At 43.4% G+C, this 123,261-nt stretch overlaps 5 protein-coding genes and 1 long non-coding RNA gene across 7 annotated transcripts; 4 read left to right on the forward strand and 2 right to left on the reverse strand.

Annotated features, from left to right (window-relative positions):
• Window positions 1-2,201: 2,201 nt before the first annotated feature.
• LOC116353565 (uncharacterized) lies at window positions 2,202-7,635 on the forward strand. Its single transcript, XR_004202984.1, has 2 exons — window positions 2,202-2,932; window positions 3,063-7,635. It is a non-coding gene; the product is annotated as an uncharacterized LOC116353565 (long non-coding RNA).
• A 1,135-nt stretch (window positions 7,636-8,770) lies between these two features.
• Window positions 8,771-16,584, reverse strand: LOC109876088 (ankyrin repeat and SOCS box protein 12). Its single transcript, XM_031789683.1, has 5 exons — window positions 16,390-16,584; window positions 13,775-13,934; window positions 13,074-13,256; window positions 10,597-11,125; window positions 8,771-10,262 (listed from the first exon to the last, which is right to left on the reverse strand). Exons 2-5 carry the CDS (start codon window positions 13,928-13,930, stop codon window positions 10,129-10,131), a joined length of 1,002 nt encoding a protein of 333 aa, XP_031645543.1. The 5' UTR covers window positions 13,931-13,934; window positions 16,390-16,584; the 3' UTR covers window positions 8,771-10,128.
• A 9,178-nt stretch (window positions 16,585-25,762) lies between these two features.
• On the forward strand, window positions 25,763-35,535 carry LOC116353680 (galactose-specific cell agglutination protein gsf2-like). The gene is made up of 6 exons (XM_031791346.1): window positions 25,763-25,954; window positions 31,417-32,457; window positions 32,597-33,038; window positions 33,733-34,053; window positions 35,120-35,332; window positions 35,516-35,535. The coding sequence occupies exons 2-6, from the start codon at window positions 32,044-32,046 to the stop codon at window positions 35,533-35,535; spliced, it is 1,410 nt and encodes a 469-aa protein (XP_031647206.1). The 5' UTR covers window positions 25,763-25,954; window positions 31,417-32,043.
• On the forward strand, window positions 35,027-64,611 carry LOC109876090 (moesin). The gene is made up of 14 exons (XM_031789684.1): window positions 35,027-36,041; window positions 52,358-52,441; window positions 52,843-52,938; window positions 53,054-53,176; window positions 58,789-58,940; window positions 59,333-59,416; window positions 59,977-60,123; window positions 60,251-60,347; window positions 60,667-60,830; window positions 60,916-61,046; window positions 61,192-61,352; window positions 62,075-62,167; window positions 62,327-62,539; window positions 63,335-64,611. Exons 2-14 carry the CDS (start codon window positions 52,379-52,381, stop codon window positions 63,497-63,499), a joined length of 1,689 nt encoding a protein of 562 aa, XP_031645544.1. The 5' UTR covers window positions 35,027-36,041; window positions 52,358-52,378; the 3' UTR covers window positions 63,500-64,611.
• On the reverse strand, window positions 36,183-45,828 carry LOC109876089 (zinc finger C4H2 domain-containing protein-like). Its single transcript, XM_031789685.1, has 5 exons — window positions 45,665-45,828; window positions 43,184-43,355; window positions 37,852-38,024; window positions 37,595-37,757; window positions 36,183-36,821 (listed from the first exon to the last, which is right to left on the reverse strand). The coding sequence occupies exons 1-5, from the start codon at window positions 45,715-45,717 to the stop codon at window positions 36,708-36,710; spliced, it is 675 nt and encodes a 224-aa protein (XP_031645545.1). The 5' UTR covers window positions 45,718-45,828; the 3' UTR covers window positions 36,183-36,707.
• Window positions 64,612-65,878: 1,267 nt separating the features above from the next.
• Window positions 65,879-121,169, forward strand: LOC109876091 (progesterone receptor-like). 2 transcript variants are annotated; one of them, XM_031789686.1, is made up of 9 exons: window positions 65,879-67,102; window positions 70,987-71,120; window positions 71,490-71,606; window positions 78,601-78,765; window positions 78,984-79,193; window positions 82,089-82,233; window positions 82,557-82,687; window positions 82,772-82,923; window positions 120,691-121,169. In XM_031789686.1, the coding sequence occupies exons 1-9, from the start codon at window positions 66,249-66,251 to the stop codon at window positions 121,108-121,110; spliced, it is 2,328 nt and encodes a 775-aa protein (XP_031645546.1). In that variant the 5' UTR covers window positions 65,879-66,248; the 3' UTR covers window positions 121,111-121,169. The 2 variants fall into 2 exon arrangements, with proteins under 2 accessions (XP_031645546.1, XP_031645547.1); XM_031789687.1 differs by lacking the exon at window positions 120,691-121,169 and adding an exon at window positions 88,790-91,443 and having other exon boundaries at window positions 65,919-67,102.
• The last annotated feature ends 2,092 nt before the right edge of the window (window positions 121,170-123,261 follow it).

The raw sequence follows: 123,261 nt of genomic DNA on the forward strand, positions 1-123,261 counted from the left end.
GTAATGATGTGCAAATAGTCTCTCTCTCTTCTCTTTACCCTTTATCTCTCTCTCATTTTCTCTCTCTCTCTCCCTCCCTCCCCTCTATCCCTGTCTATATCTCTCTTTGCTCTCTGCTTCTCTCTCTCTCTCTGTTCCCCCCCTCTCTCTGTTCCCTACCTCTCTCTCTGTTCCCTACCTCTCTCTCTGTTCCCTCCCTCTCTCTGCCTTCTCTCTCTCTCTGTTTCCTACCTCTCTCTCTGTTCCCTACCTCTCTCTCTGTCCCCTACCTCTCTCTCTGTTCTCTACCTCTCTGTTCCCTACCTCTCTCTCTGTTCCCTCCCCCTCTCTGCCTCTTTCTCTCTCTGTTCCCTACCTCTCTCTCTGTTCCCTACCTCTCTCTCTGTTCCCTACCTCTCTCTCTGTTCTCTACCTCTCTCTGTTCCCTACCTCTCTCTCTGTTCCCTCCCCCTCTCTGCCTCTTTCTCTCTCTGTTCCCTACCTCTCTCTCTGTTCACTACCTCTCTCTCTGTTCCCTACCTCTCTCTCTCTCTCTGTTCCCTCCTCTCTCTCTCTGTTCCCTCCCTCTCTCTCTGTTCCCTACCCCTCTCTCTGTTCCCTACCTCTCTCTCTGTGCCGTCTCTCTCTGTTCCCTCCCTCTCTCTCTGTTCCCTCCCCCTCTCTCTGTTCCCTCCCTCTCTCTCTGTTCCCTCCCCCTCTCTCTGTTCCCTCCCTCTCTCTCTGTTCCCTACCTCTCTCTCTGTGCCATCTCTCTCTGTTCCCTCCCTCTCTCTCTGTTCCATCCCTCTCTCTGCCTTCTCTCTCTCTCTGTTCCCTCCCTCTCTCTCTGTTCCCTCCCTCTCTCTGTTCCCTCCCTCTCTCTCTGTTCCCTCCCTCTCTCTCTGTTCCCTCTCTCTCTGTTCCCTCTCTCTCTGTTCCCTCTCTCTCTCTGTTCCCTCGCTCTCTCTCTGTTCCCTCCCTCTCTCTCTGTTCCCTCCCTCTCTCTCTGTTCCCTACCTCTCTCTCTGTTCCCTCCCCCTCTCTCTGTTCCCTCCCCCTCTCTATGTTCCCTCCCCCTCTCTCTGTTCCCTCCCTCTCCATCTGTTCCCTCCCTCTCTCTCTGTTCCCTCCCCCTCTCTCTGTTCCCTCCCTCTCTCTCTGTTCCCTCCCTCTCTCTGCCTTCTCTCTCTCTCTGTTCCCTCCCTCCCTCTCTGTTCCCTACCTCTCTCTCTATTCCCTCCCCCCCCCTCTCTGTTCCCTCCCCCTCTCTCTGTTCCCTACCTCTATCGCTGTTCCCTCCCTCTCGCTCTGTTCCCTCCCTCTCTCTCTGTTCCCTACCTCTCTCTCTGTTCCCTACCTCTCTCTCTGTGCCATTTCTCTCTGTTCCCTCCCCCTTTCTCTCGCTGTTCCCTCCCTCTCTCTCTGTTCCCTACCTCTCTCTCTGTGCCATCTCTCGCTGTTCCCTCCCCCTCTCTCTGTTCCCTCGCTCTCTCTCTCTGTTCCCTCCTCCCCTCTCTGTTCCCTCCCCCTCTCTCTGTTCCCGCCCCCTCTCTCTGTTCCCTCCCCCTCTCTCTGTTCCCTACCTCTCTCTCTGTTCCCTCCCCCTCTCTCTGTTCCCTCGCTCTCTCTTTGTTCCCTCCCCCTCTCTCTGTTCCATCTCTCTCTGTTCCCTCCCTCTCTCTCTGTTCCCTCCCCCTCTCTCTGTTCCCTCCCCCTCTCTCTGTTCCCTCTCTCTCTCTCTGTTCCCTCCCCCTCTCTCTGTTCCCTCTCTCTCTCTGTTCCCTCTCTCTCTCTCTGTTCCCTCCCTCTCTCTCTGTTCCCTCTCTCTCTCTGTTCCCTCGCTCTCTCTCTGTTCCCTCCCTCTCTCTCTGTTCCCTCCCCCTCTCTCTGTTCCCTCCCCCTCTCTCTGTTCCCTCCCCGTCTCTCTCTGTTCCCTCCCCCTCTCTCTGTTCCCTCCCTCTCTCTCTGTTCCCTCCCCCTCTCTCTGTTCCCTCCCCCTCTCTCTGTTCCCTCCCCCTCTCTCTGTTCCCTCCCTCTCTCTCTGTTCCCTCCCCCTCTCTCTGTTCCCTCCCTCTCTCTCTGTTCCCTCTCTCTCTCTCTGTTCCCTCCCTATCTCTCTGTTCCCTCCCTCTCTCTCTGTTCCCTCCCTCTCTCTCTGTTCCCTCCCTCTCTCTCTGTTCCCTCTCTCTCTGTTCCCTCGCTCTCTCTCTGTTCCCTCCCTCTCTCTCTGTTCCCTCTCTCTCTCTGTTCCCTCGCTCTCTCTCTGTTCCCTCCCTCTCTCTCTGTTCCCTCTCTTCATTTTGACTATATTTTTGTTTAGTGAGGCTCATCTAGTTGGATGTCTGCCATTATCCATGATGTTACGGCAGGTCAGGGAAGAAATCAATAGCCGTAACATCAATACAACATTTACATTTTCTACTACGCACCAAACACTGTTGACAGGGTAAAATCATAGCGTCCGATCACACAGGCTGAGTGTTGGGTCACAAAGGGTTTCCTTTGAACCAGTTAAAACAGACAGAACAGATGAAGCAACACTGAGTACTGAGCAGGTAGAATGTCTGTCTGAGTACTGAGCAGGAAGAATGCCTGTCTGTCTGAGTACTGAGCAGGTAGAATGTCTGTCTGTCTGAGTACTGAGCAGGTAGAATGCCTGTCTGTCTGAGTACTGAGCAGGTAGAATGTCTGTCTGTCTGAGTACTGAGCAGGTAGAATGTATGTCTGTCTGAGTACTGAGCAGGTAGAATGTCTGTCTGTCTCACCTGTCTGTCTGAGTACTGAGCAGGTAGACAGGTAGAATGTCTGTATGTCTGAGTACTGAGCAGGTAGAATGTCTGTCTGTCTCACCTGTCTGTCTGATTACTGAGCAGGTAGACAGGTAGAATGTCTGTCTGTCTGAGTACTGAGCAGGTAGACAGGTAGAATGTCTGTCTGTCTGAGTACTGAGCAGGTAGAATGTATGTCTGTCTCACCTGTCTGTCTGAGTACTGAGCAGGTAGAATGTCTGTCTGTCTCACCTGTCTGTCTGAGTACTGAGCAGGTAGACAGGTAGAATGCCTGTCTGTCTGAGTACTGAGCAGGTAGAATGTCTGTCTGTCTGAGTACTGAGCAGGTATAATGTCTGTCTGTCTCACCTGTCTGTCTGAGTACTGAGCAGGTAGACAGGTAGAATGTCTGTCTGTCTCACCTGTCTGTCTGAGTACTGAGCTGTAGATGGGTAGAATGTCTGTCTGTCTCACCTGTCTGTCTGAGTACTGAGCAGGTAGACAGTTAGAATGTCTGTCTGTCTGATTGGACCAACACCTGTCATTTGATTCCTTGACTAAAATGACAAAAATCACAACATTATATGACAGATTCAACATGTCTTTCATTTGGTTCAGCTGTAAAGTAATTAACATTCACAATGAACCAAATGTGTTTTTTATAGCTTTGTTTAGTCTCCATATGTTAAGAAAAGCACAGCCAACCATTCCCTTGTTTTAACTAAGAATACTGCACTAACATGGAGGCCATCAAACTGCTGTCAGCTTTCAGTTCAAGTTCTGAAGTCTTTTCAAGGGGAGAATGTTGTACACTAGAGAGAAACAACCACTAGATGTCTACGTTTATAGGACTATGTTTTGTTCTTTTAAAGTTAGAATTTTAAGTGCATAAAATCTCTCATATTAATTATTTTTCAAAAGAAAGTGCCAACTTGTGCAATGTGATATATCGTTGTATCTCTAATACTCACGACAATGTGATATAAAACAATTATTCGAGTTATATTATAGTTTTATGTCATTTTGTTTGCCTTATAGGCCCTATATGAATTAATTATTGAAAAATGGTGTGTAATTTATGTTTTTATTTCAGTAAAAAAAAGTGAATAAATGGATGATGTGATTTCTGGTATCTCTAGAAAGTGCTCCTAGAATAATTGCTTTAGATCAGTGGTGTCCAACCCTCCTCCTGGAGAGATACCCTCCTCCTGGAGAGATACCCTCCTCCTGGAGAGATACCCTCCTCCTGGAGAGATTCCCTCTTCCTGGAGAGATACCCTCCTCCTGGAGAGATACCCTGCTGCAGGATTTTATTCCAACCCTGCTCCTACACACCAGACTACTAACCAGCTGGTCCCCAAGACCTTGATTATCTTGAATCAGGTGTGTTAGAGCAGGGCTGGAACAGAAGCCTGCAGGAGGCTAAATCTCTCCAGGAGTTAGGTTGGTCACCCCCTGCAGTAGGTTTTACTACTTTACTAGCCAGGTTGCCAGGTTGGTTTGTACTCCGTCTGCTATTATAAAACAGAGGGGTTAGCTGAAACAGAACAGATCTGGCAACATGGCTAGTCGATAACCTCATGTCCAACAGAAAATATCCCTCCCCTCCCCCAGTCCCGCCCCACCAGAGCCCTAATGCACAGTAGTAGATTTACCATATGTTACATAGACGATGATACAGTACTTGGAAAAGCCAAGAATCCATCGTACTAGTAAATGTTGGGTAAGATATCTTCACATAGCCCCGAGCCAGTTTCCACTGTAGAAGCAGAAACAATGACAGACATCTAACTGTGCCCTAACAACGATGCTTTCTAAGGATGCATCCCAAATGGCACCATATACCCTATAGAGTACACTACTTTTGACCAGTCCCCATAGAGCTCTGTTCAAAAGTAGGGAATAGGGTGCCATGACAAAATTGCTATATAACAGAGATGCTATCTAACGGAGATGCTATCTAACAGAAATGCTATCTAACAGTGATGCCCTAACAGAGATGCTATCTAACAGAGATGCTCTAACAGAGATGCTATCTAACAGAGATGCTATCTAACAGAGATGCCCTAACATAGATGCCCTAACAGAGATGCTATATAACAGAGATGCTATCTAACAGAGATGCTATCTAACAGAGATGCCCTAACATAGATGCTATCTAACAGAGATGCTATCTAACAGAGATGCTAGCTAACAGAGATGCTATCTAACAGAGATGCTATCTAACAGAGATGCTCTAACAGAGATGCTCTAACAGAGATGCTATCTAACAGAGATGCTATCTAACAGAGATGCCCTAACATAGATGCCCTAACAGAGATGCTATCTAACAGAGATGCTATCTAACAGAGATGCCCTAACATAGATGCTATCTAACAGAGATGCTATCTAACAGAGATGCTAGCTAACAGAGATGCTATCTAACAGAGATGCTAGCTAACAGAGATGCTAGCTAACAGAGATGCTATCTAACAGAGATGCTAGCTAACAGAGATGCTATCTAACAGAGATGCTAGCTAACAGAGATGCTATCTAACAGAGATGCTATCTAACAGAGTTGCTATCTAACAGAGATGCTATCTAACAGAGATGCCCTAACAGAGATGTCCTAACAGTGTCTTCCAGCGTCCCACTAGTCTCATGCAGCAGTGATGAATCAGGCATGTATTCTCTTTCCTCCTTCAGTGTGTGACTTCTCATCTCTCTGGGCCCATCCCAAATGGCACCCAATTCCCTATAGGGCTCTGGTCAAAAGTAGCGCACTATATAGGGATTAGGATACCATTGGGGATGCAGCCTCTTTGCCTGTGAGTGGGGATTCCCAGTGTTAGAGACACCGGCAAGACAGAAACATGACGGGCGGTAGCCTGGGAGCCAAACTGAATATTGTTCTGAATATTGTTCTGAATATCACTGTGAATATCACTCTAAATATCACTGTGAATAGCACTCTAAATATCACTGTGAACATCACTCTAAATATCACTGTGAATATCACTCTAAATATCACTGAATATCACTGAATACCATTGAATATCACTGAATATCACTGAATATCACTTTGAATATCACTGTGAATATCACTGTGAATATCACTGTGAATATCACTGAATATCACTGTGAATATCACTGAATATCACTGAATATCACTGAATATCACTGAATATCACTTTGAATATCACTGTGAATATCACTGTGAATATCACTGGGAATATCACTGAATATCACTGTGAATATCACTGAATATCACTGAATATCACTGAATATCACTTTGAATATCACTGAATATCACTGAATATCACTGAATATCACTGTGAATATCACTGTGAATATCAGTGAATATCACTTTGAATATCACTGAATATCACTTTGAATATCACTGTGAATATCACAGGGAAACAGAGATATATATCCAATGTGTTTTCCAGGCTGTTATTGTAGTACCACACCATTGCACTGGGGATGTGGATCTGTTGAATGTGAGGGACATTTCACTGTTATTGTCTGACAAACTCTAAGATAACATTTAGATGAAATCATTTAATTTAGATTTGAATCAGTTGTTCTATTGATGTCCTGCGTGTGTTATTGAAAGACGTAGAAGGTTTGACAGAACGACATCATGGTGGGAGAAGACTGTATAGTTAGTCAGCATTTGGTTTATTTACATGTATTTATATTTTCCAATTCAACGTGCACAGTTTTGAGAAGCTAACTGACATAAAATGGTGAGGAAACAGACAGAACAGTCATAATACCTGTGACTAGCAGCTAGCTACATGTGCATACTGTATAAACAACAGACCATATATGATATTACAATATTGGTATTTTGCGTTGGAGACAGCCAACAGTGTTGTTTAAGTTTTAGGTTTGCATCTCAAATGGCACCCTATTCCCTATATAGTGCACTACTTTGACCAGTGCTCCATGGGTCCTGTTCAAAAGTAGGGCACTATAAAGGTAATAGGGTGCCATTTGAGATCCAGGTCCAGCCTCAGTACCAGAGACCCAGTTCTATCCTCAGTAACAGAGACCCAGTTCTATCCTCAGTACCAGAGACCCAGTTCTAGTCTCAGTACCAGAGACCCAGTTCTAGTCTCAGTAACAGAGACCCAGTTCTAGTCTCAGTACCAGAGACCCAGTTCTTATCCTCAGTACCAGAGACCCAGTTCTATTCTCAGTACCGGAGACCCAGTTATATCCCCAGTACCAGAGACCTAGTTCTATCTTCAGTACCAGGGACCCAGTTCTAGCCTCAGTACCAGAGACCCAGTTCTATCCTCAGTACCAGAGACCCAGTTCTAGTCTCAGTACCAGAGACCCAGTTCTAGCCTCAGTACCAGAGACCCAGTTATATCCTCAGTACCAGAGACCCAGTTCTAGTCTCAGTACCAGGGACCCAGTTCTATCCTCAGTACCAGAGACCCAGTTATATCCTCAGTACCAGAGACCCAGTTCTATCCTCAGTACCAGAGACCCAGTTTTATCCCCAGTACCAGATACCCAGTTCTATCCTCAGTACCAGGGACCCAGTTCTAGTCTCAGTACCAGAGACCCAGTTCTATCCTCAGTACCAGAGACCCAGTTCTATCCTCAATACCAGAGACCCAGTTCTAGCCTCAGTACCAGGGACCCAGTTCTATCCTCAGTACCAGAGACCCAGTTCTAGTCTCAGTACCAGAGACCCAGTTCTAGTCTCAGTACCAGAGACCCAGTTCTATCCTCAGTACCAGAGACCCAGTTCTATCCTCAGTACCAGAGACCCAGTTCTATCTTCAGTACCAGAGACCCAGTTCTAGCCTCAGTACCAGAGACCCAGTTCTAGTCTCAGTACCAGAGACCCAGTTCTATCCTCAGTACCGGAGACCCAGTTCTATCCTCAGTACCAGAGACCCAGTTCTATCCTCAGTACCAGAGACCCAGTTTTATCCCCAGTACCAGGGACCCAGTTTTATCCCCAGTACCAGGTAGATCATTATCATCATATCATGGTGTTTTATGACATCCAGAGTTCTGCATGACACATGAGATTAACTCTTTGAAGATTTCATTTTCTCTTTTAACAACCAACCTGCTTGCCAATATTTTACAACCTTCCACTGTTTCATTCCATGTAATGATATGATATGAGAAATCTGTAGCAGACATTATACATACTGTGCACTGGTTTTGTCCCAAATGGCATCCTATTCTCTAGTATAGTCCCTATAGGCCCTGATCAAAAGGAGTACACTATACAGGGAATAGGTTGCCATTGGGACCTACACACAGTCATCATTACAAATCCTTGTTGCTTTTCTCTAGTTGGTTTCAGAACAGTCAGGGTACTAATGTATGGACACCGAAACAGATAACAAGACAAGTAACAAGTTTAGTTGGAGCTACTAGGCTGTTCACTGTACATTCACATTGCCATCTAGAATGGGGGGGGGGGGGGGTGGACTCTGGTATGACTCCTATTTTATCTGACAGTCTGAAATGTCACCACCATGTTTGTACAGTACAAATAGCAGGAACATACATTTTCTCTCTGACCTTAGATTGTTTGTTTTGTTTGGTTGTGGAAATTGAAAAACCAACTCTGAAACTAAGTAATGCCTGTTCAAATGCTGAAACTGTGAATGGGGAGCGTTGAAAAGTCTATATATTTTGATGTAATCAAAGAGCACTGGGAATTATTATGTTGTATTTCACTGTAAAAACGGAACCACTTCTGATATAACTGTACTTCTGTTGAAATTAAAACCTCTATATACTGAACTGTGTCGTAAGGTCAATGGGGACGTTAGACAGGATATGCTGATCCTGTAATGTGATGTCATATCCTGTGTGTGTATGAATTATTCTGTTAAAACAAGGCAATGTCTTCTTCCTGTTTGTTGGCTGCTCCTTTGACTGACTGGGTTTAAACCAGGTTTTTTTATTTGGTTATTTGGTATTTTATTAGAATCCCCATTAGCTGTTGCAAAAGCAGCAGCTACTCTTCCTGGGGTCCAACACAAAACATGAAACATGACATGATACAGAACATCAATAGACAAGAACAGCTCAAGAACAGAACTACATACATTTAGAAAAGGCCCACGTAGCCTACATATCAATACATACACACAAACTATCTGGGTCAAGTAGGGGACAGGCGTTGTGCCGTTGCTTATTTGTTACCAGGTTAGAACCTGGGTTTGACTGACTGGGTTAGAACCTGGGTTTGACTGACTGGGTTAGAACCTGGGTTTGACTGACTGGGTTAGAACCTGGGTTTGACTGATTGGGTTTGACTGATTGGGTTTGAACCTGGGTTTGAACCTGGGTTTGACTGACTGGGTTAGAACCTGGGTTTGACTGATTGGGTTTGAACCTGGGTTTGAACCTGGGTTTGACTGACTGGGTTAGAACCTGGGTTTGACTGATTGGGTTTGAACCTGGGTTTGAACCTGGGTTTGACTGATTGGGTTTAAACCTGGGATTGACTGACTGGGTTTGAACCTGGGTTTGACTGACTGGGTTTGAACCTGGGATTGACTGACTGGGTTTAAACCTGGGATTGACTGACTGGGTTTGAACCTCGGTTTGACTGATTGGGTTTGAACCTCGGTTTGACTGACTGGGTTTGAACCTGGGTTTCACTGACTGGGTTTGAACCTGGGATTGAATGATTGGGTTTGAACCTGGGTCTTATCGCAATCCACAAGACTATGTCATTGAGCTAAAGCCTCAGAATTAACTCAGGGAACTTACTTCAGTCTTCAGCAAGGTCACTCATAATGTGAGAGAGATTCACAAATTACATTGTTTTTTAGCTTGACTAAAGATGACTTCCAAACGGTGAGCAGTGATTTCATAGACAGAGAATACATTTACTGTGGTAGTGTGACACCTAGTGGTTACTTCTGGTTTTACACTTACAAAATGTTTCTCCTGAAGCTCTGTGCACTTATATAACTGTCCAGAAGAGGGCAGTGTCTTCACCATGGTTTCAGTAGACTTCAACCAATTTCCAATGATTACATTTACGCACGGTTTGCTGAATTCAATCACAGAGATTAAGTGAAATGAATGTGTTTCTTCTAATTAAACCTCTACAACTATTCAAAGGCAAACTTGGCATAATTATTATTCACACTTCCAATAAAAACAGAACAAACTGGACTTTGCAGCCCATGACTCACTCAGTAGAGACAGTAGAAGACCGTATGAAATTATCACACTTTTTGTTTACATTTAGCAGAAATCCTCCTCCATATTGATTTCACCTAAAATGTGTTTTCAGAACAGTGGAGATGAAGCAGAGGACTCCCATATTGAGACACAGCCATATAGGGTATCCATTTGTGACATCATCTTCATCATACAGAGTTCAGAGGTTAAGAGATAGAGGTCAGGGGAGATGTTTCAGGTAGTTCCTCAGTATCTGGGGAATGTCCAAGCAGTCTATGGATGTCATTGTATTAACCACGGGGAGGTGTCTCCGAATCGCGAGCCGTGTCTGTGACATCAGAGTATTGGGACAAACTGGAAACAAAACACAGGGGAGGTTCTAGTTAATTCAGGGGAGGTTCTAGTTAATTCAGGGGAGGTTCTAGTCAATTCACTGGAGGTTCTAGTTAATTCAGGGGAGGTTCTAGTTAATTCAGGGGAGGTTCTAGTTAATTCAGAGGAGGTTCTAGTTCATTCAGGGGAGGTTCTAGTTAATTCAGGGAAAATCGAGAAAGTCTCCAGTGTTCTCATCATTAACAACCGTCAACCAATTAGAGATACAGAACAGACTGAATATGTGAAGGTCAGATATGTAACAAATGTAACGAATCTGTAACAACTGTTTAACAAGTGTGTGTGATGTTCTCACCTCTCTCCTTGAGCAGCAGAGCCACCGCTTCGTTCTGCTTGGTGGTCTTGTCAATAATCAGCGTAGGCAGATACACGTCTGCCCCAAAGTCTATGAGCAGCTGTATGTATTCCACTTTACAGTCATACCTCAGACACATCTCCAGCACCGTCTTGGGCTGCTTGATCCTGGCCAGCATCTTCTCTGACTTACAGTTATAGTCAGGATTAGCCCCGTGGAGCAGCAGCAGCTTGAAACAGTCCAGGTGTCCATATACAGCGGATATGTACAGGGGTCCCCTGCAGGCTGTGGCGTTGGAGGCCCACTCAGGGACTTTGGGCCAGACGTCGACCTCGGCTCCGAACTGAAGCAGCTCCCTGAGGACCTCCACGTCTCCCTCGCGGGCGGCGGTCAGCACCGGGGAACAGTTGTTGTACGGGCTGCCGTTGGGGTCGGCTCCAGCCTTCAGTAAGACCACAACACAGTCCTGGACTTTACCACTGACTGCTGTAAACAGAGGGGTCTGGGCCTTCACATCTAGACTGTCCACCTGCAAAACCAATCAATCACCAAACAATAATGAATCAATAGGTTAAATCACATTTATTTAGAAAGCCCTTTTTTACATCAGCAGCTGTCACAACCTGCTTTTACAGTAACATAGAGTAAAGGACCGTTGTTTGAATCAACCCTATAATAAACCATGTCAGCAGCTGTCACAACGTGCTTTTACAGTAACATAGAGTAAAGGACCGTTGTTTGAATCAACCCTATAATAAACCATGTCAGCAGCTGTCACAACGGGCGTTTACAGTAACATAGAGTAAAGGACCGTTGTTTGAATCAACCCTATAATAAACCATGTCAGCAGCTGTCACAACGTGCGTTTACAGTAACATAGAGTAAAGGACCGTTGTTTGAATCAACCGTATAATTAACCATGTCAGCAGCTGTCACAACGTGCGTTTACAGTAACATAGAGTAAAGGACCGTTGTTTGAATCAACCGTATAATTAACCATGTCAGCAGCTGTCACAACGGGTGTTTACAGTAACATAGAGTAAAGGACCGTTGTTTGAATCAACCCTATAATAAACCATGTCAGCAGCTGTCACAACGTGCTTTTACAGTAACATAGAGTAAAGGACCGTTGTTTGAATCAACCGTATAATTGACCATGTCAGCAGCTGTCACAACGGGCGTTTACAGTAACATAGAGTAAAGGACCGTTGTTTGAATCAACCCTATAATAAACCATGTCAGCAGCTGTCACAACGTGCTTTTACAGTAACATAGAGTAAAGGACCGTTGTTTGAATCAACTGTATAATAAACCATGTCAGCAGTTGTCACAATGGGCGTTTACAGTAACATAGAGTAAAGGACCGTTGTTTGAATCAACCCTATAATAAACCATGTCAGCAGCTGTCACAACGTGTGTTTACAGTAACATAGAGTAAAGGACCGTTGTTTGAATCAACCCTATAATAAACCATGTCAGCAGCTGTCACAACGTGCGTTTACAGTAACATAGAGTAAAGGACCGTTGTTTGAATCAACCGTATAATTAACCATGTCAGCAGCTGTCACAACGGGCGTTTACAGTAACATAGAGTAAAGGACCGTTGTTTGAATCAACCCTATAATAAACCATGTCAGCAGTTGTCACAACGTGCTTTTACAGTAACATAGAGTAAAGGACCGTTGTTTGAATCAACTGTATAATAAACCATGTCAGCAGTTGTCACAATGGGCGTTTACAGTAACATAGAGTAAAGGACCGTTGTTTGAATCAACCCTATAATAAACCATGTCAGCAGCTGTCACAACGTGTGTTTACAGTAACATAGAGTAAAGGACCGTTGTTTGAATCAACCCTATAATAAACCATGTCAGCAGCTGTCACAACGTGCGTTTACAGTAACATAGAGTAAAGGACCATTGTTTGAATCAACCGTATAATTAACCATGTCAGCAGCTGTCACAACGGGCGTTTACAGTAACATAGAGTAAAGGACCGTTGTTTGAATCAACCCTATAATAAACCATGTCAGCAGCTGTCACAACGTGCGTTTACAGTAACATAGAGTAAAGGACCGTTGTTTGAATCAACCGTATAATTAACCATGTCAGCAGCTGTCACAACGGGCGTTTACAGTAACATAGAGTAAAGGACCGTTGTTTGAATCAACTGTATAATAAACCATGTCAGCAGTTGTCACAACGTGCTTTTACAGTAACATAGAGTAAAGGACCGTTGTTTGAATCAACTGTATAATAAACCATGTCAGCAGTTGTCACAATGGGCGTTTACAGTAACATAGAGTAAAGGACCGTTGTTTGAATCAACCCTATAATAAACCATGTCAGCAGCTGTCACAACGTGTGTTTACAGTAACATAGAGTAAAGGACCGTTGTTTGAATCAACCCTATAATAAACCATGTCAGGTGTCTGGGTACGAGAAGCTAGCTCAAAGTCTTCTATCTGTATATCTCACCTCCGCTCCGTGCTCCAGCAGGAATTCCAGACACCTCAGGTGTCCGTGCGCTGCGGCAGTCCGTAGGGGGGTAACAGGGATCCCCCAGCCGCTTCTGCTGTTGATAGACTTTCTGTAGCTCTCCTGGGACAACAGCTCAGCTAACACCTCCACGTCATCACTGCTCACTGCCTGGTTCAGAGCCTGGGGAACAGAGCAGTATTATACCTCCACTCACCATACACACAGTGTTATTGGGTTGCACTGCTGGGTAGTATTCACTACACTCAAAACAAAACAGAGAGATGCTATCTGAACTTGTTCAATAAGATATTTTTTATTTAACTAGGCATGTCAGTTAAGAACAAATTCTTATCTTCAATGACAGGCTAGGAACAGTGCCTTGTTAATGGGAAGAATGACAGATTGTTACTTTATCAACTCAGGGATTCGATCTTGAAACCTTTTGGTTACTAGTCTAACACTCTAACCACTAGGCTACCTGCCGCCCCATCAATAAGATATGTTGTTTGACATTTTCTGTTGGACATAATTTTGAAACTCTTTGCTACGGAGTCTCCAAATGAATACGACCCTAGTTAGGTCACACCCATGTAGACTTGGGAAGTCACCCCAGTGGGTCTGATGTTGTGTAAGTCTACTGATGCTGTCCCAGTGATAGGTTGCTAAGTTACAAAGCACTGCAAGCTCATTGGTTGTACCTGGCCATGCTCATTGTCCTCCTCATCCTCTTCCTTGGGCTGAAGCAGAGAGAAGATCTTGGAGACATCCATTAGACTCATCTTGAGAGGGTTGGTGGCTGTGTTGATACTGTCTAGGACCATACTGTTACTATAGATATAACAGTTACAACTCATCCATCTGATGAGAGAGAGAGAGATAGAGAGAGAGAGAGAGAGAGAGCGAGAGAGAGAGTGAGAGCGAGAGCGAGAGAGAGGCAAAAAGATAGAGAACGAGAGAGAACGGTTGAAAGAGAGAGAGAGAGACAAAAAGAAAGAGAACGAGAGAGACAAAAAGAAAGAGAATGAGAGAGAATGGTAGAGAGAGAGACAAAAAGAAAGAGAACGAGAGAGACAAAAAGAAAGAGAATGAGAGAGAATGGTAGAGAGAGAGACAAAAAGAAAGAGAATGAGAGAGAATGGTAGAGAGAGAGACAAAAAGAAAGAGAATGAGAGAGAATGGTAGAGAGAGAGACAAAAAGAAAGAGAATGAGAGAGAATGGTAGAGAGAGAGACAAAAGAAAGAGAATGAGAGAGAATGGTAGAGAGAGAGACAAAAAGAAAGAGAATGAGAGAGAATGGTAGAGAGAGAGACAAAAAGAAAGAGAATGAGAGAGAATGGTAGAGAGAGAGACAAAAAGAAAGAGAATGAGAGAGAATGGTAGAGAGAGAGACAAAAAGAAAGAGAATGAGAGAGAATGGTAGAGAGAGAGACAAAAAGAAAGAGAATGAGAGAGAATGGTAGAGAGAGAGACAAAAAGAAAGAGAATGAGAGAGAATGGTAGAGAGAGAGACAAAAAGAAAGAGAATGAGAGAGAATGGTAGAGAGAGAGACAAAAAGAAAGAGAATGAGAGAGAATGGTAGAGAGAGAGACAAAAAGAAAGAGAATGAGAGAGAATGGTAGAGAGAGAGACAAAAAGAAAGAGAATGAGAGAGAATGGTAGAGAGAGAGACAAAAAGAAAGAGAATGAGAGAGAATGGTAGAGAGAGAGACAAAAAGAAAGAGAGAGGGGAGGGGAATATAAATAATTGAATGAATAAACTTTATAGATCCTCGTAGGGAAAATTGATATTGTCACCAGCATTAGACACAGATAATACAGACACATAGCTAAACTGACTGGGTTTGTACCAGCTCTCTTTTTTTAACCTTTATTTAACTAGGTAAGTCAGTTAAGAACAAATTCTTATTTTCAATGACGGCCTAGGAACAGTGGGTTAACTGCCTTGTTCAGGGGTAGAATGAGAGATTTGTACCTTGTCAGCTTGGGGGTTTGAACTTGCAACCTTCCGGTTACTAATCCAACACTCTAAACTCTAGGCTACCCTGCCGCCCCTCATCTGGGCTTCAGGACAGGAATAGATCAAAGATAATAGACCGGGAATAGATTGAGACAGGAAATAGATAATAGACAGGAAATAGATAGAGACAGGAATATATAGAGACGGAATAGATCATAGACAGGGAATAGATAGAGACGGAATAGATAGAGACATGGAATAGATAGAGACATGGAATAGATTGAGAAAGGAATAGAAAATAGACAGGGAATAGATAATCGACAGGGAATAGATAGAGACAGGAATAGATAGAGACAGGCAGTAGATAATAGACAGGGAATAGATAATAGACAGGGAATGGATAATAGACAGGGAATAGATAGAGACAGGAATAGAGAATAAACAGGAATAGATAGTTACAGGGAATAGATAGAGACAGGGATAGAGAATAAACAGGAATAGATAGAGACAGGGATAGAGAATAAACAGGAATAGAGAGAGACAGGGATAGATAGAGACATGAATAGAGAATAAACAGGGATAGATAGAGACAGGGATAGATAGAGAACACATAGAACTCAATGCACAGTATTACATATAAACCTTTTTTCTAATTCAGTTAATTTAGTCTCAGACATCGGCAAATGTTTTTTTAGGAGCCAAGTGGGATGAACACTTGTTGAAATAGTCATATCTATATAAGTTAAATTTGTGAAAGTCTTATCTTAAGAGTTTGCACTAGTTTTCAGAAAGGGCATAATGTTGAGATTGATTGAGAAAATGAAATGTTTCTGAATATTTTTCTCTATTTGCGTAAACAACTATCATGGAAAATATGATAAAAGACAACAGATTTGGGGACTGTTAAAAACATCCATCCCAGACACAATCCCATTCCCCATTTAACTCCCTCTAGAGCTAAAATGATCCAAAGACCCAGAGCCACACAGCAAATGGTGGTCAACAATGCTTTCCACTTACCTCACCCACAGGGTCACCAACCAGGGATCTCTCTGCCAACAATGCTTTCCACTTACCTCACCCACAGGGTCACCAACCAGGGATCTCTCTGCCAACAATGCTTTCCACTTACCTCACCCACAGGGTCACCAACCAGGGATCTCTCTGCCAACAATGCTTTCCACTTACCTCACCCACAGGGTCACCAACCAGGGATCTCTCTGCCAACAATGCTTTCCACTTACTGCCTACAGGGTCACCAACCAGGGATCTCTCTGCCAACAATGCTTTCCACTTACCTCACCCACAGGGTCACCAACCAGGGATCTCTCTGCCAACAATGCTTTCCACTTACCTCACCTACAGGGTCACCAACCAGGGATCTCTCTGCCAACAATGTTACTCAGGACGTTGGTCGTAAAACCTTCCTCTCTTTAATAACTTCATGGTCCATCGCTCACGTGGAAGAAGAGGAGAAGACGCCAAGAGGAATGTGTTGCTGTATCCACACAGGGACTGGGGTCTGAGAGCTGAGACGGGTGTGTTACTTTCTAACACAGCAGACCAGAGAGGGGGTCTGGCTGGCTGGGTGTTGCTGGGGGGCTAATTTTAGGCCCACGGATAGACCTACCTAAACTTCCATTCTTGGAGAACTGTGAGAGTTATAATTAGATGGATGATAAAGACTGGTGACACTAACACTCAGGCTGTGAGTTGGGTTGGTGGGCAGGGGCCTTGGTACTCCCTGGTGTTTCACTGTGTCCTGAGTAAAGATCACATGATATGGCATCACTTCTGTAACAGCAGACTGCTAGACTACTGTACCAGCAAACATGTCATCAGATGTGTGATCTGAAATCAGATAGGCTGACTTCAGTCTATTTTCATTGCCAAGCTCACAGACAGGAACTTTAACCCTTTAGGTTTCTCAGATCTTTAATAAAGTGTCAGTGTGTATTTGAATCCTATAAGAGAAACGCTTTGTGCTGTATTGTGTCTACGTGTAACAGGCCTGTCATCACCTCCACTTCTTTAGTTTACACAGTGACTGGAAACCATCTTATAGCCTGTGTGCAGCTGTCTGACTGTCAGAGGCTGCTGTTTGACTGTCAGAGAGGCTGCTGTTTGACTGTCAGAGAGGCAGCTGTTTGACTGTCAGAGGCTGCTGTCTGACTGTCAGAGGCTGCTGTCTGACTGTCAGAGGCTGCTGTCTGACTGTCAGAGGCTGCTGTTTGACTGTCAGAGAGGCTGCTGTTTGACTGTCAGAGAGGCAGCTGTTTGACTGTCAGAGGCTGCTGTCTGACTGTCAGAGGCTGCTGTCTGACTGTCAGAGGCTGCTGTCTGACTGTCAGAGGCTGCTGTTTGACTGTCAGAGAGGCTGCTGTTTGACTGTCAGAGAGGCAGCTGTTTGACTGTCAGAGAGGCAGCTGTTTGACTGTCAGAGAGGCTGCTGTTTGACTGTCAGAGGCTGCTGTCTGACTGTCAGAGGCTGCTGTCTGACTGTCAGAGGCTGCTGTTTGACTGTCAGAGAGGCAGCTGTTTGACTGTCAGAGAGGCAGCTGTTTGACTGTCAGAGGCTGCTGTCTGACTGTCAGAGGCTGCTGTCTGACTGTCAGAGGCTGCTGTTTGACTGTCAGAGAGGCTGCTGTTTGACTGTCAGAGGCTGCTGTTTGACTGTCAGAGAGGCAGCTGTTTGACTGTCAGAGAGGCTGCTGTTTGACTGTCAGAGAGGCTGCTGTTTGACTGTCAGCTGGTCACCCAGCCCAGCCCTGCCCTGCCCAGCCCTGCCCTCAGATCCATGATCAGCTGGTCACACAGCCCTGCCCAGCCCTGCCATCAGAACCATGATCAGCTGTTCACACAGCCCAGCCCTGCCCTCAGATCCATGATCTGCTGGTCACCCAGCCCAGCCCTGCCCTCAGATCCATGATCAACTGGTCACACAGCCCAGCCCTGCCCTCAGAACCATGATCTGCTGTTCACACAGCCCTGCCCTGCCCAGCCCTGCCCTCAGAACCATGATCAACTGGTCACACAGCCCTGCCCTGCCCTCAGAACCATGATCTGCTGTTCACCCAGCCCTGCCCTGCCCTCAGAACCATGATCTGCTGTTCACACAGCCCTGCCCTGCCCTCAGAACCATGATCTGCTGTTCACACAGCCCTGCCCAGCCCTCAGAACCATGATCTGCTGTTCACACAGCCCTGCCCAGCCCTCAGAACCATGATCAAGAAGAGCTCTGCACAGGTATGGCATCTTGCATTCTTTTCCAGCATGCCACTAGATCTACACATTCCATTTTGGGAGGTGAAATCTGTTTCCGCCTCCCAAAAAACACAGGGAAGGAAAATGAGTTAGTTATCTTTGTTTTCTTTATTATTTTGGTTAGGTCAGGGTGTGAAGAGGGAGGTTTGGGTAGTTTTTGTATGTCTAGGGTTTTTTGTAGGTCTAGGTGTTTATATGTCTATGGTGGCCTAGATTGGTTCCCAATCAGAGGCAGCTATTTATCGTTGTCTCTGATTGGGGACCATATTTAAGTAGCCATATAAAATAATGTAAGCAGGCAGATAAACTGAGGTTTGCCAAAAGTGTTTCAAAATGTGAACTTTTCAATTTTTGGACCCCCTTCCTCAATCCCACTCCACTCCACCAGGTGGCGGTGAATAATCATTGGTAGCGCCACTGCGCTCGCAAGAAGAAAATGGTTGCTTCTGTTGTAGTTTTTGGTGTGTAGCTAGCTAAAGTATTTTTATTCTAATAGCTAGCTAATTCATCGCAAAGTTTGGGGATACACAATTGCGTCAACATTTTCTTTCTTTCACATACAAGGTTAGATTTGTACTTGTACGTTGTCGTTTTGTGCACTTTACTATATTTGTTGAGGCTACACGTTAGATTAAAAAATATATATATTAACAAACGTCAGCAGTAGTAAAGCTAGCTAGCTAGCATCAATCCGACTTTCGTCACCGCCTCTTGTTACATCATTCAGTTGTACGTCAGTCGATCAGAAAATCCTGAAAGTAAAATCACATAGTGGCCACTGTTTTTGATATGAGGTCGGTTTGTTCAACCTTTGAAAGCCAAATTTACGTTAAAGAACTCATACTGTTAAACAAATGCGGCGCCATGTTGCCGGAAGTTCCCTAGACTAGAAGTGGCATTTCCGGCGGCGTGAAAAGGGTATTTTTCTTGGCCCTAGGCATAGAGGAGAACTAGGCACAGGAGGAGAACTAGGCACAGGAGATCTACTGCAGGAGAATGACACAGGTCAACAATCAACTGAACCCAGAAACTGGAGGAGAGAGAGGCAGGGGGAGATCAGCCCTCAGGGGAGAGCAGCCCTCAGGGGGAGAGCAGTCCTCAGGGAGAGAGCAGTCCTCAGGGGGAGAGCAGCCCTCGGGGGGAGAGCAGCCCTCAGGGGGAGAGCAGCCCTCGGGGGGAGAGCAGCCCTCAGGGGGAGAGCAGCCCTCAGGGGGAGGCCGGAAGGAAGAGGCAGAAGGAAAAGAGGGAGTGTGAGGACCAGAGCATGTCAGTTTACAGCTCACTTCTGCCTTGAAGATGAATACTTTCACAGAGGAGATGAGACACGTGAGACAGACACTTTGTCTGGGTATAGGAACGATATATGTTCTGTTGGGTCTACTCTGGCTTAGTCTCATTGTATTTACACACACACACACCTCTACAACAGGGTACAACACACCTCTACAACAGGGTACAACACACCTCTGCAACAGGGTACAACACACCTATACAACAGGGTACAACACACCTCTACAACAGGGTACAACACACCTCTGCAACAGGGTACAACACACCTCTGCAACAGGGTACAACACACCTCTGCAACAGGGTACAACACACCTATACAACAGGGTACAACACACCTATACAACAGGGTACAACACACACCTCTGCAACAGGGTACAACACACAGACACCCCTCTGCAACAGGGTACAACACACACCTCTGCAACAGGGTACAACACACACCTCTGCAACAGGGTACAACACACACCTCTGCAACAGGGTACAACACACACACACACCTCTGCAACAGGGTACAACACACATACGCACCTCTACAACAGGGTACAACACACACCTCTGCAACAGGGTAAAACACACACACACACCTCTGCAACAGGGTACAACACACACACGCACCTCTACAACAGGGTACAACACACACCTCTGCAACAGGGTACAACACACAGACACCCCTCTGCAACAGGGTACAACACACACACCTCTACAACAGGGTACAACACACCTCTACAACAGGGTACAACAGACCTCTACAACAGGGTACAACACACCTCTACAACAGGATAAAACACACCTCTACAACAGGGTACAACACACCTCTACAACAGGGTACAACAGAGGAAGACAAGACTGCACATAGAGTAAAGGCTTTTCATATGCAGTGTTCCTTCATGCTTGTCTTGTCAATACATTCCCATCTTAGATATGTTATTATTTTCAGTTTCTACCGTTTCAGGACAATCTAAACTACGAGCAGTCCCTGAAAAAAATATGGTTTGAAGTAACCTCTGTTCTCATGTGTTGTCAAACGCTGTGTGTCTGTTCAGAGAGTTGCTAAAGGGCCTCCCCAAGCCCTCTGACGCTCCAAGTAGGATATGGGAACAACAGCATGCCAGGGGGAGAGCACAAAGCAACCTGGGGTTACCTTGGCAACAGAACAGGAATCTGGGGTTACCCTGACGACAGTACAATAACTGAGCTCAAGGTACCCTCATGCTGGTCGTGTGACTGAGCATATCAGAAATCGCACCCATTTCCCTGTGTAATGAACTTGTTTTGCATCGAGACAGCCCGATGAGGAAGTGGATTGCAGCCTGTGACCTACAGTGAGTGTCACTGATCATCTGTATTATAATGAGATTCATCTTCATCTAGAAGAAAATACAATTCCAACTGCAGTACAAAACAGCCATTTATTTTTGAATTATTGTTTTAAAGTTTCACATTACAACACTGTTAAAAGCAAATAAGGGTCATGGTTTTCTCAGTCCTTGACCGTCCCTTATGTGTTCAGTAAACATTAGAACAACTTCCTGGGTTATACACTGCAACAATAAAACCCACTTTCATATCATCACAAACAGTTACAACTCAGCCATGGAAAGTGTTCATGCAATGTAAACATACTAAATACAGAGTAACAAGTACATTCAGTCAGTTTTACAACCAATCACAACATTAGCAGAGGAATGCTGAACTCCGTTCGCTTACATCGAAGCGGAGTTGAGTTTTGATAACTGGTTGCGCAATTTGCTAGCAACAAAATTGAGTCACCATCAGTCGATACTTGTAAAAATGTAAATTCTGAAAGGGCTTACAGGGCATTCGGAAAGTATTCAGACCCATTGACTTTTTCCACATTTTGTTAAGGTACAGCCTTATTCTAAAATGGATTCAATTGTTTGTTTTTTACCCTCGTCAATCTACACACAATACCCCATAATGACATCACAATACCCCATAATGACATCACAATACCCCATAATGACAAAGCATAAACAGGTTTTTAGAAATGTTGGCAATTTTATAAACCAAAGAAATAACTGATTATTTACATTTAGTATTCAGACCCTTTACTCTGTACTTTGTTGAAGCACCTTTGGCAGCGATTACAGCCTTGAGTCTTCTTGGGTATGACGCTACAAGTTTGGCACACCTGTATTTGGGGAGTTTCTCCCATTCCTCTCTGCAGATCCTCTCAAGCTCTTTCAGGTTGGATGGGGAGCGTTGCTGCACAGATATTTTTAGATCTCTCCAGAGATGTTTGATTGGGTTCAAGTCCGGGCCACTCAAGGACATTCAGAGACTCCTGTTTTGTCCTGGCTGTATGCTTAGGGTCGTTGTCCTGTTGGAAGGTGTACCTTCACCCCAATCTGAGGTCCTGACTGCTCTGGAGCAGGGTTTCATTAAGGAACTCTCTGTACTTTGCTCTATTCATCTTTCCCTCAATCCTGACTAGTCTCCCAGTTCCTTCCGCTGAAAACAACCCCACAGCATGATGCTGCCACCACCATGCTTCACCGTGGGGATGGTGCCAGGTTCCCTCCAGACGTGACGCTTGGCATTCAGGCCAAAGAGTTCTATCTTGGTTTCATCAGACCAGAGAATCTTGTTTCTCATGGTCTGAGAGTCCTTTAGGTGCCTTTTGGCAAACTCAAAGTGGGCTGTCATATGCCTTTTACTGAGGAGTGGCATCCATCTAGCCACTCTACCATAAAGACTTGATTGGTGGAGTGCTGCAGAGATGGTTGTCCTTCTGGAAGGTGTTATGGGATTTATATGAATAATGACTAAATGATGTATCCATTTAACGTAGAACTATAACTAAACAGAATACTACCCTGTCACTGTTTGAATGAATCGTATTATAATCAAAACACTGAATATAATGTATGTAGTTTTAGTGAAGAATTAGAACAAGGACTTTCTGTTCCTTGTTAGAAATGAATGGAGCTCTCGTCAGACCGGCTGGAATACTGTGTTCCTTACAGGACATTCTGTCCCCACCCAGGGAGGGGAGAGACCTTGGGCTTGTAGTATATTGTTTAACAGGTGGCAGACAATGTGAGAAGGCTTTTGAACTATATTGCCATTGTATCTGAGAGGAGGAGGGACATTTATGACAAAATGTGAGGTATATAAACCAATGTACATGGTATTATGAGCAGAGCTCTCGAGAATAAACACTATTGGTTCATGTTGATGACTGGTCTCTGTCTATTTTATGTAAATAAGAACCTTACAAATTCTTATAAACGGACAGAGTGTTTTAATTGAATTGGTTAATGAACACATAGGAACTATTTTTCCTCTAATAATTGGTCCTTCGAGCAGGATCTAAATATCTGTCCCTGTCATCTGAAGGTAACAACCCGAGAACCGTGCACAGGCGGGCCGTGGTCCCGTTAAATAAAGCCCTGTCCCCTGTTATTGGGGCTCTATAACAGGCCGGTATACACCCCAGGTTGACAGGAACGGTGATTAGATCCAACCGACATTGCTTTTCCCAGTCTGCGAGACCAGGTCAGTAGTCTTTATTCTCGAATTTGGGGGGAATGATTTAAGATATCTTTGCTTTGATGTTCTAAGTTTTAGAATTTATCAATAATAGGAACTTAACTTTTTATGGCTGCAGGGGCAGTATTGAGTAGCTTGGATGAAAGGTGCCCATTTCAAACGGCCTGCTCCTCAGTCATAGTTGCTAATATTTGCATATTATTAGTAGTATTGGATAGAAAACATTCTGACGTTTCTAAAACTGTTTGAATGATGTCTGTGAGTATAACAGAACTCATATTGGCAGGCAAAATCATGAGTTGAAATCAAAACAGGAAGTCGGAAATCTGAGCTTGTATGTATTCACCAGAGTCCCCAATGAAATCCCCTTGAGATATGAATGATGTTGCACTGCCTAGGGGTTCCACTAGATGTCAACCATCAATAGAAATTATAATGAGGCTTCTATGTTGTTGTGGGAGTGAATGAGAGCAGAATATATCAGATGTCCATCAAGCAGCCATTTAGTGATCGCGCTTTTTCCTCATGGTAGTCACTTGCGTTCCATTGCTCACGAAGACGAGAAGGAATACTCCGGTTGGAACTTTATTGAAGCTATATGTTAAAAACATCCTAATGATTGATTCTGTACTTAGTTTGAAATGTTTCTTCGACCAGTAATATCACTTTGTGAAGTTTTTGTCCGCTGACCAGAATTAGCGTTTGGATATGTATACCAAACGCGCTAACAAAAGAAGGTTTTTTCGAACAAAACAAACATTTATTGTGGACCTGGGATTCCTGGAGTGCTTTCTGATGTAGATCATCAAAGGTAAGGGAATATTTATCATGTAATTTCTTGTTTATGTTGACGCCATCTTTGCGGCTGTGGTGTTTTTACTTTTGAGCGCCGTCTCAAATTATTGCATGCGTTTCTTTTTCCGTAAAGTTTTTTTAAAAAATCTGACACAGCGGTTGCATTAAGGAGAGGTATATCTATAATTCCATGTGTATGACTTGTATTATCATCTACATTTATGATGAGTATTTCTGTTGAATGATATGCAAAATCACTTGATGTTTTTGGAACTAGTGAATCTAACGCGCCAATGTAAACTTTTTTTTATATAAATATGAACTTTATCAAACAAAACATGCATGTATTGTGTAACATGAAGTCCTATGAGTGTCATCTGATGAATATAATTCAAGGTTAGTGATTAATTTTATCTTTATTTTGCTGGAAAATGGCTGTGCTTATTGTGGTTTGGTGGAGACCTAACATAATTGTTTGTAGTGCTTTCGCTGAAAAGCCTATTTGAAATCGGACACTTTGGTGGGATTAACAACGAGAATAGCTTTAAAATGATACAAGACACATGTATGTTTTAGGAATTGTAATTATGAGATTTCTGTGGTTTGAATTTGGCGCCCTCTATTTTCACTGGTAGTTGTCATATCGATCCCGGTATCGGGATTGCAGCCATAACAGGTTTTAACGGTATTCCGAACAGATTCATGCAAGGTTTTGTAAACCATAAATACACCGGGTTTTAGTAAACCAATATCGATAACGCGGCAGGTCCGAAATGACCTGAGTGAAGGTGCACTACCATAAATGAAAATATCTTAATAGATCCTAGTGCCTTTGGAGGCCAACGGGGTTATTAAGGCTGGATATAGTAGGTGTTGTTAGATAGGGCGGTAGTTTGGTACAAATAGGATAACTTATGGTTAATTGACATGTGGTAAATTAGCCATAGTCCAAATTCAAAAGTCATACCTAAATAAAGTCCTAATACCTGTCTATCTGTATAAAACAGGTGTGGACGTAAACTAGGCTTGGAGAGAAAGGAAGGTAATGTGAACAGGATAACGCACCTATTCAATACTGAAAGAAAGTAACATCCACAAAAGGAGGAGAGGGAAGTCTAATGTAGCGGAGAGAGATACGAGATATTGGTGTACTTTAAAAGCCGTCCGACACATCCTGAAATAAGAGGTTAACTAGGGATTTTCAACCCCTGAGTAATAGCTTATAGTTAAGGTAAGACCGATTGACAGTCAACGCTATAGATAAAGTTTCCATAAAGGAGAAATACACATCAAACATGAAATATAGATAGATTGGGAGCATTAACTTCTTTGGGATAGGGGGCAGCATATTCACTTTTGGATAAATAGCGTGCCCAATTTCAACTTCCTGCTACTCATCCCCAGAATATAAGATATGCATACTATTAGTAGATCTGGATAGAAAACACTCTGAAGTTTCTAAAACTGTTTGAATCATGTCTGTGAGTATTTGTGTTTTTCTGGATCAAACGCGCCAAATAAATGGACATTTTGGATATTATATCGACTGAATTAATCGAACAAAAGGACCATTTGTGATGTTTATGGGACATAGTGGAGTGCCAACAAAAGAAGCTCGTCAAAGGTAAGGCATGATTTATATTTTATTTCTGCGTTTTGCGTAGTGCCTGCAGGGTGAAATTCTCGCTTTGTTTACTGTTGTGCTATCATCAGATAATAGCATCTTATGCTTTCGCTGAAAAGCCTTTTTGAAATCTGACATGTGGCTGGATTCACAACGAGTGAAGCTACTCTAGTGTATAGAGACAGTCAAAAGAAAGATGTAGATAGTCAAGGGTTAAATACCAGGTTACAAGATACGGGGACATACAGAGAAAACGAGAGAGAGAGAGTAAGGAGAATCCTCCCTGGGGAAAAGCTTGGACCTTTAAATTTGGGCTATTTTCAGGGAATTGTCTCGGTGCCGGAGTTTGCGACTATTGGCGGGAAGGATCTGTCATTCCAATAGTGATGGTGGTCGAGGGGTGGAACTCTTACCTACACTGCGAGAGACTCAGGTTCGTATCTCAGCCTTGGCACCGATGGAATAAAATGTATTATAATTCAAATACTGATGTGTTTTGCCGGGAGAGATACCGTTAGGTAGTGTTTGTTTAGGATAGAAACTGAACGTTTTAATAGCTTGTTTAGGTTAATTTGAAAGACCAATCCATTCTAAATAATAGCGGGGCAATGACGTTGGAATACGCTGTCTTGCCTAAATACCCCGCTGGAATAAAGTATTAGGAATGGAGTCGTATTTAAAATGCTGAATCATAGAAGAGACAGTTACCTAAATCTAATGAATTCTATATAATAACGAATAAATAATTACGATAGAGTTGTGCCCATCGAAATGTTATTATTCTTATGGGTTGACTGACATACGTTATAAATTTAGCGAAGTACATGGTATGTTTACATTTTGGAGTAGAGAAAGTTGGAAAGTTTGATTTTACTTTTACGATAGAATTAAAGCAGAACTCAATCCGAGTAGAGGGTATATCTTTGCATAGGGGTAGGTTGAATTGTTGCGTGATAACGTAAAACTGCGTCATTACGTTGAATACACAATAACGTTACTCAAATTGATTTGGCAGTTGTTCAGGTACACTCTTTTCTGTACTTTTGGCAGTACAATTTTGATTGAGAGAAGTTGACTGATGTTGTAAGTTCTGTTCAAGATCAAACATTTGTGATTCATTGGGTTTGGCTTGTCGAACCCGTACTACTGCTGCTGCAGTCAGCCAACAATGATTTGCAGTTCGCTGAAGTTGCTGCTGCCTGGGCACGGGCTGAGCGCCTGCTGCTGACGGCACTCACAATGCACTTTTGCAGCCAGTCAATGATGTGGTGACTGAGGGTGACAGAGACAATTGTTTTTGTCATTTAGAGGGAAATGCGTTCATTATAGCTTTGAGTCACTAATCAGAAAGTTGTTAAAAGTTCCAAATACATTTATTTTAAAGTAGCTAAATTCGTCAGGGTAGTCTGGAAAGATGCTAAAACTAGCAACAAAATTGCTAGGTGGGCATCACTGGTTGGTGGCGCTCACTGGGCTATATTTGGCTATAAGAGAGGGAGGTCTGAATAGTTGAATCGTAAAAGTTTTACGAATAGTGAATAGTTCCCGATTATTGATTTTTGGTTTGATTGTTTAGGTAACACCAGTGAAATTGAACAGGAAGTTAAGGTATACTAACATTATAATCTGTTTCCATTATGTGGAACCATGACATGTCAGCAAAGTGGGTTGCAGGTTGAGTTAATTTTATTTTAAAGGGACAGTGCACGTTTATCACAGTTGTGTGTCTAATGGCAGGGTATTCCTGTCAAGCATTTTGGGGAGACTATTTGAAGAGAGACTATTTGAAGAGAGACTGAATGGGATCTTAGATATAACCATTGAGGAAATCTAAAACTAATGATTTGAGGGAGTACAATAGAATGATCATTATTATTAGGTTTTGTTTGTAGTAAACATTAGGGATTAGGGAGATTTCCATTTTCCTAGAGACACGATATCTTAAAGGGGTACACACATATAGAATATTAGAGGTTTTGTTTTCTGAGTTTTAATTAAACACGTGAGATAATTAGATAAAGGGTTCTTTAATATGTCTAATATAGAATGGAACACGGCTGTAAAAGGGGGGTATGACCTTTGACCTCTATCATGGCATTCCCTTGTGGTCTGATCAGCCTCAGGGGAGGGCCATTTGGATAATGAATGTGTGGTCATTTGTGATACTGATTTTAAGGTCAATTAATTACGATGGAGTTTATAGCTCTTTGACATAATTGTAATTTGAACCAATGAACAGAAGGAAATGGCATAGCCCTGGATTAATGGTAGACTTATGTTAAGTATTTAGAACCTAATCAAGGCCAACAGGACAGGAATATATGACATCTGCGGTGATTCAGGATTATTGATAGGATCGAGAACCTTAATTAACCTACGTAAGGACTTTAGAAATTGCCACCATAGACATGTTTTTCCAAGAAATCCATGAGTTCAGATAAAGCCAAACAGTGAGACACTTAGTTCATATTTGGAAACAACACATAGTTGTTATGGACTGTTATGAGAAAGAGCGACAGACAGATAGGAGGAAGGGCAGATGGAGGAGCCCTCCCCGCACTGCTGAGACCTTGATGGTTTGAGAGCAGAGAGGAGGAAGGTGCAGATGGAGGAGCCCTCCCCGCACTGCTGAGACCTTGAGGGTTTGAGAGCAGAGAGGAGGAAGGGCAGATGGAGGAGCCCTCCCCGCACTGCTGAGACCTTGAGGGTTTGAGAGCAGAGAGAAGGAAGGTGCAGATGGAGGAACCCTCCCCGCACTGCTGAGACCTTGAGGGTTTGAGAGCAGAGAGGAGGAAGGGCAGATGGAGGAGCCCTCCCCGCACTGCTGAGACCTTGAGGGTTCGAGAGCAGAGAGAAGGAAGGTGCAGATGGAGAAACCCTCCCCGCACTGCTGACACCTTGAGGGTTTGAGAGCAGAGAGGAGGAAGGGCAGATGGAGGAACCCTCCCCACACTGCTGAGACCTTGAGGGTTTGAGAGCAGAGAGGAGGAAGGTGCAGATGGAGGAGCCCTCCCCGCACTGCTGAGACCTTGAGGGTTTGGGAGCAGAGAGGAGAAAGTGGAGAAGGGTGGTCAGGAAATTAGCAAGATAGGAGTGACACAGAATGGGTAGATAACAGTCACTGAGTGGAGTAAAACTGAGTTGGTTTCAGGAACTAAGGTGTTAAACACGGAAACATTTCCCAGAAATTATTCTGCACAATCAGGTCGAAATAGTAGCATTGACTAGTGTCTGTGAAATAAGAAAGGAGAGAAAGGTGACTGTTTAAATAGACAAGCACATATACAGTGGGGAGAACAAGTATTTGATACACTGCCGATTTTGCAGGTTTTCCTACATAGCATGTAGAAGTCTGTCATTTTTATCATAGGTACACTTCAACTGTGGGGCGGCAGGGTAGCCTAGTGGTCAGAGCGTTGGACTAGTAACTGGAAGGTTGCAAGTTCGAACCCCCGAGCTGACACGGTACAAATCTGTCGTTCTGCCCCTGAACAGGCAGTTATCCCACTGTTCCTAGGCCCTCATTGAAAATAAGAATTTGTTCTTAACTGACTTGCCTAGTTAAATAAAGGTAAAATTAATTTTAAAAACTGTGAGAGACGGAATCTAAAACAAAATTCCGGAAAATCACATTGTATGATTTTTAAGTAATTCATTTGCATTTTATTGCATGAAATAAGTATTTGATCACCTACCAACCAGTAATAATTCCAGCTCTCACGGACCTGAATGGTCATGAGGGCAGGGAAGCCAGACAGTGACAGTTGCATTGATCTGCATTATCTATTTCCCCATATGCCCATTACATCCAGACTTCCCCCTTTCACAGTTACAGGAGGACATTATTATTGTATGGCTCGCGACATCACACACAGATGGGACGTAGGGGAAGTAAGAACATGCAATAGGACAGAGAATGTTACAACCGACAAGACTGGTGGATGAAAAGGCCTGGAGTGGATGTCTGGTGATTTGTGGAGGTGTGAGACTGTGACATAACCTGCCTACCAATTGGACCGGTAGTTGTGCAGCTAGGCATGCTCTTCACCCTTACCCAGAGCCAGGTAGAAGAGAGAGAAGGAGTGCTCCGTCAGGATCCTTTTGACCCTAGAATTTACATTGATAGCATTGGAGTTCCAAGGTGTTTACCTGATTGGTTCTGGATTGGAATCAAGCATCTTCTGGTGATAACAGCTGCAACTAGGTTGATGGGATGTCAGAATAGAAAAGCCTTGGACATGTTAATGGTTGAAAAGGCTGGGGGTGTATGAGGTTCAGAGCAGAATGTTGTACTTTCATCCCAAAATGACACAGCTCCAGACGGATCAGTGACCAAGGCTCTGGCAGAGAACTCGGTGGTAGATAATGCTCTAACAAATTGGTTTGATAGTGTGTTTGGGAAATGAATAAATGGCATGATCCTGTGTTGTGGGCAACCTTCACCTGTGTGACTGTGTTAGTTTTGTGTGGATGTGCGTGAAAGATCTCATTTCCAGGACTCTGGAGAAATCGATGAGACAACAGAAGGTGAGATAGGGACCGATTCCGAGCTCTGACCAGTAGAATGATGAATACATGACTCCAGATCTAGTAGATGGATCCGGCTCATTCACATACGAGGAGCCTATGTTGGAGGAGACCATTTTTGATGTTTAGACTGTTTCTTTGATAAAGATTATAAAGAAAATCCTGATAAGAAGAGTTATGATTCTGTCCTAGAACAGTCAATGTAAATATATATATTGGTCTTTGTTGGTTGAATTTGGATAACTAGAGATATTTCTAATAAAAATAGGTGTGATTTTTAATTTTTAGTCTAAGTGAGGATTGTTATCTAATAAAAATAGATGTGTGCTTGTGTGTATAATATTTAGTCAAAGTGTGGATTGTTATGGGATTTATATGAATAATGACTAAATGATGTATCCATTTAACGTAGAACTATAACTAAACAGAATACTACCCTGTCACTGTTTGAATGAATCGTATTATAATCAAAACACTGAATATAATGTATGTAGTTTTAGTGAAGAATTAGAACAAGGACTTTCTGTTCCTTGTTAGAAATGAATGGAGCTCTCGTCAGACCGGCTGGAATACTGTGTTCCTTACAGGACATTCTGTCCCCACCCAGGGAGGGGAAAGACCTTGGGCTTGTAGTAGGTTGTTTAACAGGTGGCAGACAATGTGAGAAGGCTTGTGAACTATATTGCCATTGTATCTGAGAGGAGGAGGGACATTTATGACGAAATGTGAGGTGTATAAACCAATGTACATGGTATTATGATCAGAGCTCTCGAGAATAAACGCTATTGGTTCATGTTGATGACTGGTCTCTGTCTATTTTATGTAAATAAGAACCTTACAAATTCTTATAAACGGACAGAGTGTTTTAATTGAATTGGTTAATGAACACATAGGAACTAAATTCCTCTAACAAAGGTTCTCCCATCTCCACAGGGAAACTCTGGAGCTCTGTCAGAGTGACCATTGGGTTCTTGGTCACCTCCCTGACCAAGGCCCTTCTCCCTTGATTGCTCAGTTTGGCTGTGAGGCTAGCTCTAGGAAGAGTCTTGGTGGTTCCAAACGTGACCTTGTTTTTGCACAGTCAACTGTGGGACCTTATATAGACAGGTGTGTGTCTTTCCAAATCATGTCCACTCAATTGAATTTGCCACAGGTGGACTCCAATCAAGTTATAGAAACATCTCAAGGATGATCAATGGAAACAGGATGCACCTGAGCTCAATTTCAAGTCTCATAGCAAAGGGTCTGAATAATTACTGTTATTATTTTTTAAATAAATTAGCAACATTTTTTGAAAAACCTGTTTTCACTTTGTCACTATGGGGTATTGTGTGTAGATTGATGAGGGGGAAATATTTCCCTCTACAGGAGAAAGACCTGCAGAGGGAAGCCACCCAACCCTGAAGGACAGAGGGAGAGACAGGAGAAAGACCTGCAGAGGGAAGCCCCCCAACCCTGAAGGACAGAGGGAGAGACAGGAGAAAGACCTGCAGAGGGAAGCCCCCCAACCCTGAAGGACAGAGGGAGAGACAGGAGAAAGCCCTGCAGAGGGAAGCCCCCCAACCCTGAAGGACAGAGGGAGAGACAGGAGAAAGACCTGCAGAGGGAAGCCCCCCCGACCCTGAAGGACAGAGGGAGAGACAGGAGAAAGACCTGCAGAGGGAAGCCCCCCAACCCTGAAGGACAGAGGGAGAGACAGGAGAAAGACCTGCAGAGGGAAGCCCCCCAACCCTGAAGGACAGAGGGAGAGACAGGAGAATGCCCTGCAGAGGGAAGACCCCCAACCCTGAAGGACAGAGGGAGAGACAGGAGAAAGACCTGCAGAGGGAAGCCCCCCAACCCTAAAGGACAGAGGGAGAGACAGGAGAAAGCCCTGCAGAGGGAAGCCCCCCGACCCTGAAGGACAGAGGGAGAAACAGGAGAAAGCCCTGCAGAGGGAAGCCCCCCAACCCTGAAGGACAGAGGGAGACACAGGAGAAAGACCTGCAGAAGAGTATGCAGTGTTTGGACCCTGCAAGAGCGAGGACAGGACCAACCCAACTGGTCCCCCTACAGCTCATCTCTGCCATGAAGCCCCAGACTGGGACCCAGCTGGCCCCCCTACAGCTCATCTCTGCCCTGAAGCTCCAGACTGGGACCCAGCTGGTCCCCCTACAGCTCATCTCTGCCCTGAAGCTCCAGACTGCGACCCAGCTGGTCCCCCTACAGCTCATCTCTGCCCTGAAGCTCCAGACTGGGACCCAGCTGGTCCCCCTACAGCTCATCTCTGCCCTGAAGCTCCAGACTGGGACCCAGCTGGTCCCCCTACAGCTCATCCCTGTCCTGAAGCCCCAGACTGGGACCCAGCTAGTCCCCCTACAGCTCATCTCTGTCCTGAAGCCCCAGACATTCACAGAGGAGATGAGACGGGTAAAATAATCTTTCTTGTCACATGACTGTCTCTTATCTTTTGAGCTGCATGTCTCTACTGGCTGAGTAATTTACTGACACATGCTCTGTGTATGCGTGTGTGTGTGTGTGTGTGTGTGTGTGTGTGTGTGTGTGGCAGCAGGCAGCCCTGAACACCTTCATCGGGAAGAAGGCTACTCAACTGGACATTAACACACTGGAGGATAAACTACACACCTCTACAACAGGGTGCAACACAGCACACACCTCTACAACAGGGTACAACACAGCACACACCTCTACAACAGGGTACAACACAGCACACACCTCTACAACAGGGTGCAACACAACACACACCTCTACAACAGGGTGCAACACTGCACACACCTCTACAACAGGGTGCAACACAGCACACACCTCTACAACAGGGTACAACACAGCACACACCTCTACAACAGGGTACAACACAGCACACACCTCTACAACAGGGTACAACACAGCACACACCTCTACAACAGGGTACAACACACCTCTACAACAGGGTGCAACACAGCACACACCTCTACAACAGGGCGCAACACAGCACACACCTCTACAACAGGGTACAACACAGCACACACCTCTACAACAGGGTACAACACAGCACACACCTCTACAACAGGGTACAACACAGCACACACCTCTACAACAGGGTACAACACACCTCTACAACAGGGTGCAACACAGCACACACCTCTACAACAGGGTACAACACAGCACACACCTCTACAACAGGGTACAACACAGCACACACCTCTACAACAGGGTACAACACAGCACACACCTCTACAACAGGGTACAACACAACACACACCTCTACGACAGGGTAAAACACAACACACACCTCTGCAACAGGGTACAACACAACACCACTACAACAGGGTACAACACCACACCTCTACAACAGGGTACAACACAACACACACCTCTGTAACAGGGTACAACACAACACACACCTCTGCAACAGGGTACAACACAACACCACTACAACAGGGTACAACACCACACCTCTACAACAGGGTACAACACAACACACACCTCTACAACAGGGTACAACACACACCTCTACAACAGGGTACAACACAACACACACCTCTGTAACAGGGTACAACACAACACACACCTCTACAACAGGGTACAACACACACCTCTACAACAGGGTACAACACACCTCTACAACAGGGTACAACCCCACACCTCTACAACAGGGTACAACATACCTCTACAACGGGATACAACCCCACACCTCTACAACAGGGTACACCACACCTCTACAACAGGGTACAACATACCTCTACAACAGGATACAACACCACACCTCTACAACAGGGTACAACACACCTCTACAACAGGGTACAACACCTCTACCACAGGGTACAACACCTCTACCACAGGGTACAACACCACACCTCTACAACAGGGTACAACACCACACCTTTACAACAGGGTACAACACCTCTACCACAGGGTACACCACCTCTACCACAGGGTACAACACCTCTACCACAGGGTACAACACCTCTACCACAGGGTACAACACCTCTACCACAGGGTACAACACCACACCTCTACAACAGGGTACAACACCACACCTTTACAACAGGGTACAACACCTCTACCACAGGGTACACCACCTCTACAACAGGGTGCAACACAGCACACACCTCTACAACAGGGTACAACACAGCACACACCTCTACAACAGGGTACAACACAGCACACACCTCTACAACAGGGTGCAACACAACACACACCTCTACAACAGGGTGCAACACTGCACACACCTCTACAACAGGGTGCAACACAGCACACACCTCTACAACAGGGTACAACACAGCACACACCTCTACAACAGGGTACAACACAGCACACACCTCTACAACAGGGTACAACACAGCACACACCTCTACAACAGGGTACAACACACCTCTACAACAGGGTGCAACACAGCACACACCTCTACAACAGGGCGCAACACAGCACACACCTCTACAACAGGGTACAACACAGCACACACCTCTACAACAGGGTACAACACAGCACACACCTCTACAACAGGGTACAACACAGCACACACCTCTACAACAGGGTACAACACACCTCTACAACAGGGTGCAACACAGCACACACCTCTACAACAGGGTACAACACAGCACACACCTCTACAACAGGGTACAACACAGCACACACCTCTACAACAGGGTACAACACAGCACACACCTCTACAACAGGGTACAACACAACACACACCTCTACGACAGGGTAAAACACAACACACACCTCTGCAACAGGGTACAACACAACACCACTACAACAGGGTACAACACCACACCTCTACAACAGGGTACAACACAACACACACCTCTGTAACAGGGTACAACACAACACACACCTCTGCAACAGGGTACAACACAACACCACTACAACAGGGTACAACACCACACCTCTACAACAGGGTACAACACAACACACACCTCTACAACAGGGTACAACACACACCTCTACAACAGGGTACAACACAACACACACCTCTGTAACAGGGTACAACACAACACACACCTCTACAACAGGGTACAACACACACCTCTACAACAGGGTACAACACACCTCTACAACAGGGTACAACCCCACACCTCTACAACAGGGTACAACATACCTCTACAACGGGATACAACCCCACACCTCTACAACAGGGTACACCACACCTCTACAACAGGGTACAACATACCTCTACAACAGGATACAACACCACACCTCTACAACAGGGTACAACACACCTCTACAACAGGGTACAACACCTCTACCACAGGGTACAACACCTCTACCACAGGGTACAACACCACACCTCTACAACAGGGTACAACACCACACCTTTACAACAGGGTACAACACCTCTACCACAGGGTACACCACCTCTACCACAGGGTACAACACCTCTACCACAGGGTACAACACCACACCTCTACCACAGGGTACAACACACACGGTACCGTCCAGACTGCTCATAGTATTTGTGTTCTTCTCTGTTTTGGTTCTGTAGCTGCTGCCATGTTATTATAATCCGTTTCTGTCCTTATGTTCCTGTACACTTAACCGGCTCTCTGAACTGCAAACAATCCCAAGAAGCAGAAGCCCTATGGGAACAGAATGTCCCTCATTTAGGTAAATCAATCTGTGTTCTGGTGTTGGAGAACGCCGCGGGAGAATCTCATTTACATACTCCTCACGTCCTCTCTACTTCTCTAAACCGATTGGAGGAGAAGGTCAGAGGGGATGGACCTCTGGCTTTCTCATCCAATGGGCTTTGAGGAGGCAAGGAGAGAGGATGCCAGGAGTATGTAAATGAGATTCTCCCAGTGTGCAATTTGGGTGAGCTGCTGAGGAGCCTCCACAAGACCTCTGACACCCAGCAGGCCATAGCGAGTCACAGCAACCTGGGGTTACCTTGGAGATGGAACAGCAATCTGGATGTAACCTGCCAACAGAATGTCAATAAAGAATTACCCTGAAGGCCCAGAATGTTAACCTGACGACTTCTTGACGACAGTACAAGAACTGAGCTGAAGGTACCTTCATACTGGCACTATCACCATGCGGACCTATCTGAAATATTCCCCATATAGTGCACTACTTCTGATCAGAGCCCTGTGTGTGACCCTGTAATATAATGAGATTCATCTTCATCTAGAAGAAAATACAATTCCAACTGCAGTACAAAACAGCCATTTATTTTTGAATTATTGTATTAAAGTTTCACATTACAACACTGTTAAAAGCAAATAAGGGTCATGGTTTTCTCAGTCCTTGACCGTCCCTTATGTGTTCAGTAAACATTAGAACAACTTCCTGGGTTATACACTGCAACAATAAAACCCACTTTCATATCATCACAAACAGTTACAACACAGTCATTATAGCTCAGCCATGGAAAGTGTTCATGCAATGTAAACCTACTAAATACAGAGTAACAAGTACATTCAGTCAGTTTTACATTTATAACGCCTTAACCAATCACAACATGGGTACAGCTACAGCATAATGGTTTGTATTATTGCATATAACATGGTTACGGTCTATTAAACCTTAACCAATTACATTTCAACACTTTAGCACCATTAAAAAACACTTAGGATAATGAAGTTAATACTAAATGCAGGTTCCATGGCATGGAGAAGGTTATGAAGATATGTTTTACTGAAATGTAGCAATATGAGGTGTGTGTGTGTGTGTGTCTACTCGTCAGGCTTCCTCTTGGGTTTCTTGGGGTTGCGGGAGCGACTCTTGGCCTTACACAGTGGACAGATAGGAGCGTTACGATGGATCTGCTGGTGGCATGACAGACAGGCCTGGAGAGAGGACAGAGATGTTATAGTGTGTCATTACTATGTCCATACAGAAGTCAGTACAGTGTCATTATTGTGTAGGTACAGATGGGGGAGGAGGGTGTGTACCTACATAGGAGGGTGTGTATCTACATAGGAGGGTGTGTACCTTCATAGGAGGGTGTGTACCTTCATAGGGGGGGGTGTACTGTGGACCTTCATAGGAGGGTGTGTACTATGGACCTTCATAGGAGGGTGTGTACCTTCATAGGGGGGTGTGTACCTTCATAGGAGGGTGTGTACTATGGACCTTCATAGAAGGGTGTGTACCTTCATAGGGAAGTGTGTACCTTCATAGGAGGGTGTGTACCTACATAGGAGGGTGTGTACCTTCATAGGGGGGGGTGTACTGTGGACCTTCATAGGAGGGTGTGTACTATGGACCTTCATAGGTGTGTACTATGGACCTTCATAGGAGGGTGTGTACTATGGACCTTCATAGGGGGGTGTGTACCTTCATAGGAGGGTGTGTACTATGGACCTTCATAGAAGGGTGTGTACCTTCATAGGGAAGTGTGTACCTTCATAGGAGGGTGTGTACTGTGTACCTTCATAGGAGGGTGTGTACTATGGACCTTCATAGGAGGGTGTGTACTATGGACCTTCATAGGAGGGTGTGTACTATGGACCTTCATAGGAGGGTGTGTACTATGGACCTTCATAGGTGGGTGTGTACTGTGTATTTTCATGGGAGGGTGTGTATTGTGTACCTTCATGGGAGGGTGTGTATTGTGTACCTTCATGGGAGGGGGCTGTTGTCTGAAAGTGGCAGTCTGGCGGGCGTCTTGTTTCCGGGAGACCTGGAGTTGTTGGGCCGCAGCAGCCGCTGCTGCAAGGGATTCTGGGATTGTGGGCTCATGAGGCTCCTTCTGCCACTCAGCCTTCTGTTTCTCAAAGTAACTATGGCAACAGATAGAAGATAGCACAGAGAACAAGTTGATGTGTGTGTGAGGGCCTGTGCGACCGTGTGTGTGTGTATAGTAAGTGTACTGACTCCAGAGAGAGTTTCTCCTCCTCTTCGTTGAGGTTGGGAAGTCTGTGAAGGCCCAGGGTCATCCTCAGGGCGTCTACATGTTCCTTCAGGGGTTTGTAGTCATCATGGAGCCTCCGCGTCGTCTCCAGCAGCTTGTTCAGGTCGTTCTCTGACTGCTTTATAGTGCTCTCCATCTGGGGAGGAGAAAGAGAGAGATGGAAGGGGAGAGGAGAAGGAGAGAATGGGAGAGAGAAGGAAGAAGGAGAGAATGGGGGAGAGAAGGAAGAAGGAGAGAATGGGAGAGAGAAGGAAGAAGGAGAGAATGGGAGAGAGAAGGAAGAAGGAGAGAATGGGAGAGAGAAGGAAGAAGGAGAGAATGGGAGAGAGAAGGAAGAAGGAGAGAATGGGGGAGAGAAGGAAGAAGGAGAGAATGGGAGAGAGAAGGAAGAAGAAGAGGAGAAGGAGAGAGATGGAAGGGGAGAGGAGAAGGAGAGAATGGGAGAGAGAAGGAGGAGGTAGAGAGAGAGAGGAGAAAGAACCTTAAATAGTTAGTTATTTTTGTGTAAATCTCAACCCCATTTCAGCTTTTGCCCAATCCTTTCACATTTTGCAAAAATGCTTTCAGGTGAGAAGTTGTGGGTGAGGGAGTTGTTCATGAATATTAATTTTGGGATTGGGTAAATGTAGTTGTACCTGATCCCAACACTTTCTCACTAAAGTGTAATTGCCAGAAGTCCACTGAAGCAATCTGAGAATAAAATGTTGTGCATTGTGAGCAAACACAACTCTGGACAGTTATCTGACACTGTTGAGGTGCAGAGTTCCTGACATCTATTACCAAACACAACTCTGGACAGTTATCTGACAGTGTTGAGGTGCAGAGTTAATGACATCTATTACCAAACACAACTCTGGACAGTTATCTGACACTGTTGAGGTGCAGAGTTCCTGACATCTATTACCAAACACAACTCTGGACAGTTATCTGACAGTGTTGAGGTGCAGAGTTAATGACATCTATTACCAAACACAACTCTGGACAGTTATCTGACACTGTTGAGGTGCAGAGTTCCTGACATCTATTACCAAACACAACTCTGGACAGTTATCTGACAGTGTTGAGGTGCAGAGTTAATGACATCTATTACCAAACACAACTCTGAACAGTTATCTGACAGTGTTGAGAGGTGCAGAGTTAATGACATCTATTACCAAACACAACTCTGGACAGTTATCTGACAGTGTTGAGGTGCAGAGTTACTGACATCTAGTACCACTTACTGTGTAAATGTGAATTCCCCATTGGGTGAAAAAGAAGTAATTGAAATGTGGACTCACATTTATTGTGGTGTTGGAGAGAAAAGTGCATCATCTTGAAAATGAAGATTAGAGGCTCAATTCAATCAAACCCATTGGCGCTTTTCCAATGGTCAAATTAACTCACAGATTGGTTTTGAGTACGGTATAAAATCCTAAAACTACTACCAGGGTGACCCCTCTCACAGGTAGGCTTTCATTTTTCAGAATTGGAAGTGTGAGGACATGGGATGACTATTGTAAATAACAAAAATCTCCCCCTGTGAGATTACTGCTCACAACCACTGAACTATGAGCCACCTGTTTTAGCGGACTGCAACACCAATCAGCCGTAGCAGTTGGGAAAAGATTTGACCACCATTGTCATCTATGTCTTGTTACGATGGCTGTAGCTATGAATATTAACATGATTTTCAGAACTTAGTGGCAAGAGAACGTTTGTGAACCCTTTGGAAATACCTGAATTTCTGCATAAATTGGTAATAAAATTGTATCTGATCTTTATCTAATTCACAACAACAGACAAACACAGTCTGCTTCAACTAATAACACAAACAATTATATGTTTTCATGTTTTTATTGAACACACTGTGTACAAGTACAGGGTGGAAAAACTATGTGGACCTTTCCATTTAATAACCGGTTTGGCAGCAATAACCTCAACCAAATGTTTTCTGTAGTTGTGGATCAGACCTGCACAACGGTCAGCAGGAATTTTGGACCATTCCTCCTGTTGTGTCTTTACTCTCATTAACTGAAGACTTATAGTTTTTATCAAAGATTCTCTGTAATTAGTTATTACGCGCCCCTGAACAGGCAGTTAACCCACTGTTCCTAGGCCGTCATTGAAAATAAGAATTTGTTCTTAACTGACTTGCCTAGTAAAATAAAGGTAAAAAAAAAAAAAGATTAATCGCGTAACTAATTAACTAGGAAGTGGGGGGCACCAAGGAAAAATATTCAGATTACAAAGTTATAATTTCCTAAAAATTACTTTTCAGATATTTTATCTGATCAATTAGTCTTCGAATTAATGAATTATTTACTTTACCTCACGTTAGTCTCATTCCAAACGTCGTAAATTGTTGGCTATCTGTACAAACCCAGTCTTCACTATGAGTCATCCATACATCAATTGTCTTGAATGAGAGAAACATGGTCTGCAACCTTTAGCCATCTTGTAATTGAGGTAAGCCCGGTCTGCTGATCGAAAACCCCAGTGGGGTTTTATTCGGAAGGGCCGAAGAGGGCTGTCCCAGGATGTCTGACCCTAACTGGGCTCTGGGCGGTCCTCTGATTTAGTTCAAATCAAAAGGGAATTGTATTTTCTTCATTAAACAGTCCACAATCATATTACACAATTATACAAACAGTATCATCCTCACTCATTCATCTTATACAACAATTAGATGTAAACCTCATATCTGAGGCTATTATATAAACAGCGTTATGGTAATGTGGCCACACCGTCTCCCATGAGCTTCCCAAGTTGTGACAAACGGACCAGTTCGTAGCTGGATTCTTCACAGATCTTTAACACTTTCTCCGGAACATGAAATGTGTTCGTACCTCAAGTTCTGTGAGGTGGAAGGATTTCCTTTGTCATCTATGAAAGTGTACCCTCTCTAATACTGTGTGTCCATGAGGTCTTCTCAGGAATTTACAACCTCTGACCACAGCAGCCTAGTTGAAGGAGGCAGGGGGGAGGCAGGGAGAGGGGGATGGGGTTGCTATACCCAAAGAGGCCAACGTCATGACACTCTTTACAAAACTGTTTCAGTTCAGCAATATTGTTGGGATGTCTTTTGTGAACTGCTCTCTTGAGGTCATGCCACAGCATCTCAATAGGGTTGAGGTCAGGACTCTGACTGGGCCACTCCAGAAGGCGTATTTTCTTCTGTTGAAGCCATTCTGTTGTTGATTTACTTCTGTGTTTTGGCTCTTTGTCCTGTTGCATCACCCAACTTCTGTTGAGCTTCAACTGGTGGACAGTTAGCCTTTCATTCTCCTGCCACAGCATCTCAATCGGGTTGAGGTCAGGACTCTGACTGGGCCACTCCAGAAGGCGTATTTTCTTCTGTTGAAGCCATTCTGTTGTTGATTTACTTCTGTGTTTTGGCTCTTTGTCCTGTTGCATCACCCAACTTCTGCAAACAACTCAACTGTAGTTTCATCTGTCCACAGAATATTTAGTCAGTAGCGCTGTGGAACATCCAGGTGCTCTTTTGCAAACTTCAGATGTGCAGCAATGGTTTTTTTGAACAGCAGTTTGCTTCTTCCGTGGTGTCCTCCCATGAAACCATTCTTGTTTAGTGTTTTATGTATTGTAGACTCGTCAACAGAGATGTTCCAGAGATTTCTGTAAGTCTTTAGCTGACACGCTAAGATTCTTCTTAATCTCATTGAGCATTCTGCGCTGTTCTCTTGCAGTCATCTTTGCAGGACGGCCACTTTGTTTTACCGTGGACTGATGAACATCAAAGCTTCTAGAGATAGTTTTGTAACCCTTTCCAGCTTTATGCAAGTCAACAATTCTTAATATTGTGTCTTCCGAGATCTCTTTTATTCAAGGCATGGTTCACATCAGGCAATGCTTCTTGTGAATAGCAAACTCAAATTTAGTGAGTGTTTTTGATAGGGCAGGGCAGCTCTAACCAACATCTCCAATCTCGTCTGATTGATTGGACTCCAGGTTAGCAGACTCCTGATTTCAATTATCTTTTGGAGAAGTCATTAGCCTAGGGGTTCACATGTTTTTTCCAACCTACACTGTGAATGTTTAAATTATGTATTCAATATAGATAAGAAAAATACACTAATTTGTGTGTTACTAGTTTAATCCCTCTATGTTTGTCTATTGTTGTGACTAAAATGAAGATCAGATCCAATTTGATGACCAATTGATGCAGAAAACCAGCTAATTCCAAAGGGTTCACATACTTTTCTTCTTGCCTCTGTATATGATTTGTTCTTCTTCATAAAAGCACATAGATGTGTATGAAATGGTCAACAAAAACGTAGAATTTGGTCATATGCAGAAATGTGCCTTACTGCCCTTTTGAATGTTGTGTAACGTCACAATAGTCTGGTCAAGGAAGCATCATGCTAAATATACTGGCACACTCCACTTACCAAGACCATTACCAAATAAGGCACACTGTCACCTGCTTTTATAGTAAGCCTCGAGGTGGTACCACCCAGCACATCTAGAAGGGAGTGTATTTAATACCGAACCCCTCCCTTGAGATGATGTATAGGAACCTTCTCAAGGTGCCTCTACGTCTCGATTCCAGTGGTAGAATTGAAACGCTAGGGGTGAAAACAAACTATATTTACTACTAAAAGACCAAAATACACTGAGTGTACAAAACATGATGAACATTACGCTCCTTCCATGACACAGACTGACCAGGTGAATCCAGGTGAAAGCTATGATCCCTTATTGATGTCACTTGTTAAATCCACTTCAGTCAGTGTAGATGAAGGGGAGGAGACGGGTTAAAGAAGGATTTTAAGCCTTGAGACAACTGAGACATGGATTGTGAATGTGTGCCATTCAGAGGGTTAGACAAAAGATTGAAATGCCTTTTGAAAGGGGTATGGTAGTCAAGAACTGCAATGCTGCTGGGTTTTTCACAATCAACAGTTTCCCATGTGTATCAAGAATAGTCCACCACCCAGAGGACAACCAGCCAACTTGGCACAACTGTGGGAAGCATTGGAGTCAACATGGGCCAGCATCCCTGTGGAATGCTTTCGACACTTAAAGTCCATGCCAGAAAATGTAAGGCTGTTCTGAGGGCAAAAGTGTGGTGGGGTGCAACTCAACATTAGGAAGGTGTTCTTAATGTTTTGTTCACCCAGGGTACATCACTATTGCAATCAACTTAAAAATGAAGAACTGAATGGATGTGTTTCACTATAACTAAGCCTAACACATCTGGTTTTCCATGAAAATACCCCAGATCAAATAGTAAAATAGTGGTTTCTGCCTCTTCCTCTCACACACAGTCTCTGTCTCTCTCTCTCTACCCACCACATTGATATCAGCGTGTATAAGTCGTAGCTCCTCTACATGGGCCATCTTCTCCTGCATTAGGAGGTCCATCTCCTGTTTGTATTCCTTCAGATGTTTCTCCTCAGACTCTAGGGACTCAAACTCTGACTTCAGACGAGACTTGATCTTCTGCATCTGTACCGTCTTATTCCTGAAATGACAGAAAACACAGTTTAACCAACGCATTACTAGTTAGTTATCACTGTAAAACAGTATTACCAACAACACACAGCAGTTATTACCAACAACACACAGTAGTTATTACCAACAACACACAGTAGTTATTACTGTAAAACAGTATTTACCAACAATACACAGTAGTTATTACCAATGCACTAGTTACCAACAATACACAGTAGTTATTACTGTAAAACAGTATTACCAACAACACACAGTAGTTATTACCAACAACACACAGTAGTTATCACTCTAAAACAGTATTACCAACAATACACAGTAGTTATTACCAATGCACTAGTTACCAACAATACACAGTAGTTATTACCAATGCACTAGTTACAAATTACACACAGTAGTTATTACCAATGCACTAGTTACCAATTACACACAGTAGTTATTACCAATGCACTAGTTACCAACAATACACAGTAGTTATTACCAACAATACACAGTAGTTATTACCAATGCACTAGTTACCAACAATACACAGTAGTTATTACCAATGCACTAGTTACCAACAATACACAGTAGTTATTACCAATGCACTAGTTACCAACAACACACAGTAGTTATTACCAATGCACTAGTTACCAACAATACACAGTAGTTATTACCAATGCACTAGTTACCAACAATACACAGTAGTTATTACCAATGCACTAGTTACCAACAACACACAGTATTTATTACCAACAATACACAGTAGTTTTTTACCAATGCAGTAGTTACCAACAATACACAGTAGTTATTACCAATGCACTAGTTACCAACAACACACAGTAGTTATTACCAACAATACACAGTAGTTATTACCAACAATACACAGTAGTTATTACCAACAATACACAGTAGTTATTACCAACAATACACAGTAGTTATTACCAATGCACTAGTTACCAACAATACACAGTAGTTATTACCAATGCACTAGTTACCAACAATACACAGTAGTTATTACCAACGCACTAGTTACCAACAATACACAGTAGTTATTACCAACGCACTAGTTACCAACAATACACAGTAGTTATTACCAACAATACACAGTAGTTATTACCAATGCACTAGTTACCAACAATACACAGTAGTTATTACCAATGCACTAGTTACCAACAACACACAGTAGTTATTACCAATGCACTAGTTACCAACAACACACAGTAGTTATTACCAATGCACTAGTTACCAACAATACACAGTAGTTATTACCAATGCACTAGTTACCAACAATACACAGTAGTTATTGCCAATGCACTAGTTACCAATTACACAATGTTAGGTAGTTACATACCACCGGGCTATTTACCAATGCACTAGTTACCAATTACACAACGTTAGGTAGTTACATACCACTGGGCTATTTACCAATGCACTAGTTACCAACAACACACAGTAGTTATTACCAATGCAGTAGTTACCAATTACACAACATTAGGTAGTTACATACCACTGGGCTATTTACCAATGCAGTAGTTACCAATTACACAACATTAGGTAGTTACATACCACTGGGCTATTTACTAATGCACTTATTTTGATTACAGGGAAGAAGGCACAAAGACAACGTTCTGTCAGTTCAACTTCCTGTCACTCAATCATGCTTAATAAGAAACCAATTGCCCTAAGGCATTTTCTATTGTTTCTACATTATTTAACCTGGTTAGTCTCTTCAGATAGATAACATTTTTTCAAGAGACCTGTTTTCTGTTGCAATCGATTAGTTTATTGTGAAATAAGGAGAGTTACTATTTGTCATGGGAATAAGTAATAGAATGCCGACATAAAGATGGACGTGCACCATATGACATTGTTATAACTGGTGTAACTATAATTTTTTCTACTGATGTTACTGACGCGAAGCTATACAGCTGTTCAACAATGTGTACCTTTGTAACTGGTTCCAACAGAATGAACCATGGTTAGCCAATTAACAACCTGGCTAATGACAAAAAGCTAGCTAGCTAAGATCCCAGATAGCCGCTAATCTGGCAAAGCACTTCGCATCTGGATTTTTGTTGATGCAAACAGCTGGATTGATTATATATAATGCACAGCTAGCAAGCTATTCTGTAACATGTTTTTTTGCAGTTCCTCCGCTTGCTAACCTTGCTCGAGGCTATGTTGACACATATAGCTAGCTTCCTCGCACAATAACAAAGCCAAGACGCTAATATCAGCTGGCGAGACAATTCGTCTCTCTGATCTTTTCCTGAGCCATCCAGCTACATTTACCAGATGTGGTTTCTTTGAAGAAGAATATACTTAATTTTTTATTTTTACCGTATTTCCATAATGTTTTCTAGTTTGCACATTATGTCTTGTTCGTCCCCCATGGTTTTGTCTTTAGACTGATAAATTAGATCTTAATGGAAGGCCAGGGTGGTCTGCAGACCAGCTAATCAAAACAATACCGTCAGCTGTAACAGTCGCTGTGAAGCACCACGCATGCGCGGAGAAACAGTGCCTAAGTGTATTGTACTTCAGTGACCCCAGCTGGAAACTGTTACATTGTTTCAGACAGACACTGTCTGATAAAAACGGTTACATTGTTGTTCTAGCCTTTTAATAGAAACGGTTGCATTGTTTGAATATAATCCTCTTTATGATGGTGTAAACTGTCTAAACTCTACATTACTCATAAAGGTGCTTATATATATTATATTTTTTTACAAAATAACAACTAGATGTTGTAAGGATCGGACTCTTTTTTTCCATTTTCGCCTAAAATACAGACCCAAATCTAACTGCCTGTAGCTCAGGACCTGAAGCAAGCATGTGCATATTCTTCATACTATTTAAAAGGAAACACTTTGAAGTTTGTGGAAATGTGAAATTAGTTCTCGTAAAATATGGTAAAAGATAATGCAATGACAAAAACATTTGTTTTCCCCCAAAAATTATCTCCATCTTTGAAATGCAAGAGAAAGGTCATTATATATGTCACGACTTCTGCCGAAGTCGTTGCCTCTCGGGCGGTGGTCGGCGGTCGACGTCACCGGTCTTCTAGCCATCATTGATCCATTTTTCATTTTCCATTGGTTTTGTCTTGTCTTCCCACACACCTGTTTTCAATCCCATTTATTACCTGTTGTGTATTTAACCCTCTGTTTCCCCTCATGTCTTTGTCAGAGATTGTATATTGTCAGTGTTGTGTTTATTGTATAGGTGAGCGACGGGTCCTCGTACCCATGTTTGTTTATATTCTATTCGTATTAGTGTTATGGAGCATGTTACGTGGACATTCATTAAAAGACTCAATTTTACACTCCGTTTGACTCTCCTGAGCCTGACTTCCCTGCCACCTATACACACGACTCTGACAATATAATTTAGGAGTCTAGGCGCAATTTAGATTTTGTTCACTAGATGGCAGCAGTGTATGTGCAAAGTTTTAGACTGATCCGATGAACCATCCAATGAACCACAGCATTACTGTTCGAAATGTTGTATCAAGTCTGCCCAAATGTGCCGAATTGGTAAATTGATACATTTTCAAGTACGTAACTATAGAGAACATACATTTTTACAGTTGACACACTCCCAGGGATGTCATAAATGATGGATAATTAGCTTCCATATGGAAAAGACACTAACCTTCACACATCTAGATGGGGCAGACACAGCAGGGGTTCAAACTGTAGAACCCAGTTCCTACATTTGAATATGAAAATGGATTTTATCAGACAAACTATGCTACATTTTTTTATCTCTGCGACCCTCAGGATGACAAATCAGAGCAAGATTACTGAAGTACCTTATTTTACCTTCAGATGGGAATGTATCAAACCAGTTACTGTGATAAAAGTTTTTGTTGTTGTTGTGCACTCTCCTCAAACAATAGCATGTCATTTTTTCACTAATAGCTACTGTAAATTGGACAGTGCAGTTAGATTAACAAGAATTTAAGCTTTCTGCCCCTATGTCCTGGGGAAATGTTCTTGTTACATACAGCGTCATGCAAATCACATTCACTCTAGTTAGTTCAACCGATCCCGTAGAGTTAAAAAAATAATGAGAGACATATAGTTGAAGTCAGAAGGTTACGTACACTTTAGCCAAATACATTTAAACTCAGTTTTTCACAATTCATGACATTTAATCCTAGTAAAAATTCCCTGTTCTAAGTCAGGATCACCACTTTATTTTAAGAATGTGAAATGTCAGAATAATAGTAGAGAGAATGATTTATTTCAGCTTTTATTTCTTTCATCACATTTCCAGTGGGTCAGAAGTGTCACATCTGCTTCTGCCACACACCCTAGTGGACATCCGGTGTCTCCTTGACCTGCAGCCACTCCTCCAGTACACTCTCTCTATCCCCCTCCCTTTCTGTTTGTTTGTAATTGTGTGGTTGGAGACAGGTGTGCTGGAGTCAGAGCGGATCCTCACCAGCTGCAACCCGTTCCATAATCAAGACCTCTACGAATACTCAGTCCTGCCACTTCCACTCTGCCAGATCTCTGCTCAGTCAGTTTATGATTCTAGCTATTTGTGATTATTCAAGATTCCTGTTACCCTGCTGTGTCTGTTTCCCTGCCTGAAACAGATTCCTTGGATTCCTCTCCATACCTGTTTACCCTGTTCCAACCCAGCTCACTTCAACCTCAGCCTCCACATCTAGTTTCCTACCACTCATCTGAGCTTCCCCGGATCTGCACTCCATATCTCCTGCTTCTTCGAAAAGAAAGCACAGGGGCGGAGTTTCGGTGGCGTACCTGAGCGCTGTGAGAGCATGGCTCCAATCTCAGCCTCTGACACGTCCACCTCCACTATGAATGCCAAAGAGGTATCCGGATGGTCCAGCACGGGAGCCAAAGTAAACAGAGCTCTTAGCTACCCAAAAGCCCTGTCCGCCTCAGCCGACCACTGCAACAGTACAGGACCCCCCTTCAGCAGGGAGGTAATGGGAGCAGCAACCTGGCCAAAACCCTGGATAAATCTCTCCGGTAGTAATTGGCAAACCCTAAAAGGCGCTGCACCTCCTTTACCGTGGTGGGAGTCGGCCAATTAAGCACGGCTGCAAACCACTACACCCTGCCCGTGCAGGTCCCTGAAAATCTTGTCTACAAAGGATTGGAAAACTGATGGAGCTTTCATCAACCCATATGGCATGATGAGGTACTCATAATGCCCTGTCTTCCACCCGTCTCACTCCCGGATACGCACCAGGTTATACGCACTCCTCAGATTCAGTTTTGTGAAGAAGCGCACCCCATGCATTGACTCAATCGCCATGACAATAAGAGGTAGGGGGTAACTGTACCTCACCGTGATTTGATTTAGACCTCTATACCTCAATACACGGGTATAATCCTCCATACTTCTTCTTCACAAAAAATAAACTTGAGGAGGCGGGTGAAATAGAGGGCCGAATGTACCCCTGACGCAGGGATTCAGAGACATATGTATTCATAGCCACTGTCTCCGCTTGCGACAGGGGATACACATGACTCCTGGGAAGCGCAGCGTCTGCCAGGAGATTTATTGCACAATTCCCCAATCGATGAGGTGGTAATTGAGTCGCCTTCTTTTTACAGAAGGCGAGAGCCAAATCGTCATATGCTGGGGGGATGTGCACGGTGGAGACCCGGTCTGGACTTTCCACCGTGGTAGCACCAACGACAACCCCTACACACCTCCCTGAGCACTCTCGCGACCACCCAATGAGAGACCTCTGTTGCCAGGAAATAGTGGGGTTATGCAGAGCCAACCAGGGAAGGCCTAGTACCACAGGAAACGCAGGAGAGTCAATGAGGAAGAGGCTGATTCTCTCCTCATGATCCCCCTGCATAACCGTGGCCAAGGAGATGGTGGCCTCCCTGATTAGCCCGGACCCTAATGGTCGACTATCCAGAGTGTGTACTGGGAAGGGTCTAACTACAGGAAAAATGGGGATTCCTAACCTAATGGCTAATGCTCTGTCGATAAAATTCCCAGCTGCGCCTGAATCGACAAGCGCCTTATGCTGGCAATGTGGAGAAAACTCAGGGAAACAAACAGGCACAAACAGGTGATCAACAGAGGACTCTGGATGAGTGTGGTGCGAACTCACCTGGGGTGACGCCAGAGTGCCCTGCCTGTTGCCTCGACTCCCAGAGGAACCAACACGGCACCGACCAGCAGTGTGTCCTCTGAGGCCACAGATGGCACACGTGATGGTTCCTCCTCCAGTCTCCCTATGAGCAGCCCTTCCTAACTCCATGGGCACCGGAGCGGAGGTGCTGGAAGATGGAACCGACAGAGCCCCCTCTGGACGTCCGCGGGTGACCAGCGAGTTATCCAACCGGATGGACAAATCCACCAGTTGGTCAAAGGAGATGGTGGCATCCCTGCAGGCCAGCTCACGTCAGACGTCCTCTCGTAGGCTGCATCGATAGTGGTCGTTCCGGCCTGCTCCGGGGGTCAAGGTCCGGAATTCCAGGGCGAATTCCTGGGTGCTCCTCGTCCCCTGCCTCAAATGGAAGAGCCTCTCCCTCGCCGCTCTACCCTCAGGTGAATGGTTGAAGACGGCCCGGAAGCGACGGGTGAACTCCTCGAAGTGGTCCTTCACACCACACAGAGTTTTCCCACTCCAGCGCTCTTCCAGTGAGGCAGGAGACGAGGGCAGCCACTCTCTCCCTTTCCGAGGGAGCTGGGTGCACAGTGGCCAGGTAGAGGTCCAGTTGTAACAAGAATCCCTGGCACTGTGCTGCTGTTCCATCATACTCCCTGGGAAGGGAGAGACGCATCCCACTGGGACTGGCTCCGGCCTGGGACTGGTAGAGGTTGTGCTGGTCGAGGCACTGGAGAGACTCCCTGTCTCTCCCAGCGGTCCATGGTTTGAACAGCGCGATCCATCATGGCACCAAGTTGATTTAACATTGATGAATGTTCCTGGACGCGCTCCTCGACTCCTCTAAACAGGGTACCTGCTCCTGCTGACTCTATGGTTCGGTGTGTAATTCTGTTAAGAGTGTGTAGCGGAGGCGAAGTCAGGTGCAGGAGAGCAGAGTGTAGCAAACAGGCGCACTTTAATTCGGTTCCAAATTGACAGCACAATTAAAGTGCTAAAACCACGGAAATAACAAAAGTAGTGCGCATGACAAACCACATAACAATAAACAATTACACACAAAGACATGATGGGAAACAGAGGGCTAATTAAATGTAGATTGATTAGTGAATGAAAACCAGGTGTGTAGGGAACTAGACAAAACAAAGCGGCGCCCGAACAAGGACTAACCGACTTGCCAAAACTATAGTTTGTTAACAAGAAATTTGTGGAGTGGTTGAAAAACGAGTTTTAATTACTCCAACCTAAGTGTATGTAATCTTACGACTTCAACTGTACATAGAACTAGGAAAAAATGCCTTGAGTGTTGGGTTTAGTAAGTACTTTTACCTTGGCTAGTGGCAATGTGGTCTAATGTTAAGGCAGTACTACAGTATATTATCAACATTGTCTTATCGTATATCTCATTCGAAATGATTGTATTCTAAAGGTGGATGTAAAATCAGTGTCTTGGGTGCTATTTTGCGGTGGGCCTGTGAGGGTCAAGTGTTAGTACACCGCCCTAATCCACCTTAAATTAGATTCCTGGGCTGCCATTGGATTATTCCTGAGAACACAACAATGGATTTTTTGAATTCACCATAATCCCAGTGAATATTGCAAGCACTTTCATATGACTCTGTGTAGAGGAAGCTAATGCCTAAAGAAGGACCTCTCAGGAACTTAATAACATAGTATATTAAAGATCTACAAATGTCTTCTGTGAGTATCCATTTATTCTCTTTATCCTACAACATCTGGATTGAAGCTAAGATGTGGCTGTCTGTGTAAGATTAGTGTGAGATTGTGTATATTTAGCATTTGACATGTCTCTGTTTCTCTGTGACACAGAATAATGGTCTAGAAAAGTTTATTCTAGGATCTGTTCTGGACACAGTGCTTAGTTTCTTGGCTGTTTTTGTTGGATTTGTGATTTTGTGAGTTGTGATTTTCAGCCATTTTAAAGGCTTACCATGTTACTACCCTGAGTTATACCGTGTTTGTTAAAAGTGAAGTGTTCATTTGTTAACCACTCAAATCAGACACAAATGGTTTTTAGAAGTTTGAGCTTCAACACAACAGTACATCGTTCTGTGTGATACTTGTAGTACAGTGAGTTCACTCAATTTTGAAACTCAATCTTTTATATCTTAGCTCGTTTGAGTAATATAAACATTTTACTTGTAGAAACATTCCATATTCTTTGTGGTTGAAGTATTCTGGCCAGAGTAGACCGATATGATCAACATTAAACATATGAGAATTGGACTACTTATGGGCCTCCCTAGTTGGCCCGCTCTGATCTCTGCTGTTTCGTAACTTTATTCCAGTTTGCTTCATAATCAGTGTTAATAAAAACCACTTCAGAAACCCTAGCGGTGGCTACCTGGGGTAGATTAGAATTTATTAGGAAAAACTTTATTGTTCACACAATGTGGAAACTTTCACTAACATGATTGACATTAAAACAATGACCGCAACAACAGAAACCTACACTACAGTTCTGTGTGGATCATGGGATCCTAGAATAAACCTTCCCCTGTTCTGAGAATACTCTCAACTCTATTTTGTTCTGAGAATTCTCCCTAAACAATATTTCACGTTTAAAAATACCTTGTGGGCTTCATGTTTTGATTGTAGTCCCCTACGACCTCTTGTGATTGGATGATCCTGCAGGTTGAACAGAAAAATGTAAGAAACATAATTATATTATATTTTTGGGGCCTTTTACCTCACAAAAAACCTAGCACACCATTTTACAATAATAGTAAGAGACATACAATTCGCTTAGCCCCTTAGTACATTGCATGCCTGTCCCCTATTATAAGCCATACTACCCATTATACCAACCATTACTCTAGCTATGTCTTTTAATAGGCTATTAAGTTCTCTCTCCTCCCATTCATACTCCAGTTTGTGTCTATGTGAATGCCCTCTGGTAGATCAATGTTCGCGTCACCACCATGGACGCTGAGCTGGAGTTCGCCATCCTGCCCAGCACCACTGGCAAACAACTCTTCAACCAGGTACATGGACAGACAGACTGGCGGACAGACCGACTGGCAGACAGACAGTCAGACGGGCGGAAAGACTGACTGGCGGACAGACAGACTGGCGGACAGACAGACTGGCGGACAGACAGACTGGCGGACAGACCGACTGGCGGACAGACCGACTGGCGGACAGACAGACTGGCGGACAGACAGACTGGCGGGCAGACAGACAGACAGACTGGTGGGCATATAGACAGACAGGCAGACAGACTGGCGGGCAGACAGACAGACAAACTGGCGGGCAGACAGACAGACTGGCGGGCAGACAGACAGACAGACTGGCGGGCAGACAGACAGACAAGCGGACGGACAGATAGACAGAAAAATCTCTGTTTCCTGCACAACGGACAATCTTTTTTTTCATTGTTGTGTAGATAGTGAAAACCATCGGGCTGAGAGAGACCTGGTTCTTTGGCCTACAGTACCAGGACAGCAAAGGCTTCTCTACCTGGCTCAAACTCAACAAGAGGGTGAGTACATCCTAACTACTCTGCTCAGACAGTAACAACATACAGAACTGTCTCACACACTTCCACGTTCATTCATTCACTTATTTACTCACTCATGTTGTTGCAATGTTCCCAGGTGACAGCTCAGGATGTACGCAGGGAGAACCCTCTGTTGATAAAGTTCAGGGCCAAGTTCTACCCTGAAGACGTAGCTGAGGAACTGATCCAAGAGGCCACGCAACGACTTTTCTTCCTGCAGGTCATACACACAAGCGCACACACACATGAGCTGGCCAGACACACACACATACTGTACATCAAATCAAGGTTTATGTGTCACGTTCACAGGAAACAACAGGCGTGAACAGTACAGATAAAAGGTTTACTTACAAGCTCTTCCTCAACAATGCAATGTTCAATATCAAAGGTAAAGGAATAGAAAATACAAAATAGGCTCTTATAAAGAGCACTGAGTCAACACTAGGTCACTCTCACTCAGATATCATATTAAAAACTGAGTCAATACTAGGTCACTCTCACTCCGATATCATATTAAAAACTGAGTCAATACTAGGTCACTCTCACTCAGATATCATATTAAAAACTGAGTCAATACTAGGTCACTCTCACTCAGATATCATATTAAAAACTGAGTCAATACTAGGTCACTCTCACTCAGATATCATATTAAAAACTGAGTCAACACTAGTTCACTCTCACTCAGATATCATATTAAAAACTGAGTCAATACTAGGTCACTCTCACTCAGATATCATATTAAAAACTGAATCAATACTAGGTCACTCTCACTCAGATATCATATTAAAAACTGAGTCAATACTAGGTCACTCTCACTCAGATATCATATTAAAAACTGAGTCAATACTAGGTCACTCTCACTCAGATATCATATTAAAAACTGAGTCAATACTAGGTCACTCTCACTCAGATATCATATTAAAAACTGAGTCAATACTAGGTCACTCTCACTCAGATATCATATTAAAAACTGAGTCAATACTAGGTCACTCTCACTCAGATATCATATTAAAAACTGAGTCAATACTAGGTCACTCTCACTCAGATATCATATTAAAAACTGAGTCAATACTAGGTTACTCTCACTCAGATATCATATTAAAAACTGAGTCAATACTAGGTCACTCTCACTCAGATATCATATTAAAAACTGAGTCAATACTAGGTCACTCTCACTCAGATATCATATTAAAAACTGAGTCAATACTAGGTCACTCTCACTCAGATATCATATTAAAAACTGAGTCAATAGTAGGTCACTCTCACTCAGATATCATATTAAAAACTGAGTCAATACTAGGTCACTCTCACTCAGATATCATATTAAAAACTGAGTCAATACTAGGTCACTCTCACTCAGATATCATATTAAAAACTGAGTCAATACTAGGTCACTCTCACTCAGATATCATATTAAAAACTGAGTCAATACTAGGTCACTCTCACTCAGATATCATATTAAAAACTGAGTCAATACTAGGTCACTCTCACTCAGATATCATATTAAAAACTGAGTCAATACTAGGTCACTCTCACTCCGATATCATATTAAAAACTGAGTCAATACTAGGTCACTCTCACTCAGATATCATATTAAAAACTGAGTCAATACTAGGTCACTCTCACTCAGATATCATATTAAAAACTGAGTCAATACTAGGTCACTCTCACTCAGATATCATATTAAAAACTGAGTCAACACTAGTTCACTCTCACTCAGATATCATATTAAAAACTGAGTCAATACTAGGTCACTCTCACTCAGATATCATATTAAAAACTGAATCAATACTAGGTCACTCTCACTCAGATATCATATTAAAAACTGAGTCAATACTAGGTCACTCTCACTCAGATATCATATTAAAAACTGAGTCAATACTAGGTCACTCTCACTCAGATATCATATTAAAAACTGAGTCAATACTAGGTCACTCTCACTCAGATATCATATTAAAAACTGAGTCAATACTAGGTCACTCTCACTCAGATATCATATTAAAAACTGAGTCAATACTAGGTCACTCTCACTCAGATATCATATTAAAAACTGAGTCAATACTAGGTCACTCTCACTCAGATATCATATTAAAAACTGAGTCAATACTAGGTTACTCTCACTCAGATATCATATTAAAAACTGAGTCAATACTAGGTCACTCTCACTCAGATATCATATTAAAAACTGAGTCAATACTAGGTCACTCTCACTCAGATATCATATTAAAAACTGAGTCAATACTAGGTTACTCTCACTCAGATATCATATTAAAAACTGAGTCAATAGTAGGTCACTCTCACTCAGATATCATATTAAAAACTGAGTCAATACTAGGTCACTCTCACTCAGATATCATATTAAAAACTGAGTCAATACTAGGTCACTCTCACTCAGATATCATATTAAAAACTGAGTCAATACTAGGTCACTCTCACTCAGATATCATATTAAAAACTGAGTCAATACTAGGTCACTCTCACTCAGATATCATATTAAAAACTGAGTCAATACTAGGTCACTCTCACTCAGATATCATATTAAAAACTGAGTCAATAGGAGGTCAGTCTCACTCAGATATCATATTAAAAACTGAGTCAATACTAGGTCACTCTCACTCAGATATCATATTAAAAACTGAGTCAATACTAGGTCACTCTCACTCAGATATCATATTAAAAACTGAGTCAATACTAGGTCACTCTCACTCAGATATCATATTAAAAACTGAGTCAATACTAGGTTACTCTTACTCAGATATCATATTAAAAACTGAGTCAATAGTAGGTCACTCTCACTCAGATATCATATTAAAAACTGAGTCAATACTAGGTCACTCTCACTCAGATATCATATTAAAAACTGAGTCAATACTAGGTCACTCTCACTCAGATATCATATTAAAAACTGAGTCAATAGTAGGTCACTCTCACTCAGATATCATATTAAAAACTGAGTCAATACTAGGTCACTCTCACTCAGATATCATATTAAAAACTGATTCAATACTAGGTCACTCTCACTCCGATATCATATTAAAAACTGAGTCAATACTAGGTCACTCTCACTCCGATATCATATTAAAAACTGAGTCAATACTAGGTCACTCTCACTCCGATATCATATTAAAAACTGAGTCAATACTAGGTCACTCTCACTCAGATATCATATTAAAAACTGAGTCAATACTAGGTCACTCAGATATCATATTAAAAACTGAGTCAATACTAGGTCACTCTCACTCAGATATCATATTAAAAACTGAGTCAATACTAGGTCACTCTCACTCAGATATCATATTAAAAACTGAGTCAATACTAGGTCACTCTCACTCAGATATCATATTAAAAACTGAGTCAATACTAGGTCACTCTCACTCAGATATCATATTAAAAACTGAGTCAATAGTAGGTCACTCTCACTCAGATATCATATTAAAAACTGAGTCAATAGTAGGTCACTCTCACTCAGATATCATATTAAAAACTGAGTCAATACTAGGTCACTCTCACTCAGATATCATATTAAAAACTGAGTCAATACTAGGTCACTCTCACTCAGATATCATATTAAAAACTGAGTCAATACTAGGTCACTCTCACTCAGATATCATATTAAAAACTGAGTCAATACTAGGTCACTCTCACTCAGATATCATATTAAAAACTGAGTCAATACTAGGTCACTCTCACTCAGATATCATATTAAAAACTGAGTCAATACTAGGTCTCTCTCACTCAGATATCATATTAAAAACTGAGTCAATACTAGGTTACTCTCACTCAGATATCATATTAAAAACTGAGTCAATAGTAGGTCACTCTCACTCAGATATCATATTAAAAACTGAGTCAATACTAGGTCACTCTCACTCAGATATCATATTAAAAACTGAGTCAATACTAGGTCACTCTCACTCAGATATATTAAAAACTGAGTCAATACTAGGTCACTCTCACTCAGATATCATATTAAAAACTGCAAACATTTCTACCCACACTATGACAAAATGTGAAGAAAATTCTCTACACCCCATGACAAAATCAGTAGAATGGCATGGAATTAGTTATAAATCTTCTTTGACGCATGGCAAGATGTGTAGAATTATAGCATTTCTCTACTAAAATGTCCCATTTCCTCTCCGCTGTCAAGAAGGGTGTACACAACATTTCACTTAGGAACATTTAAATCAACAAAATGTCATTTGGGTCCCTCAAAAGGCCAGGCCCGGCTCTCACTGCCAGGGAGGTTATGCAGACCTTCGAGCCACTGCAGCCCCTCATGATGAGTTCAGAATTTTGGTGGGAGGGGGGGGCAACCATCTCTGTTGTAAATAATCAGAATTCATGTAAACATTCGAGCTGATCTCTTGGCACAACTTATGGGGTATGTTGAGCATAGGGACAGGGGAAGTTGAGCCGCCTTGGGGGTAAGTCGGTGATGGTGTGGTTGCTGGTAGGTCAAAGTTGAATTCATGGAATTGGGGTTTGGTGTATGGTATATCTTAAATGTATGCCTACATTCATATTGAGGCCCAGAGGCCCAGGTACATGTTCGTTATCTTTTTTGGCAATGTACTGTCATGGAATTCTAATCAATAATGAGGAGAGACAAGGTCAATCACCAATCAGTATTTTACTTTACTCAAAAGATACTAATAAAACAGCGAGTGAGGCTGGTCGACCCAACACTTTTGAGTAGCTCTGACAGAGAACGAATACAAATATCTCTTATAGCAAAGATACACCTTCTTATTCTACATGACAAACAACAGATGTGTGGAATGGGTCAAAAGGTGAGACTTGATATATGAGAAAAGAGTTTCCCCCAGCCAGATAGCATTTGCTTTGAAGACTGTTCTTATTGTATAGAAACCAGAGTTTGGCCCCTGAGACAAGGTTCCTCATCACTATCCTCTCATACTCGAGCCGTCTCGGTACCTTACAGAACAAACACCAACTCATTCTAGGAAATGCATGCTGTCGGTTCTATCACCAACCCATGAAATCAATTGTCAGCGAATAAGCCTCAGAGGCTCCTCTCAGGTCACACAGACACAGATGTACTACTAGAAGCCTATTCTATTGCATGAAACTCGATGCAACATAATCTTGTAATTTCTCCACCATAGTACCTCTTCGATGTCATTCAGTCTGTTCTCCTCCCTTTCTGCTGCTCTAATGGACTTCTTCTCTCACTTCCTTGGCTGCTCTCTGAAGAACCTCACGGGGGGCTAGAACCCTGCTTGTTTTACGTCTGTATACACGGAGCATGAGGATGTTTGCTCTTTAACAATAAAAAAAAGTACTATCTTGAGATCATTTGTATGATACATTGCAAAAATACTATGCACATTATACATAAAATGGACTAAATGTGATCATCGTTTGTATCGCGTACGGTGGCCATTGGCTCAACTTACTCTAAGGCAAACATTTTGACTATATTAACCCATACAGCTACAAGGATGCACTTTCATGCCAGGTTTAGGACCTCATATTGTAGCTTATAGAGACCCCAACTGATCTATAGAACATCTTAAAACAATATATTTTGGTTTAGATACAAGCATCATGAAACCTACAACAAAATACTCACATTTGACTTTGTGCAACAACAAAAAAATGCTGGACCTAACTTGCTTCCCACTTTTTCCATGTGGTTTCTTCCTTCACAAACTCCAAGAAATGATGACCTCTTCCTAAATATTTGGTCACATGATTCATTTTATGTATGGTTTTCTACAAACAAGGGTGGCTCCATTTACCCCACTCTAAGGATGTACACAGGTCAGACACACATACGAGCTGGTCACACACTGTTTGTCACTGCAGGTGAAGGAAGGCATCCTGAATGATGATATCTACTGTCCTCCGGAGACGGCTGTGCTGTTGGCCTCCTACTCTGTTCAGACCAAACATGGAGACTACAAGAAGGACTACCACTTCCCGGGTTACCTCAGCAGGGACAAGCTGCTTCCCCAGAGGTGTGTCGTCTCTCCACGTCCCCCTGTGTGACATACCTCAGCCCACAAACAGAAGCTAAACTGGTGAAATGGTCCACTGAATTTGTTGATCTTCTATGATCATTTTGAAGAGAGATCTATTCCAAGTCTCCCTGAACGTTCCTCTGATTGTTGTCTCCTATACTTAGGTTAGTGTTGGGGTCAATTCCATTTCATTTAGCAGACACTCTTATCCAGAGAGACTTACAGGAGCAATTAGGGTTAAGTGTCTTTCATAAATTTTTTCACCTAGTCGGCTAGGGGATTTGAAACAACAACCTTTTTTTTGGTTACTGGCCCAACATTTTAACCGCTAGTCTACCGTCCTCTCTCTACCCCTTTAATTGAACCCTTCTCGTGTCCTCTACCCTCAGAGTTCTGGAGCAGCACAAGCTGAACAAGGAGCAGTGGGAGAATAGAATAAAGGTGTGGCATGAGGAGCACAAGGGAGTGCTGAGGTAAGACTACTCACAGTCCTCTCAGTCCTCACTCACAGTCCTCTCAGTCCTCACTCACAGTCCTCTCAGTCCTCACTCACAGTCCTCTCTACTCACAGTCCTCTCAGTCCTCACTCACAGTCCTCTCTAACTCACAGTCCTCTCTACTCACAGTCCTCTCAGTCCTCACTCACAGTCTTCTCTACTCAGTCCTCTCAGTCCTCACTCACTGTCCTCTCATTCCTCACTCACAGTCCTCTCAGTCCTCACTCACAGTCCTCTCTACTCACAGTCCTCTCAGTCCTCACTCACAGTCCTCTCTACTCACAGTCCTCTCAGTCCTCACTCACAGTCCTCTCTAACTCACAGTCCTCTCAGTCCTCACTCACAGTCCTCTCAGTCCTCACTCACAGTCCTCTCAGTCCTCACTCACAGTCCTCTCTACTCACAGTCCTCTCTACTCACAGTCCAATCCAAGTTACCACTGGCTTACTTCTATTGCACTGATTGTCTGTGTGTGTCTGTATCGGTGTCTGTATCTGGTCCTGTACATGTGTTTGTGTCTGTCTGTCTGTCCCCAGGGAGGATGCCATGGTGGAGTATCTGAAGATAGCTCAGGATCTAGAGATGTATGGAGTCAACTACTTCAGCATCAAGAACAAGAAGGGTTCAGAGCTGTGGCTGGGGGTAGACGCTCTGGGCCTCAATATATACCAGAACACTGACAGGTAGGAACCTTTAACTACATCTGAATTCCCCATATGTTCATCATGATATTAGACTACTTTTGAAGTCTGAAAACATTGGATAAACTTTGCTTTTGGAGTGAACTATTCTACAGTGTTTTCTTTACAGGATGACCCCTAAGATTGGCTTCCCATGGAGTGAGATCAGAAACATTTCCTTCAACGACAAGAAGTTTGTTATAAAGCCCATGGACAAGAAAGCCCCGGTACGTCACCTCTGTTTCTTTGTCTGCTGTATATTTGGTTATAATTCAAACCTCTGATAGTATCTGTTTGTTAAGTACAGAATAAAGGTCACGTAATTTTTTCAAGAGGCACTGATAACCACACGAGGCACTGATAACCACACGAGGCACAGATAACCACACGAGGCACTGATAACCACACGAGGCACCGGTAACCACACGAGGCACCGGTAACCACACGAGGCACCGGTAACCACACGAGGCACCGGTAACCACACGAGGCACCGGTAACCACACGAGGCACCGATAACTACATTTGTGGTGACTGGGTCTCTTTCAGGATTTTGTGTTCTACGCCCCTCGTCTGCGGATCAACAAACGTATCCTGGCGTTGTGCATGGGGAACCATGACCTGTACATGAGGAGGAGGAAGCCAGACACCATCGAGGTCCAGCAGATGAAGGCCCAGGCCAGAGAGGAGAAGACTAAGAGACAGATGGATAAGTGAGGACAGAGAGATGGGGAAAGAGAGAGAGAGAGATAATGTTGTTAGCAGGTGTTTACTCATCCCTCATATCCCTCATTTCAGAGCTCTGCTTGAGAGCGAGAAGAAGAAGAGAGAGAATGCGGAGAAGGAGACAGAGAAGATCGCCAGAGAAACCATGGAGCTGATGGGCAGACTGAAACAGATTGAGGAAGAGACCAAGAAAGCTCAGGAAGGTCAGACACTTTCTGTCTTCTGACAGTGTGTGTGTGTGTGTGTGTGTGTGTGTATATATATATATATATATATATATATATATATATATATATATATATATATATATATATATATATATATATATATATATATATATATATATAGAGCTGGAGGAGCAGACTCGCAGGGCCCTGGAGCTGGAGAAGGAGAGGACGTTTGCCCAGGAGGAGGCAGAGCGTCTGGAGAAAGAGCGCAGAGCAGCGGAAGAGGCCAAGGCATCCCTCCTACAGCAGTCAGAGAGCCAGATGAAGAACCAGCAGAACCTGGTACACACACACAGAGATACATGCACAGACAGCCACACAAGCACAGACAGACAGACACCACACACAGACAGACAGACACCACACACAGACAGACAGACACCATATACAGACAGAAAGCCACCACACACAGACAGACAGACAGCCACCACAGACAGACAGACAGACAGCCACCACACACAGACAGACAGACACCACACACAGACAGCCACCACACACAGACAGACAGCCACCACACACAGATACATGCACAGACAGACAGACAGACAGACAGACAGACAGACAGACAGACAGACAGACAGACAGACAGACAGACAGACAGACAGACAGACAGACAGACAGACAGACAGACACATGCACAGACAGACACATGCACAGACAGACAGACAGACAGACAGACAGACACCACACACAGATACATGCACAGACAGACAGACAGACACCACACACAGACAGACAGCCACCACACACAGACAGCCACCACACACAGATACATGCACAGACAGCCACCACACACAGATACATGCACAGACAGCCACCACACACAGATACATGCACAGACAGCCACCACACACAGATACATGCACAGACAGTCAGATAGCCACACACACAGATACATGCAAAGACAGTCAGATAGCCACACACAGACACGTGCACAGACATTCAGATAGACAACCACATAGACATTAGGAGGCTCCTGTATTATTCTAAGGTTCTCTTTCCAGGCCACTGAGCTGGCTGAGCTGACCTCTAAGATCTCCCTTCTGGAGGACGTAAAGAAGGAGAAGGACAACGATACAAAGAGATGGCAGAAAAGGGTGAGAGAGAATAAATGAATGTGTGTGTGTGTTGGCGCAACCCTCTATCTAACCACAGTGCTTCAATGTGAGCAAGCGTGTGTGTGTGTGTGTGTGTGTGTGTGTGTGTGTGTGATAGCACTATCCACTGTGAGCGGTCATGTGTGTGTTTGTCGTCAGACGGTCATGGTGGAGGTTGATTTGGAGCGGGCCAAAGAAGTTCTGAAGACTAAAGACATCCAGGACTGTGTGCAGGGGGACCACGACGAGACCGACGAGAGCAGCGCCGAGGCCAGCGCCGAGCTGACGTCACCAGGCATGGTCAGAGACCGCAGCGAGGAGGAACGCATGACGGAGGCTCAGAAGAACAAACGGCTACAGAAACACCTCAAGGTCAGAAACACCTAGGGGAACTCGAGGAACTTTTTCCCATTAGTACCACAAAATGTTTTGCATTGTCAGCAGTCAAGTTTTCAAGAAGCAAAGTGTCACTGGCCAGCAATCAAATTCTCAAGAAGCAAAGTGTCACTGGCCAGCAGTCAAATTCTCAAGAAGCAAAGTGTCACTGGCCAGCAGTCAAATTCTCAAGAAGCAAAGTGTCACTGGCCAGCAGTCAAGTTTTCAAGAAGCAAAGTGTCACTCACCAACAGTCAAGTTTTCAAGAAGCAAAGTGTCACTGGCCAACAGTCAAGTTTTCAAGAAGCAAAGTGATACTGGGACACATCATCGTGATGACGTGAACACCTCTTCCTGAAAGTCCAATATCTTGAAAACTTGGCTGCTGACATGCTAATCATTTTGGAACAGTATCATCAGTGGACTAATTAAACAAATACCACAAGATAGTTTTTGAGTGGAGTTCCTCTTTAACCCATAAGCCATGAACTTTAACCCTAACCCATGACCCTAATTCATGACCATAACAGAGGCCCAGAAGAATGAATGGCTATACAAAGGTCAGACCCTACCTTAACATTTAACCTATGACCTTAACCTAACAATAACCGTTTATACCTGGTTGGGTTCCATCCTGACTAAATGTAAAAATGTCCTCCCGCTCTGAGCTGAGAGATATAGTTCTGAGACCACATGCGTTACACATGTCCTACACATTCCGTCCAATGTTTTAGTACATTATGTTGATGCTCCACCAGTTTATTTGTGTCCTTCTTCTCCGTTTGTCCTCAGGTCCTGAGTACTGAGTTGGCCAGCGCTCGAGACGACAGTAAGAATACTCCCAACGACCTGATCCACGCGGAGAACGTTAAGGCCGGCCGGGACAAGTACAGGACCCTCCGTCAGATACGACAGGGCAACACCAAGCAACGCATCGACGAGTTTGAGTCCATGTGAGAGAGAGAGAATGAGTGAGTGAGAGAATGAGAGAGAGAGAGAACAAGAGTCTGTACTGAATCTATGTATTTGAATGGAAGTCATATAGGCAGGTACAGTGTAATTATAACGTCAACAGGTACAGTGTAATTATAACGTCAACAGGTACAGTGTAATTATAACATCAACAGGTAAAATCAAATCAAATCAAATTTTATTTGTCACATACACATGGGTAGCAGATGTTAGTGCGAGTGTAGCGAAATGCTTGTACTTCTAGTTCTGACAATGCAGTAATAACCAACAAGTAATCTAGCTAACAATTCCAAAACTACTACCTCATAGACACAAGTGTAAGGGGATAAAGAATATGTACATAAAGATATATGAATGAGTGATGGTACAGAGCGGCATAGGAAAGATACAGTAGATGGTATTGAGTGCAGTATATACATATGAGATGAGTATGTAAACAAAGTGGTATAGTTAAAGTAGCTAGTGATACATGTATTACATAAGGATGCAGTAGATGATATAGAGTACAGTATATACGTATACATATGAGATGAATAATGTAGGGTATGTAAACATTATATTAGGTAGCATTGTTTAAAGTTGCTAGTGATATATTTTACATCAATTCCCATTATTAAAGTGGCTGGAGTTGAGTCAGTGTGTTGGCAGAAACCACAGTGTAATTATAACATTGACGTTGCTTTATTGACTTTATAAGAACCCACTGCCTCTCCCCAGTAGCGTTTTGTCTACTGTGACTAAAGATTGCCATCTACTGGCTGTAACGTATTACATTTATGTTTGCTAAAGTCAAATTCTGTGGACTACAGACTGTAGGCTACTAGTTCAACAATCAAAGTGAGTGATGACATTATTACTACATCATTCCTGTTGCTTTTGGGTTTTGCAATCTTGAAATGCATCTATGCAAAATAATCCTTAGCTGATACACTATAAAACCCATATTTTTCTGTATGCATAGTTTAGTGAGAGGAACAGTTAGAGGTTATTTACAATATTTATAATGGATGTCATTTCACAGATATAAATGAGCACCAAATTTGTTAAGTGTTTTGCTATGAGTCAAATAAATACCATTAACAACATTGAGTGCTGTGCATATAGCTACTGTCTCAATCTGTTATGATTGTCACTCTGGTCATCTGTTATAGGCTGTTATGATTGACGTGTGTGTGTGTGTTTGTGTCTGCAGTGTGTGTGTGTGTGTCTGCAATGTGTACGTGTGTGTGTGTGTGTCTGCAGTGTGTGTGTGTGTGTGTGTCTGCAGTGTGTGTGTCATGTGTTTGTCTGCAGTGTGTGTCATGTGTTTGTGTCTGCAGTGTGTGTGTGTGTGTGTCTGCAGTATGTGTGTGACATTTGTTTGTAAGGAGTGTGTTTTTCAGTAGGCCTGATATGACTGATAGGATACAGTAAGCGCTGTAAAAATATATATATTTTGATTCAAAGTAGAATTGTAAGGAAACCAGCTGCAATAAGATTGTGAGTTTGTTCAACAAAAATGTTCTTGAACAAAACTCACAATCCTATTGTAGCTGGCTGCTTGACGTTGAAACAACATTGTCTTTTCGTTTTTTAAAGTGTTATGAAATCTGAGGTCTACTACGCTGGAACACAAGATCCCTCTCTAAGGAAAATACAGTTATCTTTGGGAAGTAGGCCATTGAACAGCTCAGTTACAAGAGCAGACTCCCAGTTAGTGAATTAATCTTAAAATCGTTTAATATTTAACCATTATTTAACTAGGCAAGTCAGTTAAGAACAAATTCTTATTTTACAATGACGGCCCAAACCTTCCCCTAACCTGGATGACGCAGGGGGCCAATTGTGCGCTGCACTATTGGGACTACCGATCACGGCCGGTTGTGATACAGCCCGGGATCGAACCAGGATCTGTAGTGACGCCTCGCGCCACTCAAGAGCACACATAGTTAGGTGGGACAAACAGTTTCAGTCATAGTAAGTACATTTTTCTGGAAAATAAGTTAGGTTGTAAAATAGGCTACATAAATTCATAATGCTGCCTTAACAGATACCATATAATTGTTAGTCATCTTATGACAGCTGACATGTTGCTGTCATGTGACACAAACAGAACAAAGGATGTGCCATAGCTCTCAATCGCTGTTTCTAAACAGATTACAGGAGTGTCTGTGGGTCAGAAAAACACGGGCAACTCACTATTGTTGTGTTATTGCACTGGAGGAAGAGTGTACACGTCTATTTTGACTGTGAGATATGACGAACCAGCAACAACACTCAGTCTCTACAATTTTATAAAAAATATATGTTAAATATACATTACAGTCATAATTGTAACGGTCAAATAAGTAACTGATAGATGAAGAACACGGTGTTATAAACAGACAGTAATAACACGGTAGAGAATGCACTTTACCCTACACGAGTCACAACTTGGACACGCGCCAGCCTTTCCCTCCCCGAGGTCACAACGAATGAGCAAAACGCAGAGGCGTAAGAAGGGATTTGTTGTTCATGTACTGTAGTCTCCCGTAGTTCAGCTCGGGGAGGTTATAGGTGGTGGCCCGACATAACGACATAACAGGAGTCTCTGGTTACACGGTTACGTTAAGATTTAACGTAGTTGCGTCTACTCTCACCACGGGGGAAAAAATGTAGTAGCTCCTCGTGCTTTAGGCCTACAGTGAAAACCGGAGACCTCGAGAGCAAGTCTTTTTTTGGAACTGTCCGCGCCTGGGAAGAAATCAAAACAACAATGCAGAGTTGCACCAATATATCAGATACAGCCAAGGAGTTATGTGACGCGGTGTCAGTGTCTTTAGGTTTGAGTTCGCAGTTAAACGAGATAGTGGATAATGGACGGAGCGGCCCTGCCTTCTCTGCAGACTGCGGCCCAAATCATGGAAACCATTTTTCAGTCTCCGAGGAGTCTTCTCCAGAGTTTGGAGCTGGCGCAAGTATGACCTCAGAGTTAACCACCCAGATGCAGAGGAAAACGAGAATTAAATCAAATGATCTCGGGCCATCGTTCGAAGTACATCAAGACATTTGTGGACAAAATTATGTCGGTTTTTTACAGACCCTCGAGCGCGAAAGGGACAGCGCATGGAAGGTGACGAGGCCTATGCACGAGTTGGAAATGGCCCGAGGTCTCCGTAAAAACTCGGACATGTTCGTGAATTTGGATAACGCTATTGCGCTCTCGGTGCCCTCTCAGTTTGACGAACTGTTACCTTTAAATTCTCCATTCCGTAAAGACGCCCCAACCCAGTTATTTGGTAGGGAATTTACGGATCAATCGACCGTCAATGGCCTCATCAAAAGCAGCCTTAACAAAACCGAACCAGGACACGAGGGACCTTGTCCGGTGGCGGGTGGATCTTGGTTCTGTAAATATTTGGACAACGGAAATTGCATGTCTTGTGGAGCACGTAAAGCCTGTCCCCCTGGGGTTAACTATCAGGACTATGACCCTGGGATGCCACAAGAGGGTCATGTCCAGGAGCAAAGTTACCAAAGTGTGATGCATGAAAGCGGTCTTCAACAAGTGTATCACTCCGCTATCAAGAAGGAGAGTTCTGGATGGATGAGTGCTGACTCCAGACTGAGGTAGATATACTCTTGATAAGACATTATTTCAATTGTTTCTTTGTTTTGTTTTCACGTAAGACCAAGCGGACCAGAGGCAAATTAATGGAGCTTCTCTAACTATGTAATCATAACAAAACAACAGTAATATCAGATGTTATAATATGTCAAATTCAATGAAGCAAAAAGGCACGAGGGGGTGTGGTATGTGGCCTTAGCTGTGGTGTATTGGCCATATCTGGTTAGAGTGTTGGATTTCTAACTGAACAGTTGCAAGATAGAATCCCCAAGCTGACAAGGTAAAAATCTGTCTTTCTGCCCCTGAACGAGGTAGTTAACCCACCGTTCCTTGGCTGTCATTGAAAATAAGAATTTGTTCTTAACTGACTTGCCTAGTTAAATAAATATACCACAAACTCCTGAACAGTAAAAAAAAATAAACGTTTTGTCATACCCATGGTATACTGTCTGATACCATGCCTGTCAGCCAATCAGCATTCAGAGCTCGAACCACCCAGGTTATAATAGCATTTATGAAATCTGTTATAATGACCTAATTCTCTGCACCAGCTGCCACAGAGATTCACGACAATATCCCCATGCTGGAGAGGACAGACTGCAAGTGATAGGTTATAGCCACTGTCCCTTTCAGTATGGCCAGTCTCGTGACTATTACCCAGCAGTGTATCTGTCTCTGACACCACTGTTTACCTTCCTAACCAGTGTTTATTTCATGAGTATTAGAGTAATAGGCTTCCAGCTGACTTTACGCTGGCCTTCAACTAACCAGGTGTAATGTATTTAGTCTCAATCAACAAGGCCCAGTAGGACATAAGGCAACACTCACTAAAAGATGCACTGGGGCAGAAATCGCTCAGACATTTCCTGGTTGCTAAAATTATAATAGTTAAATTCTAATTTCAGTTAATGTGATAAAACAAGCAAGTACAGCGTAGAAAATCATTGTGTCATCTAAACCGCTGTGAAATATGTTTTCCATAACCAGAAATATTGTATTTTCAATTGTTTGAAGCTGTTGTACAAAACCGAAAGTAAAACGCACAAAAACGAAACTTAAGCACGGGAAGCATAGAAATAGCGCACATAGAACATATCTACCGCTTCTTAGACTGGCTTTCAATGAGAATGACAGATCTATAACTCACATTTCTATGTGAATTTGGTCAGGTCGCCCAAAGAGTTCTATATTACAGCTTTCATAATGATATCACACTTATTGCCAAGGCTGTGGTGTGGTGGGTCAGTCAAAGATCTAGTAGCGGATACTGATCAAGTTGAATTCATTCACATTCAAGGACCATTTCATTTATAGAAAGGCTATCCAAGGTCAAACCAACTTTGACACAGTCGCACACCAGCTTACTGACAGTAATTGGCTAAATAATTTGTCTACCTCTTTCCACCTGCAAACACACACAAGGTACCCACATCAAACCACACCCCGAAACCAACTCACGTTTGAAATCAGTCATGGCCCCTAGCATTTATGAATGAACCAAATTTAAAACGAGGCCAATTCGGGAAGCGCAGTCGCCCTTTAAACGGGTAGCTGGCTAATTTAAAATGTAAAGTTTGTCAGACTTGTTATACCTCAAAAGTAGTGTAATGTTGATCTGAGCCCGTAGTCCACACCGTCTGGTTAACAGATTCTGCTGCTACCTGAATTAGGAAGAATCTGCATGACTCAATCCCACATCAATAGGCAAGTATGTGCAGATCGGCAGGTATAGGCAGGTAGGTGCATTTCAGATGTGAGGGTGTAGCTGTAAGATCTGAAATAGTGTTAGGTGTGTGTTGTGTGATTTCAGGTGAATGTGTGTGTGTGTATATGTGTGTACATCTGTGTGTGTGTGTGTTTTTGTCTGTGTGTGTGTGTATATGTGTGTACATCTGTGTGTGTGTGTGTTTCTGTCTGTGTGTGTGTGTGTATGTATGTACGTCTGTGTGTGTGTGTCTGTGTGTGTTTATGATGTGAAGCTGTAAGATCTAAAAGAGTGTTACCCACATGTTAGGTGTGTGTTTACAGTAGAGGTCGACCGAATAATCGGAATGGCCGATTAATTAAGGCCGATTTCAAGTTTTCATAACAATCGGAAATCGATATTTTTGGACACCGATTTGGCCGATTAAAAATGTATATATATACATTTTATATATATTTTTTTTACACCTTTATTTAATCTTTATTTAACTAGGCAAGTCAGTTAAGAACATATTCTTATTTTCAATGATGGCCTAGGAACGGTGGGTTAACTGCCTTGTTCAGGGGCAGAACGACAGATTTTGTCAGCTCGGGGATTCAATCTTGCAACCTTACAGTTAACTAGTCTAACGCTCTAACCACCTGCCTCTCATTGCACTGCACGAGGAGCCTGCCTGTTACGCGAATGCAGTAAGCCAAGGTAAGTTGCTAGCTAGCATTAAACGTATCTTGTAAAAAATAATCAATCAATCATAATCACTAGTTAACTACACATTGTTGATGATATTACTAGTTTATCTAGCGTGTCCTGCGTTGCATATAATCGATGCGGTGCGTATTCGAGAAAAAGGACTGTTGTTGCTCCAATGTGTACCTAACCATAAACATCAATGCCTTTCTTAAAATCAATACACAGAAGTATATATTTTTTAAACCTGCATATTTAGCTAAAATAAATCCAGGTTAGCAGGCAATATTAACCAGGTGAAATTGTGTCACTTCTCTTGCGTTCATTGCACGCAGAGTCAGGGTATATGCAACATTTACTGCCACCTAATTTGCCAGAATTGTACGTAATTATGACATAACATTGAAGGTTGTGCAATGTAACAGGAATATTTAGACTTATGGATGCCACCCGTTAGATAAAATACGGAACGGTTCTGTATTTCACTGAAAGAATAAACGTCTTGTTTTCGAGATGATAGTTTCCGGATTCGACCATATTAATGACCAAAGGCTCTTATTTCTGTGTGTTATTATGTTATAATTAAGTCTATGATTTGATAGAGCAGTCTGACTGAGCAATGGTAGGCACCAGCAGGCTCGTAAGCATTCATTCAATCAACACTTTCGTGCGTTTTGCCAGCAACTCTTCGCAATGCTTCAAGCATTGAGCTGTTTATGACTTCAAGCCTATCAACTCCCGAGATTAGACTGGTGTAACCGATGTGAAATGGCTAGCTAGTTAGCGCGAGCTAATAGCGTTTCAAACGTCGCTCGCTCAGCCTTTCAGTGGTTGTTCCCCTTGCTCTGCATGGGTAACGCTGCTTCGAGGGTGGCTGTTGTCGATGTGTTCCTGGTTCGAGCCCAGGTAGCGGCGAGGAGAGGGATGGAAGCTATACTGTTACACTGGCAATACTAAAGTGCCTATAAGAACATCCAATTGTCAAAGGTATATGAAATACAAATCGTATAGAGAGAAATAGTCCTATAATTCATATAATAACTACAACCTAAAACTTCTTACTTGGGAATATTGAAGACTCATGTTATAAGGAACCACCAGCTTTCATATGTTCTGAGCAAGGAACTGAAACGTTAGCTTTTTTACATGGCACATATTGCACTTTTACTTTCTTCTCCAACACTTTGTTTTTGCATTATTTAAACCAAATTGAACATGTTTCATTTTTTATTTGAGGCTAAATTGAATTTATTATTTTAACTTATATATTAAGTTAAAATAAGTGTTCATTCAGTATTGTTATTATTAATTGTCATTATTACAAATACATTTTTTTTAATTCGTCCGATTAATCGGTATCTGCTTTCCCCCCCTCCAATAATCGGCATCGGTGTTGAAAAATCATAATCGGTCGCCCTCTAATATGTTGCCAGTGAGAGTGTATCTGTAAGATCTGAAAGAGTGTTAGTGTTTACAGATGTGTGTGTGTTTCAGATGTGAGGATATGTTGCCAGTGTACTTCTCTGACCGGAGGGTGTGTAAGGTATGTGGAGACGAGGCGTCAGGCTGTCACTATGGAGCTGTTACCTGTGGGAGCTGCAAGGTGTTCTTCAAGAGGGCTGCAGAGGGTGAGCCATACACACACACACACACACACACACACACACACACACACACACACACACACACATATCACTTTGTTTACATTCATTTTACGAGGCAAGTCAGTTAATTAAGAACAAATTCTTAATTATAATGACGGCCTACCCACGGGCAAACCCTCACCACGACCCTGGGCCAATTGTGTGCCGCCTTATGGGACTCCCAATCACAGCATGTTGTGATACAGCCTGGAATCGAACAAGGGTCTTTAGTGACAACTCTGGCACTGAGATGCAGTGCCTTAGACCTCTGCACCACTCGGGAGCCCCACACACATACAGGAAATGGGATATCCAACTCCCCTGTAGCGGCCTTGTTTGTTTTTGTGTCCCCAGGTAAGCAGAATCACCTGTGCGCCAGCCGTAACGACTGCACCATCGACAAGCTGAGGAGGAAGAACTGCCCTTCCTGTCGTCTCAGCAGATGCTTCCGGTCTGGAATGAGCCTCAAAGGTTACAACTTTTACCATAACATACATGGCCATTAAATGGAGAGAGGGAGAGAAAGAGATCATGAAAAAGAAGGGGGAGGAGAGGGGAGCAGAGAATAAGAGGGGAGGAAGGCTAGACACACCTACTTGTATTTTGGTTACAGGGTCTTTGAAGAAGCAGGAATCATGACTAGGTCTTTAGGTAGGTTTTAATTGACCATGTGTTTTACTCCCTATCCAGTGACTTTCATTGGTAAATTCAGCTGCTTTTCAGGCTGCTTTGGGGAGTTTTGACAGCATGTAGCTACTTTTCCCAACTCAATTCTGCCACATACAAGAGTGGGAGAAGCGGTCTGTGCAACAGAAGTCACAGCAATGGGGCATGCACAGGCAGAGAAGCACCAGGGGAGGGGGTGTGCGGTGAGAGAGGAGGGGAAAACGTTATGTCGGGGAGTGCAGCTGTGCAGCAGCAAGTCAAAATGGTGCTGTGATGTCGTCGTGGCAACAGCAAAAACGTCATCTAGAGAGAAATCAAGGGGCCAATAGCAGATATCACTGAACAATAGTTGGCAACACTGTTTGCAACATTGTGTAGTGATTTCAGATGTGGCACCACAGGTCCCAGTTGTGGGGGGGGAGTTATTTTCCTGGGGCTCAGAGTTTTCTTGATCTGGTAGTAGGCTAACCAAAAGGTTACTACGCAGAATACTCAAATGGCGGCGACGTAGCATAGTGTCGCAATGTTGTTTTTTGTTATGAAAGGGGAGGCTCCTTGCAGTGCGCACTGACATTCGACGTACCCTTCCCGTGGGGGCAGTGTTGTGTAGGCAATGATGTTTGCTTGATTCCTTCATCTGATCAACAGTATAGGCTATAGGCTATGCATCAAAGAAGCCTATTTTGCATTGATAAGCAAATATAATCTGAGCTACTGTTCAAACAACATTGTAGCCTTGTTAGAATCTACCCCAAAAGGTATTTTGTTTAGCAGTAATAACTTGTGATTACAGGCTATTGTGAAATGGTAGAAACTGCTGTAGGCTGATGTGGGAATACATACACAAGCAGAATATTTAACTGGAATCATGTTTTAGGTTACACCGGCAAGTAGAAGAATATTACCTGGGTATATTTTATTTTGTATTATTTATCATTCAGTTTTTTTATATGCAAAAATAGAATCCTTCTCCACCCACGTACACGCCAAAAATAGAATCCTACTCCACCCACGTACACGCAAGTAGATGAACAGAGTTTAGCTTGTAGTAACCTTAACCAACTCCCAGATCCCTAGTTGTAGTAATAAATCAGCTGTAAGGTCATTAAAAAAAACTCCTGGAAAAACTTCTGGCCCTAGGAAGGATGAAAACCCTTTACAACACAGAGAACAACTGGGATTGGACAGAGACTAGCAGGGCTGAGCTGGCTGTGTATGGTGTTGTGTGGCCTTGTGTTGTGTGGCCTCCATCTGTAATGGAATAGATACTCATACAGTGTGTCATCACTATTGTGTTAATTGATTAGTTCAAGCCAATCATTTTGGATTAAAAAGGCCTAGGTAGCCTAGCTACACAAAGTTTGATCACATTCACATTTTCTCAGGACACAAATAAATTGGCCTATTTTAGGCAAAGCTTAGGCTATAAAAACATGTACGTTTCCCCTCAGATGGGATCAGAGCATTTTTCATAATTATCATTATGTTGTTTTAGAAGATATTATGCATTTTACCACAAATTCCACAATTCCATCACTGCAACAATCCCAAAAAAGTAATAAACAAATCAATTGCCAATATTTCTTACATTGCTTCCCGAATGAAAATGCCTGATTTAAATTTAAAAAATGCACTGAAAATAAAAATATACAAAATTAAATTATACAATTATAATTCAATTAAATTAGACTTTTTCTAAATTTGAGCTTGTTAACCATTCCAGTAATGAAAAGGCCAAATGGGGTAAAGGGGTTGTTTGAGAATAAGAACCTCATTCTGAAGGCATATAAGTAGATAAATTAAATCCTACTACTCCTCTAGATATGCATCATGGGTGGATGAAACTTTATGGAGTTTCTACAAGAAGTTGACAAAGTGTTACGGTAATGATTTACACTTAATAAATATTATAGTTTAATGTAAACTCCAACTAGTATAACATTTTTAGGATTTATGGATAGAGTTTTTGATTTGTTAAAAAAGTTTGAAATATCCAATAAATGTCGTTCCACTTCATGATTGTGTCCCACTTGTTGTTGATTTTTCACAAAAAAAATACATTTTTATATCTTTATGTTTGAAGCCTGAAATGTGGCAAAAGGTCGCAAAGTTCAAGGGGCCGAATACTTTCGCAAGGCACTGTATGTCCTTCATAGAGTTATCAGAATTGTACGGGAAGGTCTGCTCATTCCAAGAGTACAACCAATTGATTACAGCATTGCCCCAAAAATGGAGGAGGCAGGTGGCAGTGGGAGGAGGTAGGTGGCAGTGGGAGGAGGCAGGTGGCAGTGGGAGGAGGTAGGGAACTGGCCTGTCTGCTCAATATAAAGGATCAAAAATGGAGGAGGCAGGTGGCAGCGGGAGGAGGCAGGGAACTGGCCTGTCTGCTCAATATAAAGGATCAAAACTGGAGGAGGCAGGTGGCAGCGGGAGGAGGTAGGGAAATGGTCTGTCTGCCCAATATAAAGGATCAAAACTGGAGGAGGCAGGTGGCAGTGGGAGGAGGCAGGTGGCAGTGGGAGGAGGCAGGGAAATGGTCTGTCTGCCCAATATAAAGGATCAAAACTGGAGGAGGCAGGTGGCAGCGGGAGGAGGTAGGGAACTGGTCTGTCTGCCCAATATAAAGGATCAAAACTGGAGGAGGCAGGTGGCAGCGGGAGGAGGTAGGGAACTGGTCTGTCTGCCCAATATAAAGGATCAAAACTGGAGGAGGCAGGTGGCAGCGGGAGGAGGTAGGGAACTGGTCTGTCTGCCTAATATAAAGGATCAAAACTGGAGGAGGCAGGTGGCAGCGGGAGGAGGTAGGGAACTGGTCTGTCTGCCCAATATAAAGGATCAAAACTGGAGGAGGCAGGTGGCAGCGGGAGGAGGTAGGGAACTGGTCTGTCTGCTCAATATAAAGGATCAAAACTGGAGGAGGCAGGTGGCAGCGGGAGGAGGTAGGGAACTGGTCTGTCTGCCCAATATAAAGGATCAAAACTGGAGGAGGCAGGTGGCAGCGGGAGGAGGTAGGGAACTGGTCTGTCTGCCTAATATAAAGGATCAAAACTGCCGGAGGAATAAAAATAGCATAAATAGGAAAGTATACCAGTTTCATTTGAGGACCAGGATGTTGACAACTGTGTCATACAGATTGTAAAATAGTTGGGAAGAGATATTTGATGTACTGATTCCATGGTACAGGGTGTATGAGTTGATATATAAAACAACGCAAGATTCAAGACTTCGTGCTTTTCAGCTAAAATTAGTATATAGAATTCTTGCCACCAACAAAATGTTGAATATTTGGGGCATAAAATCATCGAAGCTCTGCAGATTTTGTTGTGAGGATACAGAATCAATAGACCATTTATTTTGGTATTGCCCTCAGGTGGCCTGTTTCTGGTCTCAGGTTCAGGAATGGCTGAAAATGCATAGCATTGATCTAAAATTGACCCTACAAATAGTACTGTTAGGAGATCTGGAGAGACCGGGTCAGTCAATTACTAATATACTAATACTCTTAGTAAAGGTATTTATCTTCAACACGCAATCTGTAGATTCTATTAGATAGATTGAAATTGTATGTTAAACATCACAGCATAGTTGAAAGATATGTGTTGTGTAGAAACACGAAGTGGGTGGCCAGCAGAGATAGATGGGATGGGCTGAGGGAAGCTGAGGGTTGGGATGGGCTGAGGGAAGCTGAGGGTTGGGATGGGCTGAGGGAAGCTGAGGGTTGGGATGTGGAATTGGAGACAAGTGGGAGTGGAGTTGCTGTGTGAGAGAGAGAATGATGGTCAAAGATAAAGGGGGGGGGGGTCTAAATAAAACATAATGAAAGTACATTTGAATGACACTACGGGACAGTGTTTTTACAACTAATGCCGGTTTGCCTGAGGCTGATGCCGTGCAGGTGTTTGTACACATGCATATACACACACTCTCATTCAAATAAACACATACAAGAACACACACATACATGTAATAGTACCAGACATGCACACAAACATATACAGTTGGCATTGCTGTTATGATTCCAGTTGTCCTTCATGTCCTTTGTTTTAAATGGATAATTATATATATTTTTTTGCCTTGTTGTTTGCTGTTTTCTTCTGTCTTTTCCTTTTTTCTCTTTAGTTGATTCTCTTGGTTGTTGGTGCATTGGGGGTTCTTGGGGTTGGTGCATTGGGGGGTTCTTGGGGTTGGTGCATTGGGGGGTTCTTGGGGTTGGTGCATTGGGGGGGCTTCTTGGGGTTTGTGCATTGGGGGGTTCTTGGGGTTGGTGCATTGGGGGGTTCTTGGGGTTGGTGCATTGGGGGGTTCTTGGGGTTGGTGCATTGGGGGGTTCTTGGGGTTGGTGCATTGGGGGGTTCTTGGGGGTGGGGAATGGAATTAGTTGTATTTTAATTGAATTTTTTCTGGGGGAGACTGTGGGAGGGGTCTTGAATGGTTGAGGGACAGCTATTGGGGAACTGTGGGGGGATCTTGGAGGGTTTGGGTTTCACAAGATTTTGATCATGAAAAAGGAAACTATGACATATATTTTATATCACTCATGCACACGCACCCTCACACGTATTACTTTAGTGTTACCCCTTCCTTGTGTTTTTTGTAATAAATAATAATAAATAAAAAAATAAGGACAACAGTTTTCAGCTGTGCTAACATAATTGCAAAAGGGTTTTCTAATGATCAATTAGCCTTTTAAAATGATACATTTGGATTAGCTAACACAACATGCCATTGGAACACAGGAGGAATGGTTGCTGATAATGGGCCTCTGTGCGCCTATGTAGATTTTCCATAAAGAATCTGCCGTTTCCAGCTACAATACTCATTTACAACATTAACAATGTCTAAACTGTATTTTTGATCAATTTTATGTTATTTTAATGGACAAAAAATGAGCTTTTCTATAAAAAACATGGACATTTCTAAGTGACCCCAAACTTTTGAAAGGTAGTGTATATTCACCCCACCCAGTATTGTAATCCAAACTTACCAGAAAGCATGTAGTCCTTGGCTCAGACAGTGTAGTCGTGTGGACTCAATAGCATCTCATTAGTGTGTAAGATCTTGAGAATCAGCCGTACATGTGATGGAAGTGTGCACTGCACATGTGATGGAAGAATACACTGTGCATGCAGAGGGTTGCAATTCCATTTAATTGGGGATAGTATAACCAAAATATGCCACTAGACCTATAATTGTGTATCCCACAAAAAAGGTTCACTGTTAAAGCTCACTTTTTTGATGACTTTGAGAAATTCCCAGGCTTAACTTCCCATGGAAAATTTCTGGAAATTTACCGGGAAATTTCCAACCCTTTGCAACTCTATTTATGGACAAACTGCAGTGACATATTTTGTGTTTTATTCAAATCAGTTAGGTTTTTCAATAGTAAAATTTTATAAAATGACCCAATAATTTAATCCAGACGCATTGCGGTAATGAGAATATGGAACTAGACATCTTAGTCCTCAGAATGATAGTTGATTTTTGCAGATGCATCATGGTTTTGTAATTCAATTTGCTACAGACATGTTTAAAACTGATTCCATGACAATCACCCACCTGCAGCTGTGGTTGTTATCAGTAGGTTAAAATTGATCAGATTAATTGTGCATGTTGACAAATCAAGAGGCATTCAAATTGATATTTTTGGGTGGCAGGTATGGGCTTCCATATAAAACAGCTCATTGCAGCGGAGTCACTAATACCCATGTTTTCAGTCACAATTTGCCTTTGCCACATGTAATTGTAATGTAATGTAATTACAATGTAATGGTTTGCATGATATTGATACAAATGAAGCCTGGTTAGTTGTAAAGTAGGTCCTTGTACTTGTATATGTGTATGAGAGGGTTAATCCTTCACTTTTTTACATGTTTACAGTACTTAATTAATAAAAAGATGCTGTTATAGCAACTCTGGACTTTTGTCTTGAAGCTAAAATGTAATGTGTTCTCAGTTTGGCCAGACGGCCAGCTCTAGAAAGAGTCTTGGTTCCAAACTTTTTGCATTTAAGAATGATGGAGGCCACTGTGTTCTTGGGGACCGTCAATGCTGCAGAAATGTTTTGGTACCCTTCCCCAGTTCTGTGCCTCGACGCAATCCTGTCTCTGAGCTCTATGGACAATTCCTTTGACCTCATGACTTGGTTTTTTATTCTGACATGCACTGTCAACTGTAGGACCTTATATAGACAGGTGTGTGCTTTTCCAAATCATGTCCAATCAATTACATTTACCACAGGTTGACTCCAATTAAGTTGTAGAAAGATCTCAAGGATGATCAATGGAAACAGGATGAGCACCTGAGCAGAATTTCGAGTCTCATAGCAAAGGGTCTGAATACTTATGTAAATAAGGTATTTCAGCTTTTCTTTAAGTTTTAATACATTTGCAAATATTTCTAAAAACCCGTTTTCACTTTGTCATTATGGGGTATTGTGTGTAGAATGTTGAGGGAAAAAATATATTTAATCCATTTTAGAATAAGTAGCGTCTGAATGCTTTCCGGTTGTGTTGTACATGCTTGTGAATTGTTGCATTATCAAGTAGTGTAATATTTCGGAAGAAAAGTCTCTTGTCATTGTTAAATAGTTTGTGCCTTCTCGCTAGTGGCTACTGTGATATTTACGGTCAATTTGAGTTACGGACCAAGAATGTCACATGGCCAGCAGCCACGGCAATGATGTAATGTGAATGGAAAAATGGCTTTCTTTTTCTCCACCCCGCTCCTCAGACTCCTTTATATCTCCTAGTGGTAATGGGGCCTTTCTCTCTGTCCTACTTCTGTGTGTGGTGCATTTCAGGCCGCAAGCTGAGGGGAGCTGGCCCGCTGAAAGGAGGAGTGGAGGGGGGAACACAGGCACCCGGCAAAGAGAGGACTGGAGAGAGGGGAGGAGAGAGGCCTGGAGAGAGGACTGGAGAGAGGACTGGGGGATTACAGTTATCCACCGTTTCCCCACAGGCTAAATGTGAGGATCAATATTACCATATGTAAAATATTTTTCTTAACCAGAATGCTATTTCTTCAAGTGAGCCCTGACTAAGAAAGCAGTTACAACTCAATTCAGAATTTACCCCAACCCTGGATGAAAGGCAGCACATATTCAGTCTCAACTGGTTTCATTTAGTCTCCCATCTCATGTCTCAATTCACCTTGCCTTGTTTCATCTCATATCCCTCTCTGCAGGCTGTGCTGCGTCGCAGGCTCCCGCTCTTGGCCCCTCCCCCAGTCTACGCCCCTCCCTCCTCAACATTCTGAGTTCCATTGAGCCAGGAATGGTCAACGCAGGCCATGACACCTCCCAGCCAGACTGTTTCGCCTCCCTACTGTCCAGCCTCAACGAGCTGGGAGAGAGACAACTGGTGTCTGTGGTGAACTGGGCTAAAGCCATGCCAGGTAAACCATTCTTCATGTATCCTACTGTTACCTAACCACTACATGTTACCAACCCACTAACCCTGTATCCTACTGTTACCTAACCACTACATGTTACCAACCCACTAACCCTGTATCCTACTGTTACCTAACCACTACATGTTACCAACCCACTAACCCTGTATCCTACTGTTACCTAACCACTACATGGTACCAACCCACTAACTCTGTATCCTACTGTTACCTAACCACTACATGTTACTAACCCTGTATTCTACTGTTACCTAACCACTACATGTTACCAACCCACTAACCCTGTATCCTACTGTTACCTAACCACTACATGTTACCAACCCACTAACCCTGTATCCTACTGTTACCTAACCACTACATGTTACCAACCCACTAACCCTGTATCCTACTGTTACCTAACCACTACATGTTACTAACCCTGTATCCTACTGTTACCTAACCACTACATGTTACTAACCCTGTATTCTACTGTTACCTAACTACTACATGTTACCAACCCTGTATCCTACTGTTACCTAACCACTACATGTTACTAACCCTGTATTCTACTGTTACCTAACTACTACATGTTACCAACCCTGTATCCTACTGTTACCTAACCACTACATGTTACTAACCCTGTATCCTACTGTTACCTAACCACTACATGTTACCAACCCTGTATCCTACTGTTACCTAACCACTACATGTTACCAACCCACTAACCCTGTATCCTACTGTTACCTAACCACTACATGTTACCAACCCTGTATCCTACTGTTACCTAACCACTACATGTTACCAACCCTGTATCCTACTGTTACCTAACTACTACATGTTACCAACCCTGTATCCTACTGTTACCTAACCACTACATGTTACCAACCCTGTATCCTACTGTTACCTAACCACTACATGTTACCAACCCTGTATCCTACTGTTACCTAACCACTACATGTTACCAACCCTGTATCCTACTGTAACCTAACCACTACATGTTACCAACCCTGTATCCTACTGTTACCCAACCACTACATGTTACCAACCCTGTATCCTACTGTTACCTAACCACTACATGTTACCAACCCACTAACCCTGTATCCTACTATTGCCTAACCACTACATGTTACCAACCCACTAACCCTGTATCCTACTGTTACCTAACCACTACATGTTACCAACCCACTAACCCTGTATCCTACTGTTACCTAACCACTACATGGTATTAACCCTGTATCCTACTGTTACCTAACCACTACATGGTACCAACCCTGTATCCTACTGTTACCTAACCACTACATGGTACTAACCCTGTATCCTACTGTTACCTAACCACTACATGGTACCAACCCACTAACCCTGTATCCTACTGTTACCTAACCACTACATGTTACCAACCCACTAACCCTCTATCCTACTGTTACCTAACCACTACATGTTACTAACCCTGTATTCTACTGTTACCTAACCAACCCTGTATCCTACTGTTACCTAACCGCTACATGGTACTAACCCTGTATCCTACTGTTACCTAACCACTACATGTTACCAACCCTGTATCCTACTGTTACCTAACCACTACATGGTACTAACCCTGTATCCTACTGTTACCTAACCACTACATGGTACCAACCCTGTATCCTACTGTTACCTAACCACTACATGTTACCAACCCTGTATCCTACTGTAACCTAACCACTACATGTTACCAACCCTGTATCCTACTGTTACCTAACCACTACATGTTACCAACCCTGTATCCTACTGTTACCTAACCACTACATGTTACCAACCCTGTATTCTACTGTTACCTAACCACTACATGTTACCAACCCTGTATCCTACTGTTACCTAACCACTACATGTTACCAACCCTATATCCTACTGTTACCTAACCACTACATGTTACCAACCCTGTATCCTACTGTTACCTAACCACTACATGTTACCAACCCTGTATCCTACTGTTACCTAAACACTACATGTTACCAACCCACTAACCCTGTATCCTACTGTTACCTAACCACTACATGTTACCAACCCACTAACCCTGTATCCTACTGTTACCTAACCACTACATGTTACCAACCCACTAACCCTGTATCCTACTGTTACCTAACCACTACATGTTACCAACCCACTAACCCTGTATCCTACTGTTACCTAACCACTACATGTTACCAACCCTGTATCCTACTGTTACCTAACCACTACATGTTACCAACCCTGTATCCTACTGTTACCTAACCACTACATGTTACCAACCCTGTATCCTACTGTTACCTAACCACTACATGTTACCAACCCTGTATTCTACTGTTACCTAACCACTACATGTTACCAACCCTGTATCCTACTGTTACCTAACCACTACATGTTACCAACCCTATATCCTACTGTTACCTAACCACTACATGTTACCAACCCTGTATCCTACTGTTACCTAACCACTACATGTTACCAACCCTGTATCCTACTGTTACCTAACCACTACATGGTACTAACCCTGTATCCTACTGTTACCTAACCACTACATGGTACCAACCCTGTATCCTACTGTTACCTAACCACTACATGGTACCAACCCACTAACCCAGGTGTGATAGAGAGAGCTGGGGGACAGAGAGCTGGTCTGTGTATGACTGTTACCTAACCACTACATGGTACCAACCCACTAACCCAGGTGTGATAGAGAGAGCTGGGGGACAGAGAGCTGGTCTGTGTATTACTGATATCAGTGCTGTAGCCTCGGTTCTAGTTTTCTATGTCCTTCCCACCAGAGGGGGCTCTACTCATCACGTATTTTATTCTCCCTGCACTATGGGTTTCAGACAGCTTCATGTAGAAGACCAGATGTCAGTGATCCAGTCTTCATGGCTGGGGTTGATGATGTTCTCTGTGTAGGTTTCAGACAGCTGCATGTAGAAGACCAGATGTCAGTGATCCAGTCTTCATGGCTGGGGTTGATGGTGTTCGCTCTGGGCTGGAGGTCTTACACTAACACAGATGCTAGAGAGCTCTACTTCGCTCCTGACCTCATCTTTAACGAGTGAGTACTATTGTCTTGCTGAATACAATATCGATGACAATCTCTCTCTGTCTCTAGACAATAGACAAGGGGAATGTTTGAAATTTGAAATGTTGTATTATTGGTTATATAACAACACTCTCTCAATCAATTTCACTCCCTCTCATCCTAACTCCCTCTCATCCTAACTCCCCCTCTCTCTCCCTCGCAATTCAATTTATTAGCATGGGAAACACATGTTACCAAATGGAATAGACATAAACAAACATTACACTCTCTCTCCTCACCCTCTTTCTCTCCGTCTGTCTCTCTATCTCTTCTCTCCACCCACCCCCCCACCCCAGTCAGAGGATGCGTGTGTCCAGTATGTACGAACACTGTGTCCAGTTCCGTCTGCTGTCCCAGAGGTTCTGTATGCTCAGAGTCACCCAGGAAGAGTTCCTCTGTATGAAGGCTCTGCTCCTCTTCAGCATCAGTGAGTCACATCACTGACACACTGAAACTAAGTGACTGTATCATTATCTGGTTCAATATTTGCTTATTTCTTTGTGTCTTTTAGTCCCTGTGGAGGGTCTGAGGAATCAGAAGTGTTTTGACGAGCTGAGGATCTCTTACATCAAGGAGCTGGTTTGTCTGGCCAGCCAACACGGAGAAAAACACCATACACAACGCCTGTTCCAGCTAACACAGCTACTGGACTTCCTACACCCGGTAATATTACCTAAACCTGACCTCTAACCCCTAACCCATACACAACGTCTGTTCCAGCTAACACAGCTACTGGACTTCCTACACCCGGTAATATTACCTAACCCTGACCTCTAACCCCTAACCCATACACAACACCTGTTCCAGCTAACACAGCTACTGGACTTCCTACACCCGGTAATATTACCTAACCCTGACCTCTAACCCCTAACCCATACACAACGTCTGTTCCAGCTAACACAGCTACTGGACTTCCTACACCCGGTAATATTACCTAACCCTGACCTCTAACCCCTAACCCATACACAACGCCTGTTCCAGCTAACACAACTACGCCCGGTAATTTAATGATAATAATAATGATACTAGATTTAATTAGTATAGCGCTTTTCATTACAGCAACAATCTCAATGACGCTCATAAAACAGTCTAATCTTTCAGTTAGCCTATTGACAGTTCTAGCTGGAAGGTCTTTCACAGTCATCCACAGTCATCCACAGTCTTTCACAGTCATCCACATCCACAGTCTTTCACAGTCATCCACAGTCATCCACAGTCATACACAGTCTTTCACAGTCATCCACAGTCTTTCACAGTCATCCACAGAGGCAGGTGCCAGTTCAACAGGTCACATCCTGTGTCCAATTCACTCTACATGTCCACTTACCTGACCCGTCCACGTCTCTACCGACCGAGGCCCAAATGAAGGGTTGAGGCCCAGATGAGGCCCAGATGAAGGGTTGAGGCCCAGGTGAAGACTGGGGCCAAGATGAAGGGTTGAAGCCCAGATGAAGGGTTGAGGCCCAGATGAAGGGTTGAAGCCCAGATGAAGGGTTGAGGCCCAGATGAAAGTTGAGGCCCAGATGAAGGGTTGAAGCCTAGATGAAGGGTTGAGGCCCAGATGAAGACTGGGGCCCAGATGAAGGGTTGAAGCCCAGATGAAGACTGGGGCTCAGATGAAGGGTTGAAGCCCAGATGAAGGGTTGAGGCCCAGATGAAGGGTTGAAGCCCAGATGAAGGGTTGAAGCCCAGATGAAGACTGGGGCCCAGATGAAGGGTTGAAGCCCAGATGAAGGACGGGCCAAGATGTGGGTTGAGCAGGGGTGAAACGATGCTTAAATCCAGGGGGGAAACAAGCTGGAAGTCAGGTCACCTCTTCCCTTGGAAACTCCTCTGAAAAACATGTAGCACCAACCTGGGTGAAGTAATGCAGCTGCTAAGCTTTATGGGCATGAAGCTCACTACAGTCAAAAGCGATAGTCCACCTTGAAATAAACTACTACTAACTAAACCTCTGCCATCTTCAAAAATTCTCCAAGCCTCTGCCATCTCTTGTTGTTTCAAATAAAGTTGGCAGCTAAATAGCTTCTCGGTTCAGGTGGTAAAATAACTGACTTGCCAATCTTGCACTGCCGTGGATCAATGTATTGTAATGAATCAGACAGGAAGTACGGCTCGAACCCTCAACCTTCTGGCCCGAAGCCCAGAGCGCAACAACATGCTCTTCTTGCAGTCGATATCCGCACTTATAAACCCAGGATTGCTACAATATATACAATCAAAACTTACTTCGCTAACAAAATAAAAAGTTGATCAAAAAGAAAACAACTAAAACTTAAAATATGTACAATATTTACAGAGCTCTCTGCGCCATGGCAACCACAGAACTGACCTATCCCTGACCTCTAACCCGTAACCCGTACTCAACACCTGTTGTAGCTAACCCAGCCAGTGGACTACTTACAGCAGGTAATATAGACCTACTACCAAGGGCCAGCCTAGCTTTTTGTGGGCCTGTCATGGCAAATAATGTCCCCTGGCCAAATAGTGTCCCCTTCTGCGTCACAATGGAATTCGATAAATTATTAGTGTCCGTTGCTATAACAACGGTGGGATTACCTAATTACAGCCTAAATGACCTTCTTTTCATCATCGCTATGCAAACAAGGCGGATTTCCGCAGCAATTTCGCTGTTTAAACAGGTTTTATTTAGCTGACAAAATGAAAACATTCATTCAAACTACTTTTGGGTACCTTGTTAACATTACAACATGAAATCCATGTCTTAAACATTATTACGTTTCGGAAATGTCAAATAAAATGTGTCATCTGCTTGACACATTAAAGTTACTTACCTTACAGACCAGGAAGTCAGATCATTGTCACTCCATTCATATGCAAATCCATTTGATTCATACATTGGCTCGTCTGGCCGTCATGTTTATATTTGATCCTGCCTTTCCCTTATCTACGCTGAAATAATATATTTTCACTTAGACCTCGTTTAGGATTCATGTTGTTCTATCTCACATAGCTCATTAGTACCCCCTTGTGGTTGAATATATATGTATTTATTGTCGGTCCTAGGATACAACAATGAATAATGTAGAACAAATAAATACCATCAAATGAAACCTTACAACAATGAACACCTTGTGAAACAGCTGTGAAAAACAACCTGGCAATATTTCAGATTTAAATACATAACCTTTGATAGTTTTTGGTACAGTTGTGTCATTCATTTTGTACACTAACATGGCAATCATAGACTAAAATACTGAATTCTGGTGTGTGCAATATAGAGGAGGGGGTTGCTGTGTGGGTGGGTGGTTCTGCCTGTCACCTATTCTCAACAGGCAGGCAGTCTCAGAAGGGAGACTTGAAGAGGGAGACTGCAAAGTTCAGGCACTGATGCTCTCTTTTTTCTGAGTGTTTGCAGCGCTAGTGTTTTTAGTTCATCTGTGTATCTCACATATTATGTGCCCAGTATGATAGAGTATGATAGAGTATGATAGAGAATTATAGAGTATGATAAGAGCATGATAGAGAATTATAGAGTATGATAGAGAATGATAGAGTATGATAGAGTAGAATAGAGTAGGATAGACTATGATAGACTATGATAGAGTAGAATAGAGAAGGATAGAGTATGATAGAGAATTATAGAGTATGATGGAGTAGAATAGAGTAGGATAGACTATGATAGAGAATTATATAGTATGATAGAGTAGAATAGAGTAGAATAGAGAATGATAGAGTAGAATAGAGTATGATAGAGTAGAATAGAGTAGGATAGAGTAGCATATTGGAGAAGACATTTTTTATAGGCTTAGCATAACTACTATTTCTTGCTTTTCTTATTGTTTCTGTCAACCAAAGCTGAGCATACTTTGTCTATTGGGCTTCACTGAAGTGTAGGGCGTCAGTGCTTTCAGTGGTCGACCGTCCAAGTGCTCCAACTGTAGAAGGGGAACTAAAACTAGCTTCAGGTTATTTTGTGTGCAAATGCAAATAGTTATTATCTGATATTTTCTATATTCACTTGAACTGATGGTGACCCCGGCTAGGAGCGAAAGAGCAGTGAGGTTTCCCAGGTGGCGTCTTTCTTTCCTCCATCTTCCAAACCTAGTAATTCGCCTTGATGTCGCAGCACTTGGTCCCCTTCTTCATTCTGCCCCGGTAGTCCTCCCTTCTGTTTCTCCTGCGCCTTGTCCATGTTCAGTCTCACATTGATTGGAATAAACAGGAATAAATGCTTTTCTATTTCTTACATATCTCTTGGAGGGACAGGAAATAAATTGACAGTGGACAATCATTTTTACCTGATCAAAAACCTCTACATCCTCCTCAGTCCGTGCCTGAAGGTACTGTAGTCCTCGAGGGTTCTGATCTGGTTCGACAGCTTCCACCACATCAGGTGGGGTTTCAGTGATCTGAAAGTACCTTATATAAAAATAGCAATAGACAAACAACATCAGTATATGCAATAATTGTATATACAATAGCATTGTTTTACCTCAGTGAACAGCTGCGACTCCTGTCCGTACTCGGTGGAGGCCTGGATGCTGCTGTTGTGTGCAAAGAGAATTACCTTCCAGTAGTTCTCCCAACCTTCCTGGTACCAATCAAGGGACTTGCCCATGACATGTCTTGAGGGTTTGGTTGGTCCATTCACCAAACCTGGAGGAGGGGGTAGGAAAGGGATATCTATTGACAATGAAAGATATTGAAATAGGTCTGTTTATGTACCACGGAAAAAGAAGTTGTAAAAAATAAATAAAACAAACCATTGGTGACAGAATATAACTTGTTGTTACACTTGTTCCAGTGTTCATGACCTCGGTCACTCAAGATGACTGTGGGTGTTGAAGATGTCCGTCATTGTCTTGGAGGTGGCCTCGCCAGTCTCGTCCTAGATGGGTATCATACAAAACAAAAATATATTTTTGGTTTCAGGCACTTTTTTTAATGGGTTATACAGAAGGGAATTTAGAGTTAAGCACATTCTCTTCCTGTACTGAGCTTAATGGGTATTGCCTCCACATTCTCTTCCTGTACTGAGCTTAATGGGTATTGCCTCCACATTCTCTTCCTGTACTGAACTTAATGGGTATTGCCTCCACATTCTCTTCCTGTACTGAACTTAATGGGTATTTCCTCCACATTCTCTTCCTGTACTGAGCTTAATGGGTATTGCCTCCACATTCTCTTCCTGTACTGAGCTTAATGGGTATTGCCTCCACATTCTCTTCCTGTACTGAGCTTAATGGGTATTGCCTCCACCTACTTGGTAAAGTGATGGGTCGCCGTTCGACAGCAGCTGTTGCCATTCCTGGATTTCGTGAAGGGTCCAATGAGGGCCACCTCTAACATTTAAAGTGTTAGAGAGAAGATGACTCTATTCTTACCCATACCTGTGTCATACAGTATGCAGATTTTCATATTTGTAAGGCTACTGACACACACACACACACACACACACACTCTCTATAATACTGTTGTGGTCAAATAAAGCAACCATTACAAAACAACTTATCAGGACGAAATTTGAATTGGGACACTCACCGATCATGTGCCATGATGAAACAACTTTGATGGGCTTCAACTCCGGCGCCACAGTCTTCGCCCTCTCAAACTTCTGGCAGGCTAGACAGGGTACTGACCTTTAGGCACAACGTGGCACATTGAAACATTATGTGCTCTCTGATATGATATTCATTGAAATCCTAATCATTTCAGATATAATAGAATGTGATTGATAAATAAAAGGCTATTTGTCCACCTCCTTGACAATTCCCTGTCAGAAGAAGCGTAGGTTGATTTTGGCAATCAAGCGCTTCACTCCTAAATGGCCAGCATGCATCTTGGTCAGCACGGCTTCCTCCTCCTTAGTAAAAATCACCCTCCTGTGTGGCTGGCCACCTTGCCCTGTAGGTACATATGATTGCCTAACAAGTTGGAGGAGAAGAGGTGTTGAAATACTCTAGTCTAAGTACATTTACACTGCTGTCTTTCTGTCTCTGTTTCTCTCTCTTCGTCTGTCTCTCTGTCTGTCTTCCATTCTTTTCCCACCTCCTCTCACCTACTCTCTATGTCTGTCTAGCGAAGACACCTAGTTAAGGGCATTTGGAATAACCATAATTGCTTACACCTATCCATTTGATTGATCAGGTTGAACTTATAGCTAGACACCCTAATATGACACATCCTTCTTCCTTCGCGACCGCTACGAGGTAAAATAAGAGAACAAACAACCAGCATAGCAACGAACTTTGGTTCGTTACGTAGTCCGGTCAGAATTTTGCACGTTCTAGCAACAGCTCTTGGTGTTCTACTGTTATAACTCTCAACAGTAAGTTTAGACCCCAACTGAGTTCCTAAAGTATTTTTGGGGGTTGGGGGCCGTAGCGGCCAGGGGCCCTAAGCAACAGCTTATGTTGCCTATACCCAGGGCCGGCCCTGCTTCTATCCCTAACCACTAACCCCTGACTTGTTCAACCCCCCCTGCTTTGGTGTTACTGACAGTTGACTCCCTCTCTCCCCCCCCTCTCTCACTTCCCCCCCCCCCCTCTCTCTCTCTCTCTCTCAGATTGTGAGGAAGCTGCACCAGTTCACCTATGATCTGTTTATCCAGGCCCAGTCTCTGCCCACCAGAGTCAGCTATCCAGAGATGATCTCTGAGATCGTCAGCGTTCACGTGCCCAAGATACTCACAGGCATAGTTCAGCCAATCCTCTTTCACAATGCACCTTGCTAGAGGGTCATCCCATCACAATGCACCTTGCTAGAGGGTCATCCTATCACAATGCACCTTGTTAGAGGGTCATCCTATCACAAAAAAAACCTGCAAGTGGTTCAACCTATCACAAAACTTCCTGCTAGAGGTTCAACCCAGGGCAGGCCCTAGGCACAAGGTACTTTTTTTTTTGGGGGGGGGGGGACTCAGTCAACTTAATGTTGAGAGTTAAAGTAAAATACACAAGGTGACATTTTTAAATTTGTTAGTGAATCAGCAGTTTTTGTTAGTGAATCAGCAGTTTTTGTTAGTGAATCAGCAGTTTTTGTTAGTGAATCAGCAGTTTTTGTTAGTGAATCAGCAGTTTTTGTTAGTGAATCAGCAGTTTTTGTTAGTGAATCAACAGTTTTTGTTAGTGAATCAACAGTTTTTGTTAGTGAATCAACAGTTTTTGTTAGTGAATCAGCAGTTTTTGTTAGTGAATCAGCAGTTTTTGTTAGTGAATCAACAGTTTTTGTTAGTGAATCAACAGTTTTTGTTAGTGAATCAACAGTTTTTGTTAGTGAATCAGCAGTTTTTGTTAGTGAATCAGCAGTGTCCGTCTCTGAATCAGCAGTGTCCGTCTCTGAATCAGCAGTTTTTGTTAGTGAATCAGCAGTGTCCGTCTCTGAATCAGCAGTGTCCGTTAGTGAATCAACAGTGTCAGTCTCTGAATCAGCAGTGTCCGTTAGTGAATCAGCAGTGTCCGTTAGTGAATCAGCAGTGTCCGTTAGTGAATCAGCAGTGTCCGTCTCTGAATCAGCTCTTGTTAGCAAACATTTATTTAGATTGCTAAGTTAGCCAGCTGTCTAGGCCTTATAGTAATCATGGCCAACTAATGACCAGGCACGCAGGTACCCTGACCTCCAGGGGACCTCCATTGATGTTGTCAGTCACTCTCACTCAGATATCCAAGGTCTTGGCAAAATGTGTAGAATTGTAGGAAATTTGCTTTAAAACTTGATAATTTCTCTCCACCCCCTGGCAGTATTTGTAGAATTGTTGGAAATTTGCTTTAAATCTGCAAGATCTTCTGGCTGCCCCATTTGAAGAAAAATGTGTAGAATTTGATCAAATGTGATTTAAAACAACAACATTTTCTCTACGCCCCATAGCTAAATGCAAATGTGATTTAAAACCACAACATTTTCTCTACGCCCCATAGCTAAATGCAAATGTAAATTTCAGGAAATGTACTTTAAAACTTAAATTTGCTTTATCTGTGCCGTCAAGAGGGGGCCCACTAAAATGTTTTACCCGCATGGTGTGGGGCCCCAAAACGCTAGGGCCAGCCCTGGTTCAATATATCACAAAAACCTTACTAGAGGACCAACCATTGTCTGTACATGAATGGGCAAAGCCGTCGATGATGTCACACCATTCATTCCTATGTGAAGACTCAATGTCGCATTTGAAGGTTAGGAAGTCGGTTTTAGCTTGCTAAAGTGCCGTCTCATTGGGGATATGTATGTCGACATAACATGCACAGTTTGAGCTACTCCAGGAAGGGACGTTTGCAGGCTAGGTCAGAGCTGCCTGCAACCGAAGGCCGACCAGGGTACTGCAGGTTACCATAGCAACTCAATTATCCTTATAACTTCTTTGTACAATTGTATTTTTTAATATAATCAGTTCAAGGACATACATCTGTTCTAATATAAGCAATTATTGGTAACATGGTTGTGCTTGAATGCTATTTTTATTTTTTTCTCTCTAATATTGACAACGAAGATTTGCCATTTTCCCATTCACTATAATGGGAGATCCTGCTTTCTGGAAACAACAGCCTTCAGTACCGCAGTCGGCCTTGAACTTCATGGCTTCAATGAGAGGGGTCAGTTGGTCTCCCCAGGGTTGATTACGTTACAACCCCTGATCTCAAGCTAGGGTTTGATCCTGAATGTACATTTCAGACTGTTGGTTTTCTCTCTTTTCAACTGTTATATACTCTTTCATAGTTTCAGTAAATGTAGTAGTGTGTTTAACACTGTCAAAATAAGTCATAATTCTTCTGAATAACACATCATTCATACTCTACAGACATTCATATATAACACAATATCTGTAAATATAAAATGCATTATACTTTGCATATTCTATCAAAACAATTCATACTTCTTTAAAATTCTAACAAATGAAACTATCTATATTCCACATCACTGGGTCATCATGTGATTTGTATCTTAAGTATTCTGTAAGTGACAGGGAAACACATACAGGTTGTACCCAAAATTACATCCAACCCTTTTAGTGCACTACATTTGAGTAGGACCCATAGGGCTCTGGTCAAAACTAGTGCACTATATAGGGAATAGGGTGCCAATTTCTGACTCAATTTTCCATAAAAAAATTATATTTCTCCCTCAGGTAAGGTGTTACCATCTATTGAAGTATTGAGCTTCATCAATACTTTATCCTATCTGAGTTCATATGTCTACTTACCAAATAAATACCGTACCTCACTAATCCAAAAGGTGTGTTCTATTCAGTGAGGTTATATGTTCACGACGTTGCACAAAGGAAACAAAGCCAACACAATTCCCTAATTCTACTTGAGAAACACATTTCGATCTCTTCCTGGGAAAAAAAAGTTGCATCCAGAATAGGCCCCAGTGATCATCTGCTTATGGGTCTTGTAGTTTTTATATGTCAGCACAAAAAGAGTCCACAGCAAACATGATTACCAACAAGTTAGTAGAGAAGTTCAGTGTTCAACTACAACCATCTAGTGGACTGCCCTGTTACTGCAACAAGAGGCAAATGAAGACCAGCTGGCAGTGATGTCGGACTGGGTTAGACAAACAGTCGCCACATTGATACCAACCACATTAGTCCTACATGCTGGAACAATCTTATATCATCATGAAAAGACGGAAATTATCATGTGCTGGGCAGAGGAATGCGAAATGATGAACTTCTTATAATCAAAACCGTCTTTTTTGATCTCACAACTTTCTTAATGTATTATTCATGAACATGCCTCAACAATCTGTCTTTCCTCAATGTTTTATGTTGAAGTCCTCACATGTTGATGAAACCGGATAAGAATATGGTTTAAGGGCTGGCTCAACCCCTAAACTGCATTCCAATGTCCACACTAGTACGACACTTAGTATGAAGCGTGTACTCTAAGTGGTATGGTAGTATGGAGATTGGAACAGGGCCGAAATAGTCTAGTTCAACAGCCACTTTGTCTACAAGGCATTGTCCCAAATGGAACCCTTTATAGTGCACTACTTTTGACCAGGCCTCTGGTTAAACTAGTGCACTATACAGTGAATATGGTCTAATTTGGGACGCAGGCACAGATCCGCCTAAACCAGAACCAATGTCACATTGAATCTCTGATTCCTGTGGGTTTAAAAAACAGTCCATCTAGACTATCAGGTTGTATAAAAAATGAAAAACACCCTGTTAGTGAAATGTTTTAGTACATCTCTCCACAGCGGGGAGGAGTGTCATGACTGACTGAACGCCACTAGTCTATTTTAGTTCATTGGATTGGATGTCCGAAAGACCCGACTGTAAAAAGCCCAGATCTGTCTGAGTAACATCCTGCACGGCGGCCATGTTAAGTACACACACACACACTGTCATACACACACACTGTCATACACACACACATTGTCATACACACACACACTGTCATACACACACACACACTGTCATACACACACACTGTCATACACACACACTGTCATACACACACACACACTGTCATACACACACACACTGTCACACACACACACACACTGTCATACACACACACACACACACACACTGTCATACACACAAACACTGTCACAGACACATACACACACACATTCTCAGTTCCTGCTCTAACCAACTCTATTAACAACTATTTGTCTCCTCATAAATGACGTAGAACTGAGTGATCGAGAGCTGAAATATCACTTCTCTAAATATATTATTTGCAACATTGCCCTTGTGGTTTGCCTTTAAAAGGACTGGCGTCTCCTACATTTGAAATTATCAAAAATAAACGTGTTGACGTCGACATTTGAACCTTTGGATTCCATTTGATTTGTGTGTGTTTGTAATCTTCCAGCCATTTGTACATGAATATATTTCCACTGTAGTGGAAGTACTGAGGAATAGAGACAAGACTTGTGACATCATAGTCACAAATATCCCTCGTCGTTTACATTCCTACCGGATGTATATTTCTCCCCAGTGCACACCAACATACAGTAGAAACAGAATCAATGTCCACATGTATATCCAAGGAGTAGTTCTGACTGCTTATGCGTTAGTTTGCAACATGGTCTCATGAGGTATATGTTCCATTTCAATGTACAGCAGTTGTATATTCATTTTTGTTGTTGTTGCAGTAAAACGATTGTTATGTAAGATTGTCACAAGTCACATTCCTGTGAGATTTCGTGTGCGGTTGGGCTATTGTAGGCGTTGTGCTAACAGAATGTTCCACAACATAATTGATTAGGGGAATGCTTAGGATAGTAAATCTCACTAGACAACGTGGTCAACCTTTGGGCCACTTGACTTGGGGCACAAAAAATAACAATTCTAAACCAAAGCAGCAGCACATAATACAATACTAAGATTAACATCTACACTCTGAATTCCACAACATATTGGCTGTGTCAGAAATAGCAGCCTATTCACTATATAGTGCACCAATGGGCTCTAGTCAAAAGTAGTGCACTATATGGTGAACAGGGAGCCATTTTGGACATTGGTCCTGGTTTATCAGCCAGTTGTAGAGGTGTAACCCTACACTATGTGGCCAGGGCTCACAGGGCTGTGGTGGAATGGTAATAAACAGGACTATTGGGACTATTAACACAACCCAGTCCATTAACAAACAATTAACAGACTATTAATATTTTACCAGACAGCCCTTCTCATCTCACTGTATGTTTACAGGAGGATGTCCCAGGAGAGAGAGAGAGAGAGTGTGTGTGGTTTACAGGAAGATGTCCTAGGAGAGAGGGGGAGAGAGAGAGGATGGTTTAAAGGAGGATGTCCTAGGAGTGAGAGAGAGAGAGAGAGGGGGGCAGTGTGTGTGTGGTTTAAAGGAGGATGTCCTAGGAGTGAGAGAGAGGGAGAGAGAGAGAGGGGGGCAGTGTGTGTGTGGTTTAAAGGAGGATGTCCTAGGAGTGAGAGAGAGGGAGAGAGAGAGAGGGGGGCAGTGTGTGTGTGGTTTAAAGGAGGATGTCCTAGGAGTGAGAGAGAGGGAGAGAGAGAGAGGGGGGCAGTGTGTGTGTGGTTTAAAGGAGGATGTCCTAGGAGTGAGAGATAGGAAGAGAGAGAGGGGGGCAGTGTGTGTGTGGTTTAAAGGAGGATGTCCTAGGGGTGTGAGAGAGGGAGAGAGAGAGAGGGGGGCAGTGTGTGTGTGGTTTAAAGGAGGATGTCCTAGGGGTGAGAGAGAGTAATGGTCTGGATGGAGGGAAGAGGACTGGTGTAATGGTCTGGATGGAGGGAAGAGGACTGGTGTAATGGTCTGGATGGAGGGAAGAGGACTGGTGTAATGGTCTGGATGGAGGGAAGAGGACTGGTGTAATGGTATGGATGGAGGGAAGAGGACTGGTGTAATGGTCTGGATGGAGGGAAGAGGACTGGTATAATGGTCTGGATGGAGGGAAGAGGAGGAGGAGGAGAGAGGACTGGTGTAATGGTCTGGATAGAGGGAAGAGGACTGGTGTAATGGTCTGGATGGAGGGAAGAGGACTGGTGTAATGGTCTGGATGGAGGGAAGAGGACTGGTGTAATGGTCTGGATGGAGGGAAGAGGACTGGTGTAATGGTATGGATGGAGGGAAGAGGACTGGTGTAATGGTCTGGATGGAGGGAAGAGGAGGAGAGAGGACTGGTGTAATGGTCTGGATGGAGGGAAGAGGAGGAGAGGACTGGTGTAATGGTCTGGATGGAGGGAAGAGGAGGAGATGGAGAGACAAAACGGGGAGGTGGAGAGGACAGGGAGAGAAGGAAAGGACTGGAAGGAAAGGAAATGACAGGGAGAGAAGGAAAGGACAGGGAGAGAAGGAAAGGACAGGTAGAGAAGGAGAGAAGGAAAGGACGGAGAGAAGGAAAGGACAGGGACAGAAGGAAAGGACAGGGAGAGAAGGAGAGAAGGAAAGGACAGGGAGAGAAGGAAAGGAAAGGGAGAGAAGGAAAGGACAGGGAGAGAAGGAAAGGACTGGAAGAGAAGGAAAAGAAAGGGAGAGAAGGAAAGGACAGGGAGAGAAGGAAAGGACAGGGAGAGAAGGAAAGGACAGGGAGAGAAGGAAAGGACAGGGAGAGAAGGAAAGGACAGGGAGAGAAGGAAAGGACAGGGAGAGAAGGAAAGGACTGGAAGAGAAGGAAAAGAAACGGAGAGAAGGAAAGGACTGGAAGAGAAGGAAAAGAAAGGGAGAGAAGGAAAGGACAGGGAGAGAAGGAGAGAAGGAAATGAAAGGGAGAGAAGGAAAGGACAGGGAGAGAAGGAAAGGACAGGGAGAGAAGGAAAGGACAGGGAGAGAAGGAAAGGACAGGGAGAGAAGGAAAGGAAAGGGAGAGAAGGAAAGGACAGGGAGAGAAGGAAAGGACAGGGAGAGAAGGAAAGGACAGGGAGAGAAGGAAAGGAAAGGGAGAGAAGGAAAGGACAGGGAGACAATGAAAGGACAGGAAGATGGACAGAAGGTGTAGAGGGTTGGGGAAAAAAGGGAGAAATCAAATCAAATTGTATTTGTCACGTACACATGGTTAGCAGATGTTAATGCGAGTGTAGCGAAATGCTTGTGCTTCTAGTTCCGACCTTGCAGTAATATCTAACAAGTCATCTAACAATTTCACAACAACTACCTTATACACACAAGTGTAAAGGAATGAATAAGAATATGTACATAAAGATACAGTGCCTTGCGAAAGTATTCGGCCCCCTTGAACTTTGCGACCTTTTGCCACATTTCAGGCTTCAAACATAAAGAAATTTAACTGTATTTTTTTGTGAAGAATCAACAACAAGTGGGACACAATCATGAAGTGGAACGACATTTATTGGATATTTCAAACTTTTTTTAACAAATCAAAAACGGAAACATTGGGCGTGCAAAATTATTCAGCCCCCTTAAGTTAATACTTTGTAGCGCCACCTTTTGCTGCGATTACAGCTGTAAGTCGCTTGGGGTATGTCTCTATCAGTTTTGCACATCGAGAGACTGACATTTTTTCCCATTCCTCCTTGCAAAACAGCTCGAGCTCAGTGAGGTTGGATGGAGAGCATTTGTGAACAGCAGTTTTCAGTTCTTTCCACAGATTCTCGATTGGATTCAGGTCTGGACTTTGACTTGGCCATTTTAACACCTGGATATGTTTATTTTTGAACCATTCCATTGTAGATTTTGCTTTATGTTTTGGATCATTGTCTTGTTGGAAGACAAATCTCCGTCCCAGTCTCAGGTCTTTTGCAGACTCCATCAGGTTTTCTTCCAGAATGGTCCTGTATTTGGCTCCATCCATCTTCCCATCAATTTTAACCATCTTCCCTGTCCCTGCTGAAGAAAATCAGGCCCAAACCATGATGCTGCCACCACCATGTTTGACAGTGGGGATGGTGTGTTCAGGGTGATGAGGTGTGTTGCTTTTACGCCAAACATAACGTTTTGCATTGTTGCCAAAAAGTTCAATTTTGGTTTCATCTGACCAGAGCACCTTCTTCCACATGTTTGGTGTGTCTCCCAGGTGGCTTGTGGCAAACTTTAAACGACACTTTTTATGGATATCTTTAAGAAATGGCTTTCTTCTTGCCACGCTTCCATAAAGGCCAGATTTGTGCAATATACGACTGATTGTTGTCCTATGGACAGAGTCTCCCACCTCAGCTGTAGATCTCTGCAGTTCATCCAGAGTGATCATGGGCCTCTTGGCTGCATCTCTGATCAGTCTTCTCCTTGTATGAGCTGAAAGTTTAGAGGGACGGCCAGGTCTTGGTAGATTTGCAGTGGTCTGATACTCCTTCCATTTCAATATTATCGCTTGCACAGTGCTCCTTGGATGTTTAAAGCTTGGGAAATCTTTTTGTATCCAAATCCGGCTTTAAACTTCTTCACAACAGTATCTCGGACCTGCCTGGTGTGTTCCTTGTTCTTCATGATGCTCTCTGCGCTTTTAACGGACCTCTGAGACTATCACAGTGCAGGTGCATTTATTCGGAGACTTGATTACACACAGGTGGATTGTATTTATCATCATTAGTCATTTAGGTCAACATTGGATCATTCAGAGATCCTCACTGAACTTCTGGAGAGAGTTTGCTGCACTGAAAGTAAAGGGGCTGAATAATTTTGCACGCCCAATTTCAGTTTTTGAAGTGTTAAATAAGTTTGAAATATCCAATAAATGTCGTTCCACTTCATGATTGTGTCCCACTTGTTGTTGATTCTTCACAAAAAATACAGTTTTATATCTTTATGTTTGAATCCTGAAATGTGGCAAAAGGTCGCAAAGTTCAAGGGGGCCGAATACTTTCGCAAGGCACTGTATATGAATGAGCGATGGCCGAACGGCATAGGCAAGATGCAGTAGATGGTATCGAGTACAGTATATACATATGAGATGAGTAATGTAGTGTATGTAAACATTATATTAAGTGGCATTGTTTAAAGTGGCGAGTGATACATTTATGACATCAATTTTTCATTATTAAAGTGGCTAGAGATGAGTCTGTTGGCAGCAGCCACTCAATGTTAGTCATGGCTGTTTAACAGTCTGATGGCCCCCGGTGATGCGTTGTGCAGACCTCACTACCCTCTGGAGAGCCTTACGGTTGTGGGCGGAGCAGACCTCACTACCCTCTGGAGAGCCTTACGGTTGTGGGCGGAGCAGACCTCACTACCCTCTGGAGAGCCTAACGGTTGTGGGCGGAGCAGACCTCACTACCCTCTGGAGAGCCTTACGGTTGTGGGCGGAGCAGACCTCAATACCCTCTGGAGAGCATTACGGTTGTGGGAGAAGCAGTTACCGTACCAGACGGTGATACAGCCTGACAGGATGCTCTTGATTGTGCATCTGTAAAAGTTAGTGTGTTTTTGGTGACAAGCCAAATTTCTTCAGCCTCCTGAGGTTGAAGAGGCGCTGCTGCACCTTCTTCACCACGCTGTCTGTGTGGGTGGACCATTTCAGTTTGTCCGTGATGTGTACGCCGAGGAACTTAAAACTTTCTACCTTCTCCACTACTGTCCCGAGGGGAGGAGGAGGTGGAAAGGGAGAGAGGACTGGGGAAATGGTCTGGAGAAGGTGGAAAGGGAATAGAGAGGATTAGATGGAGAGCAGGGTTGGGGAATAACAGATTACATGTAATCTGATTACAAAAAATGTCATCAGTTGTGTCCTAATAAAAAATATCGTAATCAGATTACAGATTGTTTTCAAAAACAACAAAATTACTTCTTGGATTACTTTTAAATTCAGAAACGATGTCGGCATAAAAAAACAAACAAGATGACACCTTTCTGTTTTCTCAAAAAGGCGCAAGTTTAAGTTTGTCCCACTTTAGCAAGTCAGAGACTACTATGATGACACACCAAATGATGACCACCAATCAGAGACCACTATGATGACACACCAAATGATGACCACCAATCAGAGACCACTATGATGACCACCAATCAGAGACCACTATGATGACCACCAATCAGAGACCACTATGATGACACACCAAATGATGACCACCAATCAGAGACCATTATGATGACACACCAAATGATGACCACCAATCAGAGACCATTATGATGACACACCAATCAGAGACTACTATGATGACACACCAAATTATGACCACAAATCAGAGACCACTATGATGACACACCAAATGTTGACCACCAATCAGAGACCACTATGATGACACACCAAATGATGACCACCAATCAGAGACCACTATGATGACACACCAAATGATGACCACCAATCAGAGACCACTATGATGACACACCAAATGATGACCACTAATCAGAGACCACTATGATGACACACCAATCAGAGACCACTATGATGACACACCAAATGATGACCACCAATCAGAGACCACTATGATGACACACCAAATGATGACCACCAATCAGAGACCACTATGATGACACACCAAATGATGACCACCAAACAGAGACCACTATGATGACACACCAAATGATGACCACCAATCAGAGACCACTATGATGACACACCAGATGATGACCACCAATCAGAGACCACTATGATGACACACCAAATGATGACCACTAATCAGAGACCACTATGATGACACACCAATCAGAGACCACTATGATGACACACCAAATGATGACCACCAATCAGAAACCACTATGATGACACACCAAATGATGACCACCAATCAGAGACCACTATGATGACCACCAATCAGAGACCACTATGATGACCACCAATCAGAGACCACTATGATGACACACAAAATGATGACCACCAATCAGAGACCACTATGATGACACACCAAATGATGACCACCAATCAGAGACCACTATGATGACACACCAAATGATGACCACCAATCAGAGACGACTATGATGACACACCAATCAGAGACTACTATGATGACACACCAAATGATGACCACCAATCAGAGACCACTATGATGACACACCAAATGATGACCACCAATCAGAGACCACTATGATGACACACCAAATGATGACCACCAATCAGAGACCACTATGATGACACACCAAATGATGACCACCAAACAGAGACCACTATGATGACACACCAAATGATGACCACCAATCAGAGACCACTATGATGACACACCAAATGATGACCACTAATCAGAGACCACTATGATGACACACCAATCAGAGACCACTATGATGACACACCAAATGATGACCACCAATCAGAGACCACTATGATGACACACCAAATGATGACCACCAATCAGAGACCACTATGATAACACACCAAATGATGACCACCAATCAGAGACCACTATGATGACACACCAAATGATGACCACCAATCAGAGACCACTATGATGACACACCAAATGATGACCACTAATCAGAGACCACTATGATGACACACCAATCAGAGACCACTATGATGACACACCAAATGATGACCACTAATCAGAGACCACTATGATGACACACCAAATGATGACCACCAATCAGAGACCACTATGATGACACACCAAATGATGACCACCAATCAGAGACCACTATGATGACACACCAAATGATGACCACCAATCAGAGACCACTATGATGACACACCAAATGATGACCACCAAACAGAGACCACTATGATGACACACCAAATGATGACCACCAATCAGAGACCACTATGATGACACACCAAATGATGACCACTAATCAGAGACCACTATGATGACACACCAATCAGAGACCACTATGATGACACACCAAATGATGACCACTAATCAGAGACCACTATGATGACACACCAAATGATGACCACCAATCAGAGACCACTATGATGACACACCAAATGATGACCACTAATCAGAGACCACTATGATGACACACCAATCAGAGACCACTATGATGACACACCAAATGATGACCACCAATCAGAGACCACTATGATGACACACCAAATGATGACCACCAATCAGAGACCACTATGATGACACACCAAATGATGACCACTAATCAGAGACCACTATGATGACACACCAATCAGAGACCACTATGATGACACACCAAATGATGACCACTAATCAGAGACCACTATGATGACACACCAAATGATGACCACCAATCAGAGACCACTATGATGACACACCAAATGATGACCACTAATCAGAGACCACTATGATGACACACCAATCAGAGACCACTATGATGACACACCAAATGATGACCACCAATCAGAGACCACTATGATGACACACCAAATGATGACCACCAATCAGAGACCACTATGATAACACACCAAATGATGACCACCAATCAGAGACCACTATGATGACACACCAAATGATGACCACCAATCAGAGACCACTATGATGACACACCAATCAGAGACCACTATGATGACACACCAAATGATGACCACCAATCAGAGACCACTATGATGACACACCAAATGATGACCACCAAACAGAGACCACTATGATGACACACCAAATGATGACCACCAATCAGAGACCACTATGATGACACACCAAATGATGACCACTAATCAGAGACCACTATGATGACACACCAATCAGAGACCACTATGATGACACACCAAATGATGACCACTAATCAGAGACCACTATGATGACACACCAAATGATGACCACCAATCAGAGACCACTATGATGACACACCAAATGATGACCACCAATCAGAGACCACTATGATGACACACCAAATGATGACCACCAATCAGAGACCACTATGATGACACACCAAATGATGACCACCAAACAGAGACCACTAAGATGACACACCAAATGATGACCACCAATCAGAGACCACTATGATGACACACCAAATGATGACCACTAATCAGAGACCACTATGATGACACACCAATCAGAGACCACTATGATGACACACCAAATGATGACCACCAATCAGAGACCACTATGATGACACACCAAATGATGACCACCAATCAGAGACCACTATGATGACACACCAAATGATGACCACCAATCAGAGACCACTATGATGACACACCAAATGATGACCACCAATCAGAGACCACTATGATGACACACCAAATGATGACCACTAATCAGAGACCACTATGATGACACACCAATCAGAGACCACTATGATGACACACCAAATGATGACCACTAATCAGAGACCACTATGATGACACACCAATCAGAGACCACTATGATGACACACCAAATGATGACCACCAATCAGAGACCACTATGATGACACACCAAATTATGACCACCAATCAGAGACCACTATGATGACACACAAAATGATGACCACCAATCAGAGACCACTATGATGACCACCAATCAGAGACCACTATGATGACCACCAATCAGAGACCACTATGATGACACACCAAATGATGACCACCAATCAGAGACCACTATGATGACCACCAATCAGAGACTACTATGATGACCACCAATCAGAGACCACTATGATGACACACCAAATGATGACCACCAATCAGAGACCACTATGATGACACACCAGATTATGACCACCAATCAGAGACCACTATGATGACACACCAAATGATGACCACTAATCAGAGACCACTATGATGACACACCAATCAGAGACCACTGTGATGACACACCAAATGATGACCACCAATCAGAGACCACTATGATGACACACCAAATGATGACCACCAATCAGAGACCACTATGATGACACACCAAATGTTGACCACCAATCAGAGACCACTATGATGACACACCAAATGATGACCACCAATCAGAGACCACTATGATGACACACCAAATGATGACCACCAATCAGAGACCACTATGATGACACACCAAATGATGACCACTAATCAGAGACCACTATGATGACACACCAATCAGAGACCACTATGATGACACACCAAATGATGACCACCAATCAGAGACCACTATGATGACACACCAAATGATGACCACCAATCAGAGACCACTATGATGACACACCAAATGATGACCACCAAACAGAGACCACTATGATGACACACCAAATGATGACCACCAATCAGAGACCACTATGATGACACACCAAATAATGACCACTAATCAGAGACCACTATGATGACACACCAATCAGAGACCACTATGATGACACACCAAATGATGACCACCAATCAGAGACCACTATGATGACACACCAAATGATGACCACCAATCAGAGACCACTATGATGACACACCAGATGATGACCACCAATCAGAGACCACTATGATGACACACCAAATGATGACCACTAATCAGAGACCACTATGATGACACACCAATCAGAGACCACTATGATGACACACCAAATGATGACCACCAATCAGAGACCACTATGATGACACACCAAATGATGACCACCAATCAGAGACCACTATGATGACACACCAGATGATGACCACCAATCAGAGACCACTATGATGACACACCAAATGATGACCACTAATCAGAGACCACTATGATGACACACCAATCAGAGACCACTATGATGACACACCAAATGATGACCACCAATCAGAAACCACTATGATGACACACCAAATGATGACCACCAATCAGAGACCACTATGATGACCACCAATCAGAGACCACTATGATGACCACCAATCAGAGACCACTATGATGACACACCAAATGATGACCACCAATCAGAGACCACTATGATGACACACCAAATGATGACCACCAATCAGAGACCACTATGATGACACACCAAATGATGACCACCAATCAGAGACCACTATGATGACACACCAATCAGAGACTACTATGATGACACACCAAATGATGACCACCAATCAGAGACCACTATGATGACACACCAAATGATGACCACCAATCAGAGACCACTATGATGACACACCAAATGATGAACACCAATCAGAGACCACTATGATGACACACCAAATGATGACCACCAATCAGAGACCACTATGATGACACACCAAATGATGACCACCAATCAGAGACCACTATGATGACACACCAAATGATGACCACTAATCAGAGACCACTATGATGACACACCAATCAGAGACCACTATGATGACACACCAAATGATGACCACCAATCAGAGACCACTATGATGACACACCAAATGATGACCACCAATCAGAGACCACTATGATGACACACCAAATGATGACCACCAATCAGAGACCACTATGATGACACACCAAATGATGACCACCAATCAGAGACCACTATGATGACACACCAAATGATGACCACCAATCAGAGACCACTATGATGACACACCAATCAGAGACCACTATGATGACACACCAAATGATGACCACTAATCAGAGACCACTATGATGACACACCAATCAGAGACCACTATGATGACACACCAAATGATGACCACCAATCAGAGACCACTATGATGACACACCAAATGATGACCACCAATCAGAGACCACTATGATGACACCCCAGATGATGACCACCAATCAGAGACCACTATGATGACACACCAAATGATGACCACTAATCAGAGACCACTATGATGACACACCAATCAGAGACCACTATGATGACACACCAAATGATGACCACCAATCAGAGACCACTATGGTGACACACCAAATGATGACCACCAATCAGAGACCACTATGATGACACACCAAATGATGACCACCAATCAGAGACCACTATGATGACCACCAATCAGAGACCACTATGATGACCACACCAGATGATGACCACCAATCAGAGACCACTATGATGACACACCAAATGATGACCACTAATCAGAGACCACTATGATGACACACCAATCAGAGACCACTATGATGACACACCAAATGATGACCACCAATCAGAAACCACTATGATGACACACCAAATGATGACCACCAATCAGAGACCACTATGATGACCACCAATCAGAGACCACTATGATGACCACTATGATGACACACCAAATGATGACCACCAATCAGAGACGACTATGATGACACACCAATCAGAGACTACTATGATGACACACCAAATGATGACCACCAATCAGAGACCACTATGATGACACACCAAATGATGACCACCAATCAGAGACCACTATGATGACACACCAAATGATGACCACCAATCAGAGACCACTATGATGACACACCAAATGATGACCACCAAACAGAGACCACTATGATGACACACCAAATGATGACCACCAATCAGAGACCACTATGATGACACACCAAATGATGACCACTAATCAGAGACCACTATGATGACACACCAATCAGAGACCACTATGATGACACACCAAATGATGACCACCAATCAGAGACCACTATGATGACACACCAAATGATGACCACCAATCAGAGACCACTATGATAACACACCAAATGATGACCACCAATCAGAGACCACTATGATGACACACCAAATGATGACCACCAATCAGAGACCACTATGATGACACACCAAATGATGACCACTAATCAGAGACCACTATGATGACACACCAATCAGAGACCACTATGATGACACACCAAATGATGACCACTAATCAGAGACCACTATGATGACACACCAAATGATGACCACCAATCAGAGACCACTATGATGACACACCAAATGATGACCACCAATCAGAGACCACTATGATGACACACCAAATGATGACCACCAATCAGAGACCACTATGATGACACACCAAATGATGACCACCAAACAGAGACCACTATGATGACACACCAAATGATGACCACCAATCAGAGACCACTATGATGACACACCAAATGATGACCACTAATCAGAGACCACTATGATGACACACCAATCAGAGACCACTATGATGACACACCAAATGATGACCACTAATCAGAGACCACTATGATGACACACCAAATGATGACCACCAATCAGAGACCACTATGATGACACACCAAATGATGACCACTAATCAGAGACCACTATGATGACACACCAATCAGAGACCACTATGATGACACACCAAATGATGACCACCAATCAGAGACCACTATGATGACACACCAAATGATGACCACCAATCAGAGACCACTATGATGACACACCAAATGATGACCACTAATCAGAGACCACTATGATGACACACCAATCAGAGACCACTATGATGACACACCAAATGATGACCACTAATCAGAGACCACTATGATGACACACCAAATGATGACCACCAATCAGAGACCACTATGATGACACACCAAATGATGACCACTAATCAGAGACCACTATGATGACACACCAATCAGAGACCACTATGATGACACACCAAATGATGACCACCAATCAGAGACCACTATGATGACACACCAAATGATGACCACCAATCAGAGACCACTATGATAACACACCAAATGATGACCACCAATCAGAGACCACTATGATGACACACCAAATGATGACCACCAATCAGAGACCACTATGATGACACACCAATCAGAGACCACTATGATGACACACCAAATGATGACCACCAATCAGAGACCACTATGATGACACACCAAATGATGACCACCAAACAGAGACCACTATGATGACACACCAAATGATGACCACCAATCAGAGACCACTATGATGACACACCAAATGATGACCACTAATCAGAGACCACTATGATGACACACCAATCAGAGACCACTATGATGACACACCAAATGATGACCACTAATCAGAGACCACTATGATGACACACCAAATGATGACCACCAATCAGAGACCACTATGATGACACACCAAATGATGACCACCAATCAGAGACCACTATGATGACACACCAAATGATGACCACCAATCAGAGACCACTATGATGACACACCAAATGATGACCACCAAACAGAGACCACTAAGATGACACACCAAATGATGACCACCAATCAGAGACCACTATGATGACACACCAAATGATGACCACTAATCAGAGACCACTATGATGACACACCAATCAGAGACCACTATGATGACACACCAAATGATGACCACCAATCAGAGACCACTATGATGACACACCAAATGATGACCACCAATCAGAGACCACTATGATGACACACCAAATGATGACCACCAATCAGAGACCACTATGATGACACACCAAATGATGACCACCAATCAGAGACCACTATGATGACACACCAAATGATGACCACTAATCAGAGACCACTATGATGACACACCAATCAGAGACCACTATGATGACACACCAAATGATGACCACTAATCAGAGACCACTATGATGACACACCAATCAGAGACCACTATGATGACACACCAAATGATGACCACCAATCAGAGACCACTATGATGACACACCAAATGATGACCACCAATCAGAGACCACTATGATGACACACAAAATGATGACCACCAATCAGAGACCACTATGATGACCACCAATCAGAGACCACTATGATGACCACCAATCAGAGACCACTATGATGACACACCAAATGATGACCACCAATCAGAGACCACTATGATGACCACCAATCAGAGACTACTATGATGACCACCAATCAGAGACCACTATGATGACACACCAAATGATGACCACCAATCAGAGACCACTATGATGACACACCAGATGATGACCACCAATCAGAGACCACTATGATGACACACCAAATGATGACCACTAATCAGAGACCACTATGATGACACACCAATCAGAGACCACTGTGATGACACACCAAATGATGACCACCAATCAGAGACCACTATGATGACACACCAAATGATGACCACCAATCAGAGACCACTATGATGACACACCAAATGTTGACCACCAATCAGAGACCACTATGATGACACACCAAATGATGACCACCAATCAGAGACCACTATGATGACACACCAAATGATGACCACCAATCAGAGACCACTATGATGACACACCAAATGATGACCACTAATCAGAGACCACTATGATGACACACCAATCAGAGACCACTATGATGACACACCAAATGATGACCACCAATCAGAGACCACTATGATGACACACCAAATGATGACCACCAATCAGAGACCACTATGATGACACACCAAATGATGACCACCAAACAGAGACCACTATGATGACACACCAAATGATGACCACCAATCAGAGACCACTATGATGACACACCAAATAATGACCACTAATCAGAGACCACTATGATGACACACCAATCAGAGACCACTATGATGACACACCAAATGATGACCACCAATCAGAGACCACTATGATGACACACCAAATGATGACCACCAATCAGAGACCACTATGATGACACACCAGATGATGACCACCAATCAGAGACCACTATGATGACACACCAAATGATGACCACTAATCAGAGACCACTATGATGACACACCAATCAGAGACCACTATGATGACACACCAAATGATGACCACCAATCAGAAACCACTATGATGACACACCAAATGATGACCACCAATCAGAGACCACTATGATGACCACCAATCAGAGACCACTATGATGACCACCAATCAGAGACCACTATGATGACACACCAAATGATGACCACCAATCAGAGACCACTATGATGACACACCAATGATGACCACCAATCAGAGACCACTATGATGACACACCAAAGATGACCACCAATCAGAGACCACTATGATGACACACCAATCAGAGACTACTATGATGACACACCAAATGATGACCACCAATCAGAGACCACTATGATGACACACCAAATGATGACCACCAATCAGAGACCACTATGATGACACCCAAATGATGAACACCAATCAGAGACCACTATGATGACACACCAAATGATGACCAACCAATCAGAGACCACTATGATGACACACCAAATGATGACCACCAATCAGAGACCACTATGATGACACACCAAATGATGACCACTAATCAGAGACCACTATGATGACACACCAATCAGAGACCACTATGATGACACACCAAATGATGACCACCAATCAGAGACCACTATGATGACACACCAAATGATGACCACCAATCAGAGACCACTATGATGACACACCAAATGATGACCACCAATCAGAGACCACTATGATGACACACCAAATGATGACCACCAATCAGAGACCACTATGATGACACACCAAATGATGACCACCAATCAGAGACCACTATGATGACACACCAATCAGAGACCACTATGATGACACACCAAATGATGACCACTAATCAGAGACCACTATGATGACACACCAATCAGAGACCACTATGATGACACACCAAATGATGACCACCAATCAGAGACCACTATGATGACACACCAAATGATGACCACCAATCAGAGACCACTATGATGACACCCCAGATGATGACCACCAATCAGAGACCACTATGATGACACACCAAATGATGACCACTAATCAGAGACCACTATGATGACACACCAATCAGAGACCACTATGATGACACACCAAATGATGACCACCAATCAGAGACCACTATGGTGACACACCAAATGATGACCACCAATCAGAGACCACTATGATGACACACCAAATGATGACCACCAATCAGAGACCACTATGATGACCACCAATCAGAGACCACTATGATGACACACCAGATGATGACCACCAATCAGAGACCACTATGATGACACACCAAATGATGACCACTAATCAGAGACCACTATGATGACACACCAATCAGAGACCACTATGATGACACACCAAATGATGACCACCAATCAGAAACCACTATGATGACACACCAAATGATGACCACCAATCAGAGACCACTATGATGACCACCAATCAGAGACCACTATGATGACCACCAATCAGAGACCACTATGATGACACACCAAATGATGACCACCAATCAGAGACCACTATGATGACACACCAAATGATGACCACCAATCAGAGACCACTATGATGACACACCAATCAGAGACTACTATGATGACACACCAAATGATGACCACCAATCAGAGACCACTATGATGACACACCAAATGATGACCACCAATCAGAGACCACTATGATGACACACCAAATGATGAACACCAATCAGAGACCACTATGATGACACACCAAATGATGACCACCAATCAGAGACCACTATGATGACACACCAAATGATGACCACCAATCAGAGACCACTATGATGACACACCAAATGATGACCACTAATCAGAGACCACTATGATGACACACCAATCAGAGACCACTATGATGACACACCAAATGATGACCACCAATCAGAGACCACTATGATGACACACCAAATGATGACCACCAATCAGAGACCACTATGATGACACACCAAATGATGACCACCAATCAGAGACCACTATGATGACACACCAAATGATGACCACCAATCAGAGACCACTATGATGACACACCAAATGATGACCACCAATCAGAGACCACTATGATGACACACCAAATGATGACCACTAATCAGAGACCACTATGATGACACACCAATCAGAGACCACTATGATGACACACCAAATGATGACCACTAATCAGAGACCACTATGATGACACACCAATCAGAGACCACTATGATGACACACCAAATGATGACCACCAATCAGAGACCACTATGATGACACACCAAATGATGACCACCAATCAGAGACCACTATGATGACACACCAGATGATGACCACCAATCAGAGACCACTATGATGACACACCAAATGATGACCACTAATCAGAGACCACTATGATGACACACCAATCAGAGACCACTATGATGACACACCAAATGATGACCACCAATCAGAAACCACTATGATGACACACCAAATGATGACCACCAATCAGAGACCACTATGATGACCACCAATCAGAGACCACTATGATGACCACCAATCAGAGACCACTATGATGACACACCAAATGATGACCACCAATCAGAGACCACTATGATGACACACCAAATGATGACCACCAATCAGAGACCACTATGATGACACACCAAATGATGACCACCAATCAGAGACCACTATGATGACACACCAATCAGAGACTATGATGACACACCAAATGATGACCACCAATCAGAGACCACTATGATGACACACCAAATGATGACCACCAATCAGAGACCACTATGATGACACACCAAATGATGACCACCAATCAGAGACCACTATGATGACACACCAAATGATGACCACCAATCAGAGACCACACCAAATGATGACCACCAATCAGAGACCACTATGATGACACACCAAATGATGACCACCAATCAGAGACCACTATGATGACACACCAAATGATGACCACTAATCAGAGACCACTATGATGACACACCAATCAGAGACCACTATGATGACACACCAAATGATGACCACCAATCAGAGACCACTATGATGACACACCAAATGATGACCACCAATCAGAGACCACTATGATGACACACCAAATGATGACCACCAATCAGAGACCACTATGATGACACACCAAATGATGACCACCAATCAGAGACCACTATGATGACACACCAAATGATGACCACCAATCAGAGACCACTATGATGACACACCAAATGATGACCACTAATCAGAGACCACTATGATGACACACCAATCAGAGACCACTATGATGACACACCAAATGATGACCACCAATCAGAGACCACTATGATGACACACCAAATGATGACCACCAATCAGAGACCACTATGATGACACACCAGATGATGACCACCAATCAGAGACCACTATGATGACACACCAAATGATGACCACTAATCAGAGACCACTATGATGACACACCAATCAGAGACCACTATGATGACACACCAAATGATGACCACCAATCAGAGACCACTATGGTGACACACCAAATGATGACCACCAATCAGAGACCACTATGATGACACACCAAATGATGACCACCAATCAGAGACCACTATGATGACCACCAATCAGAGACCACTATGATGACCACCAATCAGAGACCACTATGATGACACACCAAATGATGACCACCAATCAGAGACCACTATGATGACCACCAATCAGAGACTACTATGATGACCACCAATCAGAGACCACTATGATGACACACCAAATGATGACCACCAATCAGAGACCACTATGATGACACACCAAATGATGACCACCAATCAGAGACCACTATGATGACACACCAAATGATGACCACCAATCAGAGACCACTATTATGCCACACCAAATGATGACCACCAATCAGAGACCACTATGATGACACACCAAATGATGACCACCAATCAGAGACCACTATGATGACACACCAAATGATGACCAGCAATCAGAGACCACTATGATGACACACCAAATGATAACCAGCAATCAGAGACCACTATGATGACACACCAAATGATGACCACCAATCAGAGACCACTATGATGACACACCAAATGATGACCACCAATCAGAGACCACTATGATGACACACCAAATGATGACCACCAATCAGAGACCACTATGATGACCACCAATCAGAGACCACTATGATGACCACCAATCAGAGACCACTATGATGACACACCAAATGATGACCAGCAATCAGAGACCACTATGATGACACACCAAATGATAACCACCAATCAGAGACCACTATGATGACACACCAAATGATGACCACCAATCAGAGACCACTATGATGACACACCAAATGATGACCACCAATCAGAGACCACTATGATGACACCAAATGATGACCACCAATCAGAGACCACTATGATGACACACCAAATGATGACCACCAATCAGAGACCACTATGATGACACACCAAATGATGACCACTATGATGACACACCAGATGATGACCACCAATCAGAGACCACTATGATGACCACTAATCAGAGACCACTATGATGACACACCAATCAGAGACCACTATGATGACACACCAAATGATGACCACCACTCAGAGACCACGATGATGACCACCAATCAGAGACCACTATGATGACACACCAATCAGAGACCACTATGATGACACACCAAATGATGACCACCAATCAGAGACCACTATGATGACACACCAAATGATGACCACCAATCAGAGACCACTATGATGACACACCAATCAGAGACCACTATGATGACACAGCAAATGCTGACCACCAATCAGAGACCACTATGATGACACACCAAATGATGACCACCAATCAGAGACCACTATGATGACACACCAAATGATGACCACCAATCAGAGACCACTATGATGACACACCAAATGATGACCACTAATCAGAGACCACTATGATGACACACCAATCAGAGACCACTATGATGACACACCAAATGATGACCACCAATCAGAGACCACTATGGTGACACACCAAATGATGACCACCAATCAGAGACCACTATGATGACACACCAAATGATGACCACCAATCAGAGACCACTATGATGACCACCAATCAGAGACCACTATGATGACCACCAATCAGAGACCACTATGATGACACACCAAATGATGACCACCAATCAGAGACCACTATGATGACCACCAATCAGAGACTACTATGATGACCACCAATCAGAGACCACTATGATGACACACCAAATGATGACCACCAATCAGAGACCACTATGATGACACACCAAATGATGACCACCAATCAGAGACCACTATGATGACACACCAAATGATGACCACCAATCAGAGACCACTATTATGACACACCAAATGATGACCACCAATCAGAGACCACTATGATGACACACCAAATGATGACCACCAATCAGAGACCACTATGATGACACACCAAATGATGACCAGCAATCAGAGACCACTATGATGACACACCAAATGATAACCAGCAATCAGAGACCACTATGATGACACACCAAATGATGACCACCAATCAGAGACCACTATGATGACACACCAAATGATGACAACCAATCAGAGACCACTATGATGACACACCAAATGATGACCACCAATCAGAGACCACTATGATGACCACCAATCAGAGACCACTATGATGACCACCAATCAGAGACCACTATGATGACACACCAAATGATGACCAGCAATCAGAGACCACTATGATGACACACCAAATGATAACCACCAATCAGAGACCACTATGATGACACACCAAATGATGACTACCAATCAGAGACCACTATGATGACACACCAAATGATGACCACCAATCAGAGACCACTATGATGACACCAAATGATGACCACCAATCAGAGACCACTATGATGACACACCAAATGATGACCACCAATCAGAGACCACTATGATGACACACCAAATGATGACCACTATGATGACACACCAGATGATGACCACCAATCAGAGACCACTATGATGACCACTAATCAGAGACCACTATGATGACACACCAATCAGAGACCACTATGATGACACACCAAATGATGACCACCACTCAGAGACCACGATGATGACCACCAATCAGAGACCACTATGATGACACACCAAATGATGACCACCAATCAGAGACCACTATGATGACACACCAATCAGAGACCACTATGATGACACACCAAATGATGACCACCAATCAGAGACCACTATGATAACACACCAAATGATGACCACCAATCAGAGACCACTATGATGACACACCAATCAGAGACCACTATGATGACACAGCAAATGCTGACCACCAATCAGAGACCACTATGATGACACACCAAATGATGACCACCAATCAGAGACCACTATGATGACACACCAAATGATGACCACCAATCAGAGACCACTATGATGACCACCAATCAGAGACTACTATGATGACCACCAATCAGAGACCACTATGATGACACACCAAATGATGACCACCAATCAGAGACCACTATGATGACACACCAAATGATGACCACCAATCAGAGACCACTATGATGACACACCAAATGATGACCACCAATCAGAGACCACTATTATGACACACCAAATGATGACCACCAATCAGAGACCACTATGATGACACACCAAATGATGACCACCAATCAGAGACCACTATGATGACACACCAAATGATGACCAGCAATCAGAGACCACTATGATGACACACCAAATGATAACCAGCAATCAGAGACCACTATGATGACACACCAAATGATGACCACCAATCAGAGACCACTATGATGACACACCAAATGATGACAACCAATCAGAGACCACTATGATGACACACCAAATGATGACCACCAATCAGAGACCACTATGATGACCACCAATCAGAGACCACTATGATGACCACCAATCAGAGACCACTATGATGACACACCAAATGATGACCAGCAATCAGAGACCACTATGATGACACACCAAATGATAACCACCAATCAGAGACCACTATGATGACACACCAAATGATGACTACCAATCAGAGACCACTATGATGACACACCAAATGATGACCACCAATCAGAGACCACTATGATGACACCAAATGATGACCACCAATCAGAGACCACTATGATGACACACCAAATGATGACCACCAATCAGAGACCACTATGATGACACACCAAATGATGACCACTATGATGACACACCAGATGATGACCACCAATCAGAGACCACTATGATGACCACTAATCAGAGACCACTATGATGACACACCAATCAGAGACCACTATGATGACACACCAAATGATGACCACCACTCAGAGACCACGATGATGACCACCAATCAGAGACCACTATGATGACACACCAAATGATGACCACCAATCAGAGACCACTATGATGACACACCAATCAGAGACCACTATGATGACACACCAAATGATGACCACCAATCAGAGACCACTATGATAACACACCAAATGATGACCACCAATCAGAGACCACTATGATGACACACCAATCAGAGACCACTATGATGACACAGCAAATGCTGACCACCAATCAGAGACCACTATGATGACACACCAAATGATGACCACCAATCAGAGACCACTATGATGACACACCAAATGATGACCACCAATCAGAGACCACTATGATGACACACCAAATGATGACCACCAATCAGAGACCACTATGATGACCACCAATCAGAGACCACTATGATGACCACCAATCAGAGACCACTATGATGACCACCAATCAGAGACCACTATGATGACACACCAAATGATGACCACCAATCAGAGACCACTATGATGACCACCAATCAGAGACTACTATGATGACCACCAATCAGAGACCACTATGATGACACACCAAATGATGACCACCAATCAGAGACCACTATTATGACACACCAAATGATGACCACCAATCAGAGACCACTATGATGACACACCAGATGATGACCACCAATCAGAGACCACTATGATGACACACCAAATGATGACCACTAATCAGAGACCACTATGATGACACACCAATCAGAGACCACTATGATGACACACCAAATGATGACCACCAATCAGAAACCACTATGATGACACACCAAATGATGACCACCAATCAGAGACCACTATGATGACCACCAATCAGAGACCACTATGATGACCACCAATCAGAGACCACTATGATGACACACCAAATGATGACCACCAATCAGAGACCACTATGATGACACACCAATCAGAGACTACTATGATGACACACCAAATGATGACCACCAATCAGAGACCACTATGATGACACACCAAATGATGACCACCAATCAGAGACCACTATGATGACACACCAAATGATGACCACCAATCAGAGACCACTATGATGACACACCAAATGATGACCACCAATCAGAGACCACTATGATGACACACCAAATGATGACCACAAATCAGAGACCACTATGATGACACACCAAATGATGACCACCAATCAGAGACCACTATGATGACACACCAAATGATGACCACCAATCAGAGACCACTACGATGACACACCAAATGTGTTTGATGTATGCTTTATGTCTTCTAACACTTCTTAATTAAGGAGAAAATTATCAGATTACATTACTGAGTTTGAGTAATGCAAAAGTTACATTACTGATTACAATTTTGGACAGGTAACTAGTAACTGTAATGGATTACATTTAGAAAGTAACCTACCCAACCCTGGAGAGACAACCTGATTGCAACATGAGGAGAAAGACAGCTTTCTGCAGCTGGTCTCAGTCTGGGGCGTGTTGAGACAGAGTTAGGATGTGGGCAAAGGCACGAGGCCCTACGAACTCATTCACACTAGAATGTCTGCTTACTGGGTCCTATTCTATGATCTGGGATCAGAGTGGACAGGAGAACTATATAGTCTCAGAGAGAGAGAGAGGGGGAGGAGAGGGAGGGAGGGAGGGAGAAAGAGGGGGATAGAGAGAGGGATAGATGGAAAGAGAGAAGGAGGGAGAGGGAGGAGATGGAGAAGGAGGGAGAGCGGGAGATGGAGGAGGAGGGAGAGCAGGAAGAGAGAGAGGGAGGAGAGGGAGATGGAGAAGGAGGGAGAGCGGGAGATGGAGAAGGAGGGAGAGTGGGAAGAGAGAGAGAGGGAGGAGAGGGAGATGGAGAAGGAGGGAGAGCGGGAGATGGAGAAGGAGGGAGAGTGGGAAGAGAGAGAGGGAGATGGAGAAGGAGGGATAGCGGGAAGAGAGAGAGAAGGCCCATTATGACCTCAGTAAGTCCCAGTGGAACATGTATTTGTCTTTACTTGAACGTATGATTTATTTTCCGAGCTGTAAGAGTAGGGTTATGTTTGGCACTGAAACATGTTTGGAAGAATAGCAGAAAAAATCAACCTTTCAAGGCTTCAGGTTTTTTAATGTTTGATGTTTGCCTGGAGACTGAATAAGGAGTTATCATTCTCTCTTGATGAGTTTCGCTACTTACATTTGAAATAATTGCATTATATCTGAATCATAACCACATCGTTATCCAGGAGAAAGAGAGATGGAGAGAGTCAGAGGGATTGAGGAAGAGATGTAGAAGAGAGAGAGAGAGTCAGAGGGATTGAGGAAGATAAGAGAGGAAGTGAAATAGAGCAAAAGGGAGAGAAAAAGAGAGATGGAATGAAAAGAGAGATGGAGAAGAGAGGGATTGAGGAAGAGATGGAGAAGAGAGAGAGAGGGATTGAGGAAGAGATGGAGAAGAGAGAGAGAGAGATTGAGGAAGAGATGGAGAAGAGGGATTGAGGAAGAGATGGAGAAGAGAGGGAAAGATAGAGAGAGGGATTGAGGAAGAGATGGAGAAGAGAGGGATTGAGGAAGAGAGGGAAAGATAGAGAGAGGGATTGAGGAAGAGATGGAGAAGAGAGGGCAGCGGTTGTATCAGATTTCCTCCACTGGGTGTAGATGTGGTCTTAGATTTCTCTCTGGGCTGCTGATTAACGTCTGTGTGTGTGTGCGTGAGTGTGTGAATGAGTGTGTGTGTCTGCGTGTGTGTTTGTGCCCGAGCAGAGGCGAGGAACTTCCGATTTAATTTCCCCCAGCACCAGATATTACACCCTTCCTCCCTCCCCCTCCTCCCTCTCATTGTGGTTTTATTGGAATGGGGTGTTTGTGATGCAATAAAACATGGGGGATGTGTTAGTGTGGAATTGTTAATCTATACATTTGTCTCTCTCTCTCTCTCTCTCCATCTATCCCTCTCTCTCTCCATCTATCCCTATCTCTCCATCTATCCCTATCCCTCTCTCTCTCTCCATCTATCCCTCTCTCTCTCCATCTATCCCTCTCTCTCCATCTATCCCTCTCTCTCATCTATCCCTCTCTCCATCTATCCCTCGCTCTCTCTCTCTCCATCTATCCCTCTCTCTCTCTCCATCTATCCCTCTCTCTCTCCATCTATCCCTCTCACTCTCCATCTATCCCTCTCACTCTCCATCTATCCCTCTCTCTCCATCTATCCCTCTCTCTCTCCATCTATCTCTCTCTCCATCTATCACTCTCTCTCTCCATCTATCCCTCTTTCTTTCTCTCTCTCTCTCGCTCCTCTCTGTGTCTCTTTCCGCCTGTTTCAGAGCTTTGATTAATCACTTCAGGAGAGTCCTGATGATGATGGTAACACACTGTAAAATCATGTTTATCATCACATTGGAGAGAGAATGTCCTCTGGGGCTACAGTTACTGGGAAGGTTGGGAAGGGAAGGGATAGGAGGAAGAGATGGATGGAGAGAGCCAAAGAAAGTTAAGTGGGAGAGGGAGTAGGTTGTTGGCTCAATAAAACATTGAATATGTAGAATTTATTTGATATATATCTTAACTTTACAAAGTCACTTTAGATAAGTGTTAGATTATGTTACTATTGTTATTGTAGTACTTTATCACACCTCCTAAATCCATATATTGAAGAATAGAAGTCTTTGTCCTATAGCTTCAGTGTGTTATTGGAGAGCTATAACAGTAATGATCCACATGGTGAATAATAACTTTTCTAAAGACAACACATCCTGTCATGTGGTCGGCGTCCTGCGACTGGAGCCGCGTGTCGGGGAGAGGGGACTGTCATGTGCTCCCTCTCCGGCCTCTAGGTTGCCAGGCTGCTCGTTATGGCGTACACCTGTCACCAGCGTTACGCGCATAATGACACTCACCTGGACTCCATCACCTCCTTGATGACCTTCTCTTTATGTGTCTCTCCCTTTGGTTCCTTGTCTTTATATGTCTCTCCCTTTGGTTCCTTCCCTTTATATGTCTCTCCCTTTGGTTCCTTCTCTTTATATGTCTCTCCCTTTGGTTCCTTGTCTTTATATGTCTCTCCCTTTGGTTCCTTCCCTTTATATGTCTCTCCCTTTGGTTCCTTGTCTTTATATGTCTCTCCCTTTGGTTCCTTGTCTTTATATGTCTCTCCCTTTGGTTCCTTGTCTTTATATGTCTCTCCCTTTGGTTCCTTGTCTTTATGTGTCTCTCCCTTTGGTTCCTTGTCTTTATATGTCTCTCCCTTTGGTTCCTTCTCTTTATGTGTCTCTCCCTTTGGTTCCTTGTCTTTATATGTCTCTCCCTTTGGTTCCTTCCCTTTATATGTCTCTCCCTTTGGTTCCTTCTCTTTATATGTCTCTCCCTTTGGTTCCTTGTCTTTATGTGTCTCTCCCTTTGGTTCCTTGTCTTTATATGTCTCTCCCTTTGGTTCCTTCTCTTTATATGTCTCTCCCTTTGGTTCCTTGTCTTTATATGTCTCTCCCTTTGGTTCCTTGTCTTTATATGTCTCTCCCTTTGGTTCCTTGTCTTTATATGTCTCTCCCTTTGGTTCCTTGTGTTTATATGTCTCTCCCTTTGGTTCCTTGTCTTTATGTGTCTCTCCCTTTGGTTCCTTGTCTTTATATGTCTCTCCCTTTGGTTCCTTCTCTTTATGTGTCTCTCCCTTTGGTTCCTTGTCTTTATATGTCTCTCCCTTTGGTTCCTTGTCTTTATATGTCTCTCCCTTTGGTTCCTTGTCTTTATATGTCTCTCCCTTTGGTTCCTTGTCTTTATATGTCTTTCCCTTTTGTTCCTTCTCTTTATATGTCTCTCCCTTTGGTTCCTTGTCTTTATGTGTTTCTCCCTTTGGTTCCTTCCCTTTATATGTCTCCCCCTTTGGTTCCTTGTCTTTATATGTCTCTCCCTTTGGTTCCTTCCCTTTATATGTCTCCCCCTTTGGTTCCTTGTCTTTATATGTCTCCCCCTTTGGTTCCTTGTCTTTATATGTCTCTCCCTTTGGTTCCTTCCCTTTATGTGTCTCTCCCTTTGGTTCCTTGTCTTTATATGTCTCTCCCTTTGGTTCCTTCCCTTTATGTGTCTCCCCCTTTGGTTCCTTGTCTTTATATGTCTCTCCCTTTGGTTCCTTGTCTTTATATGTCTCTCCCTTTGGTTCCTTGTCTTTATATGTCTCTCCCTTTGGTTCCTTGTCTTTATATGTCTCTCCCTTTGGTTCCTTGTCTTTATATGTCTCTCCCTTTGGTTCCTTCCCTTTATATGTCTCTCCCTTTGGTTCCTTCTCTTTATATGTCTCTCCCTTTGGTTCCTTCTCTTTATATGTCTCTCCCTTTGATTCCTTGTCTTTATATGTCTCTCCCTTTCCCTTAATTGACTTGTCTAGTTAAGTAAAAAGGTTTGGGATAGGTTTAAAACAAAAATATAAAAAACTACTTTCTATCACTGGATTCAATCTTTTGCCCTTTGGAATCAGAAGCAGGTGCCTATCCACCATCCCTGTGGACAGGCAGACCACCATCCCTGTGGACAGGCAGACCACCATCCCTGTGGACAGGCAGGCCACCATCCCTGTGGACAGGCAGACCACCATCCCTGTGGACAGGCAGACCACCATCCCTGTGGACAGGCAGACCACCATCCCTGTGGACAGGCAGACCACCATCCCTGTGGACAGGCAGACCACCATCCCTGTGGACAGGCAGACCACCGTCCCTGTGGACAGGCAGACCACCGTCCCTGTGGACATGCAGACCACCGTCCCTGTGGACAGGCAGACCACCATCCCTGTGGACAGGCAGACCACCATCCCTGTGGACAGGCAGACCACCATCCCTGTGGACAGGCATACATGTTCTCAGCAGACCACCATAGTGCCTGTGCCCAAGAACACTAAGGTAACCTGCCTAAATGACTACCGACCCGTAGCACTCACTAGCCATGAAGTGCTTTGAAAGGCTGGTCATGGCTCACGTCAATATCATTATCCCAGAAACCCTAGACCCACTCCAATTTGCTTACCGCCCCAACAGATCCACAGATGATGCAATCTCTATTATATACAACACTGCCCTTTCCCACCTGGACAAAAGGAACACTTATGTGAGAATGCTATTCAAGTTCCTTGGTGTCCACATCACCAGCAAACTAACATGGTCCAAGCACACAAGGACAGTCATGAAGAGGACACAACAAAACCTATTCCCCCTCAGGAGACTGAAAATATTTGGCATTGGTCCTCAGATCCTCAAAAGGTTCTACAGCTGCACCATCGAGAGCATCACTGGCAAATGCTCAGCCTCCGACTGCAAGGCATTACAGAGGGTAGTGCGAACGGCCCAGGACATCACTGGAGCCAAGCTTCCTGCCATCAGGACCTCTATACCAGGCAGTGTCAGAGGAAGGCCCTAAAAATGGTCAAAGACTCCAGCCACCCTAATCATAGACTGCTCTCTCTGCTACCACACGGCAAGCGGTACCGGAGCGCCAAGTCTAGATCCAAGAGGCTTTTAAACAGCTTCTACCCCCAAGCCATAAGAGCCCTGAACACCTAATCAAATGGCTACCCAGACTGTTTGCATTGCCCCCCTCCCCCTCTTTTAAACCGCTGCTACTCTCTGTTGTTATCATCTATATTGCATAGTCACTGTAATTACTCTACCTACATGTACATATTACCTCAACTAACCGGTGCCCCCGCACATTGACTCTGTACCGGTACCCCCCTGTATATAGTCTCCACATTGACTCTGTACCGGTACCCCCTGTATACAGTCTCCACATTGAATCTGTACCGGTACCCCCTGTATATAGTCTCCACATTGACTCTGTACCGGTACCCCCTGTATATAGTCTCCACATTGAATCTGTACCGTACCCCCTGTATATAGTCTCCACATTGAATCTGTACCGTACCCCCCTGTACATAGTCTCCACATTGAATCTGTACCGTACCCCCCTGTATATAGTCTCCACATTGAATCTGTACCGTACCCCCCTGTATATAGTCTCCACATTGACTCTGTACCGGTACCCCCTGTATATAGTCTCCACATTGACTCTGTACCGGTACCCCCTGTATATAGTCTACACATTGACTCTGTACCGGTACCCCCTGTATACAGTCTCCACATTGAATCTGTACCGTACCCCCCTGTATATAGTCTCCACATTGACTCTGTACCGGTACCCCCCTGTATATAGTCTCCACATTGACTCTGTACCGGTACTCCCTGTATATAGTCTCCACATTGAATCTGTACCGTACCCCCCTGTATATAGTCTCCACATTGACTCTGTACCGGTACCCCCTGTATATAGTCTCCACATTGAATCTGTACCGTACCCCCTGTATATAGTCTCCACATTGAATCTGTACCGTACCCCCCTGTACATAGTCTCCACATTGAATCTGTACCGTACCCCCCTGTATATAGTCTCCAATTTGAATCTGTACCGTACCCCCCTGTATATAGTCTCCACATTGACTCTGTACCGGTACCCCCCTGTATATAGTCTCCACATTGACTCTGTACCGGTACTCCCTGTATATAGTCTCCACATTGAATCTGTACCGTACCCCCCTGTATATAGTCTCCACATTGACTCTGTACCGGTACCCCCTGTATATAGTCTCCACATTGAATCTGTACCGTACCCCCTGTATATAGTCTCCACATTGAATCTGTACCGTACCCCCCTGTACATAGTCTCCACATTGAATCTGTACCGTACCCCCCTGTATATAGTCTCCAATTTGAATCTGTACCGTACCCCCCTGTATATAGTCTCCACATTGACTCTGTACCGGTACCCCCTGTATATAGTCTCCACATTGACTCTGTACCGGTACCCCCTGTATATAGTCTACACATTGACTCTGTACCGGTACCCCCTGTATACAGTCTCCACATTGAATCTGTCCATACCCAGCTGTATATAGTCTCCACATTGACTCTGTACCGGTACCCTCCTGTATATAGTCTCCATATTGACTCTGTACCGGTACCCTCCTGTATATAGTCTCCACATTGACTCTGTACCGGTA

This window comes from Oncorhynchus kisutch, linkage group LG15 (assembly GCF_002021735.2).
Source record: "Oncorhynchus kisutch isolate 150728-3 linkage group LG15, Okis_V2, whole genome shotgun sequence".
Taxonomy (NCBI): Eukaryota; Metazoa; Chordata; class Actinopteri; order Salmoniformes; family Salmonidae; genus Oncorhynchus; species Oncorhynchus kisutch.

Bases quoted from the DNA above. Each gene is read 5' to 3' on its own strand.
- LOC109876088 (XM_031789683.1), bottom strand. From the start codon at position 13,930: ATGAGTTGTAACTGTTATATCTATAGTAACAGTATGGTCCTAGACAGT. The intron at 13,257-13,774 runs GTACAACCAATG...TCTGTTCCCCAG, and splicing joins AGGACAATGAGCATGGCCAG to GCTCTGAACCAGGCAGTGAG. The intron at 11,126-13,073 runs GTGAGATATACA...TTGGTTTTGCAG, and splicing joins TGCTGGAGCACGGAGCGGAG to GTGGACAGTCTAGATGTGAA.
- LOC116353680 (XM_031791346.1), top strand. From the start codon at position 32,044: ATGCAGTGTTTGGACCCTGCAAGAGCGAGGACAGGACCAACCCAACTG. The intron at 32,458-32,596 runs GTAAAATAATCT...TGTGTGTGGCAG, and splicing joins TCACAGAGGAGATGAGACGG to CAGGCAGCCCTGAACACCTT. The intron at 34,054-35,119 runs GTACAACACCAC...CCTCTACAACAG, and splicing joins CACCACACCTCTACAACAGG to GGTACAACATACCTCTACAA.
- LOC109876089 (XM_031789685.1), bottom strand. From the start codon at position 45,717: ATGGGGGACGAACAAGACATAATGTGCAAACTAGAAAACATTATGGAA. The intron at 38,025-43,183 runs GTGGGTAGAGAG...TCTCCTCCCCAG, and splicing joins TACACGCTGATATCAATGTG to ATGGAGAGCACTATAAAGCA. The intron at 37,758-37,851 runs GTCAGTACACTT...CTGTTGCCATAG, and splicing joins GAGGAGAAACTCTCTCTGGA to TTACTTTGAGAAACAGAAGG.
- LOC109876090 (XM_031789684.1), top strand. From the start codon at position 52,379: ATGGACGCTGAGCTGGAGTTCGCCATCCTGCCCAGCACCACTGGCAAA. The intron at 60,831-60,915 runs GTGAGGACAGAG...CCCTCATTTCAG, and splicing joins ACTAAGAGACAGATGGATAA to AGCTCTGCTTGAGAGCGAGA. The intron at 62,540-63,334 runs GTCAGAAACACC...GTTTGTCCTCAG, and splicing joins GGCTACAGAAACACCTCAAG to GTCCTGAGTACTGAGTTGGC.
- LOC109876091 (XM_031789686.1), top strand. From the start codon at position 66,249: ATGCAGAGTTGCACCAATATATCAGATACAGCCAAGGAGTTATGTGAC. The intron at 67,103-70,986 runs GTAGATATACTC...TGTGTGTTTCAG, and splicing joins AGTGCTGACTCCAGACTGAG to ATGTGAGGATATGTTGCCAG. The intron at 71,607-78,600 runs GTTACAACTTTT...GGTGCATTTCAG, and splicing joins GTCTGGAATGAGCCTCAAAG to GCCGCAAGCTGAGGGGAGCT.